We start from the raw sequence: 144,179 nt of genomic DNA on the forward strand, positions 1-144,179 counted from the left end.
TATTGGCTGTTGGTTTGTCGTAAATAGCTTTTATTGTTTTGAGATATGTTCCTTCAATACCTAGTCTATTGAGGGCTTTTAGCATAAAGGGCTGTTGAATTTTGTCAAAGACCTTCTCTGCATCAATTGAGATAATCATGTGGTTTTTGTCTTTGGTTCTGTTTATGTGGTGAATTACATTTATGGACTTGCGTATGTTGAACCAGCCTTGCATCCCCGGATGAATCCTACTTGATCATTGTGGATGAGCTTTTCATATGCTGTTGCAATCGGTTTGCCAGTATTTTATTGAAGATTTTTGCATCTATGTTCATCATGAATATTGGCCTGAAATTTTCTTTTCTTCTTGAGTCTCTGCCGCATTTTGGTATCAGGATGATGTTTGTCTCATAAAATGATTTGGGAAGGATTCCGTCTTTTTGAATTGTCTGGAATAGTTTCAGAAGGAATGGTATCAGCTCCTCTTTGTATGTCTGGTAGAATTCAGCTGTGAACCCATCTGGACCTGGGCTTTTTTTGGGTGGTAGGCTCTTAATTGCTGCCTCGACTTCAGACCTTGTTATTGGTCTATTCAGGGTTTCGGCTTCTTCCAGGTTTAGGCTTGGGAGGATGCAGGTGTCCAGGAATTTATCCATTTCTTCCAGGTTTACTAGTTTATGTGCATAGAGTTGTTTGTCATAATCTCTGATGATGGTTTAGATTTCTGTGGAATCTGTGGTGATATCCCCTTTATCGTTTTTTATTGCATCAATTTGGTTGTTCTCTCTTTTCTTTTTTATTAATCTGGCTAGTGGTCTGTCTATTTTGTTGATCTTTTCAAAAAACCAGCTCCTGGATTTATTGATTTTTTGAAGAGTTTTTTGTGTCTCTATTTCCTTCAGTTCTGCTCTGATCTTAGTTATTTCCTGTCTTCTGCTAGGTTTTGAGTTTTTTTGATCTTGCTCCTCTAGCTCTTTCAATTTTGATGATAGGGTGTCAATTTTACATCTCTCCTTGCTTCTCATGTGGACACTCATTGCTATATATTTTCCTCTAGAGACTGCTTTAAATGCGTCCCAGAGATTCTGGTATGTTGTGTCTTCATTCTCATTGGTTTCGAAGAACATCTTTATTTCTGCCTTCATTTCATTGTTTATCCAGTCAACATTCAAGAGCAAGTTGTTCAGTTTCCATAAAGCTGTGCGGTTCTGAGTTAGTTTCTGCATTCTGAGTTCTAACTCGATTGCACTGTGGTCTGAGAGACTGTTTGTTATGATTTCTGTTCTTTTGCCTTTGCTGAGGAGTGATTTATTGCCAATTATGTGGTCAATTTTAGAGTAGGTGTGATGTGGTGCTGAGAAGAATGTATATTCTGTAGATTTGAGGTGGAGAGTTCTGTAAATGTCTATTAGGTTTGCTTGTTCCAGGTCTGAATTCAGGTCCTGGATATCCTTGTTGATTTTCTGTCTGGTTGATCTGTCTAATATTGACAATGGGATGTTAAAGTCTCCCACTATTATTGTGTGGGAGTCTAAGTCTCTTTGTAAGTCATTAAGAACTTGCCTTATGTATCTGGGTGCTCCTGTATTGGGTGCGTATATATTTAGGATCGTTAGCTCTTCTTGTTGCAGTGATCCTTTTACCATTATGTAATGTCCTTCTTTGTCTCTTTTGATCTTTGTTGCTTTAAAGTCTATTTTATCAGAGATGAGAATTGCAACTCCTGCCTTTTTTTGCTCTCCATTTGCTTGGTAGATCTTCCTCCATCCCTTTATTTTGAGCCTTTGTGTATCCTTGCATGTAAGATGGGTTTCCTGGATACAGCACACTGATGGGTTTTGGCTTTTTATCCAATTTGCCAGTCTGTGTCTTTTGATTGGGGCATTTAGTCCATTGACATTTAGGGATAGTATTGTTATGTGTGAATTTGATGCTGTCATTTTGATGCTACCTGGCTGTTTTGTTGGTTAGTTGATGCAGCTTCTTGATTGTGTTGATGCTCTTTTACCATTTGGTGTGTTTTTGGAGTGGCTGGTACTGGTTGTTCCTTTATATGTGTAGAGCCTCTTTCAGGAGTTCTTGTAGAGCAGGTTTGGTGGTGATGAAATCTCTGAGTGCTTGCTTGTTCACAAAGGATTTTATTTTTCCTTCACTTATGAAGCTTAGTTTGGCTGGATAGGAGATTCTGGGTTGAAAGTTCTTTTCTTTAAGGGTGTTGAATATTGGCCCCCAATCTCTTCTGGCTTGTAGGGTTTCTGCTGAGAGATCTGCTGTGAGTCTAATGGGCTTCCCTTTGTGGGTAACCCGACCTTTCTCTCTGGCTGCCCTTAGCATTTTCTCTTTCATTTCAACCCTGGTGAATCTGACGATTATGTGCCTTGGGGTTGCTCTTCTTGAGGAATATCTCTGTGGTGTTCTCTGTATTTCCTGGATTTGAATATTGGTCTGCCTTGCTAGGCTGGGGAAGTTTTCCTAGATAATATCCTGAAGAGTATTTTCCAGCTTGGATTCATTCTCTTCATCACATTCAGGTACACCTATCAGACGTAGATTAGGTCTTTTCACATAGTCCCACATTTCTTGAAGATTTTGTTCATTCCTTTTTGTGCTTTTTTCTCTGTTCTTGCCTTCTCTTTTTATTTCATTGAGTTGATCTTCAAACTCTGATATCCTTTCTTCTGCTTGTTCAATTCAGCTGTTGAAGCTTGTGCATGCTTCACAAAGTTCTCGTGTTGCGTTTTTCAGCTCCATCAATTCACTTATATTCCTCTCTATGCTGTCCATTCTCGTCAGCATTTCGTCCAATCTTTTTTCAAAGTTCCTATTTTCTTTGCGTTGGGTTAGAACGTGTTCTTTTAGCTCACTGTAGTTTCTTACTACCCACCTTCTGAAGTCTGATTCTGTCATTTCATCACCCTCCTTCTCCATCCGGTCTGGTTCCCTTGCTGGTGAGGAGTTGTGATCCCTTTTAGGAGGAGAGGTGTTCTGGTTTCGGGAGTTTTCATCCTTTTTGCGCTGGTTTCTTCCCATTTTTGTGGGTTTATCCACCTGTTGTCTGTCTCTGTCCCAGGGAGTTGAAGCTTTATGAGTTTCCATTGCACTACTGCCTTTTTTTGATTTTTCTTTCAGGTCTGACCCGCCCAGCTAGCAGCATGCCTAGCCACTGCCTGCCCGCAGGGGCTTTGCTGAGCTGCTGTGGGCTCCACCCAGCTGCCCTGAGCTCTTCCCTGCAGTCCTGTTTATATGGGCGTAGTTAGAACTGTCTCTGCAATGGTGGCCCCGCCTCTGTTATGGCGGACTCTCTCTGTTGTGGCAGGTTGCCTCGGCAACAGCGGGTTGCCTCGGCAATGGCAGCCTGCCTCCGTAGTGGTGGAGAGTCTCAGTAATGGCGGAAGCCCCTCCCCCACGGAGCCGGACCGTCCCGGTTCAGCTGTGCTTGGTTTGAAGGGCTCAACCCAGAGGGTTTCCAATTACTGTTTTTGTTTTCCTTGTTGTTAGGGGTGGAGGAGAGGGACCAACCGAGCCTGATCACCTGGCTCCTTGACTCAGAGTCTTTTCTTTTAAGTTGAATGACCCCGCGTTCCAGTCGCTTGTTGAAAAGGCACCGAGATCTCCAGTGCTGCAACTCACTGAGTGGGCTCAAACTGCGGCACCGGCTCCTGGCGGATTTTTTGCCTAGGAATCTCCTGGCCTGGCTCGCTATTTCAGCTGAATGGGTAACTCTGCAGTCTCACGGCTCTGCTCGCCAGCTAATAGGGCTCCCAGACCAGTGGCTTTTGTAGGGAGAACCGCAGCAACAGGGCGTGGTCACAGCAGCTGCAGTGGCGCAATCAGCCCCACGGGGGCCAAAACAGCCGCACCGGCTGGGACTGCGACGCTGGCGACCCCTCTGCCTGGGTATCTCCTGGTCTGTGGGCAATAAGAGTTCGTCTGGAAATGCGGCGTCTACTCACCCTCTGCACTTTCACTGGGAGCTGAAGTCCTGCGCTGTTCTTAGGCGGCCATCTTCCCAGCATTTCTTTTCTTTCTGTTCTTTTTTTTAACTGTATTTTAGATTCTGGTGTACATATGCCGATCATGCATGATTGTTGCACATGGCAATGTGGTTTGCTACCTCCATTCCCCTATCACCTGCATCTGGCATTCTCCCCATGTTAAAGTGTCTACCCTCCCAAGGAGACTGGGATATAGAGACTCTATTTTCATTAATGATTACATTTCAAAAGAATTGTTCCCATGTCCTTGAGAAAGACATTCTGGGTCCATAAGCTAGCAAGAGAATTTTAAAAGTATTCACATCTCAAAGGGGCAGAGAAAGAATTTGCAAATACAATTTTTTAAAAATAAATGCTTTAAGAAAAGCGAAGAGAGAGTCCCCTGTGGTTAGGATATTTACATTCTGTAACTGCCAGGATGAGAGCAAGGAAGGTCAGGGGTGTAAAGGAAAAAAAAAAAATTGTTTAAAGCTTAGCCAAGCTGAAGGAAATGTTATGTCTGTCTTGGTCATATCAGTATCTAAATGTATACAAGTATTTCCCTTCTTATAACAAAAAACAAAACAAATACAGATCCTCTTGAACTTCTTACCTTCCTTTTAATTTTACTCAGTGATGTTGGGAGAAAATGGTAGAGATGAGTAGTCTTCTCAGAGAATAATATTTTGTCATCGAATTGCCTATGCATAGTTATAATAAAGAACAGACTTTAGTCAACTGTATTAAAATTCTTTATAGATAAAGCAGTATTATCACCTCCGATAATTTCTGGGCAGAAAAGTCTGCTCTCCACCCACTACCCTTTTATGCCACTTAACTCTTCCCGTTCCAACCAAACTTCTTGAAAGTATTTTCTGTGATCAATGTGGCTCACTTAAAAATAATAGTTTCAAGCTTTATCCATGTTTTAGCATGTCTTAGAACATTATTCCTCTTTTTACCAAATAATATTTCTTTGTATATGATCACTTATCTACTCATGAAATGATGATCATTTGGATTATTTCCACATTTTGTTTATGGATGATGCTGCTATAAATATTCATATGCACATCTTTGTATGGACATATGTTTTTTATTTCTCTTGGATAAGGACCTAGGAATAGCACTACTGGATGATATGAAAACGTTGTTTTTAAAATTTGAGGAACTCCCAAATGATTTTCCAAAGTGGCTCCCATTTTTGCGCTACCACTAACAATGAACGAGAGTTACAGTTCCTTTGCAACCTCACCAAGATGTTTTATTGCCAGTCTTTTTATTTTAGTCATCTCAATGTGTATGCAATGGAATTTCATCATAGTTTTGATTTGAATTACACAAATGACTAAAGATGTTGAGCATCTTTTTATGTGATTACTGGCTATTTGCATATATTGTTAGAGAAATGTCTATTCAACTTCTTTGTCCATTTTAATGAGATTATTTGTGTTTTTACTACTGAGATGTAAGAGTGTTTTTGTAATGTATTCTAGATATAATCTATTATCAGATATATGAGTTTCAAATGTTTTCTCCCATTTGGGGGCTTGTTTTTTTACTTTCCTGATTTATAATTTACAGCTCAAAAGACCTTAATTTTTATGAAATCCAATGTAACTATTTTTGTTTTTCACCTGTGTTTTTATTATCATATCTAAGACACCATTGCCTACTGTTGGTTAGTAATATATACTCTCAGGTTTTGTTCTAAGACTTTTAAATTTCTAGCACTTATATTTAGGTCTATGATTAATTTTGAGTTACTTTGTGTATGATGTGAGGTATGGCTTACACTTCATTTACTGCATGTGGGTAGTTTCTAAGTACCATTTGTTCTTTGTTTTCCCCTGACCTCATTAAATTTTCTTGACACCCTTTTCAAAAATCAATTGGCCACAAATATCTGAGTTATTTCTGAGTTCAATTTAATTCCATTGATCTATAGGTCTATCCATGTGCTAGTCCCACACTCTATTGATTACTGTAGCTTTGTGTTACATTTTAAAGTCAGTAAATGTTAGTATTCCAACTTCGTTGTTTGTCTTTTTGTAATCAAAGTTGTTTTATATATTCTGGAGTCCTTGAATTTCCACATATGTTTTAGAAACTGCTTGTCAATTTCTGAAGAAATAATGGAGCTAACATTTTCTTAGAAATTGTATTAAATTTGTAAATTTATTAGGGGGATATTGCCATCTTCAAAATTTTTTGATCCATGACCTTGAAATATCTTGCAATAGTTTTAAATCTTCTTTAATTTATTCCAACAATGTTTATAATTTTCAGTGTGAAATTTTACATTTCTCTTGTTAACTTTGTTGATAAATATTTAATTCTTTTGTATAATTTTGTCATGGATATTTTTAAAATTTTATCTTTGTAGTGTTGATTTCTAGTGCATATAAATACAATTGATTTTGTATATTGGTCTTTTATCCTGCCAAATTGACAAATTCATTTATTAGGACTAATAGTTTTTTTATGAATACTTTAGAATTTTCTATATACAAGAAAGATCTATATACAAATCATTCCACCCGAATATAGAAATGGTTTTAGTTCTTTCTTTACAATTTGGATTTATTTTTATTGGGGCAGGGGAATGAGGCAAAATAGCCCTTGCTAGAACCTCTTGTAAAATGTTGAGTGATGTGGTGAGAACAGACGACGTTGCCATTAAGAATGATGTTAACTATTGATTTTTTCATAGATGTCATTGGTCAAATTGTGTGTGATTTTATCAACAAACGGGTAATTGATATTGCCAAATCTTTTTTCTGCATCCATTAAGATGATCATGTGAATTTTTTTATTCTTTAATATGGCATATTATACCAATTTATTTTTCAGATGCAAAACCAACTCTGCATTCCTGGGGCAAATCTTACTTTATGGAATTTAATCTTTTAAGATGTTCCTGAATTTAGTTTGCTAATATTTTGTTTAGGAATTTTCCATCTGTATTTCTAAGAAGTATTTGTTTATGGTTTTTATTTCTTGTGACATCTTTCTGATTTTGGAAGCAACAGATTCTCTCAGAGTTTGCTTTTCTAGGAAATTCTTTATTTTTCCTTTATTTTTAGGAGATAATTTTGCTAGATATATGATTTGTGTATGGATCACTTTTACTTCCTACATTTTGAAACAGTCGTCTCTCTGCATTCTGGTCTCCATTGTTTTTAATAGAAAGTCAGATGTTAATCTTATTGAAGCACCCTTGTATGTGATGAATCATTTTTTTCTCTTGCTGTTTTCAAATTTTTTCTCTGTCTTTGGGTAACAGCATGTTTCTTCTAATGTGTCTTGGCATGGATCTTTTATGTTTTCCTACTTGGAGCTTATTGAGCCTCTTAGATGTGTAGATTAATGCTTTTTATCAAATTCAGGAAGGTTTCAGCAACTAATTTTTTTTTTTTTAATTTTTGGCTCCTTTCTCCTTTTTTTCTAGTAATCCCATTTTACACATGTTGGTGCACTTATTTGTTTTTCACATTTCCATGAGTCTCTGTTTACTTCCTATCATGTTTTCTCTTTTTGAAAGGTTAAATGATCTCTGTTGATCTAACTTCTACTTTATTGATTCTTCCTTCTGCCAGTTCAAGTGTACTTTCAGTCAATCTAGTTAATTTTTATTTTAGTTTTTGTATTTATCAATGCCATGATTTTCTTTTTTCTTTCTTTTTTAAGATAAAGCCTCACTCTGTCACCCAGGCTGGAGTGCAGTGGCATGATCTCAACTCACTGCAACCTCTATCTCCCATGTTGAAGAGATTCTCCAGCCTCAGGCTCCTGAGTGGCTGGAATTATAGGCATTCACCATAATGCCTGGCTAATTTTTGTATTATTGTAAAGATAGAGTTTCCACATGTTGGCCAGGCTGGTCTTGAACTCTTGACCTCAGGTGGTCTGCCTGCCTTATCCTCCCTAAGTACTGGGATTATAGGCGTGAGCCACCTTGCCTGGCCCATACTTTTCATTTGATTGCTTTTATACTTCATTGGTATGTTATATTTGATGAGATGCTACCTTCAAACCTCACTTTAACTATTTAGTTCTGTTTAGTTAGTTCCTTGAATATGGCCACAGTGATGATTTTTTAGTCTTTATCTGCTATGTTCAACCCCTGGGTTACATCAAATGAAATTTCTATTGTCAGCTTTTCTTACCTACATATGTGTTACACGTTTTTGTTCCCTTATAAATAATTCTCATTATTTAAAACTGGTCATTTTAGATAATACAACATGGCAACTCTGAATATTAATTCACCCGAGCCTCTGAGGTAATACTGTTGTTTGCTTGGTCATGTTTTTATTTTATAAGTTACTTGAATAGACTAACTCTGTGAACCTGATTTCCTTTGTAGTGTACAGCCTCTGGTATTCCTGCTTAGAACATTTTTGTTCTTTCTGTCTGTTAGTTGGATACCTTGAGGTCTTCTCTTCATCTGAATGAGTGACTTATTTGTTAAAGGTTGTGTTAAGCTCTTTTAGCCAGTTAACGTGTTTCCCCTTTACCTTTCGAAGTCTAAGTGGCTTGAAAGTGGCTTTCACAGTTGAGTAAGTTTACATTTTTCCCCACATCTGCCAGGTACTAGTAGCTTAAATTTTTCCTCTCTGATCTCTCCTAAAAAGACACAGACTTGTGCATCCACACAGTCTTCCAGACTGCCAGAGTTAAGTGTAATTTTGTTTTTAATCCTGTTTTCTGCGAGTTGTTCATGGTTCAGGGTAGCTTCTTGTTCAACCAATGTTTGGTCAGGTGGTGTGCTCAAACCCCTTCTTTGTATCAAGTAGGTTTCTGTCTTTTACTGATGCATCTGTATGTGGCTTGGAGAATGTCATTAAGTCTATTCAGAGTGTTCCAGATGAGTTGCAAATTAGTGCTTGTGCAAAGCCTTCCCAATCCCCAGAAATGGTTATGATTTCAGGAGAGATATTTTTGGCCGTTTACCTGGTTTTCTTTGTCAAAGTTTTTATTACTCTGCCATTTTGCCTATTTCTATAATTATCATAGAATTATGAGTACCCTCTTTATTATTCTCTACTAAAATCTCCATCATTTTTTGACAGTCCTCTTAGGTGTGGAATTCTCCCTCTATTTTAAATAACATGAGTCCCCTCAGACATGCTGAAGAACACTTATTTCTTATGTCTTGTTTTTTCCTCTGACAGAACTTCTGCATCACTACACAGAATCTGGGAGCAGAGAAAATGGCCCATTTATTTTTATTTTTATTTTTAGAGTGTTACTCTTGCTTCACAAGTGGGAGCTGGAAGTGGTAGCAGCTTCTACACTTCTTTTTTTCTCCCTTCTAATGGGGAAACTTGCTCCCTACAAATAATCTGAGGCAGGGTAATCAGGCATAGTGTCAATCTGCTACATTACCCCTGGAGTGGATTTGCCATTCAAATGCCATAAACTCTCAGTTCTCACCAAGATTTAGTTGAATAAATGATTCTCAGTAAGCTGTATACATTTAGAACAATGTCAGGAATTTTAAATGGTTGGTTTTTTTGTTTGATAATTTTCTGCAGTTAAGTGACTATTTTGTCAAAAACAAATCTATTTCATTCCTGACTCCTCTACTTCAGAAGTCTCTCCCTGCTCATTCGTTCCTTAAGGTTTCTAGACTCTTGTTCAAACCAGACAAATTACTCGGTGTCCATCAGAGTTCTTGCAGGGAGTAGGTGGCACATTCTGACATTAACTGAGAATAGTTTAATGAAAATATGGAGAGGTTTAAGAAAAACATAGACTAAAAATAAAAGGATGTAGGAAGATTTGCCAAGCAAATGGAGAACAACAACAACAAAAAAAGCAGGAGTTGCAATCCTAGTCTCTGATAAAATGGACTTTAAATCAACAAAGATCAAAAGAGACGAAGAAGGGCATTACATAATGTTAAAAGGATCAATGCAACAAGAAGAGCTAACGATCCTAAATATATACACACCCAATACAGGGGCACCAAGATGCAGAAAGCCAGTTTTTCATGGCCTACATAGAGATTTAGACACTCGGACAATAATAGTGGGAGACTAACACTTCATTGTCAATATTAGACAGATCAATGAGACAGAAAATGAACAAGCATATCCAGGACTTGATCTGAGATCTGGACCAAGCAGACCTAATAGACATCTACAGAACTCTCCACCTCAAATCCACAGAATAGACATTCTTCTCAGCACCACATTGTACCTACTCTAAAATTCACCACATAATTGGAAGTAAATCACTCCTCAGCAAATGCAAAAAGAATGGAAATCATAACAAAGTCTCTCAGACCACAGTGCAATCAAATTAGAGCTCAGGATTAAGAAACTAACTCAGAACCATACAACTTCATGGAAATTGAACAACTGGGTCCTGAATGTTTACTGGATATACAATGAAATGAATGCAGAAATAAAGGTATTCTTCAAAACCAGTGATAAGGAAGACACAGCCTGTCAGAATCTCTGGGACACATTTAAAGCATTGTCTAGAGGGAAATTATAGCAATAAATGCCTACATGAGAAATGAGAAATGGTTTAAAATTGACACTCTATCATCAAAATTGAAAGAGGCATAGGAGCAATATCAAAAAAACTCAAGAACTAGCAGAATACAAGAAATAACTAATATCAGATGAGAACTAAAGGAGACAGAGACACACACACACAAAAAAAAACCCTTCAAAAAAATCAATGTCAATGAATCCAGGAACTGGTTTTTTGAAAAGATGGACAAGACCAGGCGCGGTGGCTCAAGCCTGTAATCCTAGCACTTTGGGAGGCTGAGGCGGGTGGATCACGAGGTCAAGAGATCGAGACCATCCTGGTCAACAAGGTGAAACCCTGTCTCTACTAAAAATACGAAAAGTTAGCTGGGCATTGTGGTTCATGCCTGTAATACCAGCTACTCAGGTGGCTGAGGCAGGAGAATTGCCTGAACCCAGGAGGCGGAGGTTGCGGTGAGCCGAGATCGTGCCATTGCACTCCAGCCTGGGTAACAAGAGCAAAACTCCGTCTCAAAATAAAAAAAAAAAAAAAAAAAAAGAAAAGATGGACAAAATAGACTACTAGCCACACCACACTAATAAAAAAAAAGAGAGAGAAGAATCAAATAGATGCAATAAAAAATGGTAAGGAGGATATCACCACTGACTCCACAGAAATACAAACTACCATCAGACATTACTACAAACAACTCTATGCATATAAACCAGTAAACCTGAAAGAAATAGATAAATTCCAGGACATTTTCATCCTCCCATGCCTAAACCAGGAAGAAGTCAAAACCCTGAATAGACCAATAACAAGGGCTGAAGTTGTGACAACAATTAATAGCCTACCAACCAAAAAGAGCCCAGGTCTAGATGGGTTCACAGCTGAATTCTACCACACATACAAAGAAAAGCTGGTACCACTCCTGAAACTATTACAAACAATACAAAAAGATGGACTCCTTCCCAAATCATTTTATGAGACTAACATCATCCTGATACCAAAACCTGGCAGAGATTCAACAAGAAAAGAAAACTTCAGGCCAATATCCGTGATGAACATAGATACAAAAATCTTCAATAAAATACTGGCAAGCCGATTGCAACAGCACATCAAAAAGCTTATCCATCAAGATCAAAACTTCAAAAGCAATGGCAACAAAAGCCAAAATAGACAAATGGGATCTAATTAAACTCTTGAACTTCTGCACAGCAAAAGAAACAATCATTAGAGTGAACTGTTAACCAACAGAATGGGATAAAATTTTTGCAGTCTACCCATCTGAGAAAGGGCTAATATCCAGAGTCTACAAATAACTACAACCAATATACAAGAAAAAAAATAAGCAAACCCATTCAAAAGTGGGCAAAGTATATGAACAGACACTTCAAAAGAAGACATATATAAGGCCAACAAACATATGAAAAAATGTGATACTGTCTCATGCCACTTAGAATGGCCATGATTAAAAGTCTGGAGACAAGGATGCTGGAGAGGATGTGGAGAAATAGGAACACTTTTACACTGTTGGTGGGAGTGTAAATTAGTTCAACCATTGTGGAAGACAGTGTGGCGAGTCCTCAAGGACCTAGAAATAGAAATTCCATTTGACCTAGCAGTCCCATTATTACGTATATACCCAAAGGATTATAAATCATTCTATCATAAAGACACCTGCACGTGTATGTTCATTGTGGCACTGTTTACAATAGCAGAGATCTGGAACCAACCCAAATGCCCATTCATGATAGACTGGACAACGAAAATGTGGCACATGTACACTATGGAATATTATGCAGCCATAAAAAACAATGAGTTCATGTCCAGATTCATGGATGAATCTGGAAACTATCATTCTCTGTAAACTGACACAAGAACAGAAAATGAAGCACCACATGTTCTCACTCATAGGTGGGTGTTGAACAGTGCGAATATGTGGACTGAGGGAGGGGAACATCACACTCTGGGGACTGTTGGGTGGGGCTAAGGGAGGGACAGCAGGGGATGGGGAGGTTGGGAAGAGATAACATGGGGAGAAATACCAGATATATGTGACAGTGGGATAGAGGCAGCAAATCAGCTAGCCATGTATATACTATGCAACAATCCTGCATGACCTGTGCATGTACCCTAGAACCTGAAGTACAATAATTTTTTAAAAAGAGAAATAAAAAGAAAGAGAAAAAAAAGGAAACAACCAGTGTTTGTGAAGTACCCAGGGTACAGTAATATTAGGAAGCATTATTACAAGAATTAAAGGGCCAACAGAAGTTGTTTTAAATGAGTTTGTAGGGAGTTAAAAGTCATGGAATGGGACCCCCCAGTGTATTGTATCTATAGACCTGACTCTTATTAATTAGTTCTCTGCTTTGCTCTGAGTCTTTAACATGTCAATTCTACTGGTTTCTTCTTTTCAGGCAAATAATTCAGGTGCAGGGAAGACGTGGAGTACAGCAAGGAAACTCCAAATTCTTTCTCCTCCTTCTGCATTTGAATTTTTTTGTTGGTTCTTTCTGTTGTGCAATGGACCATGCAGGAATGGGAGAGAATAGATTTGGAGGGGGCAAATAGAGACTAACCAACCCTGCTACAGACGTGATTACTCAAACATTCTTGATATTAAAGGTTACCACAGCCTGTGTCTTTATGTTAACTACTACATCTGACTCCTTTAGATATTTTTGCAACTATGCATCCAGGATGAGATTGCTAATTAGCTTTACATATGATTATTGAAACTTTTATCCATTTGGACTCTTCAAAACTTATTCTTCCAGTTTTAACTTCTGGTACTCAGCATCCCCACCAGCCTGCTAGAGGGTCCCTAAAAGGCCTTACGTCCTAAACATTGGCATCATCTTTGCTAAGTATCCATTTAAATTGTAATATCTAAGGATGAACTAGCTACAAAATGTGCCTGAAGGTAGAAGATGAACTGAAGTGTGTCTTGAATTTATTCATATATTGAAGAAATTCTTACTGTCAAGATAATAATTAAATTTTGATAAAGTTAATAAAAATGTCTTCTTTTTGAAAAAAACAGTAATCTAAGAGAACTCAATGTTTTATTTTTCATCTAATATAATAAAATCTGATATCATAAAGAAATAAAATCTGATATAATAAAAGTTTAACATGTAAAAGTTGGAGAAGAATGCTTACACTATTTTCTATAGAAGGAGGAAATTCACTCAGTTCATTGGGTACCTGAAAATAATTTTAGTATAATTAAAAGGAATATGACAATTAGATACATTTTAATACTGATTGAATATATGGCATGGAATTATGCTGACCCAATTTTAGCAGTAGCAGTGTGTTAAACACTGTGAATTCTCTAATATATATCAAGAATATGTAATTTGGACCACAGATACTTTTTCTCAATTAATTCAAAGATTAGCTTGTACTGCCTTTGGTTTTCTCAATTATATTCCCATGAAAAACAAGTCAAAAATTACTTAAAATCTACTTATTTTTAATGCAAAATGTTAGTTTGAAAGCTTAGTCCTACTGACATTAATTTAAGTCTTAAACATCATAATGAAAAACTTATTTACTATACTATTACGGATTTGACAAGTTTTTTTCCTTTCCTAAAGGCCTAATTGATTATGATCTGTGCCCCTTCCAAGAGAAGGGCATCTAATGTATTTGAATAAATTGGAATCCATCCTCAGAATAATGGAGGATGTATTCAACAATTATGATTCCAAGAGATCACCTATTCTGGGCTTTTTGAAATTTTGAAATAATCAAGTATTTTAGACAGTGTGTGATTGGAAAACGTCTAGGAGGGTTGGTGAAACACGACAAATTACAGTGCAATTTTTGTAGATTTGTTATTCTACAATCTATCTTACAAAACCCATGTCTACAAGTAACAGAAGCCCAAGTGCATATTTATGACTAGATTTTCATGGGAGTTAACAGCTTCTCATTGGGATTGTAATTTAGTTTAGGGGGTTTAGAAAAATGGTACTTACGAATGTGATGAAATTTTTCTTAAGACTGAGTATTTCTAATTTAACTTGCTAATTTAGCTTTCTGTAATTTTTGCATCTTGGCAGTATTATATATGTATCTGAAACAGAAGGTTAAAGGAGAACATCTCATATTCTGTTAAGAGAATTCCCTAAAAGTATCTTGAAAACAGGAGAACTAAAAGTGGCATTGAATATAATTTTATTTGATACATACAATGAAAATGGGATATAACTTTGTCTAGTCAATGTTACCTAGCCATAGAATATTTTGATTCTTTGTGTTAGGAAAATATATAAGTATCATAACATAGTTGTTCTAACAAGAAGTAAGTTTCCATTTATCTGTATTGATAATGGCAGTGAATTGTCCAAAATATACTATGCCCTAATTTCCAAGTTGGATCCTTTCTGGGGAAAAAGAAGGGATAAGTGCTACTCTGAATGATGTATGAGAGTTAAAGTAGTTGATCTTCATCTAATGGAAAGTAGTGGCTTACATGAAGAAAGGTTTTAATACAAGAAAATTCTGATCATAGGTAACAAACCATAAATTAGGACCACAAATTTAGAAGCATATTTACCATGAAGTTGATAAATTTCATGGTTTTCAGCCCCTCATTTTCAAGGATTCTTTTTTAGTAGACATCCTTTGAATGTGTTCAAACAAGTCATGTGTTTTTGTAAAATTGCAAAAGTAACTCCTTGGTTAACACAGTGCCTGTCTACACTTGTCTTGGGGTATTGGCTTAGCTATAAGCAATTTTGGGATCCAACTATAGGGATGTTGAGTTCATATATATATTCAATTACAGTTTAACAGGTGCAATTTTGCCATTTGTGATCACTTCTATCTTTAAATTGTTGCTGGTTCTCTCAGTCCAAGAATGATTACAATGTTCCATAACCTCAATGTTCTGACACAGGGACTCCTGCCCAGCAGGGGAAAGAAATATAAAATCCTATGTGTCCAAGCACAAGTAAGTAGGTAGTACAGGAGAAACAGGGTTTGAAATGCTTACAACTCCAAGCTGATCCCCAGAAGGTCTAATTATAAGAGCTCCTATATGGAAATAAATTATAACAATTCTAAATATTTACCTGATATTACCAAAAATGAGCTATGAAGCTAAAAGTAACTTCCTCAACTATCAATAAGAAATAATTTTTGATTGTGCTTAGGAAAAATATTTTTATTTCAATTTATTGCTTTTAAAGAGCTATCAAAGCTGGCAGCTGCAAAATGTAAAATGTAAGATATAGGGATAAATGAGGCAGTTCAATAATAAAAAATGTGTTGTTTTTCTATATTTTGTGATGACTTTGGTATTTGTTAGCTTTTTAAAGTCTGGAATTTCAAAAACGTGAAATATTTTCTCCTTCTAAATAGATACGCAATGTTGTGCTTAGTCTATGTTCTTCTGCTTATGTAGGATATTGGAAATTGTATGAGCATCCTGTTTCACAAAACCCAGATCTGCTGCTTCCTTACTGTCTTCCATGGTACTTCTTGCTCCAACCCTTCTGTGACCAAATCCTACCACCCCATTACCAACACTCCGAGAAGCTCTGAGAATAAAATGAAGTTAATCTTAAAGTCAGAAAAATCCATCAACTTTGCTGCAATTCATTAACAGGAAAGTGTTCAGATTACAATTTGTTTTTCTCTTGGACCGGGAATGCATGATTGACGTGGTGGACATTTGGTGTTATCATTATGTTCACTATCAAATCTTACCCCATCCAAAATACTAGTTCTTTCCATTTTAGATGCCTATAATTGAGCTTACATTATTCATATGTTAATAAATATTTTTATTAACTTATGATACTTTTTCCTAATTATCCTAGCTATTTTAAAAGTCATTTCAAAGTGAATTGTTAATGTTTACCTTCTCAAGTTATGAGTCTGTTCTCAGACTGCTAGTAAAGACATACCCGAGATTGAATAATTAATAAAGAAAAAGAGGTTTAATGGACTCAACAGTTTTATATGTCTGGAGAGGCCTCACAATCATGTCATAGGTGAATGGAGGAGCAAAGTCATGTCTTCCATGGCAGCAGGCAAGCGAGCTTGTGTAGGATAATTCCCCTTTGTCAAACCATCAGATCTCATTAGACTTATTCACTGTCAAGAAACAGCATGGGTAAGACTTCTTCCCATGATTCAATTACCTCCCACAGGGTCCTTCCCAGGACTAATGGGAATTATGCAAGCTACAATTCAAGATGAGATTTTGGTGGAGACATAGCCAAACAATATCATCAAGCAAAAACCACTCAAGGCTATATGTTTGCATTCACTTAAAATTAAATTTTCATAAAAAGACAAAATCAGAATGTTTTGAAATCCTTCTTGGGAAGATTCATCTGTTTCCTTTTTCATAGTTTGCCTTACTTCCTTCCAGTAAAAAAAAAAATGAAGTCAGTGCCCATAGAAATTACTTGTGTGATTCTCATATCATATATGGCTTTCTGTCTTAGATTTTAATTATAAATAAAATAGACAAAATTTGCCAACAAGTGGTAAACTAATGGAGGACAGAGAAGATGTCTTTGCAAATAATAAGAGTTCAGAAGTATTTATTAAGATATGAGAATAGTTTCTTTGCTGTTCTTTATTTTGTGGTCATATCCAGAATAATATAGTAATTAATTTTTGGCTACTTACTGCTGATTACATATTTACATTTAATTAGAGAATATACCGATGTATTTGTTTTATTGAATTATCTAACTTTTATAACTTGAATCTTTATTCTAGTTTGGAATCTGTCTTTATAAAATTCTTTTATCATAATTTAAGTTTTAGGGTACATGTGCAGATCTTGCAAGATTGTTACATAGGTATACATATGCCATGGTGTTTGCTGCATCTAACCCCCCATCACCTACATTAAGTATTTCCCCCAGTGTTATCTCTCTCCAATCTCCCCACCCCCGATACCCCTCCCTTAGTCCCCCAGCCCTCAACAGACCCCAGTGTGTGATGTTCCCCTCCCTGTGTCCATATGTTCTCATTGTTCAATGCCCACCTATAAGTGAGAACATGCAGTGTTTGGTTTTCTGTTCTTGTGTCAGTTTTCTAAGAATGATGGTTTCCAGATTCATCCATGTACCTGCAAAGAACTTAAACTCATCCTTTTTTATGGCTGCATAGTATTCCATGGTGTGTATGTGCCACATTTTCTTTATCCAGTCCGTCATTGATGGGCATTTGGGTTGGTTCCAGGTCTTTTCTATTGTAAACAGTGCTACAGTGAGCATATGTTTGCATGTATCTTTATAAAAGAACTATTTATAATCCTTTGGGTATATATCCAGTAATGGGATTGCTGGGTGAAAGGAATTTCTATTTTGAGATCCTTGTGAAATCGCCACACTGTTTTCCCCAGTTGTGGAACTAATTTAAACTCTTTCCAACAGTTTAAAAGCTTCATATCCTCTTCAGCATCTATTGATTCCTGTCTTTTTAATAATCACCATTCTAACTTGCATGAAATAGTATTTTAATGTGGTTTTGATTTGCATTTCTTTAATGAAGTGATGATGCAGATTTTTTCATGTGTTTGTTGACTACATAAATGTCTTCTTTTGAATAATGTCTCTTCATATCTTTTTACCACTTTTTGATGAGGTTGTTTGTTTTTTTCTTATAAATTTGTTTAAGTTCTTTGTAGATTCTGGATATTACCCCTTGGTCAGATAGGTAGCTTTCAAAAGTTTTTTTCTATTCTGTTGGTAGCTGGTTCACTGTAATGATGGTTCACTGTAATGATTGTTTATCTTGCTGTGCAGAAGCTCTTAAGTTTAATTAGGTCCCATTTGTCTATTTTGGCTTTTGTTGTCATTACTTTTGGTGTTTTGGTCACGAAGTCCTTACGTATGTCTATGTCCTGAATGATATTGCCTAGATTTTATTCTAGGGCTTTTATGGTATAAAGTCTTATGTTAAATCTTAATCCATCTGGAGTTAATTTTTGTATAAGGTGTAAGGAAGGGGTCCAGTTTCAGCTTTCTGCACATGGCTAGCCTGTTTTCCCAACACCATTTATTAAACAGGGAATCCTTTCCCTGTCAAAGATCAGTTGGCTGTAGATATGTGCATTACTTCCAAGGCCTTCGTTCTGTTCCATTGGTCTAAATCTCACTGAGAAGGTCGATGGTAGCTTGATGGAGATAGCATTGAATCTATAAATCACTTTGGCCAGTGTGGCCATTTTCATGATACTGATTCTTCCTAACCATGAGCATGGAATGTTTTTCCATCTGCTTGTGTCTCTCTTATTTCCTTGAGCAGTGGTTTGTAGTTCTCCTTGAAGAGGCCCTTCACATTCTTTGTTAGTTGTATTTTTAGCTATTTTATTCTCTTTGAGGGAATTGTGAATGGGAGTTCGCTCATGATTTGGCTCTCTGTTTATCTGTTATTGGTGTTTAGGAATGCTTGTGATTTTTGCACACTGATTTTGTATCCTGAGACTTCGTTAAGGTTGCTTATCAATTTCAGGAGATTTTGAGCTGAGACAGTGGGGTCTTCTAAGTATACAATCATGTTGTCTGCAAATAGAGACAATTTGATTTTTTCCTTTCCTAATTGAATACCTTTTATTTCTTTTTCTTGCCTGATAGCTCTGTCTAAAACTTCTAATACTATCTTGAATAGCAATGGTGAGAGAGGGCACCCTTGTCTAGTGCCAGTTTTCAAAGGGAATGCTTCCTGTTTTTGCCCATTCACTATGATATTTACTGTGGGTTTGTTGTAATAGCTTTTATTATTTTTAGATACATTCTATTGATTCCTAGTTTATTGAGTCTTATTAGCATAAAGGACTGTTGAATTTTGTCGAAGGCCTTCTCTGCATCTATTGAGATAATCATATGGTTTTGTCTTTGGTTCTGTTTATGTGAAGTATTACATTTATAGATTTGCATATGTAGAACCAGCCTTGCATGCCCGGGATGTAGCCTACTTGATTGTGATGGATAAGCTTTTTGATGTGCTGTTCCATTCATTTTGCCAGTATTTTATTAAAGATTTTTGCATTTATGTTCATCATGGATATTGGCCTGAAGCTTTCTTCTCTATTTGAGTCTCTGCTGAGTTTTGGTATCAAGATGATGTTAGTCTCATAAAATGAGTTAGGGAGGATTCCCTGTTTTTGTACTGTTTGGAATAGTTTCAGAAGAATTGATACCAGGTCCTCTTTGTATGTTTGGTAGAATTCAGCTGTGAACCTGTCTGGACCTGGACTTTTTTTGGTTGATAGGCTATTAATTGCTGCCTCAACTTCTGGCCTTGTTACTGGTCTATTCAGGAATTCAACTTGTTCCTGGTTTAGTGTTGGGAGGATGTAAGTACCCAGGAATTTGTCCATTTCTTCTACATTTCCTGGTTTAAGTGCATAGAGTTGTTTGTAGTAATCTCTGATGGTAGTTTAGTTTGTATTTCTGTGAAATCTGTGGTGATAGCCCCTTTATCATTGTTTTTTGCATCTATTTGATTATTTTCTCTTTCATTTTGTATTTGTCTGGCTAGCCAACTATCTATTTTGTTGATCTTAAAAAAAAAACAAAAAAAACCAAAACTTCTCCTTTATTGATTTTTTTGAAGGGTTTTTTTTTTTGTCTCCATCTCCTGCAGTTTTGCTGTGATCTTAGTTATTTCTTATCTTCTGTTAGCTTTCGAATTTGTTTGATCTTGCTCCTCTAGTTTTTTTTTTTTAATTATGATGATAGGTCATTGATTTTAGATCTTTCCTCACTTCTCATGTGGGCATTTAGTGCTATACATTTCCCTCTAGACACCGCTTTAAATGTGTCCCAGAGATCCTGGTACATTATGTTTTCAATCTCATTGTTTTTGAAGAACATCCTCATTTCTGGCTCATTTCATTATTTATCCAATAGTCATTCAGGAGCAGATTGTTCAGTTTCTGTGTAGTTGTGCCGTTTTGAGTCAGTTTCTTAATCCTGAGTTCTAATTTGATTGCCTTGTGGTCTAAGAGGCTGGTTGTTATGATTTCCATTTTTTTTTTTTTTTTTTTTTTTGCATTTGCTGAGGAGGGATTTACTACCAGTTAGCAGTCAATTTTAGAGTAGGTGTGATATGTTGCTGAGAAGAATGTGGTTTTCGGGTGGAGAGTTCTGCAGATGTCTATTAGGTTTGCTTGGTCTACATCTGTGTTCAATTCCTGCATATCCTTGTTAATTTTCTGTCTCATTGATCTGTCTAATATGGACAGTGGAGTGTTGAAGTCTCCCATCATTATTGTGTGGGAATCTTAAGTCTCTTTGTAGGTCACTGAGAACTTGCTTTATGTATCTTGGTGCTTCCGTATTAGGTGCATAGATATTTAGGATAGTTAACTCTTCTTGTTGCATTGATCTTGAACCATTATTTAATGCCCTTCTTTGTCTCTTTTGATCTTTTTTGGCTTAAAGTCCATTTTATCAGAGACTGGGATTGCAACCCCTGCTTTTTTTTTTTTGGCTCTCTAATTGCTTGGAAAATCTTCTTCCATCCTTTATTTTGAGACTATGCGTGTCTGTGTCTTTGCACATGAGATGAGTCTCCTGTATACAGCATACCAACGGGTCTTGACTTTTTATCCAATTTGCCAGTCTGTCTTTTGATTGGGGCATTTAGCCCATTTACATTTAAGGTTAATATTGTTACATGTGAATTTGATCTTGCCATTTTGATGCTAGCTGGTTGTTTTGCTTGTTAGTTGACATGGTTTCTTCATTGTGTCGATGGTCTGTACCATTTGGTATGTTTTCGAAGTGGCTGGTACTGGTTTTTCCTTTCCATGTTTAGTGCTTCCTTCAGGAGCTCTTCTAAGGCATAATGTTGACAAAATCTCTCAGCAATAGCTTGTCCATAAAGGATTTTATGTCTCCTTCACTTATGAAGCTTAGTTTGGCTGGATAGGAAATTCTGGGTTGAAAATTCTTTTATTTGAGGACATTGAATATTGGCCCCCACTCTTTTCTGGTTTGTAGGGTTTCTGCTGAGTGTTCCACTGTGAGTCTGATGGGCTTCCCTTTTTGGGGTAACTTGACTGTTCTCTCTGGCTGCTCTTAGCATTTTTTCCTTCATTTCAACCTTGGTGAATATGGTAATTATGTGCCTTGGGGTTGCTCTTCTTGAGGAATATCTTTGTGGTGTTCTCTGTATTTCCTGGATTTGAATGTTGGCCTGCCTTGCTAGGTTGTTAAAGTTGTCCTGTATAATATCTTGAAGAGTGTTTTCCAGCTTGGATCTAGTCTCTTCATCACATTAAGGTATAATGATGAAATGTAGATTAGGTCTCTTCACATAATCCCATATTTTTGGAGGCTCCATTCATTTCTTTTCAGTGTTTTTTCTCTAATCTTATCTTCTTGTTTTATTTCATTGAATTGATCTTCAATCTTAGATATTCTTTTTCTGTTTTATTGCTTTTGCTACAGAAACTTGTGTATCCTTCACAAAGTTCTCATGCTGTGTTTTTCAGCTCCATCAAGTCATTTATGTTCTTCTTTAAGCTGGTTATTCTAGTTAGCATGTTGTCTAACATTTTTTCTAGGTTCTTAGTTTCTTTGCATTTGTTTGGAACTTGTTGCTTTAGCTTAGATAAGTTTCTTATTACCCACCTTCTGAAGCCTGCTTCTGTAAATTCATCAAACTGATTCTCTGTCCAGTTTCGTTCCCTTGCTGGTGAGGCGTTGTGATGTGTTGGAGGAGGAGAGGCATTTTGGGTTTTGGTGATTTCATCCTTTTTGTGCTGGTTTCTTCCAATCTTCATGGATTTGTCTACCTTTGTTCTTTGAATTTGGTGACTTTCGGATGGGGTCTCTGAGTGGATGTCCTCTCTGTTGATGTTGAAGCTATTTATTACTGTTTTTTAGTTTTCCTTCTAACAGTGAGGCCCTTCTGCTGCAAGACTGGTGGAGGTCCACTCCAGACCCTGCTTGCCTTGGAATTACCCATGGGGGCTGCAGAACTGCAAGGATTGCTGTCTGTTCTTTTCTCTGGTAGCTTCATCCCAGAAGAGTACCTGTCAGATGTCAGCCAGAGCTCGCCTGTATGAGGTGTATTTTTGGATATAGTGGGGTCAGGGAGCTGCTTGAGGAGGCAGTCTGTTTCTTATCAGAGCTCAGATGCTGTGCTGGGAGCTTTGTTGCTCCCTCTAGGGCTGCTGGGCAGGGAAGTTTAAGTCTACTGTAGCGGAACTCACAACCACCCCTTTTCCTAGTGGCTCTGTCCCCAGAATGTGGAGTTTTATTTATAAGTCCCTAACATGCTGCTGCTGCCTTTTTTCAGAGATGCCCTGCCTAGCAAGGAGGGAGTCTAGTCACAATCTTCCTGCAGAGGCACTGCTGAACTGCTATGGCCTCTGTTCAGGGGCTATGTAAACTTCCTTGCACTTTTGTTTGCACAGGTAAGGTTAGAACTGCATCAGCAATGGTGTGCACCCTGCCCCCTACAGAGCTGGAGTGTCCTGGGTTGAGCTCAAACTGCTGTGCTGGCTGTGAAACTCTCAATCCAGAGGGTTTCAGTTTGCTGGTCTTTGTTGCGGTGGGACCCCTTGAGCCAGATCACTTGGCTCCCTTACTTCATCCCTCCTTATTTCAGGGTGGTGAGAGGGTCTCTCTCACTGGCGTTCCAGGCACCAGCCAAAACAGCCACCCAGATTTGTGCTGAGAACTTGTGGTGCCAGCTGAAATGGCCACTCAGTTCTGTGCTGGAATCCCATGGCACTTGTTGACTCAGTGGAATCTCCTGGTCTGTGGGCTGTAAAGATTATGGGGGAAGTGCAGGATCTAAACTGGAGTGCTGGAGTGGCTGGAAAAGTCCCCAGTCACCTCCATTGGGTAGGAGGGGGTCCTCTGGCCAGTTGCACTTCCTGCATGAGACAGCACCCCACCCTACCTCGGTTTGCCCTCCTTGGCCTACACCCACCATCCAGCCAGTCCCATTGAGATAAACCTGGTACCTCAGTTGGAAATGCAGCAATCACTTGCCTTCTGCGTGGCTCTCACTGGGAACTGTGCTCCAGAGTTGTTTCTATTTGGCCATCTTGGCAGACTCTGGAATCTCATTTTTTTATTAAGGATTGGACATTTTTATTTTTTACTTATTTGGTTATTTAAACATTATAAAATATATGGAGATGTTTTTTAAAAAGTGAGATAGGGAATATTTTAATATATAATCCACTATCTTTCTGCCACAATTTTTACCTTGAGAAATTATGTTTTTGTAATATTTAACTCTTTAAGTATAATTTACATCATCTTAAACAAATTTAGTCAGATGCTGTCTTGATAAAGTATTGAAAAAAGCAGTATACGATATATAAAAAGAAAATTAAAAATATTTAACTTTAAAACAACAGTTATATTAGATACTAAAGTATAATGTGATATTTCTATAGCATATTACTACTTTAGTGGCACATTTGCCAAGTAAATAAATCAATAAGGAATGTCTTAAAAAATCTCCCAATTGAAATGACATAATGAACATAAATTTGTACTATTTGTACTAACAGACAATCAGTTGGCCATTAACCACCTTGATACTGAGACCATTATAAATAGCACAAAGGAGTTGAATTGAAATTGACTCAGATGATGCCTTGAATTGATAATTATATTGTATATTTTTAGAAATGATCTGGACTTGAATAAAGGACAGAGAATGTGTTAGAACACTCTGTGCTAACCATTTTATTAATCGGTTTAAATATTTTTAGCTGAACAGTTAGCACTGCCTGAACAACAAAGTCTAAATCCTTTTCCTGATTATCAAATTCCCTTTTTCTTTTCCCTTTCCTTCCTTCCATCCTTTCTTCCTTCCTTCCTTCCTTCCTTCATTCCTTTCTCTTTCTTTCTTTTCTTTCTTTCTCTTTCTTTCTCTCCTTCCCTTCCTTCCTTCTTTCATTCTTTCTCTTCCTTCCTTTCTTTCCTCTCTCCCTCCTTCCTTCCTCCCTTCCTTCTTTCCTTCCTTCCTTCTTTCCCTCCTTCCTTCCTTCTTTCTCTCCCTCCCTCCTTTCCTCTCTCCCTCTTTCTCTCTTCACTTTCTGAATCTCTGAAACTTTTTAAGCACTCATTACAAATTGATCTTGAAAATTTTTGATGGCTTCACATTTCTCCATGTCTGAAAGAGTACACTCAAATATTTTGCAGTCTAATCACCATTTCCCCTATTTCAGCTTTCTTATATCATCTCTAGTCTATGACGTCATCTAGATATCTAGGACTCATTTATTTTTCCCTGGTTATCCACCTTATTCACTTTACACCCTTATCGACCATATCATTTTCACAACACATTTTTGTGCCCCAACTCATACAAGTACCTTGCTGCACTGATCTGATAAAAACTCCTTTGATATTAATGCCAATAATTGCCTTAAGTATATACATAATATCTAAGTTTGATATCTTCTAGTGGAGAAATTATGTAGCCATGTAGAACAGTACCATTGCAAATCTCATTTGAAATTTCAGTGTTCATAGAAAATCCTTTTGTGTGTTACCTAGTTAATTATATCATTTTTTATCTTCAACACTCTCTCCAGACTTTGCTTTTTTCTTAAGCCCCTTTCACAATACCCACTATACTCATTCACAGTAGACTTCCTGCCTTTTTTTCTCTGGCTCTAAATGAATGGGTTAAATTGAATTTATTACATGTACTCCTTCAAATTCTAGATCCTGACAACAAAGTAAACAGGTTTGCTACAATATTTCTTCATTTCATTTTGTCTATGGGAAAAAGATACTCCATTTTCTCTTCAATTCAACGAATTCATGTCCAGATAATGCCTTCTTTAAAATCACTGTAATCCTTCTCATCTTCTAGATCTTCCCCTATACTACTTCATTTTATTATTTTTTAACATCCTACATGCTTTTTTAATACCTAAAGTCTAATCATGTCAGTATTTGCAGTTTCTGTTCATTAAATGCAGATGAAAAATATTCTTAAAAACAATAAAAATACAGTTAAGAAAAATACATTATAACAACTATGTATATAATGTTCACATTGCATTAAGTGTTATTAAGTAATCTAGATATTTTAAAGTATAAGGAACATGCAAATATTGTTCCATTTTATATAAGGTACTTGAGTGTCTTGTGGTTGGTATTCCCAAAAGGTCCTGGAATCAATCCCCCACAAACACCAAGAGACAACTGTATATATAGATTTGATACATTATTCTTTGCTCAAAATTCTTATTATCTTCTCTTTAGTTTTATTTATAACTCATATTTCTTAGCCACACTAATCAGGCCTAGCATGAATCTAGCTCATCATTCAGCTGCTCTCAAGCCACATACCTCACATTTCTTTTATACCACATATTATCTTTTATTTTTTAACCTTAGGACATGTTGCTTCTTCTTTCTGGAATGCCGTCTCCCAGTCTTTCCTGTGAAAATTCCCATATGTAATTTAAATTTTGCCTGTTCTATAGTATTTAACCAGACGGTTCATCTTCCAATGCTCTTTTCACCAGTCTGGGTTTCACACTCTTCTTTGTGCTCTGTGGCACTGTTCTTGATTTCTGCCTTTTGCAGTTATCTCTGAAGTGGCGCTGCAGATAGCTTCATTTACGCAAGATCACATTCACTTTAATGCAAAAGGCTTCCCCCCGCCGCCAAATTAGCTTGTTGCAAACCGTTAAATTATCTCATTTATTTTCTTCTGGTTTTGCTTTAACATCTCATATTTAAAATGCTAAAATTGTATACTCTGTCTTTAACATTGTGGACAAAATGAATAGCACTGTTTATATAGCACATATTACAATGTCACATTTACTTTGCATGATTTGTATATTTTATTAAGCAGTAGGCATTGTTGAACAAAGTACTTAGTACTGTCAGTCTAATTCTGGGCTTAAAGAACTGGATTGAAGTGTCTATGATTTATTGGTATGTAGTGGGCAGTGAGAGCCTCCCTATAGGAAGGTTTGGAGAGTATGTTTAGATATTTGAATATAAACACAGAAAAATCTTCATCATTCATATTATTCTTTATTCATTTATATTCTTTTATTTCTCCAATATATACTTGTTCAATATCCAATAGGTTCTAGGCACTATGTTAGTTCATGGTTATATGCTGGCTAAATCCTATAGTTCTATCTAGCTGTTTGACACAGTCTCTAATCTTATTTTAATTTCAGATACAAAATGACAACAATATCATATATCAGATAAGGAGAAATTAAACACTTCTGATCTAATATAATTATTTACAGGTGTATGATAGACAAAGTCAAATTTATGTCCAGCCTTGATTGATACTAGAAGAAAAATTTACATTAGATTTTTGCATAAGCTTCCATTTACTCTCTATATAGATAGTTATCAAATTAGAATCTTTATTAGACAATGCAGATCCACCTTATAGCTGAGGAACACTTTTCAGTTATGAGTAGTCTACTGGGTCCGAAAAATGCAACCATTTTCTGTTTGTAAATGAAGGAAGAAAATAAGCATGTTGAATACTTGTCATGATTCTGTCAGTGTGCTAGCCATTCTTATATGCTGTTCCATTTGATATAACAGACCTACTATTTATATTCTTACTCTCATTCCATGGACATTGATTCAAATATTTAGGACAAAAAGGCATTCTCAAGGGCAAATATGTAATACATGTCAGAATTATTAATAGGATTTTAATTCAGCGTAGTACTCTTCCTATTACCTAGTTGCTATATGATCAAAAGTACTGGTTTGAATGGGCCTTCATCTGACCAAAGATACAGAAAGTCAAATAATTCTTGCCAGAGAAGTGGCTGAAGGGTAGTGAACCAATGAAACCAGGAATTAGCACAAGAAAGCTTATTTGCTTTCAAGGAAACCGTAATCTATAGTTAGAAAAAAATAAAATATGAGGAATAGTCAGTATGACTATCTCAGGCTCCAGTAGATAGTACAACTGAAAAAGAATTACACTTTTGAACAGAATTAATAATAACACTTAATGGAGATGTCAGCACAAAAAATTCAATAGATGAAGAAACTTGTCCATCTGATAGATTTTCATGACAAGTTGCCAAGGAGGATTATTTCAGGAAAATAATACCACACTAGAGGAATTAGTCAAGATTTAGCTCCTCATAGTTTGAGAACTATTTTGTAGCAATTTAAGCTCTCAAACCTGTCTATGAAGGTCTTATTTTCTGCCTCAGAGCAGAGATAAACTAGCACAAGACACCTCACATCATTTTCTATCCTCCTAAAATGTTTCATGAGAATATTAGGCTGAACATAATCCAGAAGTGACACCAATATTTTCCTTTTGAAACTCTAGATTTGGCTTTGTTTGTTTTCCTTATGAGAACTGAAAAGAAGTTAAGACTGAAATTATTTTAAGATGTTTTTATATGCAAATTTAAAGTATTTGTAGCTAACTTGTATTTAAAATTTGTGTAAAAAACATCTTAAAATAATTCCAGTCTTAACTTATTTTTAGCTCCCATAAAGGAAAGAGATCAAATAGGAGTGCATCCAGTTAGAAGCCCTCTGTAGTCCTTCCTTGATTTATTCATTTGATAATATTTAAGTGCATATTTTGTGCCAGGCTCTGAGCATGTACTAGGAATATAGAGGTACAATAAACAGACATGATCCCTGCCTTCATGGAGATGCAATATAAGGGAAAAATACTTCATAAGGTTTAAAAAATACTTTAGGGATATGAGCCATCTTGGTATACAGTCCAGATAATCCTTCCAACATATCTGTCGACAGAAACATTTTAACGTAAGATGAATTAACTTGCTGTTTGTTATTCCAAGGGGAAACTGACATTAAAGAAAACATGATACCTTTTTTTGTGTATGATCTGATACTGCTATTGTGAAGAACTTATTGGAACTATAGAATCATTTGTCTTTTCTCTGTAATGAGCATCTCTCACTTTTGCTTTCCTGGTATCCGTCACTGCTATCGTCTGGTAACAACCCCTGGATTTTCTGTGAGGAATTCCTCTTCTTTCACTCTACACAGTTTGTGTGTCTATCAGTTCAGGTGCCCTGTGTTGTTCTTGCCAAGAAGCAGGCGAGGGACTCAGGCCAGAACAGTTTGAGCCATTTTTTTTTTCTGGGTATTTTGAGCCAAAGAGCATAAAAACACAGATAAGGGAAAGGTGATTTGTCCCCTGACAGGACCCTGAAGAGTTAGGCCAGTATTTCTGCAGCCTATATTCTCTTTTAGCTCTGTTATTTGAATTTTCTTCAGCTAAATCCTGCCCTAAGTGTTAGGGTACAACGGTGAAAAAAAGAAAAGTGATCCTTGCTCTGACATTCTTAGAACACAGGGGGGAGGATAGACATGTATCAGATAAACACAGAAATAAATTAGTTGCAAATTAAAACTAAATAAAGGCCAGAAAAAGATTGAGATAGAGTATTAATGAGGTGTTCGTTTTAGTTAGCATCATGGAAGGTGTAGGCACCTCCTTACCTCACTTGCTTGGAGAGACTTTTACGATTCATTGAGAATTAGAGTTTAATTTGGTTTATACAGGTAAATACATATGAACTCACACAGAAAACTCCAAGAAAGCAGCAAAAGCCAGCAGCTTGCATCAGTAATGTTTGTTTGTTCTACCTGAGGAATATGTAGTACAAACAAAAGGGTTTTTTATTTTAATTCAGTAGAATACTAACATCATCAAAACTAAAATGATACGAATCAAAAAGGTGAAGCAATAATAACACTGTTAAGCCTGTATGAAATAAATATAAGGTACTCAACACTTAACATTATATACTTAACTTATTGGTAGCTAAGAGATCATTGAATATTATATGACGGTAAACCATCTGCCTTAATGTTGTTGTAGATATTGCTTCATAGTTGAAAGTTTTCTATGTAAGTGTTATGTTTCTTTTGGAAGAAAGATACTCATGTTGTATTTCTCTTTAGAAATCATTTTCCATGACTCAAAAAGCAAAAGCAAAACAGCAACAACAAAAAACTCATTATCAAAAATAAATTTAAGTAAACAAAGGTGAAATTCAAGGTTGAATAGTTACTTATTTGCAGGATTAACTCTTCTCCCTATATAACATTCACGCAACTACAAACAACAAATGTTATAACTACAATTAATTCTGTAAATTTTTAAATTTCTTATTTGGGTAAAAATATTTATAGGTGAACCCATTATCTAATTTACGGATTTAAAATATTAATTACAAAATGTAATTCTGAGGAAATATTATAAATATTAGCAATACTCTTATTCACCAACGGTAATCCAAATCTAAGGAAGAAATTGAAATAATGATTTACAGTATAAAAACAAGAGTTAGACTGGATTTGGTGGCTCACACCCGTAATCCCAGCACTTTGGGAGGCTAAGGTGGGTGGATCACAAGGTCAGAAGTTCGAGACCAGTCTGGCCAACATAGTGAAAGCCGTCTCTATAAAAATACAAAAACTTATCTGGGTGTGGTGGTATGTGCCTGTAATCCCAGCTACTGGGGAGGCTGAGGCAGGAGAATCATGTAAACCCGAAGGTGGAAGTTTCAGTGAGCCGAGATAGCGCTGTTGAACTCCAGCCCTGGCGACAGTGCCAGACTCTGTCTCAAAACACAAAAACAAACACAAAAAACCATGAGAGTTAGAATTTCGCATGTTTCTTGGCTATGCATCCTGGTGTTGCTACCCAGCTCAGAGGTGTTCACTGGTGTTACCATGATTCATCCGCTAAGCTGCCCTGTCTCTGTTTCCCAGAAGATGGTCATCGTCAGGAATGGGGGCATGCCCTGACCCCGGCTCAGAAATAAATTCAATTCCAAAAAATGACCACAACCTCTTTAGGAGAAGGTAAACAGAATCCAGTATTTATGAGTAGGAAGACCTGGTTTTCAATTACTGAAAATAATCAATCTTTAAAGTACAGAATTAATTTAGTTCTGAGTAGGGAACTCAAGGAACCACCACAAAGAGCTAATTTTCTTGCCTGAAGTCTGGATGATGCCTTAAAACTTACTGGGCAACTAGAATTAACAAATAAACTAAACATGGTTTTCAAAGTGGGAGGCAGTTCTGTGTAGAAGGAAGCCAAGTATTAAGAGACCATTTTAAACTATTCGAGACGTGGATCATGCAGGATTTTGAAAGTGGCACTTTTCCCCCCCAGAGGTTGAGTTAGAGAAATATAAACATCTCCCAGAATACCCGCAACGTGTTGTCTCCGATGTGGAGGAGAAAAGCATTAAGTACAAATTTGAAGTATATTAAAAGAATGATTATAATATAAAGGTGTTTTCTGATTTATTTCAAGTTGTTCTCCTTTTCTTTAAAATCTTATATATTGTTACATTAGAAAAAAAGATTTTCTGTTTTTTATTTTTATTTTGTTTGATTTTACTTACTTTAGGTGCATACTGTAGCTGGCATTTCTCCCCAACTTATCCCTCCCTATACTCCCCTTCCCCTGCTGTCTCCCCCTACCCCCACCAACTACCCCCAGTGTGTGATGCTCCTCTCCCTAAGTCCACCTGCTCTCATTGTTCAACACTTTTAGAGCTATGGATAATTATTTCTAAGCAGCATGTTTTTATTCCCCACTAATCTTAATTAGACTATATCAAATACCATTTATAAAATATTCTTGCTAAAACTGTCTAACCAGACTAACTCCAGCACCTGCTACAGAGAGATGCCGTTTCACACCCATCACATTTGACACTTTTGCCAGTCCTTGACATTGTCAGATTTCTAAATGTTGCCAGTATTTATTAAAGGTGAGGATGCACATACCCTTTAAAAAAGGAGTTAGATTACATAAGCTTGTTTTCTGACTCCAGCTATATGTAATTGAACATATTTTTCATCATTACTTTTTCACTGCCTTTGGAGAAACAATATGTTTTAAAAGTTTTAAGAAAAATCTTATTTATTAATTATAAAAATTTCTCAGATTACTCATCGAGAAAACACTTATGAGTTCTATATGAAGTCTGCCAGTTACTGAAACATGAGATACCTCAGATGACTTCCTCATTTTAATTTTTCATTTAAAAATGTACAAATAAGGATATTTTGTGGCTTAGATTTCCAGCTCATTTTATCTTAATATTATAAGCATACTTTTCTGGGTTTCTTTTTGGTTTTTAATAATGAACATCATTGAAATTAATAGATATGGCATTTTAGCCCCCAAGCTTTTCTGCATATTCAAATTTGATCTTACCCATTTAAACTCTAAACATACTTCAGACTTTTGAAAATGGCTAAAGCAATTTATAAAAAAAAGTATTTAACTTTTCTTATTAAAACTTATTACAATGTATTATACAATGATTTGAAATAATTATAGTAGTTACTATTGTAACCTGTCTTCATCATTAAACACATATTTTGAATATGTTCACATTTCATTAAATATCTTGATGAAACAAAAGTTTTAGAATAGGAAGAGCCTTTTGTTTTTAAGGATATATCACAGTTTATTTATCCAGTCCTACTTAATGGAGCATTTTATTTGTTTTCCGTTTTCTTATTATGTAGATTTGCAAGAAATGTTTTAATAATTTTTTGCATCTCAGTCTTCAGCTATTTTTAAATAATTAGTAACTGGAATTAATGCTGTTGGATTTGTGTTTGTATAATTTGGGATTTTAGAACAAATTTTATTGTTTACCGTCATTTTTTGCTATACGTCTTTACTTTCAAACAGAATTGCTTTCATAAAATGTGTAACCATATTTTCAACAATTATTTAAACAATGCATTACCTGTCCTTTCAGACCACAGATTTTCATTCTTGAGTTTTGTGGTGATTTTTTAAGTTTATTATTTTATTGAATGAAGTGGATGATATTTATCCTAAGCCCTCTTGGCATTACAAGGTAGTTGGGGAGAAGTCAGTTTGGCTGGTTTTCCCCCTAACCTCTCCATTATCTTCTCATGTTTAACAAAGCAGAAAGGAAAACTAAGAACAAGCAACAGTTTTCTTTAATGAAAAGAAAAAAAAAGTTTGCTCTTTGGGCTTACACAGTATATAATTTTAAACTTATAGTTAAATAAATTTAATAGAATTTACTTGAGAATTTATCTTTTCTGAATTTTGTAATATGTGAAGAACTCTTTTAGATGTATAGAATTTTCTCTTTAGCAGAAAAAAATTAGCTTGCTACCAAACATACTTTTAATTTTTATTCTATTTGTTTACGCATTGTCCTCAAGAATACGTGGGAAAACTTTATTAGGGGCTGGACACGGTGGTTCATACCTGTAATCCCAGCACTTTGGGAGGCTGAGGTGGGCGAATCACAAAGTCAGGAGTTTGAGACCAGCCAGGCGAACATGGTGAAACCCCATCTCTACCAAAAATATGAAAAATTAGCTTGGTATAGTGGCAAGTGCCTGTATTCTCAGCTACTGGGGAGACTGAAGCAGGAGAATTGTTTGAATCCGGGAGGCAGAGGTAGCAGTGATCTGAGATTGTGCCCCTGCACTCCAGCCCTAGTGACAGAGTGAGACTCTAACTCAAAAAAAAAAAAAAAAAAAAAAAAAACTCTATTAGATTTTTGTCTTTGTCTTCATAACTATCATCTTTAACTTTTTTCATCTACTTGATATTTTCTCTAAATTCCTTGCCTATATTTATTCCCATACAAATTATTTGGCTTTCCATAGTTCATTTCTACCTTTATTAATACAAAAAGTTGCAGTAGGTCATTATAATTTGTGGTTCCTTGTAATATTTCTAACTTTATTTACCTTTTAAAAAATCTCTTCTTATGTCATTATAATTTGTGGTTCCTTATAATATTTCTAATTTCATTTACCTTTCTTAAAATCTCATCTCAGTAAAAAATTTATCATACTATCTTTTAATGTGTTCTTCATAAAATTAATTTTTTCTCAATAACGATTATTTTCTGTTGTCCATGATATGAATGATGAAATGTCTATTAATCCTGATTATTCCCTCAAACACCATACCCCTAACTATGATATTAGAGTTTTCTTGAATTCAGACACTCCCTGTGCATGCATTTAGGATGCCCTTTTTGCACCTTAAACAGTTTTGGTGACTAAGGTAAACTGACATCAGCAGTCCAGGAATTTAGCATTTTGAGATAAGTAGGGCCTAAAACCAGCAGTTTTCTCACTTTCCTTTCTAACAGTAGCTTAATTGTTGTTCTGAAATCTATTTGTTCTTTGTATGTCATCCAATAACATATTTGTGCTCTAGAAGAGAAAGGTAGTTAAGGGGTACAATATGAAAAAAAAAAACCATCAAAAAGTGGGTGAAGGATATGAATAGAAACTTCTCAAAAGAAGACATTTAGGTGGCACACAAACATATGAAAAAAAGCTCGTCATCACTAATCATTAGAGAAATGGAAATCAAAGCCACAGTGAGATAGTATGTCAAACCAGTTAGAGTGGTGATCATTAAAAAGTCTGGAAACAACAAATGCTGGCAAGGAGGCAGAGAAATAGGAATGCTTTTACACTGTTGGTGGGTGTGTAAATTGGTTCAACAATTGTGGAAAACACTGTGACAATCTCTTAAAAATCTAGAGCCAGAAATACCATTTGACCAAACAATCCCTCTACTGGGTATCTACCCAAAGATTATAAATCATTCTATTATAAGACACATGCACATGTATATTTATTGCACCACTATTTACAAATAGCAAAGACTTATAACCAACCCAAATTCCCATTAATGATAGGCTGGATGAAGAAAATGTGGCACATATACACCATGAAATACATGCAGCCCTAAAAAAAAAATGAGTTCATGTCCTTTTCAGGAACATGGATGAAGCTAGAAACCATCATTCTCGGCAAACTAACACAGGAACAGAAAACCAAACACCACATGTTCTCACTCATAAGTGGGAGCTGAACAATGAGAACTGAGGGACAAAGGGAAGGGAACATCACACACCAGGGCCTGTCAGGGGGTCAAGGGAGCGGAGAGCCTTAGGAGAAATACCTAACTCATGAGGAGCGTAAAACCTAGATGATGGGTTGATAGGTGCACCAAACCAACATGCCACATGTATACCTATGTAACAAACCTGCACGTTCAGCACATGTATCCCAGAACTTAAAATAAAATTTAAAAATTCCTCTCCAAAAAAAGAGGTACAATATAACAAGAATATTCAACAATATTCAGGTAATACATTTTAGACACTAGATACTGAGTCAGAGACTAGGAATGAAAGCCCTGAACACACCAGACACTGCATTACACCTTCATGGAGGTCACAGTTTAGTGGAATGAAGTAGATTTTAAATAACAAATGCAATGTATATATGACACATACATATACACATATATATGACATATATATATTTAACTACAACTCTGATAAATGATATAAAGGAAAAGTGTAAAAACTTCTATTTACAGAGGAAAAAGAATTGGTCTGGTGTGGGAGATCAGAAAGCTTTGCTGAACGATTGCCTTTTAATGAATGTGTAGGAATAACTAAGTGAAGGCAATTGAAAATAGGATTTCAGAAAGAGGAAAATGTACATATGGAGGAACTGAAGTAGGCTTTTTGCAGGGTTAGTGAGGTCAGATTGCCCAGAGCATAATGAAAAGAACAGAGACTGGCAAGAAATGAGGCTTGAAAGGTATTCAGGGAACGGATCATGCAGGGACTAGATAGAAGGTACATGAAAGGACTGCCTAGCCATGCCAAAAGTTAGGACCTCATCTGTGGGTGGAATTGGGGGATATATTTAGGCTTTGCACATCAACAAATTTATTCAAAAGTGCAATACATATGTACCTCTCCATTCTAAAACTGCAACACTGTTAATCGTACTCTCCTTTGAAGAGTTTTTCACATGCATTAACTGATATTTCTTTATGATTTTCCAAAAAATGTAATTTTACAGGTAAAAAGAATGCAGCAAAGTAAGTTGAAGTGACTTATGTGAATGACTCTAACCTAAATTTTCATAAAAGTTAGCTGACATATGATTCCTAAATTAATTTTCTTTTAGAGTGCACTGAGGGCTATTATGCAAAAAGATCATAAGATCCTTAAAGTGCTTATAGATTCTCTCTTGTTTTTTATTGTGTTTGAGACCCTATTTTCATATTCCTCATAAGTATTCCCTTTATCAGTTCGGGAAAGGGGCTTAATCATCCTGTTTCTGTTTTTCTTATAATGTGGAGATAATAGCCTTCAAGAGTTACATTAAAACTAACTAGATGATATTTATTTAAAGCTCTGATGTTGGAAACATTACATAAGAACTAAGCATTAGGCTTATCTCATATAAGATTATGAGATAATCAATTATTTCAACATGCTTAGAAATTCAAAGCACAATGCAAATACTAATAGAGTGTACCATGCATACATACAAATTTATTATTAGAGAATATAGAGGATGTAAAACCTGTGAGTATGGTAGCACATATCCAAAGGTGTTATATATTTCATGTACCTCATGAAAATGAATATGAAAAAGGCATGAACTGTTGCATTCTTGTGCTTTGAGTACTCAACATTACATAAATGGATGATAGCAATTAAATCTTCAAATTATTTTTCAAGTGACAGAGCCTCTCCTTTACCAAACTGCAGATGAGCTTCTCTGAGTCCTCTTTTCACCTAGGCCTCTTCCTTGGGCCTTGTCCCCAAGCTCATCCCAATTGATGAATCCTGTTCACTGTACTATTTACAACAGCAAAGATATGGAATGAACCCAAATGCTCATCAATGGTAGAATGGATAAAGAAAATGGGGCACAGACACCATGGAATACTACACAGCCATTAAAAAGAATAAAATTATGTCCTGTGCAGCAAGGATAGAGCTGGAGGCCAGTATACTGTGCAAACTAACAGAGGAACAGAAAAACAAATACCACATGTTCTCACTTTTTAATGGGAGCTGAACATTGAGTACCTATGGGCACAAAGGAGGCAACAAAATGTGCAGGATCTACTTGAGGGTAGAGGATGGGAATGGAGTGTGTATCAAAAACCTTTTTGTCAGGTGCTATACTTATTATCTGGCTGATGAAACAGTCCATACAGCATACCACCGCAACATGCAATTTACCTACGTAACAAACCCGCATGTGTATCCCTGAACCCAATAAAATTAAGAAAACACTTAAGAAAAACCCCCCAAAACAAAGGTAGATTGTTAGGATCGATTAAAAAAAGCAAGACCTATCTAAATGCTGCCTGCAAGGAATGTACTTTAAATAAAAAGACGTACATTGCTTAAAGGATAGAACAAGATATACCACACTAACACTTGACAGAAGAAGACTGAAGTGGAGTGACATTTAATACTAACGTATATTTCATAGTAAAACTATTACCAGCAATAAGCAAGGTCATTTCATAATGATAAAAATTTTAATCAAGAAGATATGACAGTCCTATATGCTTATGTACATAAAAGCATAAAAGTTTCCAGATGCATGGTACAAAAAAATGGATAGAACTGCAAAAGAAAAGAAAAATTCACTCTTTACTCGTGATGGAACAAGAAGATAGAAAATGAGCAAGAAGAGAGGAGACTTGAATACATTCTCTTGAAGTACTCACGGAACACTTACCAAAACAGACCTTATTCTAGATTGTATATCTTAATAAAAGCATTAAGTCAAAGGATTTAAGTCATATAAAACATATTCCCTGATTAAAAAGAAGTCAAATTAGAAATAAATAACAAAAATATGTCTGGATAAACAACCATTTGTAAACTAAGTAACATACATCCAAATAACCCTGAGTCAGAGGTAATTAAAAGAGAAATTCAAAAGTATTTTGAGCTAGGTGAAAATGAAAACACAACATATCATAAATTGTGGAATGCAACTACAACAGTATCTATTTTACTTTATTTTTTATTGTGCTTTAACTTAATTTTTATTTTAAAAAATTTATTGTACTTTAAGTTCTGGGGGGTACATGCTCAGATCGTGAAGGTTTGTTATGTAGGTATACACTTGCCATAGTGGTGGTTTGCTGTATCCATCACCCCATCGTCTATATTAGGTATCGCTCCTAATACTATCCCTCCCCAATCCCCTCACCCCCTGCTATTCATCCCCAAGCCCCCAACCCCCAAGCCACATGTGTGATGTTCGCCTCCCTGTGTCCATGTGTTCCCATTGTTCAACACCCACTTACAAATGAGAGCATGTGGTGTTTGGTTCTCTGTCCTTGTGTTAGTTTGCTGAGAATGATGGTTTCTAGTTTCATCCATGTCCTTGCAAAAGACTTGAACTCATCCTTTTTTATGGCTGCATAACAGTATTTAAAAAAGTTTTTCAACACGGACTTCTATATAAAAGAGTCTCAAATCAATGACTTTGACCTCTACCATAAGAAATTAGAAAAAAAAGAAGAGGAAATTAAACCTAAAGAAAGCAGAGGAAAGGAAATGATAAATACCTGTTATGGTCTGAGTGTTTGTGTCCCCCCAAAATTTGTATGATAAAGCCAGATCACAGAGGTGATATTATTAGGAGATGAGGCTTTGGGGACATGATTAGGTCATGGGGGCCAAGACATCATAAATCTATCAATATTCTTAAACAGGTAACCCGAGAGATCCCCCTAAACCTCTTCTGCTAAGTAAAGTCATGGGGAAAAATAATGCATCTAAGAACCATGTAGTGGTCTCTCACCAGACATCAAATCTGACAGCACCTTGATCTTGGACTTTGCAGTTTCCAGAACTGTGATAAATCAATTTCTTTTGTTTATAACTTACTCAGTCTATGGTATTTTGTTATAGCAAGATGAAAAGACTCAGATGTCAAAGCTGAAACCAATAAAACAGAAAAACTGTAGGAAATTTCAATACCATGAAACAATTTGAGGAGTTCAATAAAAATAATAAACCTTTATCTAACCAGACTTCTCAGGAAAACAAGAAGATAAAAATTAATAATTTTGAAAATGAGTACTGTGACAATATAGATTCTATAGATACTTATAAAAACAAGGCAATATTATAAAATTTATGTGAATATGACTATGTAGATGAAATTGAAAAATCCCTCGAAAAATAAAAATTACTAAATCTTAATCAAGGAAGTATACTTTCTTTTGCCTAATATCTATAACAGAAAACTTAGTCATAGTTGAAAACCTTCCTACAAAGAAAATCCAGACCCAGATAGCTATACTGGTAAGTTCTACCAAATATTTTAGGAAGAAATAATATAATTCTATACAAACTCTCCCTCAGAAATAAAACGGAGTACATACGAACCCATTCAGTAATACTAGCATTACCCTTTACTAAAACCAGAAAATTATATTACAGATAAAAAAACTCCCTCATGAGCAAGGATATAAAAATTCAACCAATTTTGGAAGCAAGCAAAATATCCTCCAATATGTGAATGAGTAAAATGTGGTACAACCATGTAATAGCATATTGCTCAGTGATAAAAATAAACTATCAAGCTATGAAAAGACATGGAGGAACTTAACTGCTTATTATGAAAAGGCTTCTTACTGCATGATTCCAACTATGGGACATTCTGGAAAAAGGCAAAATTATGAATACGGTAGAAAGACCAGTGGTTGCCAAAGGGTTGACAAGAGAAGAAAAGGATACATAGGCAGAGCAGAGGGTTTTTAGGGAAGTGAGCATACTTTATATGTTACAATAATGATAAACACATGTTATTATACCTTTGTCTAAAGCCATACAATGTGCAACACCAAGTGTGAACCCTAATGTAAACTATGGACTTTGAGCAATTATGTGTCAATGTAGGATCATCCATCCTAAGCAACTGTACCACTGTGGTGAGAGGAATTTATAATGAAGGATGCCATACATGTGTGGAGGCAGGGTCTATACAGAAAATCTCTGTATCTTTCTCTCAGTTTTGCTGTGAACATTCAACTGCTCTAAAAAAGTAGTTTTTATAAAATCCCCCCCCCCCCAAAAAAAAAAAAAAGAATTCAGCTAACTAGTATACAGCCTCTGTGAAGAACAGTATGGAGCTTTCTCAATAAACTAAAAATACAACTACCATGCAATACAGCAATTCTGCTTGGTATATACTCAAAAGAAAATCAATATATCGAAGCGATATCTATACTCCAGTGTTTATTACAGCACAATTCACAATGATGAAGATACGGAATCAACCTAAGGATCAAATTAAGGGAATCAACCCATCAATGGATAGTTTTTTTAATGTGGTATATATAGTATGTGTGTGTGGTATACCACATTTAAAAAACCTATTTATCCGTTGATGAACACTTAGGTTGATTCCATATCTTCATTATATGTGTGTGTATATATATAATTCCATCTATATATAATGGAGTACTATTCAGACATAAAAATAATGAGATCCTTCATTTGCAACATGCATGGGAATGAAGGACAAGGTTAAGTGAAATAAGCCAGACACAGAAAGACAAATACCATATTTTCTCACTAATATGTGGGAACCAGAAAAAAGAGTGAAAAAGAGAGAACTCGGGATAGAAAGTAGAATGATGGTTACTGGGCAAAGTAATGGGAAGGCATTTTGTTAATGGGAACAAAAATACAGTCAGAAGGAACAGAAAGAATAATATTCAATGTTTGGTAGCACAGTAAGATGACTATAGTAAATCAATTTATTCTATATTTCTAAATAACTAAAAGGGTAGAATTGGAATGTTTCTAGCACAACTAAATGATAAATGCTTAAAGTAATGGATTCCTGGCTTACCTGATTTGATTATTACACATCATATGCTTGTATCAAAATATTACGTGTATCTCTTAAATATGTACAACTATTATGTATCCATAAAAATAAAAAATTAAAACAAAAGAATCTTGCTAAGTCAGTTTAGCAAGAATCCCCCACCCTTGACATTTGATCATCTGTCTTGCCTTCAACAAGAATCTCATTAAGTCAGTTTAGCAAGACACTCTGAGTAATTTTCCATCCACTGATACCTTCCCTTTGCTTATGGTCTACAAATCCCTAGCAGCTGTTCCTTTATTTGGAGTTGAGCCTGATCTTTTTACCCAATTGCAAAAATCATGACATCTGTTGCTAATAATTCTGAATAAAGTCTTCTTCATTTTTAACTAGTGTCAAAATAATATTTCTTTATTATGAGTGATTGCCTTTATGCAATCATTTTACCATTTTTACTGCTACTTTCCCACTCTCTCTTGAAAGGAAGAATCTAATAATCTAAATCATGAAATTTGAAATTATTGAATTTTTGCCTTTGTTTTAAATAACATAGTTCTTATCTGCTATGAAAAAATTTAATGAGGTAAATATCTTGCAGAGATGATTTTGAAATATGTCATTATGTTTTGTGTGTGCATATTTTAACTAAATTCAACAATTTGCAGCAGAAAAAGTATGTACTATTGAGGCAAGCCAATTGCATATATTTTAAGAGAGTGGAAAGCAAACTGAGCGTTATTTATTTTTAAAACATATTCTGACTAGTTTTACATATCTGTGATCATATGATCATACATATCATATCAAATGGCAAGAACAACATTTTAACTCTCAGCTGATAAATTATTTAGAACATTTTCAACAATTACTATCTTTCAGAAAGTTTGAAGTCAATCAGTGGTAAAATGAAAGAAAATATTTGCAAGTTAACCAAAGTATCCTCTATACAGGGCTTACATAAATATTGTTGATAATAATTAACATTATTACTGAGCTTGATAAAGATACATTCATTTCAACCTTTTACTCCCTTAACTATTTATTTGCCTGTTGGGAACTATATGGAAAGAATTTTACAGTATGTGTTTTTCTCTTATTATTTAAAAAGATAGCTCAGAAGGTGTTTAGTCAGGGAATCATTTCAAGGTGTATCTCATCGGAACTGTGTTTGGATATGTCAGATGAGGGCTCTTTGATCCAGTGCTTTCAGTACTTAGCATTAGAAATATTGTTTTAACATTTGACTTGTCCATGTGTGCCCACCTGAGTGTGTGTATGTGTGAGTGTGAGTGTAGATACTACTAATGAAAAATATTATTACGGTTTAAATTTTTTTTAACCTTTTATTTTGTATTTAAATCTATGGTTAGTAAATAAGATTGTTTACAATAAAATACTGTCTTATTTTTTCTGATATTCTATAGAGCTCTTTCTTCACCTATTTTAAAAATCTGTACGTTATTTATGAGGTAAAGTACAACTTTAAGGCATATTTCTGTGAAGACAACAGATAAGCTTATCTAAACATCATTTTATTTAACCAATTTTCAACTTTCATTTTATCACCAAATGTATTTTATTACCAAATGGCAAGAATGACGTTTTAACTCTCAGCTGATAAATTATTTAAAACATTTTCAAGAATTACTATCTTTCAGAAAGTTTGAAGTCAATCAGTAGTAAAATGAAAGAAAACATTTGCAAGTTAACCAAAGTATCCTCTATACAGACAAACATTTGATTTAATAGATATATGTAAACTTGTATTAGAATATCAATTTTTCACTGGATTTTTATTCACATGTTCCTGTATCTATTTATTTCCATTTAATTTATTTTACGTTTACTATATCTTCTCCCTCATCTATTTCTTGAGCAGTTTATACTACCCCCACACCACCACTTCTTCCTCATTTTCCAATGATCACACATCTTGTAAAATAAAATCTTTGGTAAATAATTTGAGGCATTCCATAGATGTGTCCCTTCAATTGACTTTTTCTCTTCTAAATTTGAGGACTCTACCTCAGACAAATAAAATTACGGGCAACAAATTGATTGAATTTCAGAAATATAAAGCTATTCATCTGCCTTCATTTATCATTCAAGTCAATATTTGTCTCAAATATTTTTCAGACTGGTCTAAGGTCTTTAACTTGAGTGAACTCCTCAACCTTTAAAAATCCTCACCTCCTTGATCACTTTGCACTTCCACATATCTCAAGTGTTATTTCCCAAAATGTGAAGCATTTAAAAAGAAGTAAATTAACAGGATGAATTCACTAATTTTAAATTTAATTATCTACAGTGTAAGAATAATAGATTTAAGTGAAATATTAGTATTTGAGTATAGACTGTCTTTTCAAGAATATCTGGTGTCATGTACTATGATTTATTTTACTACAAGGTGTCTTTGCACTTAAACAGAACGGCCACTAGAGTGCTGCAAGTATCTATTCAAGTCAGTCACTGTTCTGGGCAGACATTCTATTAATGATAAAAACAATAAGGCTGATATATCTTTACAGCTTATGGGCCACAATCAGTAAAGAAACGCCAAGATTAAACGCAAGTTTAAAACTATGCATATTTTTAGTTGTTGTATATTTGTGCTGATAACCCTTCATTAGGTTAGATGCAGCAAATATATAGATATAATTGAAATAAAATCAATCTCTCAGTTAATAAAAATTAATTTTCTTTTTACCATTTTGCTATCAGCACTTTTACAACTTACCTCATTTTAAATAAATATGTATTTATTTATTTATTTATTGATATTTATAGACAGGTATCTATATAGGTATTGTTTACATAACATTTCTTAATTTTTATTTACAAAAAATATATGTCATGCTGGAAATGAACTTTAATTAAATGTATAAGATATATTGTTTGACATATATCTGCTCACTATGTCAGTGAAAATATTTTGAAAAAAGTGCTCCTTTTTAATGTTTTACTGGTTTAAATTTTAAAGTTCAACCTAACACCTGTAATGCATATTTTTTGTTCTTAGAGAGAAATATTTTATTTCTCTTCATAGCTGAGTTTATACTACCTATTTTAGCAAACAAAATGTGAAATTCATCATTTAATAATAGATAGATGAGTACAATGAATTTACTAGCAAGCATCAAAAAAAAGCATTTGCCCAAGCATGTATGTTATTTTATTGTCTGTATTGTTTACTGTTATTTACCTTTAGTAAAAGTTTACGTGAAATATCTTATTTCTTCTGTTAGGATTATAAATATAAGGTAGTGATGTTTTCATTTTAAATATAAATTGAGAAATAGTTTGTTCCATATATTATCGATAGATACTACACTGAAATTCAGATCTCTTTAGAAGAACAATTTTAATGATTTTTAAAATATAATACAGTCTTGAATTTTCCAGAATCTCCATGTCTCATCAGTTTATAGCTCAGGAAATTGTGCTATATTTTATTGCAAACACGGCACTACACACTAACAAAGTAGAAACAGTTAACTTCAAGTTAATTAATGTAAGCATTTCTCAAATAAGACCAAGAACTATTGTTTTCACCAAAGTCAAATGTAAACAAGAGATCAGAGTCATTAAATTCCTACTTCTGCTGATTTGTCTCAAGGATTAATGGATACACTTATGTTTATATGACCGTACGCGCGTGATCGCTCGTTGTTGCCAGATAGAACCAGTTGGTGAGACAGGTATATTCATTTCTTCAGTAAAACTCTACGGCTTTCTAATGTATGCAAGTTTTCAGTTGGTTTTGTATGACATTGGAGGTAATACTGTAACTTCAAGCTTACTTCTCACAAAAATCCTCCGTAAATGCTGTCACCTAAATCATTTTCTGCTCTGCCTTTGTATGCATCACGCCGTCTTTTTCTGAAATACTTATTTCCCAAGACAGATCAAATTTCAGTTCATTCGTAATGCCTTCTATAAATCCCAAATTGGAAATAATTGCTTTCTTACTTGGAATCCCACAGGGTTTTGTTTACAGATCTAATTTTAATATTATTAACATATGTATTTCTCTCTGTTTTACAATTAGTCTTTCTACAAACATATTTCTCTTTGAAAATTGACTAATTGAATCAGTTATTCATTCATTTGATTAATACCTGCAAGTATTTATTAATGATTACCTACTATAAGTGTTCAGTGAGCATCTACTATCAGCTCAGAATTGTCACAGGCTCTGAGAATAAAATCATGAACAAGACAAAAATTCCTGCCATCATGGAGTTTTCTGGAATGTAGCTAAGTCAGATTATAAGTAAACAACAAGTATACAAACATGATTATGTACTATAATTGTAGGAAATAAATACTATAGAAAAAGCAGGCTAAGAAAATCAAGAGTGATTGCAAGTTTCCTCTCTGTGGAGAAAGAAGAGGTGAAACCTGACTACCTAGAGGAGGCAAGGCATTCTTTATCTAAGGAAAGAGTGATTGAAAGAGAGGAAGTAGCAAGTGCAAAACACAGAGATAAACTTGGGAAGGTGAAGAACTTAGTGATTAGCAAGGGGAAGTGAAAGAAGGAAAGGTGAGAGAGTGGAAAAATTATATCTTATCACCATGCTTTATTTTCCCTTGGTTCCTATATTGCATACCACATTTAGTACACAAGACTGTACACAGAGTATGTACTCAGTAGTAATACAATGTTGTGATTTTGAAGTAAGCAAAATCTGGGTTTGAAATGAAGTTTATTCCTTTATTTGTTTAGTGTCCTTGACCTATTTGTTTGATGATAAGCTCCTTGACTTAATAGAACTGGTAACACTCCTAAGGGAATGTAAGGTCTCTCTGCATTGAAAATCAGTTGTCACAGAGCTTTGTTTTGCTCCAAAGAACCAAGTTCTTGAACTAGGCTCATCTACCTGAACCTCAGCAGTCTCCATTTAAATTGTTCTGCACTAAGTTCTGAGGTTGCCTTTTTCTACTTTCTTTCTAGGTAAGACAATAGAAAAAAAAAAATAATAAACCCTCATTCAAATGATGTAAACAACTAGCTGATGAAGTTCGGATTTCACCAATCAGTTTATGTCTATGATGAAAAGCATTTTGAGATAAGAAACAGATGTAGTGATTCTTTTCTATTTTCAGTGTGTAGGTTAAAATCAGAGTCCATAGTAAAAATGCTTTTTCTCAAAATCTGAAAGACTATGCAAATGCTACCAGTCCTGCCAGAATTATATATTGTTCTCTTTGAGATAGAATAATTTCTGGATTGTATTTATGTCCTGCACTTACATGACTTCCTGCCAGTCTGCTCACATATATGTGTAGAAAATATTGATTATTTTAAGTGTGAACTGAAGCAATGTCTTCATTTACTTCTTTGATGAGAGCTCCAGACCTAACAGCATACTTAATGTGGTTGAGAGGTTTGGGGTGGCTTTACTAGAAAATAATTAAATAAATAGAATAACTTTGCTTTCTAATATATTTACTTTCAGCATATGCCCTGAAAAAGTAATATTGACTAATTAATTATAAGTTTAGAAATGAATTTTTTATCCATCTTATTTCTATTAACATCCTCCTTTGTTCTTCTGCTCTCCTTTGTGCTTTTTTATACCCTGGAAAACATAACCTGTTCTTTTATATCTCTGTGAATTGGCATATTTTGCTGTTTTTGGTATCCTAGTCTCCCTTTACCAGTTCTCATCTTTCAAAAACTCCTGTTTTGTACTCACCTGAATCCACCCCCACAACACTGCTGATCAAGTGAGCACATCCTTGTGTACCCTGGTCAAGTGGACATTGCTGGTTTGAATGTGCACAGATGCCAGAACCCTGCTCCCCATCCTGTACTTTCACTGCCACAGGAGCAAATGTGTACGTGGAGTATGGCAGGCTTGTAGCCTACCAGCCCAATCACCATGCCATGCCAACACTGCTGCCAGTGCCAACAAGAATACAAATGCCAGCGGCCCTGTCCCTGTCCCCATGTGCCACCACTCCCACTGCAAACACGCACAGGGAGACTGGAAGCCCCATGTCAGCTCCCCATCCCTGTCCACCAGTGGGTACCCTGCCATGCTGTTGCTTCTGCTGGAATGTGCAAATAAGCAGAGATCTCACTGCTATTGCCCAAACAAAGCACATTGGTTGATATCACACATCAGAATGTTGTGGCCAGTGGTCTAGGAACACCATAGCCCTTCCAGCACAACAGGTTCCTAACTGTAAGGGACCAGAGGACAAAACTGGTGGCCCAATATCAGCCACAAAGTGTTAGAGCATGCAGCCCAGGAGTGTTAACTGAGCTTTGGACCCCTAAAATCTTCCATAAACAAAGTCAGCTGACTGAACCCACTTTATACTACAATGAAATCCCCAATGGCAACAAAGAAGATAAAATAATAATAAAAATAATAATAATGAAACCTATTCAAAGGACAGTAACTTCAAAGATTAAAGAAACATCAGCCCACACAGATGATAAAGAACCAGAACAAGAAAACTCTGGCAACTCAAAAAACCAAAGTATCTTCTTACCTCCAAATACCCACACTACTTTCCCAGTAATGTTTCTTAGCCTGGCTGAAATGTCTGAAATGACAGACATGAAATTAGGAATATGGATAGGAACAAAGATATAATCAAGATTCTGGAGAAAGAATACAATAAAATGACACAGGAAATAAAAGATGAAATGGTCATTGTAAGAAATAAACAAACTGATACAGCTGCAAAACTCACTTCAAGAATTTCAGAATGCAATCACAAGTATTAAAAGCAGACTTAAACAAGCTGAGAAAAAAAATCTGGAGCTCAAAAATTAGTTCTCTGAAATAACTCAGACAAAGATTAAGAAAAAAATTAAAGAAGAATGAACAAAGCTCTGAGAAATATGGAATTATATAAAGAGATCAGATATATGACTCATTGGCATCCCTGAAGAGAAGGAGAAAAAGCTAGCAACTTGAAAAACATATTTGAGAATATCATCCATGAAAATATGCCTATCCTCATTAAAGAGGCTGACATTCAAATTCAGGAAATGCAGAGAACCCCAAGAAGATATTACATAAGAAGACTATACCTAAGACACTTAGTCATCAGATTCTTCAAGGTCAAAATGAGAGAAAAAAATGTTAAAGGCAACTGTAGAGAAGAGGCTTGACACTTGCAAATTGACCCCCCATTAGGCTAAAAGAAGACCACTCAGAAGAAATACTACAAGTCAGAAGAGATTCGCGGCCTATGTTCAGCATTCTTAAAGAAAACAAATGTCAACATTTCATATCCAGCCAAATTAACCTTTGTAAGCTAAAGAGAAATAAGATCCATTTCAGGCAAGTAAATGCTAAAGGAATTCATTACCACTAGACTTGCCTTTCAGCAGGTCCTGAAGAGAATGCTGTATGTGAAAACAGAATAAAATTCCCAGCCACTACAAAAACACTAATGTACATAGAACATTCATACTCTTAAGCAATCATACAAACATGTCTACACAATAAAAAGCAAAAAAAAAAAATGACAGGATTACTAAATCCACACATATTAATATTAACCTTTAATTTAAACAAGCTAAATTCTCCAATTAAAGGACATAGAGTAGCAAGTTGGATAAAGAATTAAGACTCAACTGCGTGCCGTCTTCCAGATATGTATCTCAAATGCAATAATGCCCATAGGCTATAAGTAAAGGGATGGAAAAAATCTACCACTAAAATGAAAAACAGAAGAAAGAAGGGGATAATAATCCTCTTTCAGACAAAACAAACTTTAAACAAGAAGGATTTTGAAATATAATGAAGGGCATTGCATAATGCTAAACAGTTCAGTTCAACAAGAAGACCTAATTATCTTAAATATATGCTCCCAACACAGGAGCACCCAGATTTATAAAGCAAGTCCTTAGAAACCTACAAAGAAACTTGTATTACCATACAAAAATAAAGAGAGGCTTCAGTACCCCAATAACAGTATCACAGAGATCAAGGCAGAAAACTAACAAAGATATTCAGGACCTGAACTCAGCACTGTATCAAATAGACCTGATAGATATATACAGAAGAGCCTACTCAAAAATGACAGCTTATATGGTCCTTTCATCAGCACATGGCATATACTCTAAATTGACCACAAAATTGGTCATTAAAACAACAACAACAGGACTTCTGCCAGCATGGCTACAAGAAAACACCTCTGGAGCGCAGTTCCCAGTGAGAGCGATGTGGAAGGCAAATGATCTCTGCATTTCCAACCGAGGTACCAGGTTCATCTCAATGGGACTGGTTGGACAGTGGGTGTAGCCCAAGGAGGACAAACTGAGGCAAGGTGGGGTGCTGCCTCACTCTGGAAGTGCAATGGGCTGGAGGAACCCCCCCACCCAACAGAGGCCATTGGGGACTTTTCCAGCCACTCCAACACTCCAGCTCAGATACTGAGCTTCTCCCATGGTCTTCACAGCCCATAGACCAGGAAATTCCCACTGGACCAACAAGTGCCATGGGTTTCCAGCACTAAACTGGGCAGCTGTTTCAGCCAGCACCATGGGTTTCCAGCACAAATCTGGGTGACTGTTTTAATTGGTGCTTGGAACATCTGTGAGACACAGCTACCCACTCCTCTGACACAAAGGGAGCAGAAGGCAGGGAGCCAAGTGATCTGGCTCAGCAAGTCCCACCCCAACAAAGACCAGCAATCTGAAACCCACTGGCTTGACAGTTTCACAGCCAGTGTGGCAGTTTGAGCATAACCCAGAATGGTTGAACTTCCTGGGGGGAAAGACATCCGGCATTACTGAGGCAGTCGACCATTACCGAGTCAGTCCACCATTACTGAGGCAGTTATAACCTTACCTGTATAAACAAAACTGCAAAGAAGTTTACACAGCCATTGGGAGGAGCCCATGGCAGCTCAGCAAAGTCTCTGCAAGCAGACTGTGACTAGACTCCCTCCTTGCTGGGCAGGGCACCTCTGAAAAAAGGTAGAAGCATGTCAGGGATGTATAAATAAAGCCGCACCTTCCTGGTACATAGCACCTGGGCAAAGGGGCGGTTGTGAGTTCCCCTGCAACAGACTTAAACGTCCCTGCCCAGTTGCTCTGAAGGGAGCAATGGAGTTCTCAGCATAGCACTTGAGCCCTGATAAGGGAGCCTCGTTAAGTGGCTCCCTGATCCTTGTATATCCAAACAGACACCTCATACAGGAGCACTCTGGCTGACATTTGGCAAGTACACTTCTGGGGCAAAGCTAACAGAGGAAGGAACAGGCAGCAGTTCTTGCTGTTCTGCAACCCCCGCACATGATTCCCAGGAAAGCAGGATCTGGAGTGGACCTCCAGCAGTCCATCAGCAGAGGAGCCTGATTATTACAAGGAAAACTAAAAAACAGAAAGAAATAGCTTCATTATCAACAGGAAGGATGTCCACTCAGAGACCCCAAAAGTCACCAACTTCAAAGACCTTAAGTAGACAAATTCACAAAGAAGGGAAGAAACCCATGCAAAAAGGATGAAATCATCAAAAACCAGAATGTATCTCTTCCTCCAAGGGATCACAACTCCTCACTAGCAAGGGAACAAAAGTGGATGGAGAATGAGATTGACAAAGTGACAGAAGCATGTTTCAGAAGGTGGGTAATAACAAAATTTCTGAGCTAAAGGAACATGTTCTTACCCAATGCAAAGAAACTAAGAACCTTGAAAGAAGGTTAGACAATATGCTAACTAGAATAACCAGCTTATAGAAGAACATAAACGACTTAATGGAGCTGAAAAACACAGCACAGGAACTTCACAAAGCATACACAAGTTTCAATAGCTGAATCAATCAAGTAGAAGAAAGGATATCAGAGATTGAAGATCAACTTGATGAAATAAAATGAGAAGGCAAGATTAGAGAAAAAGTGTAAAAAGAAATGAGCAAAGCCTCCAAAAATACAGGATTATGTGAAAAGACCTAATCTACATTTGATTGGTGTACCTGAATGTGATGGGGAGAATGCATTCAAGCTGGAAAACATTCTTCAGGGTATTATCCAGAAGAACTTCCCCAACCTAGCAAGGCAGGCCAACATTCAAATGCAGTAAATAGAGAGAACACCACAAAGATATTCTTCAAGAAGAGCAACCCCAAAGCACATAATCATCAGCTTCACCAGGGTTGAAATGAAGAAAAAAATGCTCATGACAACCGGAAAGGTTGGGTTAGCCAAAAAGGGAAGCCCATTAGACTCAACAGCAGATCTCTTGGCAGAAACCCTGCAAGCCAGGAGAGTGGGGGCCTATATTCAACATCTTTAAGAAAAGAACTTTCAACCCAGAATTTCATATCCAGCTAAACTAAGCTTGATAAGTAATGGAGAAATAAAATCCTCTACAACCAAGCAATTGCTGAGAGATTTTGTTACCACCCTGCCTGCCTTACAGGAGCTCCTGAAGGAAGCACTAAACATAAAAAGGAACAACCAGTACCAGCCACTGCAAAATGTACCAAATGGTAAAAGCCATTGACACAATGAAGAAACAGCATCAACTAATGGTCAAAACAATGAAGTAGTATCAAAATGGCAGGATCAGATTCAGACATAACAATATTAACCATCAATGTGAATGGGATAAATGCCCAAATCAAAAGACATAGACTGACAAACTGGATAAGAAGTCAAGAACTTTGTCATTTCTTATAGTACTTGCTTGGATATTTCCTTTCTTTTTCTTTGTTAATCTAGCTGCAGCCTATCTGTTTTATTTATTTCTTTTAAAAAAGTGGCTCTTGGTTTCATTGATCTTTTGCATGAATTTTTACATCTCAATTTTATTAAGTTCTCAAATTTTAGTTATTTCTTTTCTTCAGCTAACTTTGAGGTTGATTTTACTTTCTAGTGTCTTTTTTTTTTTCTAGTCTCTTTAGATGCAAAATTTGATTGTTAATTTGAGATGTTTCTAACTTCTTAAGGAACGTTTTTAACACTACAAACTTTCCCCCAAGCACTCCTTTGGCAGCATCTCGGAGATTTTGATATGTTGTGTTCTTATTTTAATTAATTTCAAATAATTTCTTGATTCACACCTTAACTTTGATGTTTATCCAGGAGTTATTCAGAAGTAAGTTGTTTAATTTTCATATATTTGTGTAGCTTTGAGACATTTTCTTGTTATTGATATTCTATTTTTATTGTACTGTGTTCCAAGAGTATACTTGATATGATTTCAACTTCTTTTGAATTTATTGAGGCTTGCTTGATGACTGAGCATGTGGTCCATTATAGAATGTGTTCCATATATATATGAGAAGGATTATATTCTGTGGTTGTTAGGTGGAGTGTTCTGTAGGTGTTTATTGGGCCCAGTTGGTCAAATGTCCAGATTAAGTACAGAATTTCTTTCTTTGTTTTATGCTTCAGTGATCTGTCTAATGGTTAGTGGGGTGTTGAGATCTCTCATTGTTATCTTGTGGTTGTTAAAGTTATTTTGTAGGCCAAGAAGAACTTGTTTTACGAATCTGAGTGCTGCATTCTTGGGTACCTCTATATTTAGGATCATTAAGTCTTCTTTTTGCATTGTACCTCTTATTGTTGTATAAAGCTCTTTATTATATTTTTAATTCTTATTTTTATAAAGTCTGTTTTATCTGATATGAGAAAAGTGACTCCTGCTCTTCTTTGTTTCCCATTTGCATAATAGATCTTTACTTTAAGTCAGATGGGTGTAAAGATACAGAGACTATGTGAGATAGGTCCCTTGAAGAAGAGAGATGATTGGGTCTTGTACTTTAACCATGCTGCCACTCTCTGTCTTCTAAGTGAGGTGTTTAGTCTGCTTACATTCTAGGTTTGTATTGATATGTGTGATTTGGATCCTGTCATCATGTTGTTAGCTGGTTGTTATGCAGACTTGATTGTGTAGTTGCTTTATAGTGGCTGTGGACTATATGAGCTTGGTGGTAGTATGTGTCATTCTTTCAAATCTGTGTTTAGCACTCCCTTAAAAAGATCTCCTGTAACACTTGTCTAGTTGAAATGTATTCTTTTCAGCATTTGCTTGTCAGAAATTTTCTTTATTTCTGCTTCACCTATGAAACTTAGTTTGGCTTGATATGATATTCTTAGTTTGAATTTCCTTCATTTAAGAATGCTGAAAATATGTCCCCAATCTCTTCTGGCTTGTAAGGTTTCTGCTGAGAGATCTGCTGCTACCCAGAGGGAGTTCCCTCTGTGAGTAACTTGCTCTTTCTCTCTAGCTGACTTTACGACATAAAATTTTTTATTCATTTTATTCGTGCACTGGTCTTGGTGAATCTGATGACTCTGTGTCTTGGGGATGATCGTCTTGTATAGTATCTGCCTGGGATTCCATATGCTTCTTGAATTAGCACGTTGACCTCTCTGGCAAGATTAGGAAAATTTTCATTGATTATATCCTCAAATATATTTACTAGGTTGACTCTTTTCTCTTCTTTCTCAGGAATGCAAATGAGTCAGGTAAATTTGCTCTTTTTGCATGATCCCATATTTCTTGGAGGTTTTGTTCATTTTCCTTTTCCTTTTCTTTTCTTTTTTTTTTTTTTTTTTTTTTTGGAGTCTTGTTCTGTCACCCAAGCTGGAATACAGTGGCATGATCTTGGTTTACTGCAACCTTCGTGCTCAGGTTCAAGCAATTCTCTTGCCTCAGCCTTCCAAGTATCTGGGATTACAGATGCCCAACACATCTGGTTTATTTTTGTATTTTAGTAGAGACAGGGTTTCAGCATGTTGGCCAGGCTGGTCTCAAATTCCTGACATCATGATCTGCCTTCCTCAGCCTCCCAAAGTGCTTGGATTATAGGCATGAGCCATCACACCCAGCCTTGTTCACTTTTTAAAAATTCTTTCTTTCTTTCTTTTTATCCAACTCAGTTAATTTGGATAAGTGGTCTTTGAGTTCTTAGATTCTTTTCTCAGCTTATTCTATTCTAAAGTTAATAATTCCATTTTTACTATGAAGTTCTTATAGTAAATTTTTCAGCTCAAGAAGTTCAATTTGACATCACAAATAAATAGGAAGATCACTTCAAGCTCATGGTTTGGAAAAATCAATATTGTAAAAGAGGCTGTATTGCCCAAAGCAATTTGTAAATTCAATGCTATTCCTACAAAATTACCAACATCATTCTCCATGATAGTATTATAAAATTCATATGGAAACAAAAACAAGCTCAACTAGCTATGGTAATCATAAGCCAAAAGAACACTACCCAACCTCAAACTATACTATAAAACCACAGTAACCAAAACAGCTTGGTTCTGATACAGAAACAGATACATAGACAAATGAAACAAAATAATAAACTCAGAAATAAAGCTGCACACCTAAAATTATCTGACTTTCAACAAGGATCACAAAAACAAGCAATGAGGAAAGGACTCTCTATTCAATAAATGGACTAGCCATAAGTAGAAGATTGAAGCCAGATCCCTAACTTTCACCATATACAAATACTAACTCAAAATGGATTAAACATTTAAATGTAAGACCTGAAACTATACAATTCCCAGAACAAAACTTAGGAGATACTCTTCCCAACATCTTGCCAAAAAAATTTTGGCTAATTCCCCAGAAGCTATTACAACCAAAACAAATTATACAAATAGAACCTAACTAAACTAAAGAGCCTCTGCACAGCCAATGAGCTATCAACAGAGTAATTACACAACCTATAGAATGGGAGAAGATATTCACAAACTATGCATCTGACAAAGATCTAGTTTTCAGAATCTATAGGAAGTTGAAAAAAATCAACAAGACAAAAACAAATAAATCCATTAAGAAAAAGAACACAAAAAGGCACTTAACATAGGAGAAGACTTACAAGTGGCCTAAAAACTCATGAAAAAATGCTCAGTATCATTAGTCATCTGAGAAATGCAACAGATCTACCATTTGACCCAGCTATCCCATTACTGGGTATATATCTAAAAGACAACAAATCATTCTACCAAAGGATACATGTGTTCATATGCTCATCGCTACAGAATTCACAATAGCAAAGACATAGAATCAACCTAGATGTCCTTGATGGTAGGGTGAAAAATGGAAATGTAGTATACCATAGAATACTATGCAGCCATAAAAATATATAAAAGTATGTCCTTATGACAATATTCATGGAACTAGAGACCATAATTCTAAGCAAATTAATGCCAGAACAGAAAACAAAATGCCTCATGTTCTCACAAGGGGAAGCTCTACAGTGAGCACACATAAACATAAATATGGGAACAATAGACACTGTGAATTACTAGAGAGTGGTGAGGGTAGGGTAAAAGAAAACTTCTTATCAAGTACTATGATTACTACCTGTGTGACAGGATCTATAATTCATACCTCAGCATTACATAACATTATGTGTTAAATCTGTATAAAAAGCAAATATTGTGGTTATTTACACATTTAAGAAAAATGACTAATGATCAGTATCAGAAGCTAAATGTCTTTTTAAAGCTTTATTTCATGTTACTCTGATTAAAAGGTAGTATTATCAAGGAAATGTCTGGAATATGACAGAAAGCAGTCAAATTTTATCTCTAAAATTAATTTCAAAAGTGACACACTGAACACGCACATGGTCTTTCCCAATAAATAAGCGAGCACACACACTATGGACAGAATGTTTGTGCTCCCTGAAAACATGTTGAAATCATAATTTCCAATGTAATGGTATTTGGAGATGAAGCCTTTGGTAAGTAATTAGAGCTTGAAATGGAGTCATCATGCTGGCATTAGTCCTTATAAAAAGAGACATGAGAGAGTTTTCACACTCTCTCTCTTTAACATGCGATGATACACAAGAAGGTATTCCTGTACAAACCAGGAAGAAGGCCCTGTACAGAAACCAAATCAGCAGTGCCTTGGACTTCCCATCCTTCAGAACTGTAAGAAATAATTGTTTGTTGTCTAAGCCACCAAGTCTATGGCCTTTTCTGTAGCAGCCCAAATTAACTAAGACACTATGAAAACAAAAACCAATGAAAACAAAACAAACAAAACTGAGCCTCTATAGGAAGAAAACTGAATGAGGGGGAAGAGGAGATACTGATAATAGCTTGACAGCCTGATAGACACTGCTTCTCATATTTTCTCAAAACTGTTTTAGGACTGTGAACCTAACAGACTGGTGGCTGACACAGAAATGTAAATGACAGCATCTGAGATGAAAAGAATTGTTCCTCCAAGCCCATTCCAAATTGCTAATGAACAGAATAACGAGTTAAATAAACAGTGTTACTTTAAACAAATAGGTTTCTGGAGCAGTTTGTTCCATAGCAAAGGCACGACTGTGACACAAACCCAGATCACAGTCTGTCTGTCCTAATTTCCAAGCAGAAGAAGAAAGGCAATATGAATACAGGAATCTTTAGCTTATTTACATTGAATTCAGTTAAATTATGGAGCAATAAAATACGTCTGCCTTAACCAGTAAGTCCTAAAGATTTCCTGTACATTTCAGCTGTTTAGATCCCACTTGCACCTATTCATCACTTCATTTATATTTTACTGCACATTTTTTTTCAAAATCCTCCTCAGTTCTGCCTACATTTCATTTCCTCCTTCATTTTCAACCTAATACTTTTCTCTATTACTGTATTAATCTCATGAAGGGCAGAGTCTAATCACTAAGACAACTTTCATAGGCAGTTGTATACTTTAGTGTTAATTTGAATATCATGTCAGAATTTTTTTTAACTTTCCTTACTTTTACCCTTTAATTCTCTAAAACTGGAAGCATTTTTTTTAGTCTCTAATTTTTTATAATCCTAGATTTTTCCTCCAACCATTCCCTGAATTTACTGAAAAAATTCACATTATTTTCAAAGAATTAGCATGAAAAATTAATTATATAAAAATATTAAAAATTAGTATGAGTATTATTAAATGTACATTACCAAATAATTATACTCTTCTAAACATTTTTCCAGTTGCCCCAACATCATTTTTACATTTTTAAAAAATTTGTCTTTTGTTAACTGATAAAATACTGACTTTATTATATAGCAAATTCAAAAATTGACTCAAATTTGTTTTTGTACTTTCACTTTCAATTCCATTGACTTGCCTCATTCTTATAATAAGAAAGCTCTTTAATTATCCTGTCTTTAATCTATTTCAATATCTTTTAGGGCTTGTTTCACTTAATTATTATTCTTTTGTAACATCTATTTACCCTTTTCATAAGTTATTTTTGTTTATATAAATTTATATTACTGGTCAAGTTTCATAATAATCTTAGTGCTTCAATTAAAATAATTTTGAATTTAGAAAACTAGAGGAACTGAATCATATGATTTTCCTCATGAATGTCAGAAAACGCATCTGACAGAATTCAGTTCTCCTTTATGTTAAACCATGCATAGAAAAGGACTATATAGATAGTCCTTTAATATAATAAAATTAGTGTAACTTGGTGTAGTTGCCAGCATGTTACTTAGGGAAGTAACAGATGTTTCTGATAAAGTCAAGAAAATGATACTGATACAGACTTTTGTCCTGATATTTAACATTTAGTTGAAGATGTTAGCCAGTGTGATTAAACAAGAAGAAACAAATATAAGTTACAGATTAAAAATTACAAATTAAAAGTATTTGAGACAGATAAATTTATATCAGCCATCACAATTTAGAGTCCATTGTTTGTCGTCACCACTAAATCCTCTCCCAAATGCATCCTCAATTGATTTCTCAAAGTTTCTCCGTATGCTGGTTACATAAAGACAGCAGCAAAGGAATAAGATTAGATGAGGGTAGGCTAACAGAATCAGACAAGTCACAAATCAGAGGGGCTTAAAATACAGTGATAAGTAAATACCTACACAAATCTCTGGTTGGAATAGATCCTATAATGCAAGATTCCACCTTTTTCACAGATGGTGATGACTAAAAATTTGAATTCTGAGGGTGACATGATAATGAAACTTGAGAATAGAGACCCTTAAAATGTTTACTTTGCATAACCTACATATCACTAATCTTGTCTCATAGAGTTCTGGTTAAACTGGGCCTAAATCTCAATTACATTATCCAAGGAAATATAAAGTTCTGCTCGCACATTTTATAGTTTTACATACATTTTTCAATTTAACTTTCTCATGTTCTCTCTCTGCTTCTGCATCTACATGGGATTCTCTTGATTTTACTATCATTCTGCTTGGGAATTTAGCCCCTTTTCTGGGTTTCACAAAAATATCCTCTCACCAAATTTACTCTTATTAAATTTTCTGAAGATTTTGAAATCATGAAAATTAAATCATCTTCTACCATATTACTGACTTCATACTCCACATCTTACACCTTACCCCATTCCTCATATCTTAGCCCTTTTTTTAAATTGTGAAATACGTTTTTCTGCATTCAGTTCCTGGGGACTTTCATGCTATCCAAGGGGACTTGCAAATACTTATTGATATCAAACTTGATATCCTCCCTAATAGAAGTCATGGTTAATATAGTTTTCTTTATCTTGCTTTTTTTTTTTTGATTTTATAATGAAGATCATATAACTTTGTTTTTTTTGTACATGGCTGTTGGGAGTATGACTTCAGAACCTTTGTCTAAATTCTTCTGATTATAAAAGGGTTAGGTATCTGATTAACCTGCTATTTATAAAATAACAGTTTTTGGTTAGTTTCACCAAAAGTTACATCAGAATTATTTAGGACAAACTTTGCTCATTCAAATTAACAAAAACACCAAAAGCAATGGCAACAAAAGGCAAAGTAGGCAAATAGGACCTAACTAAATTTAAGAGCTTCTGACCAGCAGAAGAAACAACAATTAGAGCAAACCGGCAACCAACAGAATGGGAAAAAATTTTCACAATCTACTCATGAGACAAAGGGCTATTATCCAGAATCTACAAAGAACTAAAGCAGATTTATAAGAAAAAAAAAAACATTCAAAAGCTGGTGAAGGATATCAACAGACACTTTTCATAAGTGGCCAGCAAACATATGAAAAAGTGCTCATCATCATTGGTCATTAGAGAAATGCAAATTGAAACCACATTGAGATATCATATGCCAGTTAGAATGGTGATCATTAAAAAAATCTGGAGACACAGATGCTGGAGAGGCTGTGGAGAAGAAGGAACACTTTTACACTGTTAGTAGGAGTGTAAATTAGTTCAACCATTGTGGAAGGCAGTGTGGCCATTCCTCGAGGATCTAGAAATAGTAATTCCATTTGACCCAGCAATTCCATTACTGCGTATATATCCAAAGAATTGTAAATAGTTCTATCATAAAGACCCATGCACATGTATGTTCATTGTGGCACTGTTTACAATAGCAAAGACCTGGAACCAACCCAAATGCCCTCTGATGATAGACTGGACAAAAAAAAATTGGCTCATATATGCCATGGAATACTATGCAGCCATAAAAAATGATGAATTCATGTCCTTTGTGGGGACATGGATGAACCTAGAAACCATCATTCTCAGCAAACTGACACAAGAACAGAAAACCAAACACCACGTTTTCACTCATAGGTGGGTGTTGAACAATGAGAACATTTGGGCACAGGGAAGGGAACAACACTTACAGGGATAGATGGGGAGGTAAGGGGAGGGGAAGGGGGACAGCAGGGTGGGGTGCGGGGAAGATGGGGAGGAATAACACTGGGAGAAATGCCTGATGTGGGCGACTAAACGGGGGTGGAGACAGCAAACCACCATGACATGTATGTACCTATGCAGTAGTCCTGCAGGATGCAGGACGTGCACATGTACCCCAGAGCCCAAATACAATTAAAAAAATAATAATAAAGAAAGAAAGAATGAAAAAGCAGACACTTTGGTCCTGGAATGCATGACTAAATGTTTAAATTCATAGAGCCAATGAAATTGAAGACAGCATTTAATTCATTTCTCATCATTCATATGAGGACAACAAAGAAAAAAAACTTCCCTGTGGCCAGAGTTGTTGACAATACCAGAGCTAGAATGCAGATCTTTGAATCTGTTGTTCAAAATGCTTTCTACTGTGTAGCGTCTTAATCCCAAAAGGCATATTTTTCTTTGTTTGTGAAAATGCCAGAGTTAAAAAAAGAAGAGCAGAATATCTTCTAACTGAGGTATAAAGAGATTAACTTTCCTTGAAGTATGAATTGAATCACTGTTGAGAAATATGACAAGCTCCCACTTCAATCCCAGATTATAATCCCTATTCTTTTCAGACGAGATGGACAATTAGTCTAGCAAGTTCTATGGATAGTGAAACTTGACAAAATGTAGAAGGAAAATTTGAAAGGTGTAATTGAAACTGCAGGGTTTCTTTTAGAAATAAAGTACAAATGTTCTATGTATGTGTGTGACAGAGCAGAATTATTTATTGATTCCAATCTACAAAGTATTGGTGAGAATTTATACCAGATAATAAGTGAAAATTATGGTAAAAACAACAGGCATTTTAACCATATTGTAAATTAATACAAATTAAAATATAATTAATGATTGAAAATCAAGCTATTTCAAAGCAGATGTAGCAATTAGAAAGAAACAATCTATTTTTACATTTTTTAAAAGGTGAACACAGGCAATTCTCAGTCAACAAATGCAGACAATACCCTTAAGTCAGATATTCTTAAATTGCAATGCACATCAAAATTACCTGGAAAGGTTTATAAAGAACATATATGTTGCTCCCATACTAGACCTCTTGCCTCCAAATACCTATGGAGTGAAGTTCAAGAATTTCTGTTGTGAAAATATTCCCCAGGTGGTCCTAATGCCCTACACTTGTTAGAATTTGGTCCCTGAATACTGTATTATTGATATGCTCTGTTGATCTACTGAATGGGAAAGAAATTTCAGGCACCATTCACTCATCATCAGTCACTTGACAACTGCTGGTGGCTGTACACTGACATCTCCAGGTGTTGAGTGATACAGGGCATGATTACTCACAAGCAGAAGAACAGAGGATTTTTCTGTTGAATGAATTTTTATCCTTACCTCTATATTCTGCATTTTAAAGAATCCAGTTACTCCTTTGTGTTCATTTATGGTAAATTGACCACTTCAAAAAAGTTTAAATAGAATTTATTGATTAGAGATGCTAGGAAAATACTACAGACTGAGAATGCAAAGCAAATTGACCAAAAAGTAATATTAAATCTGACTTAGATAATAAAATAAAGCTTACAGAAATTAGTTTAAAAACTATTAATGATACTTTTTTAGTGTTTTCTTTATTGTCATTACCTATCAAAATGGTAATTACTATATTTAAAGTAGTAGAATAAGTAGGTAAATTATAGTGCACTTAAATGTGTTCATTTGGATCTTTCTAAAGACTAGAAGATCTTTCCAATCTAAAGATTGTGAAGAATGAGACATTTTTACCTTTTTGATATGTAAAATTATAAAAGTAGAAGTAAAACTAATGGCACTTATCTTTATTTTTCTTACCTATCTTCAATAATCTGTCGTTCTTGTATTTTCTGTAGTTCTATACACATCTCATCCTTCCCCTAGATTGTTATGTTTCTATATTACTTTTTTCAGCTAAATTTTAGATACATTTTACAAGTATTGAGGGGGTGAAGATAAGTTCCAAAACCACTCTCAAGCTCAAAAATTTGTCAGAAGACATGACAGAACTCACCTGAAAAATTACATTCAGAGTTATGGTTTATTACAAGAACAAGATACATTAAAATCAACCAAGTGAAGAGTCTGGAAAGATTCCAAATGCAAAACTTCCATTGTTATCAGGGGCACATTACAGTCTGGCTTTGACATGTGATGCTGGGAAAAAGTATTGCCAACCTAGGGAACTCACCCAAGCTATAAAGTCTGAAGATTTAATTGGCCCTTCATTATAGAGGCATGATTGACTAATTTTTCACATGATTGAACTCAGTTTCTAGACTTCAACTCCATCCTTGGTGGTGTGGCTATACGGTGTGACCCAAAGTGTCCACAATGAGTAACCTAATTAACATAAACTATCATTTGTGGTGGAAGAGGCTTATCATGATATCAAAACATTTCTATAACTTGAAAAATTCCAAGAGTTTAGAGATGACCTCCTAGGAGAAAAGGGCAAAGATCAGATCTCTCTTTAAGAAAGGATAAATTCTGCATGCATGCATTATGATATGTAACTCTTAGCTATTCAATCTGAAAATTATTTAGAAACCTGTATAACTCATATATCTATCACAATAAAAAAATTTTCATCTTTCTAGGAAAGTTTTTTGATTTTTTTTTTACTCAGATCAGTTTCTATTTTGGCTACTAGTATTATTATTTTTATTATTATACTTTAAGTTCTAGAATACATGTACGGAACGTGCAGATTTGTTACATAGGTATACACATGCCATGGTGATTTGCTGCACCCATCAACCCATCATCTACATTAGGCATTTCTCCTAATGCTATCACTCTCCTAGCTCACACACCCTGACAAGCCCTGGTGTGTGATGTTCTCCTGCCTGAGTGTATGTGTTCTTATTGTTCAACTCCCACTTATGAGTGAGAACATCAGTGTTTGTTTTTTTGTTTGTTTCTGTGTTAGTTTTCTGATAATGATGGTTTCCAGCTTCACCCACGTTCCTGCAAAGGATATGAACTCATCCTTTTATATGGCTACATAGTATTCCATGGCATATATGTGCCACATTTCTTTATCCAGTCTATCATTGATGGGCATTTGGGTTGGCTATAAGTCTTTGCTATTGTGAACAGTACTGCAATAAACAGATGTGTGAATGTGTCCTCATAAAATAACTATTTATAATCCTTTGGCTATATGTCCAGTAATGGGATTGCTGGGTCAAATGAAATTTCTATTTCTAGATCCTTGAGGAATTGCCTCACTGTCTTCCACAATTGCTGAACTAATTTACACTCTTTCCAACAATGTGAAAGCTTCACATCCTCTCCAGCATCTGTTGTTTCCTGATATTTTCATAATTGCCATTCTTACTTGGATGAGATGGTATATCATTGTGGTTTTGATTTGCATTTCTCTAATGACCAGTGGTTTGTTGTTGCATAAATGTCTTTTGAGAAGTCTCTTTTCATATCCTTTGCCCACTTTTGAAAGGTTTTTTTTTTTTAATTGGAAAAGGAGGAGTGTTTTTATTCATTCATTCATTCATTTTAATATTTGTGGACAAATAGGTACATATATTTGTGGAGTGCATGAGATGTTTTGAAAGAGGCATGTAATATGAAATTAGTACATTATGGAGAATGGGATATCTAGCCCCTGAAGCATGTCTTTATCCTTTGATTGCATTCTTTATCTAAAAATGTACAGTTAAGTTACTGTTGACTATAGTCACCCTATTATGCTATCAAATAGTAGATCTTATTCATTCTTTCTAACTACTTCTTTTTGTACTTTAATTGTTTTGATTTTTAGATTCCACAAATGAGTGAGAACGTGCAATATTTGGTTTTCTGTGCCTGGCTTATTTCACTTAACATAATGATCCAGTTCCATCCATGCTGTGGCAAATGACTGGATCTCATTCTTTTTTATGGCTCACTAATACTCCTTTGATCATATATACCTCATTTTTTTTTTTTAGATGAATTGGGAGTTTTATTTTTCTCTTGGTACAAGAATTTCAGAGATAGCCACTTGAAAGTATAATTCAAAGACTCACAGACATCAGGGCCATATCCAGTTAGTTCTTGGCATTTTCTTTCTTTTTTTTAATATTATTATACTTTAAATTCTGGGGTACATGGGCAGAATGTGTAGGTTTGTTACATAGGTATAAACATCCTATGGTGGTTTGCTACATCCATCACCCCATCATCTACATCAGGTATTTATTCTAATGCGCTCCCTACCCTAGTCCCACAACCCCTTGCTATACCTCCCGGGACCATCACCCCTCGACAGCCCCTGGTGTACGATGTTCCCCTTCCTGTGTCCATGTGTCCTCATTGCTTAACACCTACTTAATGAGTGAGAACATGTGATGTTTTGTTTTCTGTTCTTCCGTTAATTTGCTGAGAATGATGGTTTTCAGCTTTATCCATGTTTCTGCAAAGGATATGAACTCATCCTATTTTATGGCTGCAAAGTATTCCACAGTGTATATGTGCCACATTTTCTTTATCCAGTCTATTATTGATAGACATTTGAGTTGGTTCCGAGTCTTTGCTATTGTGAGTAGTGCCACAATAAACATATGCGTGCATATGGCTTTATAATAGACTGGCTTACAATTCTTTAGGTAGATACCCAGTAATGGGATTTCTGGGTCAAATGGTATTTATATTTCTAGATCCTTGAGGAATTTCAACACTGTCTTCCACAATGGTTGAACTAATTTACACTTCAACCAATGATGTAAAAGTGTTCCTATTTCTCCCCATCCTCTACAGCATCTGTTTTCTCTAGATTTTTTAATGATCGCTATCTAATTGCCATGAGATGTTAGCTCAATATAGTTTTGATTTGCATTTCTCTAATGACCAGTGATGATGAGCTTTTTTTCTTATGTTTTTTTTGGCTGCATAAATGTCTTCTTCTGAGAAATGTATGTTCATATCTTTCACCTACTTTTTGATGGGGTTGTTTTTCTCTTGTAAATTTGTTTAAGTTATTTGTAGAGTCTGGATATTAGTCCTTTGTCTGATGCATAGATTGCAGAATTTTTCTCAAATTCTGTTAGTTTCCTGTTCACTCTAATGATAGTTTCTTTTGTTGTGCAGAAGCTCTTTAGTTTAATTAGATCCCATTTGTCCATTTTGGCTTTTGTTGCCATTGCTTTTGGTGTTATAGTCATGAAGTCTTTGCCCATTCCTATGTCCTGAATGGTATTTCCTGGGATTTCTTCTAGGGTTTTTATGGTTTTAGGTCTTATGTTTAAGTCTTTGATCCATCTGGAGTTAATTTTTGTATAATGTCTACAGAAGTGGTCCAATTTCAGTTTTCTGCGTATGGCTAAGCCAGTTTTTCCAACACCATTAAATAGGGAATGGCGAACCAGTTTTCCTAACACCATTAAATAGTGAATCCTTTCTCTGTTGCTTATTTTTGTCAAAGATCAGATGGTGGTAGATATGTGGCATTATTTCTAAGGCCTCTATTCTGTTCCATTGGCCTATATATCTGTTTTGGTACCAGTACCATGCTGTTTTGATTACTGTAGCCTTGTAGTATAGTTTGAAATCAGATAGCATGATACCTCCAGGTTTGTTCTTTTTGCTTAGGATTGTCTTGGTTATATGGGTTCTTTTATGGTTTCATAGTTCCATATGAAATTTAAAGTAATTTTTTTCTAATTCTGTAAAGAAAGTCAGTGGTAGCTTGATGGGGATAGCATTGAATCTATAAATTATTTTGGGCAGGATGGCCATTTTCACAATATTGATTCTTCCTATCCATGAGCATAGAATGTTTTTTCATTTGTTTCTATCCTCTCTTATTTCCTCAAGCAGTGGTTTGTAATTGTACTTGAAGAGGTCCTTCATGTCCTTTGTAAGTTTTATTTCTAGGTATTTTATTCTTTTTGTAACAATTGTGAATGGGAATTCACTCACGATTTTACTTTCTATGATTGAGAAATTATGATTTTTGCACATTAATTTTGTATCCTGAGACTCTATATTTTTATTTCTTCCACATTATATTAGCTTAATTGAACTTCATAAATGCAATCTAGGTAAATATTTTTGGTAATGGCATCTTGAGAAAGTTGAGAAATTTCTTTCTGTAGAAGAAATGTGTAAAAATAGACAACAATGTCAAAAACAAAACAATTTCAGGACACGAAGCAGAATACAATGACAAAAACCTGAAAGGAGTACACTTTTACAAATTGGTTCACTATCAGGTAATAATGGTTGTAAGTCTCCAGACATCTTGTTTTCTATTCACCTCTAATTCAGCATGCAAAAACAGCTTTGTCAGAGGCATGTGGCGTCCAGGTAGGTTTGGCAATATATATGGAAACACTAGATGGTTTATTTGGTTCTGAGTGAGAGTTACAATTTACAGTGTTACTAGTGGTGGACTCAAAACAGGTAGAAAGCACACACACACACAATAAACAAACAAACAAACAAATAAATTCCAGGGTTATAGGTATAAACTCTGCTTTCAGCTTAGACAAATGGCAGATCAGGCATAAATTTAACAGAGAGATGCCGGAATTGAGGTAGAAGCACTGAAATAAACTCTCCACCAAAACCCTGGTTTGCAGCTAAACTACATGTATAAGGAAAAGACCTGAAAGCACTAGACAAAAAATTCAAATCAAGTTAGACTTTAGAACTTGCCACATCTTTGGTGTTGCATTACGCAATTCATTTTGCAATCCACATACAACTCAAGTGGCAGAAAGTGGAAGGTTTACAGGTCCCAAATATGTGATTATAGACTCTTAGCTCTAGTTCAAATTATTGGCTGACTAGTAAACTAAACTACACAGAGGAGAGCCCTAAATGAGGATACATACACACAGATAACACACACACACACACACACACACACACACACACACACAAAACTGTATACTGTAAAGGAGATAGTTCTGCAGTTTAAGTCCAGGAAAGTAAATAAAACAAAAGCCCTTGGAAAAATGACACAAAATTTAGAAATACTGAAATGTCTTATCTACAATGAACAGTTTTCAACCCAAAATTATTTCAACCATATAATTAATAAAAAAGTGTGAACAAAATTCAGGAAAAATAAAAGCCATTAAATATAAACCAACTCTGACTGGGCTCTGACACTGGTAAAAAAACAAACAAAAAAACCAAAAACAGTCTGTTAAGGCAGCTATTATAAATGTGCTTAAAGAATTAAATAACAGTATGCTTGAAAGTAAGATACAAAAATATACAAAAATATTTACAGACAAATGAAAGGTGTCGTAACACTAACTGGAAATTATAGAGCTGAAAAGTACAATAACTTAAATGTTGCAGACATGAGCCTACAAGTAATGAGACATGGATGAATGGATGGGATATAGGTCCTGTTCTAACAAGTAAATTTACCGTTTCTCTGCTTGCAGCAATATTCACTGTGAGAAAACCTTGGTATCATTCTTTATTCTGACTTTCCTTACAATCTTCTCTAATGCATTTAACATATCCGTCCCTGTTTCCTTATGTCTTTGAAACTAAAACAATAATAGTATAAAACTATGTTGCTATTTATTTGCTAAGAATCATGAGTTAATTCATACAAAATTAGCATATGATACATACTATAAGTACTATGGTTAACATTTAAAATTATATTCAGAGGTTTTATGAATAAACCAGTGGAAATTTCCAGCTCACTGGAAAAATTTTACTGAGAAAACTTCCCAATGGCACATCTTAGTTTGTCAGAGAAAAAATTATTTTCATTTATAATTATGTCACAGTATCATTAATGTACAAAATTTCAAGTTTTAAAATAGTTCAGTTTTTCTGTTCTAAGATTCCAGATGTAACTAAAGACAAAATAAATTTTAGTCATGGAAAATTTTCAGCAATAGCACATCATCTGGTCAAAATCACCTTCCTGAATTGTGTGACCTCTCAACCCCCCTTAGCTCTTCCTCATTCATATACACTGAGGCACACACACAAGTATGTGCAAACGATGTTGCCTTTTACTATAATGAACTTATAAAGATGCCAATATTAACACAAGAGTTTTCATTTCATTCATTGTTACCACTTTATTTGCATAATACAGACTAAATCATTTCTCATAAAATGAGATTTAAGGAAGAAGTATAGATTTTACAAATGATAGTTACTAATTTAAGCTTAAAGACAATGAATATATGTTTTTTTCTTCCTTATAATGATAATATAATATAATGACAAGAGGGTGTACTTTTTAAAGGTGTACTAATAATGAGTAAATGAAAGACCTACTGTCACTGAATGATAGTTCTACAAACTTTTGGAAGAAGAAAATTTGATGAAAGAGTGTTGAGCAGTGAACTAGTGGAAAATAAATCTTACTTAGAATAACATGCAAAAGATGATATACCTGAGGAAAAAACTATCTGTGCAGAGTCTGCTAATTTCCCTCAGTATTTCTCTGCTTTTCTTCCTTTTTGATAATTAAATCACTCCACCATCTAGCCTCTCATTTTTACCAAGAAATATGGCTTAGCTAGAAATATTTTAGCCATCCTGTGCTAAATACAACCATGTGCATATATTCAGATTAATAAAATGTGATCTGAATTTTATGTAAAATGTCTCAACTACAATCTTAAAGTTAAAGTGTATTGTTTTCTATCCTTTTTCTGCTTTACGTCGTTAAGGAAATAGAAGAGCAACAACCAAAGGAGTTGCCTTGGTCGCTAAGACAGAATTTTTATGCCAAGTATAGCAAAATTAATCCACCAGCTTGGGTCTATGAATATCATGGAGTGGAGTCACCTATCAGCCGTGAACTGTACCCAAAAGTCTTGTCTTCTATGTCAGAAAAAAGTCTGTTTATTGTAAATTGTATTTTGGAGTGTCTTTATTAAAGAAGTTTAGACTTTACCTTAGCCAATATAATATTTTTCCTAATAAAAATCACAGAGAGGCTTCAAACCAGAAGAAAGAGATTACAGTTCAGAATGAGAATAGGAGATTGAGCTTAAAAGAATGTACTAGTGTGAAATTTGTAACTAGAACAGCCCCCTGAGACTTCACCCTAAGAATATCACTTTTTCCAACATTTTGTTCTGCGGTCTACTACCTCGAAAGGCAAAGAAAGTGCTATTGTCTTTGAAAACCGAACTGATTCTTTGGAAGAAATAGGACAGTTAAGTTTAGATTTATTCAGGGCAGGAATTAGGATGAGTTGCATGGAAGTGAGTATAGTCAAATGAGGCAAGTAGATATTTAGATTCTATCTTTATTTATTTTTTTTTCTTTTTAAAAGTTTTATTTTGCTTTTGACACATAATAGTTGTACATATTTATGGGGTATATTGTGATGTTTAGTTACGTATATACATTGTGTAATGATCAAATCAGAGTAATTAGCATATCCATCACCTCAAATACTTGTCAGTTTTTTGTGGTCAGAATATTAAAAATCTTCCTTTTTAGGTGTTTTAAAATGTATTACACAATGCATTGATGTGGACTATAGTATCCTGCTGTGCAATGGAACATCAGAATTTCTTTCTCCTAACTATACCTTTGTACCCTCCTCCGTACCCTCCTACCTTCTGATAACCACTATTCTACTCTCTACTTCTATGATATCAATAATTGATATTCCACATATAAATGAGATAATGTGGTATTTGTTCTTCTGTTCTTGGCTTATTTCCTTAGCATAACATCATCTAGGTTATTCCATATTGTTGCAAATGACAGAATTTCATTATTTTTTTTTCCATCATGGATTTTGCATTAATTTCAATTTTTTAAAAAAATTTGCTTTCCATTTATCTTAATTACTGAGTTATTTTGTCATCATCCTAAATTCTGTGCCAGAGGTAAGAGTTTCACTTACCTCACTGTAGTCCATCCTAGGTTTTACCAACTCAGTCTTCACTAGTGACCATTTAGATCTCTTACAAGCTTGAAGTTACCTTATTGACAAGCTTAGCCTAAGAAAATTTTAATAGCTGAGAAGCTCAATACAAATGCATAAAGGCACTAATTTTGTCATTCTTTTATATTTAAATTATTCCTCAATTTCATCCAAATTATAGAAAAGGTTTTAAAGCCAATTACTACTAAGAAATTTATCTAAGCCAGGCACAGTGGTTCACACGTGTGATCTTAGCATTTTGGGAGGCTGAAGTGGGTGGGTTGCCTGAATTCAGTTCGAAACCAGCCTGGTTAACATGGTGAAACCTTGTCTCTACTAAAAATACAAAAAATTAGCTGGACGCGGTGGCACATGCCTGTAATCCCAGCTCCTTGGGAGGCTGAGGCAGAAGAATCACTTGAAGCTGGGAGGTGGAGGCTGCAATAAGCTGAGATTTTATTACTGCCCTTCAGCCTGGGCAACAGAGCTCAACTCTGTCTCCAGAAAAAAAAAATTAATCTAAATAACTTGAATAAGAATACTTCCTACTATTCACTTTTAGATGAAATCTCTAGATGTCGTTATTTAATAATTATTGAGATTTTAGCTGTCATACACCACTCCTCTTTACTTCCCATTACACCAGATATATTTATATTTTTGTTTAGTCAGTGTTTATTTTATTTTGACTTTATAGATCTTTCATTGTTGAGTTGAATAGTATAACAAATTTTTTTCATTTTTTTCTTTTCAACTTTTTTTAATCATTTGCATGTCTCTAGTAAAGAGTAAATGGAAAGTTTGTTTTAGTCCTTGAACCTGAGAAATATCTTAATTCTACAAAAATAATATTTGAATGATGATCTGACAAGCTATAGATTTCTAGACTGAAAATTATTTTCTTCCAGATATTTGAAGGCATGTATATTTTGACTTTTCAGCTATAGTAACTGTTGACTATTTAGGTACTATTCTTATTCCCAATTCTTTTCATATTACTTCAACTTTTTTCCTGTCGGAAATGTTTTGGTTTTCCTTTACTATTGGTGTTGTACATGTCATAATGTACATGGCTTTGGTATCAGTTATTTTTCTTTATTTCATAATTATTTCATAGGCACTTTCAGTTGTGAAACATGTTCTTGTGATTTTATTTTCTAACATATTCCTCTGACCACTTTCTTACGTGTCTTTTTAAAAACTATTTTAGTATTAAACCTCTTCTTTATTGGTTACTAATTTTGCTTCTTTTCATTTCTACTACGAAAATATTTCCCTTGAGGATACTTTTGGAGAGGCATTTTGAAATTTTTCTTCAAAGTCTTTAATTGGTATTTAATTTTAAATATCTGAAGAACAACATTCAAAGGTGTATCCTTATTCTCTTATTTTATAGAATGTTTTTATTATAGTATGATATTTTACAGTATGTTTTCAAAATGTCTTTTTTAAACTTTTATTTTAGTTTTAGTGGTACATGTTCAGGTTTGTTATATAGATAAACTCCTGTCACAGGTGTTTGCTGTAGAGATTATTTCATCACACAAGTACATGCCAAGTATCCAATAGTTATTTTCTCTGAATCTCTCCCTCCTCCTATCCTCTGTCCTTTGGTAGACCCCAGTGTCTTTGTTCCCATCTATTTAGTCATGTGGTCTCATCATTTAGCTCCCACTTAAAAGTGAAAACATGTTGTATTTGGTTTTCGGTTCCTGCATTAATTTGCTAAAGATGATGCCTATAGGTCCATCCATGTTCCTACAAATAACACATTATTTTTTTATGACTGCACAGTATTCCACCATGTACAGTATTACATTTTCTTTATTCAGTCTACTAATGAAGGGTATTTAGGTTGATTCCATGTCTTTGTTATTTTGAGGAGTGCTGCAATGAACATATGTGTGCATGTGTCTTTATGGTATAACAATTTATGTTCGTTTGGGTACATGCCCAGTAATGAGATTTTTGGGTCAAGTGATATTTCTGTTTTTAGTTTTTTGAGGAATTACCACACTGCTTTTCACAATGGTTGAACTAATTTACACTCTTACCAACAATGTATAAATGTTCCATTTTCTCTGCAACCTCACCAGCATCATCTTTTGATATTTTAATAATAGCCATTCTGTTTCTTATACATTCAGAATATTAGACTATTTGTCTTATATATTAGAATATTTTTAGATGTATAGTTTGAAAATAATTTCTACCATTTTGTAGGTTGTCTGTTTACTTTGTTGGTAGCTTTTCTCTCTCCCTTTCTCTTTTTTTTTTGATGTGTAGACGTTCTGAAGTTTAATTAGATCTCATCTGTCAATTATTGCTTTTGTTGCAATTGCATTTGGAGTCTTTGTCACGGAAATTTTTGCCCAGTCTTATGTCCATAGCTGTATTGCCTAGGTTGTCTTCCGGGGGTTTATAGTTTTGAGTTTTACATACAAGTCTTCAATCCATCTTGAGTTATTTTTTGTATATGATGTAAAGAAATTGTCCAGTTTAATCTTTTTCATTTTGCTAGGCAGTTATCTGAGTACCATCTATTGAATGGAGAATCTTCCCCCCATTGTTTATTTTTGTCAGCTTTGTTGAAAATCAGATGGTTTTAAGTTTGCAATCTTATTTCTGTGCTCTGTATTCTCTTCTATTGGTCTATGTGTCTGTTTTTGTACCAGTACCATGCTGTTTTTGTTACTATAGCCATGTGGTATAGTTTAAATTCAGTTAGCCTGATGTCTCTAGCATTGTTCCTATTGGTTAGAATTGCTGTGCATCGTTGGGCTTTTTTTTTGGTTCCATGTAAATTTTTAATAGGTTTTCTGTTTTTTAATTCTGTGGTGAATGTCACTGGACATTTGATAGAAATAACATTGAGTCTACAAATTACTTTGGACAGTATGACCATTTTAATGACATTGATTCTTCCTCTCGATGGGCATGAGATCTTTTTCCATTTGTTTGCTTCATCTCTAATTTCTTTGAGCAGTATTTTGTAATTCTCATTGTAGAGAACTTCCACCTCCCTAGTTGTCTGTATTCCTAGGTATTTTATTCTTTTTGTGGCTATTGTGAATGAAGTCATGTTCCTTATTTGGCTCTTAGCTTGGTTGTTGTTAGAATTTATAAGAAAGCTAGTGATTTGTATGTTGATTTTGTGTCTTGAAACTTTGCTGAAGTTGTTCATCAGTTGAAGCAGCGTTTAGACAAAGACTATGGTATTTTCTAGATCTAGAATCATATTGGCTTTAAACAGGGATCATTTATTTCCCTATTCTTGTTTGGACACCCTTTTATTTCTTTCTCATGCATGATTGCTCTAAGACTTCCAATACTGTGTTGAATAGGAGTGGTGAGAAAGGACATCCTTGTCTTGTGCCATTTTTCGAGGAGAATGCTTCCATGTTTTGCCCATTCAGTATGATGTTGGCTTACAGTTTGTCATAGATGTCTCTCATTACTTTGTGTTATGTTCCTTCAATACCTAGTTTGTTAAGAATTTTAAACATAAAACAATCTTGAATTGTATCAGAAGTCTTTTCTGAATCTATTGAGATGATCATGTGGTTTTTGTCTTTAGTTCTGTTTATGTGATGAACCACATTTATTGACTCACATATGTTAAACCAAGCTTGCATCCCAGGAATAAAGTCTACTTGATTATGGTGGATTAGTTTTTTGATATCTTACTGGATTTGATTTGCTAGTATTTTATGGAGTATTTTTTCCATCAATGTTTATCAAGGTTATTGGCCTGAAAGTTTCTTTTTCTTGGTTGGGTCTCTGGCAGATTTTGGTATCAGAATGATGCTTTCCTCATAGGATGTGGTTGAGAGGAGACACTCCTCAATTTTTTGATGTAGTTTCGGTAGGAATGGTACCAGCTCTTCTTAGTACATCTGATAAAATCTGACTGTGAATCCATCTGGCCCTGGGATTTTTTTTTGGTTGGTAAGCCAGTTATTATTGAATCAGTTTTGGAGCTCATTATTCACTTGTTTAGAGATTCAATTTTTTCCTGTTTCAATCTTGGGAGACAGCATCTATCCAGGAATGTATGCATTTCTTCTAATTTTCTAGTTTGTTTGTGTGTTTATAGTAGTCTGTTATGGCTATTTGTATTTTTATGGGGTCAGTGATAATATCCCCTTTGTTGTTTCTAATTGTGTTTATTTGTCTCTCCTCTCTTCTTTTTTATTAGTCTAGTTAGTGTTCTATATTTAAAAAAAATAGCTCCTGGATTTACTGTTCTTTTGAATGGCTTTAAGTGTCTCAGCCTCCTTTAGTTCACCTCTGATTTTGGTTGTTTCTTGTTCTTCTAGCTTTGAGGTTGGGTTGTTCTTGTTTCTTAATTCGTCTACATCTGATGTTAAGTTATTAGTTTGACATACTTGCAGCTTTTTGATAGAGGGATTTAGTGCTACAAACGTCCTGTTTAACACTTCTTTCTCTGTATTCTTAAAGATTCTGGTATGTTGTATCCTTGTTCCCATTAGTTTCATGGAATTTCTTGATTTCTGTCTTAATTTCATTGTGTACCCAAAAGTCATTTAGGAGTAGGTTGTTTAATTTCCATGTGTTTCTATGGTTTCAAAAACTCTTTTTAGCATTGGCTTATGTTGGAATTCTGTTGTGGTTTGAGAAAGTGGTTGTTATGATTTTATTTTATTGTATTTCTTTGCATTTGCTGAGGATTGTTTTATCTTCAATTCTGTGATTGATTTTAGAGTACATGCTATGTGGCAATGAGAAGAATGTATTCTGTGGTTGGTGGAGAGTTTTGTAGATGTCTACCTGGTTTACTTGATACAGTATTGAGTTCAGATCCTGAATATCTTTGTTAATTATTTGCCTTGATAATCTTTCTGATTCTGCCATTGACACATTACAGTTTGCCTCACAAAACTCCATTGGGTGGTACCAGCCAAACAGTGCCTCTGTGTTGTCTACTTATTTATTTAAGATAGTTAGGTCTTCTTGTTGAATCAGATCCTTTACCATTATGTAAAGCCCTTCTTCTTCTTTTTTTTAATCTTTGTTTGTTTAAAGTCTGTTTTGTCTTAAGGTAGATTATTAACTCCATCCTTTCCTGGTTTTCATTTGTTTGGTAGATTTTTCTCCATCCTTTTATTTTGAGCCGGTAGATGTCATTGCATGTGAGATGGATCTCCTGAAGACAGCATACCATTGTGTCTTGCTTCTTTATCCAGCTTGCCATTCTGTGCCTTTTAATTGGGACATTTAGCCCAGAAACATTCAAGTTTACTATTGATATGTGAGCATTTGATCTTGTCATCATGTTATTAGCTATTTATTTTGCAGACTTGTTTGTTTGATTGCTTTATAGTTTCACTGGTCTGTGTACTTAAGTGTGTTTTCTTAGTGGTTAGTAACTGTCTTTTCTTTCCATATTTAGTGTACTTAAGTGTGTTTTTATAGTGGTTAATAACTGTCTTTTCTTTCCATATTTAGTGTTTCTTTCAGGAGCTCTTATAAGGCTGGTCTGGTGGTAACAAATTCTCTTATTATTTGTCTGAAAGAGATCTGATTTCTACTTCCCTCTTCAAGCTTTGTTTGGCTAGATATAAAATAATTGATCAGAATTGCTTTTCTTTAAGCCTGTTGAATATTGGTCAGTGATCTCTCCTGGCTTACAGAGTTTCTGCTGAAAGGTCTGCTATTAATCTGATTGGCTTCCTTTTTTAGGTTACCAGTCCTTTCTCCCTAGGTAACTTTAATATTTTTTCTTTCATTTTGATCTTGGAGAATCTGATGATTATGTCTTGGATATGAATATTTTGTGTAGTATTTGGTAGGAGATTTCTACATTTCCTGGATTTGAAAGTTGGCCTCTTTTGGTACCTTGGGGAAGTTATCACGAATGATATCCTGAAGTACTTTTCCCAACTTACTTCCATTCTCCCCATCTCTTTCAAGGATGCCAATGAATTATAGATTCAGTCTCTTTTCATAATCCTTTATTTTTCAAAGGTTTTATTTATCCCTTTTCATTCTTTTTTCTTTATTCTTGTCAGACTGTCTTATTTCAGAAAGCCAGTCTTCAGGCTTTGAGATTCTTTCCTCATCTTATTCCGTTCTGCTGTTAATATTTGGGATTACATTATGGAATTTATTGTAGTTTGTTTATCAGATCGGTTACATGCTTTTCTCTACAGCTCCTGTATTCCTTCATTGTGATTCCTAACTTCCATAGATTGCATTTTAAAATTATCCTTTCTATCAATATTCTGAATTCTATTTCTGTCATTTCAGCCATCTCAATGCAGTCAAGAACACTTGCTGGAGAGCTAATGTGATCATGTAGAGGAAAGAAGACTCTCTGGCTTTTTAAGTTGTCAGAGTTCTTTTGCTCGTTCTTTCTGATTTTTCTGTGGGCTGATGTTCCTTCGATATTTCATGTTGCTATGCTTTTTTTTTTTTTTTCTTCTATCCTATTTGATGACCTTGGGGTTTGCCTGTAATATAAGGTGGGTTCAGTGTTGGTGTGTGGCAGCCCTGTGCAGGGTTTCCAAGTTGTTTCCCCTTCAGCCTAGCATCTGTGTTTTACCTACTTCTGCTCTCAATACCTTCCATCTTAATATTTGCTAGGAGCGTACCAGTCCTCCTAATGGCCCAGGTTCTCATTGAGAGATTTTTTTTTTCCTGGTTACATGTAGTTAATTATCTTGGGGAAGGAATCTAAAAGTTTTAAAAACTTTTATTTGTTTAAATTGATGGGATACAAGTGCAATTTTGTTAGATTCATAGATTGCATGGTAACAAAGTTAGGGCTTTTAGGGTATTAATTACCTGAATAGTGTACATTGTACCAATTAAGTAATTTCCTATTAACCACCCTTCACCAACTTCCCACCTTCTGAGTTTCCATTGTCCATCATTTCACATTAAATAATGTGTGGCAAGTGAAAATACATGGTATTTGTCTTTCTGTGTCTGAGTTGGTTCACTTTAGATAATGGCCTCCAGTACCACCCCTCTTGCTGTAAAATATATGATTTTTTTACTTTTTATGGCTAACATGTATTCCACTGTGTATATACCATATTTTCCTTATGCAGTCATCCATTGATGAGCAATTAGGTTGATTTTATATGTTTGCTGTTGTGAATAGTGCTTCAATAAACATAAGCGAAGTTACATTTTTGGTATAATGATTTCTTTTCCTTTGGGTAGATATTCAGTAATGAGATTGCTGGATCAAATGGTAGTTTTATTTATAGTTACTTCAGAAACCTGTTACCCACATTGTTTTTCATAGAGGTAGTAATAATTTATATTCCCACCAATAGTATTAGCATTCTCTTTTCCCTCTATCCTTTCTGACACTTTTTTTTTTTTGTCTTTTTAACAATACTTATTCTGACTTGTATAAGGTAATATCTCATTGTGGTTTTAATTTGCATTCCTCTGATCATTAGTGATGTTGAACATTTTATCATATTCCTGTTGGACATTTGTATGTCTTCTTTTGAAAAATATCTATTTGTGTCTTTTGCCCACTTTTTAATGAAATTATTATTATTTTGTTGTTGTTGTTGTTGTTGAGTTGTTTGAGATTCTCGAAAATTCTGAATGTTAGTCCTCTGCCAGGTATATACCTTGCAAATATGTTCTCCCATCCTTCAGACTCTCTGTTCATTCTGTTATTTCTTTTGCTGTACAAGAGTTTCTTAGTTTAATTAAGTGCCGTTTGTCTCTCTCTATTTTTTGTGACAGGTTCTCACTCTGTCATCCAAGCTGGAGAGCAGTGATGTGATCATGGCTCACTGCAGCCTTGACCTCCAGGGTTCAAACAATCCTCCCACCTCAGTCTCCTGAGTAGTTGGACTATAAGTAACACTGCCATGTCTGGCTAACATTTTTATAGAGATCAAGACTTGTCATGTTGCCAAGGCTTGTCTTGAACTCCTGGACTCAAGTGATCCTTTCAATTTGGCCTCCCAAAGTGCTGGGAGCCACTACAGGCATGAGCCACCATGTCTAGCTCCATTTGTCTATTTTTCTTTTTGTTACTTGGGCTTTTGAGGTATTATTCATGAACTGCTTGCCCAGACTAACATCCAGAAGAGTTTCTGTTGGTTTTCTTCTAGTGTTATTATAGATTCACGTCTTAAGTGTTTTTCTTTTTTATCAGTATATTTTATTTTATGCTATCCATCTTATAATCCTCATTTTAGAGTATGTTTTTCTTTTGTAGGATTGTAATATTTCTTGAGATTTTCATAATAGTATTTCTGAAGTTTTCTTCTGTTTTGTGCATTGGATTTATATTTTCTAAAATTATTTTTCTTACTGTTTGTTTTAATTTGTTTTCTGCATTGGCATATTTTCTTAAATGTCTGGTTAACTCATGCTTTTATTTTAGTTAAGAAACTAAAATTTTATGGTTGTTTCTGTATAGAGAGTATGCATAAATACAGGGAGCACTTTGTGACTGAAAAATATTACTGTTTCTTAGAGAGTAATCAGAGCTTTTTTCATGGGGAAATATTTTTTCCTCTGAAACGTATTCTCACCCACAGGGTTTTTTTTCCCTCACATTTGGAGGGAGACTGTGAATGACATAGTGATATCTGTCTAGTTGTCTTTTGTTATAAGAGGGCAGGAGAAAGGTCTTGTGAGTCTCGCAGTTATCGTGTGAGATAAATAAATAAATAAAAATATCACACACAATGTGTATGTGTGTGTGTGTGTGTAATTTTTATATTTATTTATTTATTTACTCACTGCTTAATCTGGACCTCACCTCTATGCTTCTTTATACCTGATGTTTCCAAATACAGAGCCCTTATTGCTTGTTTTACAAGAAAATAAACTCTCTGTTACAATTGAAAAGATAAGTCTTTAAAGTCAGCTTACTGGATAAAAAGCAAATTTAACAATGTAGGCAAAGCAAATAATTGTAAAGGGTATGATACATTCATTAAATGGTAAACATTTTACTGAATCAGGGCATTTGTGCCCAAATAATATATCTGAAAAATGGAGGTCCTTAATGTTTATTGAGAAAATAGATAGATTAAGGAAAAACAAATGTAGCAGAAAAAAGGAAGGAAAGGAGGAAGGAAAAGAAGGAACAGCTTTTAGAGAAAAGAAACATATTTTTTTTCATCTTGAAGGGAAAGAGTAGGTATTCACAGACACTAAAATAAGTAAGCCTACAAGTGAGAGGAAAAACGTAAAGATAGATTAAAACCAAAAGCATTTTCTTTTTCTGTAATTCATTTGGTGGTTAAAAATTACACTTATATTTTTATTTCAGTTTATTTCAGTGATGCAGTAAGAATGTATAAAAATACTAATAAGTTTTGAATAATTGGAATATAGCTTTAAAAGCTTTATTGACTCTTCAGGCTTATTGAGGTATATTTGACAAATAAGAATTGCATATAACTAAGGTGCACAACTTGATGTTTTGATATTATACACATCATGAAATGGTCAGCACTAAGTCAAGCTAATTAACAATTTATTACCAAATTTCTTCTTCTTCTTCTCCTCCTCCTCTTTCCTCCTCCTCCTCCTCCTCTTCTTCTTCCTCTTCCTCTTGTTTCTTCTCTTCCTCTTCTTATTCCTCTCCTCCTCCTCTTCCTCCTCCTTCTCCTTCTGCTTCTGTTTCAGCTTCTGCTGCTTCCTCTTCCTCTTCTTGCCCCTCCTCTTCTTTCTCCTCCTCCTCCTTCTCCTTTGGTAAGAGCACTTGAGCTCTACTATCTTAACAAACTGCAGGACAATGTTATTGAGTATAATCGCCATAGGCACATTGGATCTCCAGAACTTATTTATGTTACGTAACTGAAACCCTTTGACCAAGTGCTCCCCATTTTCTGCTCTCCTTAGCCCATGGCAAGCACCTTTCTATTTTCTACTTCTATGAGTTTGGTTATTTTTGGTCCAAATATACATGAAATTGTGCAGTATTTGTCATTCTGTGTCTGGCATTTTTGCTTACCGTAATGCCCCCAAGTTTCATCTATATTGTCACAAATGACAGGATCTGTTTCTGGCTTACATTTTCTTTATTCATTCACCTGTCAACAAACATTTACATTGCTTCCATGTGTAGGACATTGTGAACAATGTTGCAATGGAGTGCAGATATAACTTAAAAATACTGATTATATCTCCTGTGGATACAGATCAAGCAGTGCAATTGCTGGGTTATATGATAATTCTGTTATTAATTTTTTGAGGAAACTCCATGCTGTTTTTCATAATAGCTGTATTAATATATATTATCAACAACAATATACCAGTGCTCCGTTTTTTCCATGTTCTTTCTTTTGTCTTTTGGATTCTGGCCGTTCTAACAAACATGAGGTAGTATTGTGGTTGGTAATTGCATTTCTCTGGAGATTAGTGATGCAGAGCACGATTGTATATACCTGATGGTCATTTGTTAAATGTATTTTTTATTGTACTTTAGATTCTGGGGTACATGTGCAGATCATGCAGAATTGTTGGATAAGTACATACATGCCAATGTGGTTTAGTGCCTCCATCCCCCATCACCTCTATCTGTCATTTCTCCATATGTTATCCCTTCCAAACCTCCCCACCCACTGCTGTCCCTCCCTTAGTCCCTTCCAACAGACCCCAGTGTGTGATGCTCCCCTCCCTGTGTCCATGTGTTCTCACTGTTCAACACCTGCCTATGAGTGAGAACATGCGGTGTTTGATTTTCTGCTCTTGTGTCAGTTTGCTGAGAATGATGGTTTCCAGGTTCATGTCCCTACAAAGGACATGAGCTCATCATTTTTTATGGCTGCATAGTATTCCATGGTGTATATGTGCCACATTTTCCTTTTCAAGTCTATCATCGATGGGCATTTTGGTTGGTTCCAGGTCTTTGCTATTGTTAACAGTGCCACAATGAACATACATGTACTTGATGGTCATTTTTATAGCTTCTATTGAGAAATGTCTACTGTGATTCTTTGCTGATTTTTAATTTTTTTTTTCTGTTGAGTCATATGGATTTCTCATATGTTTTAAATATTGAGCTCCTCCTATCTAATATATATTGTGTAAATATTTTCTCCTATTCTTTCGGTTAATTTTTTACTGTTTATTGTTTCCTTTGCTGTGAATAAGCTCTTTAATTTGATGCAATTCAGTGTATCCATATTTGCTTGTGTTGCCTGAGCTTTTAGTGTCTTTCCTGAAAAATCATGGGGTAGACCTATGTCAATAAGCTTTTTTATTTTTTTCTGTTTCCTGCTGGTAGTTTTATGGTTTGGGTCTTACATTTACATCTTTAAGCCATTTCAAGTTGAAGTTTTGTAATTCTTTCAGTACATGTACATGTGATAATTTTTTATTTATCTGTGTCCACTATACTTTTATTCATCAATGTTGTGTAATTTTCAGTGTGAAAAACTTACCTTTTTATTGTTTATTTCTAAATATTAGTTTTTGTTGCTTTTGCAAATGTAATTATTTTAAATTTTATTTTTGGATAATTTTTGATTTGTGTAGAAAAATTCCACTGAACATTGTATGGTGATTTTGTATTGTGCAATATGCTAAATTTATTTATTGGTTCTAATAGATTTTTCTGTTCATTATTTATGATCTTGTACATATATGATTATGCCATCCACAAAGAGAGGCAATCTTACTTCTTTTTCTTTTTTTTAAATTTCAATTACTTGCATTTATTTTTCTTGTTGAATAAATCTGGCCAGGAATTATAAGACTACATTGAGTAGAAGTGTCAAGAGTGAACATCCTTGACTTATACTGGTTCTTAGAGGAAAAGCTCAGTTTTGTTTATAATGTTTCCTGTGGGATTTGTTTATATGGTCTTTATCGTTCTGACAGATGTTCTGTTTTTACCTATTTTTTTCAAATTCTTTTTATGCATCTGTTGAGATGATCATGTGATTTGCATCTCTCATTTTGTTAATGTGGCATTTCCTTATGGAAATGCTCAAAGATAAGGAGAATCCTCTTGACAGTGAGCTCGTCTGACCTTTATCATTGGGTTACACAAGTAAAATGCTTCCTATTCTTTTCTATCTGACCATCCTCAGTTTTTGTGCTCCACTGGATTGCTTCAGCTTCTCTATAGTAATCTAGAGCTTTCATAAGGTTATTTTTATCTATGGTTAATTGTTAAATTACTTATGTGAGAGAATAAGAAGTGAGACATCATGGTCCTCCATCTTGTTAGATTAGAAACAATCATTTTGGCTGTGAAATTGCAGAAGTCTCAAGTAATTGCTTGGTAGAAGTGAAATTGAGTGCTTTCAGTTTAATGAAACAAAATGAAATTATGAACTAAGAATATAAGCCTTTTGACTCCTTCAACTTTTCTAGCGTAAGTTTGTGTGTGTATCACCAATGTGATAGTTAACCTTAGTTGTCAATTTGACTAAAGAAAGGAATGCCTAGATGGCCAGTGAAACATTTTTTCTGGGTAGGTCTCTGAGTCTGTTTTTAGAGAGATTAGCAACTGAGTCAGTGGACTCAGTGGGGAAGAGAAATGATCAATGTAGATGAGCGACATCCAAATCATTAAGGGTTCAGGTAAAACAAAAAGGTAAAAGAAGAGTGAGTTCTCTCTCTCTCTCTCTCTCTCTCTCTCTCTCCCTCCCTCTCCCTCTTTCTCTTCCTCTCTCCCCACCACTTTGTTTTTGGAGCACTATCCTCCTCTTCTCTTGTCCTTGGACATCAGAACTATCAGAACTCCAGGTCCTTCAGCCTTTGAACTCTGAGATTTACACAAGTGACCTCATGAAGCTTTTCTGAGGACTTCAGCCTTGGACTTGAAGTGACATCATCAGCTTCCTGAGTTCTTGGGTCTTTTAACTTTGAACAATGAGCCCTCCTCTGGCTTCTCTAATACTCCAGGTCATAAACAGCTTTTTGTGGGACTCCTTATCTTTCATAATCATGTGAGCTAATTTCCCTGATAAAAACCTTCTCATGTATCTATATCTATATATGTATACAGGTGTATTTTATTGTACTTTACTTTATTACATCTCACAGGCAGTACTTTTTTTTTTTTTTTTTTTTTTTTTTTTTTTTTTTTTTTTACAAATTTTAGTTTTCTAGCAATCTTGCATCTGGCAAGTCTGTTGGTGTTGTTTTTCCAGTGGCATGTGCTTTCTCTGAGTCTTTGTGCCACACTTCATTGATTCTCACAATATTACAGACTTTTTCATTTTATTACGTCAGTTATGGTGATGCTACCTTTGATCATTAACCAAAGACCTTTGAATTGGTGATCTTTGATGTTAATATTTTCATTATTTTGGGGCACATTTGGTCCTCATTCATATAAGACAGCAAACCAAATGGATAGATGTCATAAAAATGTTCTTGATTTATGGGAAGATGTCAAATTATCAACATTAACTTCAGTGTAGAAGAAGTTAATTCCTGTCTTCTTGGAGGACTTTGAGGAGGTCAAGATATCTGTGGAGGAAGAAACAGCAGATATGATGGAAATAGCAAGAGAACTAGAATTAAAAGTGGAGTTTGAAGGTGTGACTGAATCGTTGCACCCTCCTGATGAAACTTGAAAAGATGACAAGTTACTTATAAATAAGAAAATAAATTGGTTTTCTGAAATAGAATATACTCCCATGGAGCTGCTAGAACATTAATGCAATGACAAGAAAGAATTTAAAATGTTATGTGGATTTAATTGATAAAGTAATAGCAGGATTTGAAAAAATTGACTCCAATTTTGAAAAAAGTTCTACTCTGGGTAATGTGCTATCAAATGACTTGCACACTACAGAGGAATCTTTTGTGAATGGAGGAATTAACTAATGTACCAAACTTCATTGTTGTCTTTTTTAAGAAATTACTACAGCCCCTCCACCCTTTAGCAACCACAACTCTCAGCAGTCAGCAGCCATCATTTTTGATGCAAGACCCTCCACCAGCAAAAAGATTATGGCCTTACTGATTATTAGCATTATTTTGTAGTAAAATATTTTCTGAAAGTACACAAATGTTTGTGGATAGTGCTATTGTAACATAATACACACCAGTATAGAATTGTTTGTCCCTAGCAGAAAATTTAAAACATTGAGTTTGCACTGCAAAGTCTAAACATATACACCACCAATTTTTAGGTTTTCTTACATGATCATAAGCACTGATAAAGTCAATGAAAGGTATACCAACTTCTAGAACATTAAGATTTCAGACAGGTAGAAAATTTATCTTAAGTGAGATGGAACCAAACTTAAAACTTAACTTGGGACCAGAGTTTGTCATGAGCATCAAGGAATAACTGTTCCTGTGATAAGAGTTATAACTTAAATTACTACCCAATCTGGTCCCTGGCAAACGTTTTAATTCCTGGAAAGGCCAGCCTTCCATTTGTGAATCTTGAAAACAGGTGACACAAAGGGAGTAAATACTCCTACACGTTCGGAACACCAGCAAAAGAAGTAATCAGAAAGGTAATAGAAAAAAGTACAGCAGGCCGGGTGCGGTGGCTCATGCCTGTAATCTCAGCACTTTGGAAGGCTGAGGTGGGTGGATCATGTGAGATCAGGAGTTCAAGATCAGCCTGGCCAACATGGCGAAAACCTGTCTCTACTAAAAATACAAATATTAGCAAGGTGTGGTGGTGGGTGCCTGTAATCCCAACTACTCGGGAGGTTGAGGCAGTAGAATGTCTTGAACCTGGGAGGCGGAGGTTGCAGTGAGGCGAGATTGCACCATTGTACCGCAGCCTGAGCAACAGAACAAGACTCCATCTCAAAAAAAAAAAAAAAAAAAGTACAGCAGAGCTGCTTTGAGAACAATAATATTTGAGAAACAATAATATTGTAAGTCACTGGTGTGCACTAAGGAGGATCTAGGAGGTCTTCATTCCCAGCCTATGGTCCCAATAATTAATTAGTGGCAAATGCAGCTGGGCAACAAGTGAAAATATCAGATCTGTGGTTTCCAAATGTATAAGCTCTTTACATAACAAGTTACTAACGTTTTCAAGATTTGGGTCAGTTTAGTTATACACACATGAAAATATTTAAAAGATAAGTAAGTTTATTAATTGCTAAGAAAGTTTTGACTTCTTTTTTGTTTTACTAATAATGGGTCATTAAACTGAACTAATAATTTAACTATAAATAAATTTTTATTAAAAGCAAATTTTGAGGATATACATATGTAACACAAAGACTTTTTTTTTTTTTTTTTTTTTTTTTTGAGACAGGATCTCACTCTGTCATCCAAGCTGGCACAATCTTGGCTCACTGCAACCTCCAATTCTCAGGTCCAAGCGATTCATGTACTCAGCCTGCCAAGTAGCTGGGACTGCAAGCATGCAGCAGTACACACAGCTAATCTTTGTATTTTTAGTAGAGATGGGTTTTGACCCATGTTGGCCAGGCTGGTCTTGAATTCCTGGTCTCAAGTGACCCACCCACCTGGGCCTCCCAAAGTGTTAGGACTACAGGCATGAGCTACCGTGCCTGCCCTGTATGTCACAAATTCTATCGTTAGTGATGACAGTAAACACTTAGTTTTCATTTTTATAAATTTTGTTTATGAATTTGACTTAAATCTTTTTAGTTGTTTTTGACAGTTATAAAAATATGAATAATTATCAACTTTATGTTTAGCAGAGAAAATAAGCTCAAATCTCACCCTATCACCAATTCTACAAAACTTGTTAGATGAGAAAATGAAAACAGTGTACATAAATTACTGCAATTTTATTTCTCCTTTCAGAGTCGTATTTTCACTACCAAAAATAATTAATATTCAGTTAAAAAAATGGCCTTAGGAAAAAAATCCATATGGTTGTCCTAATTCTATTTTCAGGGGATGAATTATAGACCTTGCAAAATATATATTGCTAATGATTATCATGACTTTGGTTCAACATAAATATTAAAAGTTGAACTTTTTTGACTTTTATTTTAAGTTTAGGGCTACAAGTGCAGGTTTGTTACATAGGCAAACTTGTGTCATGGGGGTTCATTGTACAGATTCTTTCATCAACCGGGATTAAGCCTACTATTATTTTTCTTGATCCTCTCCCTCCTCCTACCCTCCATCCTCTGAAAGTCCCCACTGTGTGTTGGTTCTTTCTGTGTGTTCATGTGTTCTCATCTTTTAGCTCTCACTATGTGAGAACATGCAGTGTTTAGTTTTGTGCTCCTGTGTTAGTTTGCTTAGGATAATGGCCTTAAGCTCCATCCATGTTCCTACAAAGGATGTGAATTCATTTTTTTTTTATGGTTGCATAGTATTCAATAGTTTATATGCTGAACTTTTTGAATTTTAAGGTATTTTATAAAATATTTTACAAAGAATAAACACAATTAAAAGTGAGAGCGTATTTAAACAATTTTGATTCATTTGGACTATTTTTCTTTTTTAGAAGGAAATCTAAATTTTTATTTTTATAATACTGTATTATTCTGTGTTAAGTAATTATTTATTACAAAGGCTTTTTAATTTGTTCATATAAGATACAAATATATATAGTAGTAAGTTAAAATTACATATTCTGACATGTTCTGTTTAAAACTGTGATCTGAAAATTTTATAGTAAAAAAGAAAGAGGCAGAACTCTGATTTCCTTGTTGGAGCAGTTTCACTGTGGTTATATCCAAAGTAACCCATTGACCTTTTCTTAAACATCCGTTCTCTATGTGAACAAAGAGAAAGTAGACATTTACTCCTACTGGCAAGGCTCTTCTTAGTAGCAGTCACTTAAAGAAAGTGATGTTATTTCTTATATTAGAACTTCTATAATGTACCTCCACAATGGTTCAATCAAGGCTTTTTAATTTGCATGAAACAAGCAACTATTCACTACACAGCTTTTCTGAATATAAATCATATATCTGCTGCATTTTAACTTTAGAATAATTTCTTTTTATTTAATTATATGCTTTCATTTTATTTTCAGTTGACATGTACTAATTGTACATATTTATAGGATACAGAGTGATATTTCAATGCATGTATTCCATGTATAATGATCAAATCAGAATAATTAATACATTTGTCAACTCATACATTTATCATTACTTTGTGTTGTAAACATTTAAAATCTTCCTTTCTCATTTTTCAAAATATAAAATAAAATGGGAATCATATTCACCCTACAGCGATGCAGGATACCAGGGCTTTAGAAAAATTTCTAGTCAGTGTTTGAAATATTTTTCTCTAAGGGGCTATTTGTTTCAGAAACACTTTTTATGTCTCCTTTTAATAAACCAGTGGATATTACAGCTGTACATTTCAAATAAGTAGCATATTTACTTAAATGCAAACTATATTTATTTGAAAATTCATTGAAAATGAATTAATTGGATCTTATAATTTTACTGTTTCTTTGCATTTTAAGTTGATTTTGGCCAATGGTGATATTTCAAATTCTTTTGACAGGGAAATAAACACATATGATTAAACAAATATTATTTGCTATCGTAAGTTTTCAAGAATAGCTTTGTTTGGAAAACTAGATAATTCAGTGATGCATTTTTCCTTCATTTAATTCCCTTCATGTGATTTTATTAAATATCAAGCTGTATGATCCAAACATCATGACATGTGCATGCACAAAAGACTGAGAGAGAGAGAGAGAGAGAGAAAGAAAGAACATCAGACAGAATGTCAAAGAAAGAAAGGAAGGAAGAAAAAAACGAAAGAAAAGATACTCGGTACTCAGGAAAAGAGGCGAAAACAACTAAATAGACCAAAAAGCACACACATAAAGACACAGAAACAAGAAAATAAGAAAAACGAGAAGATCACTAATTTTATAATTTGTTATCAGAATGTATGTCTATGAAGTACGTTATATTCCCTTCCATCTCTGGGCATAAGTTCTTGGTAAGCTGCAATTGCAGCATGCACTAATGCATGGTACTTTGGAGTACGGGTTCTAGAGTCAGGCAGAACCAAATAGTAATTTAAATTCTGCCATTTATTAACCATATGACCTTGGATAAGTTACTCAACCATTCAGAATTTCAGTTTCATCATATGTAATACAGGAAAAAATAATATTGACACATTCTTTGTGGTAATAAATATATAGCTTTAAAAATGCATAGCAGAGTATCTAATACACTACCAAACTTTTCTATATTCTAAAGCTTGAAAGAGGCCAGTAGATTGCTCACAATCTTTGTCGCCCTTCAAATAACAAAAAAAAATGAGGAAAGAGATTAAGAAAGGAATAAACATGTCAGAAATTCACTTGTGCCTCATGTGTAATGTTGGATTGCAAAGCCTAGACTTGTAATTTATTAATGAGATAAAATAAAGGTCATTAAGGAAGCCCTACCACAAAATAACAGAACAAAAACACTCAACAGATCTTAAAATGACATTGACTATACATTTTGTGCCTCTCAGTTGAGATTATATCTTGGAATTAATTTGAATGAGAAGAGATTTTGAGAATAAAAATCAACACCTGGGAGTTTGGGATGGTTTTATAAACAAAAGTTGAAATTTTTTTCTTTAATTTGAATTTCTAAATCCATAAATAAAAATTACTAGATGTAAGTTAAAAAGAAAATTTAATAAGTATGGATTTTAAATATTTTTATCTCAGGACTGAGTAGCTGACAACTCACAGGCAAAACACTGCTTTGCTCATTTTACTTCATTACCTATATTTTAGCCTACTTTTAAAGTTCAAGTTTTTCCCCTTATTATATTTTTTGAGACCTATGGTGAAATTTCTAACACACGTACATTTTTTTTTTCTTTCCCTCCACTTTATCCCACCCCATGTCTGGACTCTACACACCAAGATTCTCTTTCATGATAGATATTTAGGAAAAAAATTTCAAAAAGTATGTAGAATGATTACTTAGCTTACGAATGTCCTTGTGGAAATGTTTTATAATATATTTTCCTTTCACTAATAGACAGCCTCAAAAAATTATTCTCCTCTGTTCTCACTATACATTTCTCTGATGTTAGCAGTTTTTACTTTTTGTTGCAATAATTGATTTTCTTGCCTGTTTTTCTCCACTAGTTTATAAATGTATTGAAAGAAGCTATTGTTACTTATTCATCACTGAATAGTCAGAACACAGCATTCTATGTATCTTTTTTTTACTAAGAATTCAATCCATATTTGAAATAGTGAATAAATGAAGGGGTGAGTAAATGACATGACTAAAAAGGGAGAAAATAATGGAAAGCCACATTTCTTACAGGAAGCATTTAGAAAGACCATTTTTAAGCACTATTTGTGTCTATAATTTTTGCAAAGACAAAAATAGATAAATTTATGGTTTATTCTTACCTTATAAAGTTTTTTTTTTCCTTCACAAAATCTCTTAGAACATGCCATATATTATGGCTTAGTACAATGAAAGGGTTCCAATAATTGGATTGGCTAGAAAAATGGGGAATAAATAGATTCCCCCATCAACAGTTCTTGTTAAGATAAATGCATTGTAATATTTTTTGTCATGTCAGTCTTTTCAAGTTTCTTTCTCATCACCATACATAATAGAGAACCTATTCAGTCAATGCCATGTTTTTACGGTTCAAGTCAATGGAGAAGCATAAGAAAATCAATTTGTAAATTTATAATTCATGATTCAGGCTGGAATACTGTTCTTGCTTACAGCTATTTCTTTATGATACTAACTAATTGGAACTATCAGAAGGCATGTAACAATTATTTTTGGTTTCTGTATTTTGATCTCAGTAAAATACAAGTTGAACACAGTAAGCTTTCACTATTTGGTTGTAAAAACACAGAATAATGTTATTAAAGAAGCTAAAGTTAATTATACATTATTTTACATCAAATGCTAAGAGTAGCTCGAGTTTAGCTAATGACACAGCCATAAATACTGTTTAATGTTAAAGCACTATATCATCAGGTGAGTCACCTAAAGCTTTATTTGCTTGGGTGCTTTTAGGGGAATACAGGAAAAATAACATTTGTGAGATGTTAAAAATATTAATACAATTTGAACTCATCATATGTTAACATTTTCTTATTTATTTTGTCATCGAGAAATTATAGAAAAGCAGAAACCAGTGTTGAAATTATCCTTATTAAATAATTAATCTAAATCTTTGAGGGAATAATCAATTCTACAGTTAGCTTATTCTTTTCAAAATTGATAAAACTCTGTATAAGGATATATTTCATTTAGCATTTTTGTATACCTTCAAGAATGTTTTGTAAGTCCAAATCAATAATCATATTTTTTAAAAAATTCATGCTATCACTAGATTGCAGGATAGCTGAAGTAGGATTTCCAGAGAAATATGAGATATTCATTTCAATTTGATTTTTTGATACACAATTGACAATTTTTATAATATATATGTGTATAATAACTTAGACAGTCCTAGCCTAAAAAATATTGGTTGTTTATCTTAATTTCAAATTTAAATATTTTCTTGTATTTTTAATGGACAAACCTGGCAACCCTAACTATAAAAGTTCTCCTAGAGTAGATTACAGTAATTAAATATTTTAACCTGTAAGTGCTTTACTCTTTTGAAACTATGAGCATTAAGCACAACAATTCTGTTACTATTTCCTGAGATTCACTCTATGATGTGCTGTCTCATGGCCTTCAGAATATTTGGAAATGATTAAGTCCTACTGGGCAAAAAGAGAAAAGAAAGAAGAAAACTGATCGTTGGAGTTAGGTTTATGCAAAGATAGTGCAGTTTGCTTTTGTCTGTGGCAGCATTTTAATGAAACATGGTGAAAAAATGCTAAAATGATAAAGTTAAAATACCATTTAAAGAATAATTAGTAGAATGCAATTAGTGAAGCCCGAATGAGGTCTGGCTTTTGTCCTTTACCGCTGGGAGAGTGTGTATGATCCATTAGAATGTCATGCCTAATGGCACTATCTTTGTTCAAAGGGCCTGGGCCAGCTAGACAGTAATACTGTGATCTGGGGGAGAGCATTGAGCCACACCAACAATGTGATGTAGCATCTGGGCTTTGGGTCACCTCAACCTCCCGAGAGGGTAGAGCCTGAGATTAACCACTGGGGAAGTCAACCATGCTCATGTGATAGAACTCGAAAAAAAACTGGACACCAAGAGCTTAACAGGTTCAAAATATTCTCTGTATATTGTCACACATCACTTCCAAAAGCCATTACCATTGTCTACCACTCAATAGGAAGTTTGGAACCCTCCTGAACTCTGCCTTAGGCATTTGATCTTTTGGATTATTTTTATCTGTACCCTGCTTTCTGTGTTATAAATTGTAACCATGAGTATAATGATTCTCAGTAAATTCTATGAGTCCTAGCAAGTTATCAAACCTGAGGGAGGCTTTGAGAGTTCTCTAAACCTGCATTTGAAAATGATTGTGTAGAGTCTGTTTCTTCAAACTTTGCAGTTGGTTAACTCTCATGCACCTCAATCCTGTTTTACCTATAATGGAATGTCAATTAGATTAGTTTAAAGCAAACTTTTCAGCCGGGCGCGGTGGCTCAAGCCTGTAATCCCAGTGCTTTGGGAGGCCGAGGCGGGTGAATCACAAGGTCAAGAGATCGAAACCACCCTGGTCAACATGGTGAAATCCCGTCTCTACTAAAAATACAAAACATTAGCTGGGCATGGTGGTGCGTGCCTGTAATCCCAGCTACTCAGGAGGCTGAGGCAGGAGAATTGCCTGAACCCAGGAGGCGGAGGTTTCGGTGAGCTGAGATCGCTCCATTGCACTCCAGCCTGGGTAACAAGAGCGAAACTCTGCCTCAAAAAAAAAAAAAAAAAAAAAAAAAACTTTTCAGAAGTAAATAAACACAAAAAGGGAATGGATTGATTTTATACTGGTTATTTGTTGCTCATAATAAACCAGCTCAAAAATCTGTGGCATAAAATAATGTGTTACCATCTCTGAGAGTTTGGTTAGTTGATTGGACTCAAATAGAAATCCCTTTCTGTCTCCATAAGGCTATTTTAGGCTTATTCACAGCACAGTAAGCTCAGTTGATAGAGACATTTTACATAGGGCTGACATTACGCTGGAGTAAACATTCTAAGACCACAGGAGAAGTTGCAAGGCTTCTTAAGACTTAAGTGGCACCCATCATCAGTTATTCTGCATTTTGTTAGTAAAAAGCTAGTCATACTGCCATTTGCAGTTCAATGAAAATTGTCTACAAAAAGGTGTAAATATTAGAAGGCATCATTTACTAGGTGACCATTTTAGAGACCAGAACAAAATATTCAATGTGATATTAAGAAAATAATTACCCACCAGAAAGTAACAAAACACCAAGATTTTTAAAAATACATTTAATTATATTTTTTTAAAAACAAAAACTGAGAAAGCATTTAACTAGCTGATTTCCAATAAAATAAATTTAAAATGAGTTCTATGGCCAGAAAGAAAATAATCCCAGAAGGAAGCTTGTGATACAAGTAATGAGATCAGCAAAATGATTGTACATTTGTTGTCAAATCAAATAAGTATTGACTGAGTAAAACAAAGATAATAATGTCTTATAGGCCCGTGAGATTTAAACAATAAAAAATAAGGTAGATATAAATATTGGTAAACATTACCATGAAATTTTGTATAGAATATTTAGAATTAAATATACAGTGATTATATTTTTCTGGAGAAGAAAAATATATTTATTAACCTTAGAGTTTAATAAGTTACATGTGTTTATCTAAGAAGTAATAAATTTAAAAAGTCAGAATATTATTTCTAAGCACTGAGAAAGAGAAATAGAATGTGTATTTCTGTTGAACTGATTTCAAAGTTGTCAAGAAAAGGAAGAATATAAGTTCAAAAGAAAGCATACAGAAAAACACAGCATTATTTTCATTCCAAATCAAAGATTATCAGCAAAAAATATTTCAAAATATTCATATTAAGACAATTCAAAATTAAAAATTAGCAGCCAAATACAAATAAAAAATAAGTTGTATAACTAGAATTCCTAATATAACTGACTTTAAGAAAAGTTATTATTAGAGACAAAGTTATCACCAAACACAGATTTTTTAAAAATTTTAATTTAGCAGAAAATTGTAACAAATTAATCACGTATGAATCATTAGAATAGCACCATTATTCTCAGGCAGGAGAATTGCCTGAACCCAGGAAGCGGAGGTTGAGGTGAGCCGAGATTGCGCCATTGCACTCCAGCCTGGGTAACAAGAGTGAAATACTGTCTCAAAAAAAAAAAAAAAAAAAAAAAAGGTTAACATAACAAAACCAAAATTTTCAAGAACATACAATACAATAATTTTAATATAAACTATGATTTTTTGAAATAATTATAAAATAATCCTCAAAGGCAGAAAAAGAAAGTATTAACATATAACTGTGAGAATTCATAGTACTAGAACCTCAATTTTTATGACATTAAAAAATGTAAATCTTATTGTTTCCATATGAAGAGTGAAAAATATGACATAAACCATATTCTGAAGAAAATCTTACTAAGAATTAAACAATTAGAAAGTTGTAAAAATTCAGATAAATTAGCAGCCACTGAAGACATTGAAAAGTTATTACGGCATCACCTAATAGCTCTGGAATGAACATTTTCAAAAAAATTATTGTAAACTTTAAAAATTCACATCATGATGTTTGTTGTCAAAGATAAAGTGAAAGGATGTCCTGCAATTTTGTGCTAAAATCAACAATGAACATTAAAAAACAAAAAGGATATGTTAATGACAGTAAGTTTCAGGTCTTTTTTGAACTTTGGTTCATTAGTAGTAGCTACTGACAAGTATCACGTAAAGAATAAAATGTTAGCCTCATTTGCTTTAGCTAAATATAATATCTATAACTAACACATGTGGCTCTACAAATGACAGCAATTTCTATTCTTGCTATAAAAAATCTATTTTGAAATAACAGAGATATAACCTCCTGTATAACATCATCAGAATCAATTTGAAAACTACATTAAAAAGAAAACAAATTATCCAGAATGAGTAAGATGTCTTCACCCCAGGAATTAGCGAATGGTATTATCTTGAGAAATCTCTTAATGTAATTTATCACATATATGGAAAACCATATATGACTCTAAAATGGTAGTATAAATTTAACAAGTATTCCTGATAAAGAACTTTTAAATTAGCAATAAATTTTTTCTTAAGTTGGTGAATAAATTTTTTCTTAATTTGATCAAAATATTCTGTCTTAAACAAGAGCTAACATCATGTTTTGATGGCAAAGCTCTGGTACTGCTACCATTGCCAGCACAGTTTCTTGTTTATAGGTTATTTTGTTTTGTTTCATTTTAGAAATTCTACCCAATGTAAAAGAACAGAAAAATCAAAATAAGCGGTTTAACTTTTGGAATGAGAGAAGTAGAAAAATTAATATTATATTCATTAAAACTTGTGTTGCACAAGTGATTATTGTTGCAAGATAAAACATGAAATAACTACAAATAGCTCTGACTATAAAAATGTAGCATTCTCCTTTCAGTCATGGTACAGAAGAATCTTAAAAACATTTGTCTCATGATTTAAACAAATAAGTAAATAATAACTATACTATTTTGTGTAGCTAACAAGAAGCAGTAGACACAAGAGGACCTTGAAAAACTTAATTTCAGTGAACAACCAACTATTCTTAAGTGAGTACCAGGGGCAGTAACTTTTATACCTGGCAAAGACATTTGTGCTTTGACAGGTAAATTGAGAATTGGCCTTGCCATAAAGAATTCTTGCAGGAAAAAACGTAAATCAACTTCATCTTGGATGAGGGTAGTGGCAGTCAAAATGGAATAGAATTAAGAAGGGTCCAAATGCAAAAGCAGTCAACTAAGTAAACAATTCTCCTCTGCCCCTGACACACACACACAAACTCAGATGTCACCAAGAAAGTGTCATGGTGGGGGCCTAGATAAATTGCATAGCCTTGTGCATTCTTATAGTAATCTCATGCCAGAGTTGAAATATATGGTAAAGAAGAAAATATCTGAAATTGCTGCCCAACACCATCCAGCTGAAATACTCGTAAGAGCAATACCGTGTATTGATAAGGGGTTGAAAGTTTGGGGTTGAGCACAGGTGAACTCACTCTAACTTCAACTCAATCTGAATTGGGGAAGAATAAGAATGATCATCTGTCACCCTAAGTGCCAGGGGAAAGGGCTTGCATTAGTTTGGAAAATAAAACAAACAAAAAATTTTATTATGCAATATTTCTAAATTGCAAACTACCACTGAGTTTCATGGATTAAAATACAGTTATGTTATAATTTCAATATATTAATACAAAGCTTTTATGTAAACTCAGCTTCTCAAAAATGTCTTGTGGAACTGAATGAAGAGCTGTTGGACATTTAATGAATGTCAGTAATAGCCAGCCAGTGCAAGCCACAGGCCTGAGGTAGCAGGGGCCATGGGGAGAAACTCCTCTGCTTGGGGAGGAGAGAGAGAGAAGGAATTTGTCTTGTGGGTTTGGTTCCAGCTTATGTTAAGTGAAATAAACCAGGCACAGAAAGACAAATTTCATATGTTCTCATCTGTTTGTGCGTGCTTAAAAAAAAAAGTGAACTCATGAAGATAGAAAGTAGCAGATTGGTTACCAGAGGCTGGGAAGGCTAGAAGGGTGTCAATAAGGAGATTATTAATTGGTGCAAAAATATAATTAGAATAAATCAGATCCAGTATTTGATAGCACAACAGTGTGACTACATTCAACAATTTATTGTGCCTTTAAAAATAACTGAAATAATATAATTAGATTGTTTGTAACACAAAGAAAGGATAAATGCTTGAGATGATGGATACCTAATTGACTCTATTGTGATTTTTATGCATTTATGCCTGTTTCACTCGATCTCGTGTACCCCATACACTTAATATATACCCTAAAAACTTAAAAATTAAAAAAAAGTCTTCTGGGCAGAAACGTTAAAAAAAAAAGAAATCTATTTATTTTTAAAGTTCTAGGTTTAATCACAAAGACACATTGATAATTTTGTTTTTGTAAAATTTCTAACTGGAATATTAAAATTCTAAACCAGATTAATTTAGGAATCTTAACTTACTGATGAAAAAATTATGCTTCATTTTTTTCTAGAAATTGCTATTACTGAGTTTTCTATAAGTGCCTCTTTCCTGTCTGACATATCCTTTAACAATATCTTTGCCTAAGCCCATAAAGTTTTTGTTGTTTTGGTTATTCAAAATGTCTTATTTCACTAATTAAAACTTGGTCTTGTTTATTTAAATACTTCAATTTTACATTTTATTCAAAACATTGATCTTCTCTGTCCCAGAGATGTTAGGCTAAGAGCTTCAGCAGTGGGGGTTAGAGAGGGCAGTGGTCTCTCCTTTCACAGGAGGCTCTTTCCAACATACTTACTCTCATCTTGGTGCAGCATGTAGAGAGAGCAAAGACATTTATTTATGCACTTAGCCTTGTGGGCTAGGACAATGTGAGCAGCCCCAAACCCTACCTATCAATGATTCTGAGGATGCTCTACTGTTGCTAGTTTTCATTGGTTCTTTGCCTTGCACTGTTTAGGTCTTTGTTTCTTCTGTATTTTGTGTGTCCTAATGTCATCTCACTCTTGGTGTGCATTTTCTGGTTTGTTAACGAACTGGGTTCTCTCCCTGTATGATCGCCTGCATAGACCAACCATCTGAAGTGCAACTTCCTTGCTTCCTCATGCCAAACCTTGCCTCTAGCTCTACACCTTACAGCCTTATGCAGTTAGGATATTCTCCCACTTGGTGACCCATTTAGAGGAATTGACAGGAATGCTCAAGCCCCAGGAACCATCCAAAGAGTCAGTGAGACCCATGAGGAGGAACTTACAATTGCTATGTTAATAAGAGAGTATCTAGGCTTTAATTCCATTCTACCTCCTCTTCTTTGCCTCCTTTGTGCCTTTTTTTAAATTGCATTTTAGGTTTTGGGGTATATGTGAAGAACATGCAAGACTGTTGCATAGGTACACACGTGGCAGTGTGATTTGCTGCCTTCCTCCCCATCACCTGTATCTGGCATTTCTCCCAATGCTCTCTCTCCCCACCTCCCCATCCCCTGCTGACAGACCCCAGCGTGTGATGCTCCCCTCCCTGTGTCCATGTGTTCTCATTGTTCAACACCCACCTATGAGTAAGAACATGCAGTGTTTGATTTTCTGTTCTTGTGTCAGTTTGCCGAGAATGATGGTTTCCAGGTTCATCCATGTCCCTACAAAGGACACGAACTCATCGTTTTTTATGGCTGCACAGTATTCCATGGTGTATATGTGCCACATTTGCCCTGTCCAGTCTATCATTGATGAGCATTTGCATTGGTTCCAGGTCTTTGCTATTGTAAACAGTGCTGCAATGAACATTCATGTGCATAGTAGAATGATTTATAATCCTTTGGCTATATACCCAGTAACGGGATTGCTGGGTCAAATGGAATTCCTATTTCTAGGTCCTTGAGGAATCGCCACACTGTCTTCCACAATGATTGAACTAATTTACACTCCCACCAATAGTGTAAAAGTGTTCCTATTTCCCCACATCCTCTCCAGCATCTGTTGTCTCCAGATTTTTTAATGATCACCATTCGAACTGGCGTGAGATGGTATCTCAATGTAGTTTTGATTTGCGTTTCTCTAATGACCAGTGATGATGAGCATTTTTTCATATGTTTGTTGGCCTCATGTATGTCTTCTTTTGTAAAGTGTCTCTTCATATCCTTTGCGCACTTTTAAATGGGCTTGTTTGTTTTTCTCTTGTAAATCTGTTTTAGTTTTTTGTAGATTCTGGATATCAGCCCTTTGTCACATGGGTGATTGCAAAAATTTTTTCCCATTCTATTGGTTGCCGATTCACTCTAATGACTGTCTCTTTTGCCGTGAACAAGCTTTGGAGTTTGATTAGGTCCCATTCGTCTATTTTGGCTTTTGTTGCCAATGCTTTTGGTGTTTTGGTCATGAAGTTCTTGCCTACGCCTATACCCTGAATGGTTTTGCCTAGGTTTTCTTCTAGGGTTTTTATGGTGTTAGGTCTTATGTTTACGTCTTTAATCCATCTGGAGTTAATTTTAGTGTAAGGTGTCAGGAAGGGGTCCAGTTTCTGCTTTCTGTGCATGGCTAGCCAGTTTTCCCAACACCATTTATTAAACAGGGAATTCTTTCCCCATTGCTTGTTTTTGTCAGGTTTGTCGAAGATCAGATGGTTGTATATGTGTGGTGTTGCCTCCAAGGCCTCTGTTCTGTTCCATTTATCTATATCTCTGTTTTGTTACCAGCACCATGCTGTTTTGATTACTGTGGCCTTGTAAAATAGTTTGAAGTCTGGTAGTGTGATGCCTCCTGCTTTGTTCTTTTTGCTTAGAATTGACTTGGCTATGCGGGCTCTCTTTTGGTTCCATATGAAGTTTAAGGTGTTTTTTTCCAGTTCTGCGAAGGTCATTGGTAGCTTGATGGGAATAGCGTTAAATCTATAAATTACTTTGTGCAGTATGGACATTTTCATGATATTGATTCTTCCTAACCATGTGCATGCAATGCTTCTCCATCTGTTTGTGTCCTCTCTCATTTCCTTGAGCGGTGATTTGTAGTTCTCTCTGAAGAGATCCTTTATATCCTGTTAGTTGTATTCCTAGATATTTTATTCTCTTTGTGGCAGTTGTGAATGACAGTTTGTTCTTGATTTGGCTCTCTTTAAGTCTGTTATTGGTGTACAGGAATGTTTGTGATTTTTGCACATTGATTTTGTATCCTGAGACTTTGCTGAAGTTGCTTCTTAGTTTCAGGAGATTTTGGGCTGAGACAATGGGGTCTTCTAAATATACAATCACATTGTCTGCACATAGAGACAATTTCTTTTGTGCCTTGGCAGTGGAAAAGACTGAGACGTTTTAGTGTTTCAGCAGTTTCCTGATAAGAGGACATCATTTGTAAAAGCTTAGCAAATTCATGTTTCGGGCACTTTCTATAGAAGAAATTGAAAGGAAAAGAGATTAGTTACTGCTATAAAAAACACATTTTTTTTAAAGACCACATTTGTGGTGTAGCGTGTGTGTGTGTGTGTGTGTGTGTGTGTATGTGTCTTGATAGTAAAGTTTACCAAAAATGTTTAATCTTCCTTTTTGTACCAGAGAGTGTAAAAATCTTTTTTTTAAAAAATATATATTTTATTGCATTTTATGTTTTGGGGTACATGTTGCTACCTTCCTCTCCATCACCTATAGCTGGCATTTCTCCCCATGTTATCCCTCCCAAGCTCCCCACCCCTTGCTGTCCCTCCCCTAGTTCCCGCCGACAGACCCCAGGGTGTGATGCTTCCCTCCCTGTGTTTATGTGTTCTCATTGTTCAACACCCACCTATGAGTGAGAACTGAGCATAACAATCTTATACAAAGAAATAGGATTTCTTCTAATTTAGAATATTAACAACTTCTTTGTATCTCCACTTAAATCACTGCATTATTTGAGTTAGCTCTCAATCACTACATCACAACTACTTTTATAAGAGTAGTTTTGTGTTGGAGATTTACAAAAATTGGAATAAATTATCTGTGAGGCTTTTGATCTTCGATTGTCTAAAAGCACAAAGATATGCAAACTTGTATCTTAAGGCATTGAATATTATCAGGGATAATATTGGAACATTGCGTCTGAAGAGATGGATAGCTACATTTCCTTTTGGGCCATTTTCAGATGCATAGTTGACATTTCAGCATAAATAAAATACTCAAATTATCATGAAAGGTGCAAATTAACATTAGTATTAACTGTGGCATCAATTATATTAATTTCATTTTCTGAAGTTATTATCCCATACAAAATTCTCTTGAGAAAGACAAAGAATGAGCTATGTAATTACACAAAATATAGGCATCTTACAATTGCTTCCTGTGAAAGCTCTTTAAACGATTACTCTCCATGTGAATATTTTAGTAGTTGTAACTATCTAATTAGAAAAACTTAGGCATGGTAAATTAAAAAGTTTATTACATCAATTGTAACTCTTGAATAAATCACACCAGGGGTTAAGCAAAGGAAAAGTCTTCAGAAGTATAAAATCATAGTGAAGAAAAATATACTATTTTTGGTTTTGTAGAATTTTCTGAGCTTCTCAGATTGACAGATTGTCATCACCATACCTATGTCTCTAAGAAACATGGCTAGTTGTCTCATTGTCAAAGAACAGAAAAGTGGTTTTCTGGTAACAGTCGCATTTCTGCCATCCCTTCACACAAAATTTGACACAAATGGAACACAACATCCTATAATTTTCCAAAAAGTGGCCCCAATGATATGACACCATCTTAAATTACTGTCAGCTCTATTCCCAGAGCTAATGGCTCACTGCTTCCAGAGGAATAACTGGAGATGAAATTCTCTCCTGATGACTGTATGGGATCTTTGTCAATATTGGGAGTTCTGATAGTTTTCAGCAATGCTCTGATTATCACTATATTTTTTAAAAATGCAAAAGCAAACAGAGACATTTTAGTACTAAAGAAGCTTTATTTTTCTTAGAAAACTACAATTATCAAATAATATATGCAAATTTTCAGTTACATCCCAACATTTGTAGCTGAAACTCCATTGTAATTATATTATTTGTAAATTGAATTCTATTCTAACAGAACTTACCTTTCTCAAATATAGAACTAATTACAGAGCACGTTGTCTCACATCATTCCTCTCCAAATAACCTTGTAAAGTATTTTACTATGTTACAAGGAATAAATTGAGAGCGATTAATATTCACATTTTTGTCAAACAACAGAGGGAGCCCATTTTAAGAATGGAACTGGAAGCTGAGTCCACTTCAAGATCAATGCCTTTTCTAATACACACCATAGCTGTGTCCACCATGTGAAAGTGAAATTGGTGAGACAGTAGGAGGACCAACCTCGAAAGGTTTCAAGCAAACTCAGATATGAGGTTGGATTTTGGAAAACATATTAATATGTTGGTTTGTGAATAAATGTTTTTGAGAACATTGAAAATTATGTGTTAATTTCATGATGGAAGAACTCATCTGAACTACTTATCATCAAAAACAAAGACATACAAGTTGATGCTTGATGCATTTTAATTATTTGTTGCAAAGAGCAGAAATAGAGATGGAAACATGCTCTAAAGTCAGGTTTCAGCTGTGTGGTTGTCTTAGGACAATTTTGTTTCATTGGTACTCACAGCCTAGAGTATGTGGTTGTTCTGTCTCAGTAAAAAAAGTAAGAGGAAATACATGCTGCTAGCAGCATCTTTCTTTTTTATTCTTTTTTTTTTTTTTTAAGTAAGTAATTCAAATTTTGTATAGAATGCCAAAATCCAACCACTTACAAGTGATAAACAATCTAAGCTGGCAAATCAAAAAGGGACATTAGCATTTGATTTACTATTTCAGTGGCTCTCTCACCACTTTATTGATTAGCGAGGTGGCAAAAATAGGAATAATGAAACGAAATCAGAGGAAGACAACTCTGTTTTAGCATGCTGCTACCACATTATCAGAAGAAACAAGAGTGGTTTTGGTGTTTGAATGGGCATTAACTATCTGCCGTGTGACCAAACAGGAAATACAAACTTTGTAATCTTTAGACTCACAACCACCTCTTAATCTTTTCTCTTTTATAATGGGGAATCAGATTAGACGAAAGTTTTTTTAAGGTAATAAAACATAAACAATAGTGTCAGACAGGAAATTGGCAGTGACTTAGCCATTTCCTTTCAGTGTTGCATTTTTTTAAAGATTGTCTTCCAACTATGGTATAAAATCTTACTTTCACAATGAAAAGATATGATTCTTTTGAAAATAATTTGCCAGGAGCTTTGGGTACTATAATCAGTAACAAATGATTTAAAAAAAAAATCCTACAATAATGATATCCTGGGAGGTGGTCAATATTCTGACACTAAGCAAATGCTCACATCCGCTTGGCTTTCTTCGCTGGAACCAACCAGAAGCCCAGCAGTCAGAAACAAGCACAAATGCCAAAAGGAAGTATGTTTTGAGCAAATAATAACTAGGAAGGAACAACAGTAGGAAGCCAGGACTAGTATGTGTAGCAACGATCTAGAGATGAGAAAGCTCAATTTGAGCTATGTTATCTGGCCATCCATGAGGCATATTATGAGTCACTCTCTGAGTCTGTCCTGTAAGTAATCAGATGAATTAGTTATTTTCATCATTGGGCCCTACCTCTGTGTGCAGGCGTAGCTCTGAGTAAACATAGAGAAGCGTGTAAGACTTATGACGTACTTAATGATGGTGATGGTTTCTTGCTTATTAAATACATGTTTCAACAAGTTAGTGGCTATTTGGCTATGGTCTCTGTACCTCTGAAATTGCATATGGACAGTCATTACCATACTTGAACTTCAGGTGATTTTTAAAAGCCAGTGCTTCTTAGGAACATTAAATCAAAGTGAACATAAATAAGCAATAACACCCTATCTTATTAATAATAGAATTAAGAACCATATTATAAACTGTGATTAGAGCATACACTAAATAAATCCTTTTTTGTATGTGAAGGACTGCCTGACTAGTGTCATTTATCTGATAATGGGATATATTTTACTGATGCAATGTTTTAGTTCGATAATTACAGGTTTAGTCCTTCTTATTATAATTTGGGAGAAAATAGTCCTATTAAAGTATCAAACACTCTGGTAGGCAAATGAACAAAGCAACTATCAAATAAATGTTTTTAATTAGTCTAATAACAGGGTGGACCCATTGTTTGATAGGTGTTCTAAAAACACTGAATTAGTTGCATTGTCAAAAAATGCTCTTGTCAATTAACTTCAAGAGGGAAGTGATAATAATGCATTTCATTGCAGATATTTACTAAAGAATAAGACATTTACTATTTTCATACCTATGTAGAGTGTGGCAGTTTCTGTGATAAAACAGAGAGCCTCATTTTCATCTGTGCAATATAAGAAAAAAGAGGCTACATTCTCCTTTTTTCTACCAGGTGAAGTTGCAAACCTCCCAGGTGGCTTTGTAGATTACAGTAAGATACTGTTGCATTTACTCTACCTTTTATAGTATTTCTGACTCATGATGTAGCCAACTGTTTCAACAGAGCCATACTCAAAGTCAGAAGACCTCACATAAGTGCAAATAATAATATACATGGCCAATATAGCAAAAATTTAATAAAATAATGTACATTAAAATGTTTTAAAATTTAAATATTACTTAAAATTGTAGAAGTAAAACTTTCCATTGACCTCAATATTTCTAAGGTAATTAGTTTCTGAATTTAATTTTACCTCTTTCTTGTCTGGTTATAGCTGAAATTTATCGAAGTATAACTTACATATAATAAACAGATTTTAAGAGTAAAGCATCATGAATTTTAAAAATGTACACCATTTAACCATTATGAAAATAAATGTAAAGGAAATTATCATCATGCAATACATTTCCCTTTCATCTATTTTTAGATGATCTCCACCCACCTCTCCCTGTCAAAGACTAACAAAGTTCTTATTTATATTATTGTAGTTAATTTTCCTATTTTGAACTTCATATAAACACAGTTATACAGTATTAGTTGTATATATACCTGACATTAATTACTTTTTGGTACTCCACAAAGTTGCAAACCACCACGTGACTTCCTGGATTATGGTAGCATTTTATTTCAGCTACTTTTTTTTTTTTTTTTTAAGGAAAAATAAATAGTAATGCTCCCTTTATCCTTGTGATAGAGACAAGAAGTAGTCCTAAGCCTAGGCCATTAGATTTTTTTTTTAAATTTTACAGCTGGAGGATGAACAGAATTATTTCAAAAGCCTCCACCACCAAGGCACAGAAATAGAGGGCCAATTAAAGACAAAAACTAGGTACAGTAGAGTACCCTACCTACTTTGCACCGCTAGGCTGGCGAACACCAAGACACTAACTAGCATCATCTGTCTACTGCTAGGTAAGAGCAAAAGTGTTGAGAGAAGTAATGAGATACTTTGAGTGGAATAGGAAGATGGAGCAAAATTACCTGGCAATCAAGTCCTCATTTTATAAGGTAAAGGTAAGCGAATTTGAAGCTGGAAGTACACTGAGGTTACCACTAGCAACATAAAAATCCAAACCCATCTCAACATATGACTAGATTGACTTTCTTCCTCATATTTAGTGCCAAGTAGAAAAAGAGATATGCCTGTTTCCAGGTCAAAAATAATTTACCACTGTTAGTATTGTCATACACACAGTATCTGAAATATAATGAAAAACTGAAGATATGCAAAATGCAAAAATAAAAAAGCCATTGTAAAATAACAAAGCAATGAATAAAATAAGATTCAGAGATCATCCATATGTTTTAACCATTCGACAAAAATTTTAAAATTACTTAGATTAATGTGGTAAAGACTCTGGTAGACCAAGTATAGACCATGGAATAGCAGACGGATAATGCCAAAGGAGAGAGGAGAGCTAAAAGGAACAGTCCATTTGAAATGCTGGAAAAATAATGGTAACCCAAATGAGGAATGTCCTGAGTAGGTTCATCAGTAGATGTGACACAAACTTGAATAGAACTGATGAACTTGAAGGAAGGTCCATAGAAATTATCCAACCTAAAGCACAAAGAGAAAAGAGAGGAAATAATATATGAAAGCTGTAAGATAATATCAATTGATCTATTTTATGTATATTTAGAATTTCAGGCTTAAAGAGAGTAGAAAAGAAATACTTGAAGTGAGAATGGTCAATAGTTGAAGTGATAATTGTCCAGAATTATACAAAAATAATAAAAGATGCCAAGTTACAGATATAACCTCAGATAATGTCAAACAGGGTTAGCACACACACACACACACACACACACACACACACCCATACCCATAGATACATTATATTCAAACAGCTAAAATCAAAGGTAAAGAAAACATTTTGAAGGCACCATGGGGTGGGGTGGGGCAGGGAGGTAGGGGACATATTATGTGCAGGGAAATGAAGATAAAAATACAACAAACATTCTATCAGAAACTACACAGGCAGAAAGACAGTAATCTGGGTTTTCTCCCCAATTTTTTAATTGCATTTTAGGTTTTGGGGTACATGTGAAGAACACGGAAGATTGTTGCATAGGTACACACATGGCAGTGTGATGTGCTGCCTTCCTCCCCATCACCTATATCTGGCATTTCTCCCCATGCTATTTCTCACCCTCCTCTATTTCTCCCCTACAGACCCCAGTGTGTAATGTTCCCCTCCTTGTGTCCATGTGTACTCATTGTTCAACACCCACCTATTAAGTGAGAACATGCGGTGTTTGATTTTCTGTTCTTGTGTCAGTTTGCTGAGAATGATGGTTTCCAAGTTCATCCATGTCCCTACAAAGGACATTAACTCATCATTTTTGATGGCTGCATAATATTCCATGGTGTATATGTGCCACATTTTCCCTGTGAGTCTATCATCAATGGGTATTTGGGTTGGTTCCCGGTCTTTGCTATTGTAAACAGTGCTGCAATGAACATTCATGTGCATGTGTCCTTATAGTAGAATGATTTATAATCCTTTGGATATATACCCAATAATGGGATTGCTGGGTCAAATGGAATTTCTATGTCTGGGTCTTTGAGGAATAGCCACACTGTCTTCCACAATGTTTGAACTAATTTACACTCCCACCAACAGTGTAAAAGTGTTCCTATTTCCGCACATCCTCTCCAGCATCTGTTGTCTTCAGATTTTTTAATGATCACCATTCAAACTGGCGTGAGATGGTATCTCAATGTAGTTTTGATTTGCGTTTCTCTAATGACCAGTGATGATGAGCATTTTTTCATGTTTGTTGGCCTCCTGTATATCTTCTTTTGTAAAGTGTCTGTTCATGTCCTTCGCCCACTTTTGAATGGGCTTGTTTGTTTTTTTTCTTGTAAATCTGTTTTAGTTCTTTGTAGATTCTGGATATCAGTCATTTTTCAGATGAGTAGGTTGCAAAAATGTTTTCCCATTCTGTTGGTTGCCGATTCACTCTAATGACTGTTTCTTTTGCTGTGCAGAAGCTGTGGAGTTTGATTAGGTACCATTTGTCTATTTTTGTCTTTTGTTGCCAATGCTTTTGGTGTTTTGGTCATGAAGCTCTTGCCTATGCCTATGTCCTGAATGGTTTTGCCTAGATTTTCTTCTAAGATTTTTATGGTGTTAGGTCTTATGTTTAAGTCTTTAATCCATCTGGAGTTAATTTTAGTGTAAAGTGTCAGGAAGGGGTCCAGTTTCTGCTTTCTGTGCATGGCTAGCCAGTTTTCCCAACACCATTTATTAAACAGGAAATTCTTTCCTCATTGCTTGTTTTTTTCCAGTTTGTCAAAGAGCGGATGGTTGTAGATGTGTTGTGTTGCCTCCGAGGCCTCTGTTCTGTTCCATTTGTCTATATCTCTGTTTTGTTACCAGCACCATGCTGTTTTGATTACTGTAGCCTTGTAGTATAGTTTGAAGTCTGGTAGTGTTATGCCTCCTGCTTTGTTTTTGTTTTTGTTTTTGTTTTGCTTAGAATTGACTTCGCTATGTGGGCACTCTTTAGCTGACTTTTTTTTAAAAGTGGAGAAAACAAGACAAATATCAACTTAAAATAATATTCTCAAGGATAATGTCTTTAAAAAACAAAGGAAGAAAGACATTTCAAAATATGAGAAATTGAAGAACTTCATTATCAGCACATTTGCGTTATAGGAAATTGTAAAGGAAGTTCTTCAGGTTGAATAAATACAATATGAGACAGAAACTTGAATCTTTGCAAATGAACATCTATGGAGATGGTCCAGAATATATACAAAAACCTCTAACAACTCAGTAAAATAAAAGTCGAGTTTTAAAAATAAATAAAGATTTGAACAGGCATTCAGATGCATGGAGAGCAAATAATTACATTGAAAAGATGCTCAAGATTAGTTAGCCATGAAGATAATTCAAATTAGTGAAAGTCACAATGAAATGTCACTATATAATCATTTAAAATGCCTAAAAATAAAAAGACAATATCAAGTTTTCGTGAGGAAGTATATGTTGGAAGTATATGCCATCATATAGATGATGGCAATGTTTTTCACTTTAAAAACATTTTGGACTTTTTTTTAAAGTTAAAATCACACATTTTATGTGATCCCAAGTTTTAGTAACACAGAGAAATGTATGCTCACATAAAAATATAGGTATGAATATTTATATCAGTTTTATGCATAACAGCCCCAAACTGGAAGCAACCCAGTTTCTACCAACAAAGGAATAGTTGAACAAGTACTGGTTACAGGAAAGAAAAATATAATCAATAGTGAAATTAAGTAGACCAGCAGCTGCCTAGTGCTGAGGGTTGTGGTAGCTGCTTTTTTGGAACACAAAATCACTTTATATGGTGATGGAAATGTTCTGTATCTTGACTGTGATACTACTTACATTAATGTATAAATTGTCAAAACACATCACAATGTGTGCTTCATATAAGTACGTTGCATCATAATCAAATTGTGCTTCATAAAATCGATTTTAAGAATGACAATTGTGAAAAAAAATCAGGGAATAATATATTCCTGGTAAAGAAAATTCCAGAAACCTGGAAGTTTCCTGGAAATATCAGATGAAATAGAACAATTATATTATTAGATTCGTTTTATAGACTGTGAAAGTTATAAACCTTATTTATAAACCTTATTTTTTTTTAAGGTCTCATAGCAGATATAACAGAAATAATTAATCGAAACTATAGAATTCAATTAGAAGAATTGTAAGGAGTAAATTGAAGGTGTCAAAGACTGGAACACTTTTTAAAATAATTTTATAAGGTATGTCTTGGGATGTCTAGCTCAATTAAAGTATTACTGTTTTTAGCCTTATTAATCGCTTTCATTTAAGAAAACATATCAATAGCAGTACAACTCTGAAATAAAAGTATTTAATTAATCAAAACATTGACGTATTCTAATACTTGTGTGTTGTGAGCCAACTAACTTGTGGAACAAATTCAACCTATTATCTGTTTTGTAAATAAAGTTTTCTCGAAGCACAGCCACACCATTCATTTATATATTGTTTATGTCTTCTTTGGATTACTATGGCAGAGTAAAATATTTAAAATAGAGATTATGTGGTTTATGAAGCCTAAGATTTATGGTTTGTTATCTGGCCCGTTACTAGGAAGTTTGTCAAATCCCAGTATAGAGAAATATTTTTTATATGAGTTCTTTGATACAGAACATATTTCATGGTATTTTATGACATTTGCAATGACGATTTAAGAGACAATATTGTGTGGTGGTTGACAATGTAACTTTTAAAAGCAGGTAGCCTATATTCTTCCTGGCTCTGCCCATACTTGCTATGGGAACTTGGGCATATTATTTAACCTCTGTCTTTCAGGTCCCCCGTTTGTGAATTCTAAATATAACAGCATCTACTTCATACAGATATGGGAATTTACTAAGTCCGTACTTATGTGAACTACTTAGAGAAGTGACTGGCACATAATATCCAACAACTGTTAGCTAGCATCATCACCATCATCATCACTATCATCATCACCACCACCATCATCATTATTACTAAGATATTTTCATATAGTAGGTCAAATAAAACTTCAAAATTAAAGATATGTTGAGATGTATTATAATGATGATTATAGTGAGAAGAACAACATGAAATTAAGATATTTTAAATTTGGAAAAGTTATCAATTTAACATTTATATTTTTTATTGTAATTAATTATGCATATTCCTTTTATTTCCTATTTGAGTTTATGTTCTTTGATAACTGGAAATTTCTAGTTTTCAACTCCCAAAGTTTTGAGGCATTCTATGCATGACTTTAAGAAAAATAAATGCCAATTTATTAAAAAAAATTAATTTAAGGGCCAATGTTGTCCTTATAGAGGAAATTCTAGAAACCCGGCAGTCTCCTGGAATGTATGTAGTGGTTATTCAACATTTATTAGCTCATCAGCAAATCAGCGAATAAAGTAAATGTCACCATTTATAGTACAGGACATTGGAAATGATGCATCATTCATGTTAAACAGAAAGTTAATTGGAATAACTAGCTGTTTTTGATTAAGTAGTTTTCTCACTTATTTAAAGCCTTTGAAAGCACTAATGTTGGCTGTGATATAAAGGGATCACTTCTGTTGGGGATGTGAATTAAGATATATTGGTTTGTGTTTAATTAGCTGAGGATTTTTACTAATATAAATTTTGCTGAATTCAAATTACAACCCTATTAGAAAATGAATACTGAATTCCTTTGTTTCAAGGTGATTAAACAATAATCATCTCACTGCATGTGTAAGTTGAAAGGTATTTTTTTTATCTTATCTTGCTAATTATTTGATAAGGCAAATAGAGTAAATTCAATAAATTTCCAATAAAAAACCTTTAAACATTTAGTTAAAAATTCCCTAAATGGCTAGAAAGATTCATTTTGTTCTTTGTATGCTGAAGTGATATGGATGTTTTTTGGATTCTTGTTTTGGTAATTTATGCTCAAAATTCATGGAAAAGGTGTTTCCGTAAAATATTCTGTGTTAGTAGAAGATAGTAACTAGTTGATCACATACTAATTCATCGAAGGCTGCTCATGACATGAAATTAATCTTCCACAGTGAAGATTCATCCTGGAATTGTTACCCATATGAGAGCATAATGTGCCTTTCTCAATATTCCTGCTTGGATAGTTAGAGCATATTCATATTGATTTGTAACAGTCAATACCTTGGTAACATATGAGTGCTCACTCTTTTGTATAAAACAATTACACTTTGAAATAAACTTTTGAGAATACTGGAAGGCATTGAAGTGAATGTATCTTTGAGTGTAATGTTCTGTTTTAATGAAAAAAAGTGACCAATGCTTATAGCCTGAAAAAGACTCTGTGTGCTAACATTAGAAGCATCTTCAACATTCTGGTATTTGCTTACTGGTCAAAACAGGTAACATGTAATTCTTAGGCAGACACTGAGAGTGCATAAAACCGCTGTAAAAATAAAAAGAAATTATGTTACGACAAATGTGATTTATTTATTTATTTATTTATTTATTTATTTATTTATTTATTTATTTATTTATCTGAAGGTGTAGTCTCACTCTGTCACCCAGGCTGGAGTGCAGCAGTGCAATCCCAGCTCACTGCAACCTCTGCTTGCTGGGTTCAAGCGATTCTCCTGCTTCAGCCTCCCAAGTTTCTGGGATTACAGGTGGGTGCCACCTCACACACAGCTAATGTTTGTATTTTTAGTAGAGACAGTATTTTGCCCTGTTGGCTAGGCTGGTCTTGAACTCCTGATGTCAGGTGATCCACCCGCGTTGACCTTCCAAAGTTTGGGGATTACAGGCGTGAGCCACCACACTTGGCAAAGAATTCTTTATTTGGAAGTATATAAAGCAATGTGCATATATGAGAGAAACTTGAGGTCTCTTTGAAGAATTTAAAACTATATAAAAGTTGTTAATACACAAGAATGAAGGAGAAGAAAATTAAAAAGCTAATTTTTAAAATATATCTGCTAGAGCCTATCGGTGACAGACATTGAGATACATTGAGTCATTATATTTTATAAAAGAATTTGAAAAATATTTCTGTAAAATGCTCTTGATAGGAAAATGTTATCTGTAAAGTAGTCACGTTCTGTTAATTAGAATAAAGTATTGAAGAACAATCATTACTATAATTGCTGGTAGAATAAGCTAAAACTATCTTATTATCTTTCCAAACTTTTAGCTTCCTGCTAATTTAGAATAATAAATATCCTCATGTGTGTAGTGATTTATATGTGTATAAGCGCATGCATTTTGTGTGTTTGTGTTTGTGTGTGCATGTGAATTTGTATGTATGCATTACTTTGAGAATTGTGAAGCTTTGTGAGCTGTACAGTACAATTTTATGTTATCATTATATTGAGTATGAAATGTTCACTGTACTTTGGATATCTCAGGTCAACTGTAACTTATGCCTATAGAGATTATAATTGCTCTGCTTCCAATATCTCCAGTACTAAAATTCTTCTCTAACAGTCTCTGTGTCTCCAATTCTTAACTTTTTGCCTGTCTTGTTTTTTGACCAGCTATAAGCAGTCTTTACTCTTCTCATTATTCCAGTCTCCTGAGATTCTTCTTGATCTTCACAGCTTCTCCTGTATCTAGAACCTGGATTCGCCACACCATCATTCTTCCCTGCTTGTATCTTGAGCTCCCAGTACTCTAGAGATCACTGCAATGTAGTCTTCTCTAATTTAAAAAAGACCTGCTACTTTCTTTTTTTTTAGTTATTATTATTACATTTTAAGTTCTGGGGTACAGTTACAGAACATGGAGGTTTGTTACATAGGTATACACATGCCGTGGTGGTTTGTTGCACCCATGAAGCTGTCATCTATATTAGGTATTTATCCTAATGCTATCTCTCCCCTAGTTCCCATCCCCTGAAAGGCCCGGGTGTGTGATGTGCCCCTCCCTGTGTTCTCACTGTTCAACTCCCACTTATGAATGAGAACATGTGGTAGTTAGTTTTCTGTTCTTATGTTAGTTTGCTGAGAATTACGGTTTCCAGCTTCATCCATGTCCCTGTAAAGGACAAGAACTCAGCCTCTGTTATGGCTTCATAGTATTCTAAGGTATATATGCCACATTTTCTTTATTTCAGTCTACTATTGATGGGCATTTGGGTTGATTCCAAGTCTTTGCTATTTTGAACCATGCCACAATAAACATGCATGTGCATGTGTTTTTATAGTAGAATGATTTATATTCCATTGGGCATATACCCAGTAATGATATTGCTAGGTAAAATGGTATTTCAGGTTCTAGATACTTGAGGAATCACCACACTGTCTTCCACCATGGTTGAACTAATTTACACTCCCACCAACAGTGTAAAAGCATTCCTATTTTTTTTTTTTTTTTATACCTTAAGTTCTGGGGTACATGTGCAAATCCTGCAGGTTTGTTACATAGGTCTACATGTGTCATGGTGTCTTGCTGCATCTATTCCCCCATCATCTACATTAGTTGTTTCTCCTAATGTTATCCCTCCCCAATCCCCCCACCCCTGGTATCCCTCCCTTAGGCCTACGTCCCGCCGGCAGGCCCTGGTGTGTGATATGCTCCTTGTGTCCATTTGTTCTCGTTGTTTAACACCCACTTATGAGTGAAAACATGCAGTGTTTGGCTTTCCACATTGAGATACCGTCTCACACCAGTTAGAATGGTATCATTAAAAATCAGGAGGAAACAGATGCTGGAGAGGATGTGGAGAGATATGAATGCTTTTACACTGTTGGTTGGAGTATAAATTAGTTAAACCATGTGGAAGACAGTGTGGCAATTCCTCAAGGATATAGAACCAGAAATATCATTAGACCCAGCAATCTCATTACTGGTTATGTACCCACAGGATTATAAAATAATCAATTACAAAGACACAGGGACACACATGTTTATTGTGGTACTGTTCAAAATAGCAAAGACATGGAACCCATTCTAATGCCCGTTAATGACAGACTGGATAACAAAAATGTGGCACATATATGCTATGGAAAACTATGCAGCCATGAAAAAGGATGAGTTTATGTTCTTTGCAGGGACATGTATGAAGCTGGAAACTAACATTTCTCAGCAAACTGAACACAAGAACAGAAAGCATTCCCATTTCTCTACATCCTCTCCAGCATCTGCTGTTTCCTGACTTTTGAACCATCACCATTCTAACTGGCATGATGGTATATCATTCTGGTTTTGATTTGCATTTCTCTAATGACCAGTGATGATGAGCTTTTTTATTTTATTTTTTCCATATATTTGTTTGCTGCATAAATGTCTTCCTTTGAGAAGTGTCTGTTTACATTCTTTGTCCTGTTTTTGATTGGGTTGTTTGTTTCTTGTAAATTTGTTTAAGTTGTTTGTAGATTCTGAATTATTAGCCTTTTGTCAGAGGGATAGATTGCAACAGTTTTCTCCCATTTTGTAGGTTGCCTGTTCACTCTGATGATAGCTTCTTTTGCTATGCGGAAGCTCTTTGATTTAATTAGGTCCCATTTGTCAGTTTTGGCTTTTGCTGCCATTTCTTTTGGAGTTTTAGTCATGAAATTTTTGCCCATGCCTATGTGCTGAATGGTATTTCATAGTTTTCTTCCGGGGTTTTTATGGTTTTAGGTCTTATGTGTAAGTCTTTAATCAATCTTGAGTTAATTTTTGTGTAAGGTGTAAGGAAGGGATCCAGTTTCAGTTTTCTGCATATGGCTAGCCAGTTAACACCATTTAACTACACAGGTCTACATGTGGCCTTCCACCCTGTTTCTTGCATTGTGATGATCTACTAGGCTTTTTTTTTTTTTTTTTTTTTTTTGCATTTCAGTAACTTTATTGAAAGATATATCCCTTACTACTAAAATGTAATGGTAGTTGGTTAGTTTACTTCTGCCAACTCAAAATTAACAATGACATATTCAGAATATTGAAATTTATCAGCCTTTTGGGAAAACTAAAAAGTTACCCATAAAACATGGTTTATAAAAGTTAAGATATACTGTGGTTCTTTGGTTTTTCATTGTGTATTTATCCATAACATGATGTCAAATTGGTTACAACCATTCTAGACTCAGGCTATACATTGCACTGGGTAACTGTTTACAACACTTTAACACTGTACTTCTTACATTCACTGACATGGAGAATCCTAAACACTACCTCAGCAGCCTCATTCATAGTTATGAAGGTGTCTACTGGCTAGAATTTTTCCCCATTGCTTATTTTTATCAGGTTTGTCAAAGATCACATGGTTGTAGATGTGTGGCATTATTTCTGAGGCCTCCATTCTGTTCCATTGACCTATGTATCTGTTTTGGTAACAGTACCATTCTGTTTTGGTTACTGTAGCCTTGCAGTATAGTTTAAAGTTAGGCAGTGTGATGCCTCTGGCTTTTTTCTTTTTGCTTAAGGATTGTCTTGGCTATGTGGGCTCTTTTTTGGTTCCATATGAAATTTAATGTAGTTTTTTTCTAATTGTATGAAGAAAGCCAATGGTAGCTTGATGGGGATAGCATTGAATCTGTAAATTACTACTGCAGTATGGCCATTTTCACAGTATTGGTTCTTCCTAACAATGAACATGGAATGTTTTTCTGTTTGTTTGTGTTCTTTCTTATTTTCTTTAGCAGTAGTTGCAGTTCTCCTTGAAGAGGTCCTTCATATCCCTTGTAAGTTGTATTCCTAGGTATTTAATTCTTTTTGTAGCAATTGTGAATGAAAGTACATTCATGATTTGGCTCTCTGTTTGTCTACTATTGGTGTATAGGAATGCTTGCAATTTTTGCACATGGATTTTGTGTCCTGAGACTTTGCTGAAGTTGCTTATCAGCTTAAGGAGATTTTTGGCTGAGATGATGGGATCTTCTAAATATACAGTCATATCATCTGCAAACAGAGACGATTTGACTTCCTCTCTTCCTATTTGAATAAGCTTTATTTCTTTCTTTTGCCTGATTGCCCTGGCTAGAACTTCTAATACTATGTTGAATAGGAGTGGTGAGAGAGAGAATGCTTGTCTTGTGCCAATTTTCAAAGGGAATGTTTCCAGTTTTTACCTATTCAGTATGATATTGGCTGTGGGTTTGTCATAAATAGCTCTTACCATTTTGAGATATGTTCTGTCAGTACCTAGTTTATTGATAGTTTTGAGCATGAAGGAGTGTTGAATTTTAGCAAAGGCCTTCTCTGCATCTACTGAGATAATCATGTGGCTTTTGTTTTTGGTTCTGCTTATGTGATGGAGTATGTTGATTAATTTGAGTATGTTGAGCCAGCCTTGCATCCCAGCAATGAAGCCATTTGATTATGTTGAATAAGTTTTAGATGTGCGGCTGGATTCAGTTTGCCAGTATTTTATTGAGAATTTTCGCATCTATGTTCATCAAGGATGTTGGCCTGAAATTTTCTCTTTTTGTTGTGTCTCTGCCAGGTTTTGGTATCAGAATGATGCTGGCTTCGTAAAATAAGTTAGGTAGGCGTCCCACTTTTTCTGTTGTTTGGAATAGGTTCAAAAGGAATGACACCACTTCCTCTTTGTACCTCTGGTAGAATTTGGCTGCGAATCCATATGGTGATGGACTTTTTTTTTTTGTTGTTTTGTAGGGTATTAATCACTGCCTCAATTTCAGAACTTGTTATTGGTCTATTCAGGGATTCAACTTCTTCCTGATTTAGACTTAGGAGGGGGTATGTGACCAGGAATTTATCCATTTCTTCGAGATTTTCTAGTTTATTTGCATAGAGATGTCTATGGTATTCTCTGATGGTAGTTTCCATTTCTGTGGGATCACTGGTGATATCCACTTTATCATTTTTTATTGTGTCTATTTGATTATTCTCTTTTTTCTTCTTTATTAGTCTGGCCAGCAGTCTATTTTGTTGATCTTTTCACAAAAGATCAAAACCAGCTCCCGTATTCACTGATTTTTTGAAGGGTTTTTCATGTCTTTATCTCCTTCAGTTCTGCTCTTATCTTAGTTATTTCTTGTCTTCTGCTAGTTTTTGAATTTTTTTCTCATGTTTCTCTAGTTCTTTTAATTGTGATGTTAGAATGTCAACATTCTAGATCTTTCCTGCTTTCTCTTGTGAGCAGTTGGTGCTGGAAATTTCCCTCTGAACACTGCTTTAGCTGTGTCCCAGAGATTCTGGTACATTGTGTCTTTGTTTTCATTGATTTAAATAACTTTTTAATTTCTGCCTTAATTTCATTGCTTATTCAGTAGCCATTCAGGAGCAGGTTGTCCAGTTTTCATATAGTTGTGTTGTTTTGAGTGAGTTTCTTAATCTTGAGATCTGATTTAATTGCACTGTGGTCTTAGACACTGTTATGCTTTCCATTCTTTTTCATTTGCTGAGGAGTGTTTTACTTTAATTATGTGGTCAATTTTAGAATAAATGCTATGTGGTGCTGAGAAGAATATATATTCTGTTGATTTGGGGTGGAGAGTTCTGTAGATGTCTATTAGATCTGCTTGGTCCAGATCTGAATTCAAGTCCTGAATATACTTGTTATCCTTGTTAATTTTCTGTCTCATGTATCTGTCTAATATTGACAGTGGGTGTTAAATCTGCCACTATTATTGTGTGGGAGTTTAAGTCTCTTTGTAGGGACCTGCTATTTTCTTAGCAGTCTTAAACTGATACCTATTTTTCGTTCTATTGCTTTGTCACAGTGTATTTAGAATCTTCTTAATAATTATTATAATAGTAGATAATATTTCAATAGTGCCTACAATGTACCAGATTTTCTAAGAACTTTATTAACACATTTATTATCACAGAAACATAAAGGTGTTTGTGCAGGAAGATTTTCAGAAAATGATTAGCTTAGAAATGCAGGAAGAGAAAGTATTTATGGCTTTTAGGGTGACTTTCTGATCCACTTCTACAATGAAATTTATATTTATAAGGTCAACTGTCTTCTCTCATTAACCCAATTCACGTCTTACTTCTGACCACCTTCTAAGGTTCAAAATTGGACCCGGCTCATTGTGACAGTCTTTCTTTTTCTTTGTTTTGCTAACATTGCTTTGATTTATTTCTGTTTGTATAAATACTACTTAAGCTTTTCTCATTTTCTTATTATTCCCCTTCTGTTTTTTACTCTAAATATGAGTATTCTTTTAAAGTTTGAGACCCACAGGATTGAAGCAGGTGTCTCTTGTAAACGTGTCCTGTGTTCTCAGTTCACCCCGCTTCAAATGTGCATTCAGCTAGGAAGTTCATAGAAACCTCATACTCACCTTGGTTTAACAGTGTCCCAGTTTAGGTGTGGAATGTCTTTCAGCATTTTGCCTCAGAGCATTCTCTGAACTAAGCTGCCCCCTCAGCAACAAGCCCAGAAATTAAGCACAAATTAACCTCTAGAAGAAATCATCTACTAATGGGATATGGAAACTAACTATTCAGGCCTCAGACTTTGAGGTGGACAATTCTGGAAGACTTTTTGGCTTTCTAAAAGTTCTAGTAGAAATGAACCCTACTGTTTATAGGAGAAACAGTATAATGCATCCTTATATGGACATTGTCTATACGTCTATGTAGAAGACGTATATAAAGAAGACGTCTATAAAGAAGACGTTTTCTTCTTCTTCTTATATAGACGTTTTCTTCTTCTTTGCTCAACTTCTGCTTCTGGGAGTCACCTGCCAAATAAATGATTCGTATTAGTTTTTTTCTCAAGCTTTGCTTTCAGGAGAATGCAAACTAAAATAAGGAGATATATGGTCTGTCTGGCCTAGAACTTGTACAGTTTGGCATAATATAGACTTCAATACCCCATTTTCAATATTGGGTGGAAAAACAAGATCAAAATATGAGTAAAACTGACCTTTGAACAACAGTGTTTACAGTCCGTGGATATGTAATTTTTTTCAGTAACTATGTTTGAAAATGTTTTTGAAGATTTATAATGGCTTGAAAGCCATCAAAGCCATCAAGCCCAAGACAATAAATTCCTGCTGGGGAAAATGCTGTCCAGATGTTGGGCGTAACTTCACAGGATTTATGACAGAGCCAATCAAGACTCACAGATGAACTACGTAGTCTAAAAATTAAAAAAATAAGGAATAGTTAGATATGTCATGAATGGATTAAAATATATATGTACTTGTCTATTTTATCATTGACTATCATAAACTATATACAACTCTATTATAAAAAGTTAAAATTTATCAAAACTTACCCAAACACCATACATGGTGTATTTCACAGTGGGGAGAAATGTAAACAAATGTAAAGATGCACTACTGAATCATAACTGTATAAAATTAATTGTAGTGTATACTGTACTACTGTAATAATTTTATACCATATCCTGTTGCTACTGTGAATAACTCATCTTACAAGTTTCCACTTAAAATGCCTTGTTGAGCCAATCATCTCTGCGTGAGTAGTTTTTCCCTCTAGTAAATAGTATGTCACAGTAAAAAGTGATCTCTTGCATTTCTTACATAGTTTTCATCATGTTTAGTGCAGTATTCTAAACCTTGAATATATTATGGGATCCATATGAAATACCACTAGTGATGTGGAAGTGATTCTAAGAAGAGGAAAAGTCATCACATTACCAAGAGAAGTTGGATTGATTGAGGTCTATAGCTACAGTTTTCTTCCATTTCAAGATAAATGAATCCATTGTAAGGACCGTTATAAAGAAAGAAAAGGAAATTCATGAAGCCATCATTGCAGTGCTACAGCAGCAGGCATGAAAACCTCGCTGTTTTGATGAAATTTTTTTTTACATTATATTAAAGATGCAGCTTTTACATGGGTGCGGGATTGCTGTAAGAAAATGCATGCCTATGGACTATATTATGAATTGAGAAAAAGTGAAATTATTATATGATAACTTAAAGCACAAGGAAGGTGAAAGATCTGAAACTGGATAATTCAAAGCCAGCAAAGGATGGTTTGATAATTTTAGAAAGATATATGCCTTAAAAAGAAATAAAAAGTAACATAATGAGAAAAGTGGCTTCTGCCAGCCTAGAGGCAGCAAATGAATTTCCAAATACCAGTAAGAAAATCATCCAGGAAAAAGGGTATCTGTCTGTATAGGTTTGTAATGCAGAAAGAAGTGTCTTATTCTGAAAACAATAATGACACAAAGGACATTATTAATAAGGGGGAGGTGGAAGTATAAGATTTTAAGGCATGGAAGAATAGGCCAACTATTCTGTTTTGTGTAATACAGTCAGGTTCACAGTCAATACTGTACTTACCTTTGAAGCTGCTAACTGTCAAGCATTGAAGGAAAAAGATTAACACCAGCCGTCAGTCTTGTGATTGAACAACAAAATGGCCTGAGCAGTGAGAACACTTTTTCTTGACGATTTAATTGATACTTTCTCTTTGTCCCCAAAGTCAGGAAGTACCTTACCAGTAAGGGATTGTCTTAAAGTTTTTCTGTTGTTTTTTGTTTTTGATATTGAACAATGCCCCTAGCCAACCAGAACCCTATGAATTCAACACCAAAGGCATGAAAATGGTTTACTTGCCCCCAAACAAGTATTTCATTCAGCTTCTAGATAAGAGGGTCATAACAACGTTTAAACTCATTACACATGGTACTTTATCAAAAGGATTGTCAAAGTTATGGAAAAGAATCTTGATGGAACGTTGTAAAAATCTGGATGGATTTTACAATTGAAGAAGACATTGCTATTGTAGAAAAAGCCATGGAGGTCATCAAGACCAAAACAATAAATTCCTGCTGGGGAAAATGCTGTCCAGATGTTGTGTATAACTTCACAGGATTTATGACAGAGACATTCAAGAAAATGTAAGAGATTGTAGATATAGGAAAAAAAAAAAGATGGAGGATGAAGTGTTTCATGATATGGATCTTAGTGGAATTCAAAAGCCAATAGACACCACTTCAGAGAAAGTAACAGAAGATGATTTGATAAAGATGAGTGCTTCTGAACCAGTGCCAGATGATGAAGATAAAGACGTAGAAGAAGCAGTGCCAGAAAACAAATTGACGTTAGACAATCTGGCAGAAATGTTCTGATTATGCAAGACTTTTGTCTTGAAACTAATGCAAATAGTCAAAGAGGGATTAGTACTATGTAGAAGCATTTTTAGTAAAATGAAAAAGCAAAAAAGTCATGCAGAAAGTATGACTTCCATAAAATTGTATTTCCACATAGATTATATTTCCATAAAGTTACTCTGAATGCTCCTGCCTCTCCTGCCCCTCCTTCTACCTCCTCCACCTATTTGGCTTCTGCCACCCCTGAGACAAGACCAAAATTTCCTCCTTCTCAGCCTACTCACATGAAAATGACCAGGATGAAGACTTTTATGATGATCTGCTCCCATTTAATGAATAGTGAATATTTTTCTTTCTTATAATTTTTTGAACAATATTTTATTTTATCTAGCTTACTTTATTGTAAGAATATCATATATAAGACATAGATCACATACAATACGTGTTAATCAACAGTTTATGTTATGGGTAAGGCATCTGGTTAACAATATTGTATTAGTTAAGTTTTATGGGGGTCAAAATTACACGTGGATTTTTTTCATGTGCTGGCAGGTGGCACCTCAACCCTCATGTTCAAGAATCAACTGTATAGCTAACTATACATAGGCATATGTGTATATAAGTGTGTGTGTGTGTGTGTGTATACATATATATACGTGTGTGTGTCTGTGTGTGTGTGTGTGTATATATATATATATATATATATATATATATATATATATATATGGGGCTTTTATAAAAACATAACAAGAATTTTAAAAACCTAGTGTTGCAACTTTTACAAAAACATATGACCATGTGAATACTTTACTGGAGACACTCCCATGGCTTCAGAAGGAATCCATGCAAGTGAGAGGACGAGAAGCTTAAGCTTCATTAATTTCTTAGCATAGGTTGGTAACCTTAGTCCTTTACTCTTCTCTCTCCACACTCTCTTTCTTAGCAGTGTTAGCTATTATTTTTGTGTATTTGTCTGATTCTCAGCTATAGAGCTACATAAATATTGATATGCTGGATACAGCAACCTGAATGTACTCTTGAGACTTCAGATGTAATGTGCCAAAACTAAGCACATTCTCTTTCTTAGGTTCCTTTTTTCAGCTTCTTAATGTTTTGCACCTCATTCCTTACATGCAATAGCTTTTACAATATTCTTTGGATGATGCATCTCATATAAAATCTTATCCTTTCTAATCTAGAACAAGTTCTTAATACCTCTTTTCTGAACTTTTAGATATCCCTAAGCATATGCTATATATTCTACTATGGAATATAGGCTATATTTTAATTGAAGTCACCAGCTGCATTATTTAGCCCACCAATGTGGAAAGCACACTGGCTGTGAGTTAATGTTTCTTCCCTTTGACTCTAATGATATTATTCATTTACTTATATATCTTTAGATTTTCCCTACTGTCTAAACTCACATATTAATCTCCAAATTATTCTCTCTTTCTCTGCAAAGATGTACTGGTAGAAAAAAAATATTTACAAAGTAATAAACAAAAGGAAAGGACAAAACCAAGAATTTAATCATTTTTCCCCAAATTCATTGTTTGTAAATCAGTTTCAGGATTTAACTCACGAATTTTGGCTCCAGAGAATATCCTTGACTGCTGTGCTATTCTGCTTTCTTTAAGCATCATGGAAAGATAGCTGTTTGGAAATTATATCTGAAGAAATTACACAGAATGTAGGATATTTGAGACAAAGGGACAGACTTGTGAAAGAGATAATCAACAATTTCAACATGCAGTATCTAGCTATGTCATTTATTTCTACTGATTGATATTTGCTGGGTTTTCTGAATCAGAAATAATACCTTTTATTAATTCTGTTTAAGAGTTTAATATATGTTTGATAACGTTCTAGTGGCTTGAATGGACTGGTGCCTGATTCCCATCCAGGGACTGCTTTTTAGGAATAAGGTGATTTGGTTAACAACTGGAATAGAGGAGTAAGGAGCTTTATTACTACATTGGACTTGGCCTGACTTCTGGAAATTGCCAGCTAAAAATACCTGAAAATTTTCCCCGTGTCAGAGGGGAGTAATTCATCAGAGAAAGATAACAGGAAGTCACCTTAAATCTTTTCAGAAGATTGTCCGAGGGGGAATGGGAAACTAAGAAGGAGTGAACTGAAACTGTTAAAAAAGAGGATTCAAGGAAAGTGCATGTCCCACGTTTCATTAAGTACAGTCAGGTATCACCAGTGGGGAGTCCCTGAAGAACGCTTAAAAGTGTCCAAGAGAGATGAAAAAGACATTTAAAAATATATACTAGACCCAGAGAACACAAATCCATCTTAACAACTTATTAATCTGTGTAAGAACGTTCCTCCTCACTTAACTCCCTCTTTTTGATTAGATCTGGTTTGAAGCCACACTGAGCAGGCTTAGAGAGAAAAAAGAAGTAGGATTATACTTCTGTTTCCCACATCAAGCGGCCATCCATCCAGGGAGTAAGAGAAGAAGAGGCATATATTTTTTGTTAAATCAAATGCAGTTTTTATTATCATTGGGATGGCACATTTTCAATTACAGCTTTGAGACCGTGTTAAATCTTACACAACTATAGGTTTTTCTATTACTTAACATTGATTAGAAAAGTCGTGGTATGCAAGTTAAGAGATACTGAGAAGTAAAATAAAGTTTCTCTTACAAACAATTTCTATGAGTTCTTATTCAGCATAATAGTTACATATAATCAATTGATTCTCAATTTAATATATTTGCCCAGGATATTAAAATAGGCTTATCCATTTAATCGTCTAATCAACATATCCAAGACATTAACACCCTGTGAAAAATAAACTTCTTAATTCATCTAAAAAAGGTCTTAATTTTTAGTATGATTAGACAAAAATGTTGGCATATGTCTGCTTCTGGACCAACATCATTAACCACAAAAAATCGCAAATGGTGATTAGAATTCTGTATCTGGCAAGGAAGATGAGATTATCCTGATTGATTACGACTAATCAGTAGCAATCTGAAAAGTAAAAATAGAGCCAGCTTTGAAGGAATCAGATGGGCTGGTTATGAGAGAGATAAATATATAAATCAAAGCAGCATTATAATTTCAGTAGGTCTGGTGAAGTGGTTGCTATGCATTACCTAAAGGATTCACTTTACTTATTTTACCTCCATTTTGGATCCATTAAAATTCTACCTCATTCTCCCCTAGTGTAGATCTCAAATCTAAGTACTTCTTTTTATGCTACCCATGATTGATCTATTATTTACCATCAGCCCTTGCCTTTCCTAAACTACAGTTCCTTTTCTTTTACCTCAAGTAGCTATCCTCTATTTTCTTTGTTAAATGTGTGTGTGTGTGTGTTTGTGTGTGTGTGTGTGTGTGTGTTTGCTGTATTGGATACATTCTTTATGAAAAACGTGTATGTTGTTAAACACTAAGAAGAGCTGTTATATAAATTATTCCCCTTTCTCATCATATGTGCCATATTTTTTCATAATTTTATAGATTTCTTATTGTCTATTCCTTTAATTTTGGTCCTGTCCATACATCAATGCCAGGTAGTTCCTTCTTTATTTATCTTTCTCTTCCTTTATTATTTTTGACTCAGGCCAACCACTTGCTGTGTAATAGTGTAAAGATTGTGTGAATGACATCTGGAGACAACCACAGCTTTAAATTATGACTGTTATCTAGAATTCTAAGTATATTATGTCTATTAACCTCCAGGACATTGCCTCCCTCAGTTATTTACATTCAGAAGTAATATGGGCTCACTGCATACCCACTCAAAATCTCATCTTGAATTGTAATTCCCATAATCCCCCTGTGTCAAAGTATAGACCAGGTGGAGGTAATTGAATCATGGGGGTAGTTCCCTAATGGTGTTCTCATGATAGTGAGTGAATTCTCATGAGATCTGATGGTTTTATAAGGGGTTACTTCCCCTTCATTGGGCATTTCTCCTTCCTGCCTCTTTGAGAAGAAGGTGCCTTGTTTCCCCTTCACCTTCTGATATGATTGTAAGTTTCCTGAGTCCTCCCAGACATACTGAACTGTGAGTCAATTAAATCTCTTTCCTTTATAAATTATCCAGTCTCATGTGGTTCTTTATAGCAGTATGAAAATGGACTAATACAAGCTGGTTGATATGACTTACAGTGAAGTCCCTTAATTCATGAGGTCTTTAAGTTATAAAAAACTGTTTTTCTTCCTTCCTTTGTTGTAATTTATTTGGAATCTCTTCTGAACTAAAAGTCTGCATTAAATTGTAAAAACCGATAATTATTATAAGCTTTCAGTTCTAATTTCTACTACATTTATAATGTGCCTCACCCATATTTTTTTCTATGACCACCCATGTCAATGTTTTAGACAATTGTTAAACATACAATTTTAGAACACAGTTCATACTTTCAGGGATACCTTAACACTCTCCCAACTCCCCATGTTTAAGCACATACAGGTGAACTGTTGACTCTCTACATTTTGGTTCAGATTTTAGAGTACCTGACAGCTTGTCAGTATAATGTATGAATTAGGGTTATAATATTTTTTTTCCTGCTTCTTTAATAAGTATGAGCTCTTCTATTTTTTGTTCATTTTGTTGTATTTTATAGAATTTAACTAAAGTAAAAAAAATTAAAACAATCTGACATTGTCAAACTTAAACCTTCATTTATAAGTATTAGTACTATTTATTAAGAATGATTTTCACAGTTATGATTTTGTTAATCTGATTATAACTGCAGCACAATATTTAGACTTTTGCATTTCTTTTATCAGCTGGGAAATAATTATAAACCTAATTGCTTTAAATCTCAATTCTTAAAAAATGCTCATCTTCAGTATGATTTTCTGTCTTTACTGATAAAAAAAGCAATATGTCTCAAATCAAATAATATCTAGGAAGTTGTACTTAAAATTTGGTTTTAAAATCCCATTTTTCCTTTCCTGAATGGTCTTTTCTTAAATATGTATTTACTTGGCTAAAATATGACTTGAGATTTATAGCTAATTCATGCAGGAAAATGTGTAGTCCAGCTTTATAAATATTCAAGATAGTAAAAATAGGAAGAAATCTAGAGAATACCTCATTGGTTCTTTTTACATTATTCTATAAACAACTTATAGTAGACATGTAAAAGAAAAAACTATTTTCTTTTGTAGAAATATAAAATGAATCATGTTGTTTCCAATTTCTAAATTTGGATTGCCAAATAACGTGCTTTGGCATTTAACCTAGCATATGTTAAAGCCTTGTTATAGTATCCTTTATTATTTTTGATATAAGTTTAATTTTTTCTCAAATGGCATTCAGTGGGGCTAAAATACTGAAATGTCAAAATTATTTTCTTATAAAAATAGTCCTGATGCATGCATTCTAAAGGTAAAGGCTCCAGAGAGTTTAATGATGGTGCTCTTTTCCTGACCTCTATTAGCTGCATTCCTTTCTGTGGGTGAAGAAGCATGCTTGTTTTATGTTTATACCCTTGATCCTGCTTACAGCTCAGCTTCCTACCTTTATAAGAACCACTCTATCTCAGATTACTAACATACCAACTTGTTCTTCATGTTGCTATGGTTTCTCAGTCATTGGCTATGCCCTGTTGCTCAAAATTATGCTTAGGCATGTCCTCATAGAATTTCATGTTTCTACTGTGATTTTCATTGTTCTCAGTTTTGCATAAAGCAGTTATTCAACAACCCTTTGTAATTCATTTTTATATTGAGTTTATTTGACTTCAGTGTAACTGAATGTGTCCCAATGATTTGGTTGGCACAGGATTTATGGGGGCTTGTCTTGTTAATGGTGGACACTAAACTTGTAATATCTCTACTGCCCAATTAAGTTGAGCAAATGGCACGATCTCTGAGTCTGTTTCAATGTCATCATAAATCTGCAGTATGTTATTTACTTAAGATGAGTTTCAAATGGTGACACAGCTGTTGATTTCATCTAATGTCTTACCTTTTGTTCATTGTGACATGGGGTAAGTGCTGACATTTAGAGTGGCATCTGTGAAAATCTAGGTCTCACAGTCAAATTATAAATTGCATGCTACCATCATTCTGTGGGCTATTAGCTTGGCTAAGAGCATTTTGCTCTGTTAGTGTCATATTTTGTTAGCTAGTCTTCCTGGGAACATGCTGTCTTTCTTTATTTTGTTCTCTATTTCCTGGACTCCATGCTGTTTAATGATATTTAGCCAAAATAGTAAAATTCAATAATCTAGTTTTCTTTTTCCATCTCTAATAAAGATCTTATGTTCTTATGCTATGATGTAGTCTCTCACCTTAGTGGACTTTAGACTCACTATCGTTATAAAGACCACTGTATAATAATTACTAAACATTTATTAAAATGATATGCTTTGAAATAGAAATACTGAATCAAAAAGAAAGAGGTGAATCTTTTTTTGGTTTTTGAATCAAATAATATAATTTGATTTTGATTAGTTATTTGCTTTCTACCCAAAGTTAATTTTTATGTAATACTCTTGTCAATAGAAGACAATAAAGGGAAAAACTGAATGAGAACATATGGAAAATTAATTTGGGACAAATGATGGCAAGATTAATCTGTATGAGATACTGAAATGTTATAGACTCTCAAACCTTACACATGTACATTCATGTACTCATGTTAAAGACAAAAAAATGATCTGCTAAGAATTTTCTCCTTCTCGCAATACTTCTGATTTATAATCAGCCATTATCTGGAGTTTCCTACATTTAAATTTACAAGGCTAATTTTAGATCAGGAGAAACAAAAAATTATAACCTGCATTTTCTTTAATTTAGCCATGACTAGAACGTATAACTTCATTACTGGTTAATTTAAAACATCTTAGAAGAATGTTAGACATTTAATATAGGCAGTTTGAGGGTACAACCCATGTGGTAGCTAGTTTATCCTGTTGAAAACAGTTAAGAAAAATGTTAGCAAATATTTATCTATTACCTTAAAATTTAAGTTAAATCTAAAGGTATTATGTGTCTTGACATCATGAATCTGAAGTTCTATCGAGGTCTTTTTGTTAGAGCAAAGAGATCTCCTAAAATATTGGGAAAGGTCATTATTAATATTGTCAAGGATTATTGACTTACACCCTCTAGACTGTGATAGCTGGAGGATATTAGTGATAAGAAAAATGTAATATGATATTTGTTATGTAAAACCATGTTAACTCAAAGTTTAAACCATCTTTTTATACAGAGTAAATTTTACACTACAAATTTGGTAACACATTGACTCAATTTAACTCTAACAAAACCAATCTGTATAAAAGGACAATACAGAATTTATTCCAGGTAGATATGGCTAATGTTCTATTTCCCCTCCTAAAATAGAATTATTAGTAAAATAAAAAGATAAGTAAAATAATGATGGGTTTGAATACGATACAGTTATTCCATTTGTCATCACATGACATTTAAGAATGTTCAATTGGACAAGGGCACTAAGAAGTTTTAAAATCTCAGCATTGAGGATGTTAATGTTAAAAACTTATCAATAGTGCTGCTTTTTATGATTTACAGCATTTTGTATTATTCTATGAGCATTTTCCTGCCTTTGTTATTTTGAGTCCACATGGTGAATAAAACAAAATTTGGAGTCAGAAGTACTGAATTATTATGTCCTCTGTGAGCTCAAAAATGTCACTTTTTCTGATTTTTGGTTTCCTTTTCTATAAAATGAGGAGGTATTGTATGACAATCAAATGGGGAAAAGTTTTGACCTTTTTTTTTTTTTTTTAACCCAGGCTGAAATACAGTGACAGGATCATAGCTCACTGCAGCCACAAACCCCTGTGCTCAGTCTTCCTGCTTCAGCCTCGCAAGTAGCTGGGAGTACAGATACGTGCCACTATGCTTAACCAAGAAAAATATTTAAACTTCAAAGTATTAACACAAATATTAATTCTTAATTTAAAGGTTGAGCCTCAACTGATAGGTTTTTGAGGATGACATGTATTAAATAGTCTAATGTTGAAACTGTTTTCTTTTTTGTTCTTTTTTTAATTTTTGTATTTTAGGTTCTGTGGTACATGTGCAGATCATGCAGGATTGTTGCATAGGTACATACCTGGCAAGGTGGTTTGCTACCTTCATTCCCCCCATCACCTATACCTGGCATTTCTCCCCAAGTTATTCCTCCCCACGCTCCCCCCAACCTGCTGTCCCTCAACTAGCCCACCCATCAGACCCCAGTGTGTGATGCTCCCCTCCCTAAGTCCACATGTTCTCATTGTTCAGCACCCACTTATGAGGGAAAACATGCAGTGTTTGATTTTCTCTTCTTGTGTCAGTTTGCTGAGAATGATGGTTTCCAGATTCATCCATGTCCCTACAAAGGACATGCACGCATCATTTTTTATGGCTGCGTAGTATTCCATGGTGTATATGTGTCATATTTTCTTTGTCCAGTCCATCATCAATGGGCATTTGATTGGTTCCAGGTCTTGTTACTGTAAACAATGCTGCAATGAATATATGTGTGCATGTGTCTTTATAACAGAATGATTTACAATCCTTTGGATATATACCCAGTATGGGATTGCTGGGTCAAATGCAATTTCTATTTCTAGATCCTTGAGGAATCACCACACCATCTTCCACAATGGTTGAACTAATTTACACTCCCACCAACAGTGTAAAAGTGTTCCTATTTCTTCACATCCTCTCCAGCATCTGTTGTCTCCAGATTTGTTAAGGATCTCCATTCTAACTGGCATGAGATGATATCTCAATGTGGTTTTGATTTGCATTTCTCTAATTACCAGTGATGTTAATCATTTTTTATGTTTGTTGGCTTCATAGATGTCTTCTTTTGTAAAGTGTCTGTTCATATCCTTCACCCACTTTTGGATGAGTTTGTTTGTTTGTTTTCTTGTAAATCTCTTTTAGTTCTTTCTAGATTCTGGATATTAGCTCTTTGTCAGATGGGTAGGTTGCCAAACTTTTTTCCCATTCTGTTAGTTGCCGGCTCACTCTAATGATAGTTTCTTTGGCTGTGCAGAAGCTCTTAAGTTTAATTAGATCCCATTTGTCTATTTTGGCTTTTGTTGCCATTGCTTTTGGTATTTTAGTCATGAAAGTCCTTGCCTCTGCCTATGTTCTGAATAGTTTTGCCTAGGTTTTCTTCTAGGGTTTTTATCGTGTTAGGTCTTATATTTAAATCTTTAATCCATCTTTAGTTAATGAAACTGTTTTCTATAAAAAAGTAAGACAATATGTATTTTATGCTGGGTATTAGAAATTTTTTCTTTGTCACTTCAAAAAATGCATGAAATCAAAATCAATGAATATAACCATTTTAAGAGAAAAATACACTTATTTTCTTCAGAAATGTTTCTACTTGCAAGTCATTTTTTGCTTTTACTTTCAGGTTGTCAGCTCCATACACTTTGTATTTTTATTATTTTATCTTAAATACTTTTCATCAAAGTAATCCATATTCATTACAAAAGCATAAAATATAAGTAAATGCAAAGTTGCTGGAAAAAAATAGCCTATGATATTAAGAACAAACTAGATAATCCAGCAGATTCAGGCTTAAATTTCAATGATGTTACTCTTTTACTCTGATCTTTGGAAAACATTATAAAATTATTTTGTGCTTCTAATTACATGACATGGAAAATATCGGTTTTTCCAAGATATTCTGTGTGACTGACACAAAATAATATATGTAAAGTATATTCTATAAAACATGACACCTAAGTGCTTAATAAATGACAGCATTTGTCATTATAATACTACCATTTCCCATGGGACTATTGATCATATTCTTGTTTCTTTGTTTAACATTTTAAAATTACTTTGTAACTATAATAAAATCAAAACATTTAACCCCTTAAAAATTTTAAAATTATCTCTCTAATTCTTCTAATGTCATATGGCTGCTTTTTTTTTCTGGGTTACAATTTATATACCTGGAGCTTAAATAACAATTCCCAAGAATTTTTACCTTTTGGATAAGCTTTTGTGTCTTAGTCTCATATTTAAAATGTAGAAGTCTAAAGTAGATATCCTATGCTTAAAGTGGTCAGACTCCTGAATATTGAAATGAGACAAAGCTCTCTTTGTCTGAATAATGTTCTATTAATAGAACCTTTATAACTTCCCCTTTCACCCTTGCAAACATAATAGTGTGGCTTCCTGTTAAACTTGAGTTCCACTGAAACGTTCTATCTGCCACTCCTCAAAGAGCTGCTAAACAGTCTTCTCTAATCTACTATCTATGTTTTTTTAATTACACACAATAATATAAAATTTTATATTTATTCTTAACAAAATTTATCTGCTTTTTTAGCTTATTATTATTGTCTTAGCTTATTATTATTATTAAAATATTGTATGACAGAATTGGACTAAAACTGTGACAGTTTTAGCAATTCTTACTGCTTGGTAACATTGATCTGCTTGCTTTATACATTTCAGAAATATTGTTATCTTTTAAAGTTAAAAAAATAAAGCCAAAATATAATCTTATGACATACTTCACTAGAGCAATTTCTCTACAATGACATTTCATTAATCAATACTCATTTTTTGAGAAGATCGCACAAGTAGCGATTAATCTACATACCTATAATATAAACTAGTGTTTATTTTTTACACCTATCTGTAATGTTATTTATATTATGCTGAATGTAGACTAAAAGAAAAATACACGGTTTATGCAGCAGTCACGTTATGAGTCTTAAGATTGAATCAGGATTTAGCAAGTCAATTTAGTTTAACATGATATGTTTTAGTCAGGATAATCATTACTGATATTACTTTTTCATATCTTAGCATATTTAATGATCCATTGGGGTATTTTTACATTAATATCAAACATGTTGGTTTGATATTATAGATGCCAATAAATTGATTATTTTTCTGTTAAAAAGTCAATTTCCTTTATTTCTATCTGATCAATTGATTTTCTTTGTCCCAAATACCATAATACTGCTTTTATTCTATAAAATTATAAATATATATAGACCACCTACCATGTGCTAAGCTCAACAACAGTGCAATGTTGAACTAAATAGACAAGTTCACTTTTCTTATGAAATTTATATAGCAGGGAGTAACATACAAAATTAATGTATCGCCTAATATATAAATAAAAGACATCTAGAAGGAAGTATTAGGAAGGAAAAGAACAGATTGCTATGGCAAAGAATAATAGAGGCACTTTAAATGGATAAATGGCAATGATTATCTAAGGGAGTGGTATTTTAGACTAAAAGGGGCCAACTAAGGAAGAACCAGAAAAGGAATATTTCAGGCAGAGAAAGCAATGCAAAGACCCTAGATAAAAAATATTTAATCTTTTCTGGAGTGGGACAAAGAGCCAGCTGATTACACTGTGGGAAAAAAGGGGAGAGTGGCATGAGATGAAGTTGATGATATAGTTGGGGTGAAATCACCAAAATACCTGAAGGCTTCTGGTAAGAAGTTTAGATTTTACTTTGCAAATTGGTACTTTGTGAATAGACTCTAAATGAGTAGTGACATGATCATTGTAGCATTTAAAAATGATACTTCCGACACTTGGTAGAAATAGGATTGTTAGAATGCCCAAGGACAAAAGGAAAATGAAAACTAATTAGGAAGAATTATAGTTTTCCAAAGAAGATATAATTAATGAATCATTTAAGTTTAATTTGCCCAAGGGAAAACATAAATTATTAAATGACCAAGTCCTTAAAAATAACTTATAAATATACTGATGATTAATTTGTTAAATTTATCAAATTATTAGAAAATATTATTCATAAAATTTAGGTATATTTGATCAAAATGAATGATTTTAATAGATTTTAAAAATTCCTGAGATGTTTTAGTCAATTTGTTTTTATTTGTCTATTTTTATATCCAGTTTATTTTTATTTATTATGATCCATTTTTTTTCTAGCAAGCCAGAATTTAGTGTATGCCTGGGTTTTCTACTATTTCCTGATTTGAGGATAAAAATATCTTCTGCATTTTTAATGACGGTTTTGGGGCTGTCATTATAAAGTCCCTGAATATAAAGTCCCTATATATTCAATATTGAGACTTTAAAATGAAAGAATAAGTTTCTATTTTACAATAAATTTTCAATTATGTAATTATTTTTTAGCTCAATTAGATTAATATTTGAGGATTTCTTCAAGTCAAAAATGTGAACCACTCTTAAAATAGACATTTGAGTAAACTAGTCCAACAAATTCAGTACAAACAACTGAAGTAAAATTTAGCGTTTCAAAACTATTGTGAATCAAGTCATCTTACAATTAAAAAGCTCCTGAAAACCTCTAGAAACCATGTATGTAAAACAATATGCTAGAAACTATAAATATTTAATATAAAAATGTTTGAGTGAATTTGCATTTTGGTAATTGGATTCTGATTAATTGGCTTTTAAATAATTGATTTTAAGCAAATTTGTTTATTTATAAAAACAAGGTTCTGGTAAATTAATCATTTGACAAATTTAGTAAACCAGCCAGTGAGTGAATTTATTTTTAACAAATTTATTTTGGTAATGGTCAATTTTCTTGAAGAAATACTTCAACTGAATTTTAGCATGTTGACTATAAGAAGATTGATTTTTGTGAATTGGAATCAATGTATTGGCCTGCTTTGGGCTTGCACTCTAATAATAGAAATGGAAACAGAGAGAAGTGAGTGGATATGATATTTTGATGAGACAACTGGTTTGATGCTGCTTTGGTTTTGAGGGATGGGAGATCAAAAGAGTTTAATCATTACTCCTGCTGCACTTTGGGGTTTGAAGACATGGTGAACACTAGCATCATCCACTGAGATAGGGAGACATGGCATGAAAATAGGTTTGCTGATGGGGGAAGAATTCATTTTGAATTAATATTTGAATATACTTGGCATGCTAAAAAAAATAACATGTGCAGATGCTGAATATTATAGACAGTAGAATATACCAGTCTAACAGGTAAGGAATAGAGTGGAGGTAAAAATCAAGTAGTCATCAGAATATGGATGGAACTTAAAATCAAGGATAGGAAGTAAAGAAAGAAGCATGGGGATTCATTCCTGAGGTTCTCCAGCATTTAAATTGTGTGTAGAAATATTAATAACATGTTGAAGAAAGGAGTCTAAAAGGAGTAGCTGATGAGATACACTGCTACTTTAAAAAAAAAGAAAAAAAAAGATCAAAAAATGTTTTACAAGAAGGGTAAAATTGTCACGTATATTCAATAAGATAACAGTTTCCTTCAGGCCACCTCACTGGATTTCCTACCTTCTTTTTATTTATTTTTAAGCTTTCCACTTTACTTTATTACTTATAATTTCTGTGCTTTGTCTTATAGATACATACACACACAATCACTCACAATGTGTAGCTGAAAACGATGTATTGCTTTTTTGATTGAACATGCATTTTTTTCTCTAAAGTTTCCTTTTAGAATTTTTATAAAAATCTTTCAAAGTCATATAGTTAAGTGATAAATGCTCATCTCAGAGCAGAAAATTTGCAGATAACCATGTCTTCCTGCTACACCACCTAATATTCTGAAACTTTAGTCTGCACCTTTATTGCTAAAATTGATTTTACTCATCTTTGCATATGTCATCAAGATAGGAATGCATTTTGAACGATTACTTAAATTTTTTATTAATTTTGGAAGTTGCAGTCCTTGAAAATGATTGGCTTTCTAAAAAGCTTTTTTATTCATTTGCACCTAGACAAAGGCCATGTGTAAGCTCCTCAACAAAGCTATAAACTTGGCATTAGGCCATTATATGAGCAAAACTTCTATAGATTTGTTTATTTCTGGGATTGAAATATTTACTGACATAATGTAAATGGGAAAGAGTTTCATTTTATGAGCTAACACTATTAAAAATAGAATAATATAGCCCAGTGTATGTAAGAAAAATTTTTTAAAAGTCTGGAAATGAGTCTTCAAAATCAGTAAGGTTAATCCAAAACTTTCGTGGTTTAACTGGTATTAAACATGAATCTACATGCAATATATTGTCTAGCATTTCAACCTCATTTTTCAGGATTCTATCATAAAACCGCAGAATATCAGCATTAAGAGGAATCTTGGCGGTCACTAGTCCAAACTTGTGCAGCATGCAAGAATATCTTCTAAGATCTCCAGTTAGTAGTTATTCAGATTCTATAGAGATAGCCAATAATGAGAATTGTATTATATCCATGAAAACTTATTTTAAAACATATATTTAAATGTATCAGAGCTAATAATATATTTATCTCTGTTGGTGGATTTTGAGCTCTTTTGGAGGAAAAATTTTATTTGTTTTTCAACTACAATGTTTAGCAGTTTCTAGCATATCAAAAATGTTTGCAAATTTTTGTTTTGTTTTGTATTGCTTTTTATAATGACATAAATAGTTGAAGTGGAAGTATTTATATTTCTCTACACATTTCATTTATAATGGTTCTAAATTCTCATAAGGCCATAGGATCATGGCAATATTCGGTATAGGAGCAAAGAAAACTTGCATTCGTATTTCAACTAACATATTTTTTTCTACCAAATTATATGCTTCTCAAATAAGACATCAAAGCTTTTATCCCAGATAATCTAATTCAGTACCTTGAAGTTCCCTAATAAATAATGGTGTGATTGCAAGATGAGATAATTTGCTTTCAATTATACTCAAAGTTAAGGTACCTAAAAAACCGTCTTTATTTGGCTTTATCATGTATTATATGACTAATAACAGCAGCATATCAATCTAATAATAAAATTGGTCTGTGCTACCTAACTACACACTAGGAGAAGTGAGAAAGCAATACTAAGGGCATATTGTTGAGAATTTAAAAATTAACATTTGAAATAATTTGAGTATAAAGAGCACTATTTCACCCATAGTTACATTTCAAATATTTAAAATGTTGATGCCTATACCTCATCTTTTCTATAAATTTTGTAAAACAAAAGATTCATTCAATGTGAGCAAAATAGAAAAGAACTTTTAGTTTTTATATTTAAAGTATGAATAACTTATAATAACTCCCATTAGTTGTAATGGAAATTTGCATGTAATAAATCATTTTGGTGTCTGGAGAATACACCAGAGGTCTTTTAAACTGTATGGTGCTTTTACCTCTGGGTTTTTCAGAAGTGATGAGCCATCTGCTACCATATAGTGTTTCTGGAAAGGAACAGGAAGGTAGTTAGAGTAACTCCAGTTTTCTGTCTTTGCATATAATAGCCACTTTTTTTTTTTTTCCAAAAGTGCATGCATATGTATCTTAATACTCTCACAACTACATTTCAGTAGCGCTCAAAGAAAAAAAAATACCAGATCAGATGAAGGGAGGGGAATATGATTATTAGATATGAGACTCATAAAAAAATTTCTATAAGAATAATTATAATTGGTTATAAAAGGAGTTACAAAAGGTTGTTTATAACTTTAAGTAATGTCTGTTTAGCATTAATATTACCATTTCGCTTTTTTCCTTTGAAAAATCTATTAAGATAAAAATCATCTTTTAAGGTATCAATTTTTTATTTTATAGGGAAATAAAGTACAGTCTAGTTTTTATTGATAAATTAGGCCTGAGTCTGTACACACTAATTGCTCTGTTTGATTTGTCAAATTAGTAACCAAAAAATGGACTCAAAAAGAATAACTTAATATAGCAACAAGTATTTTGTGGCTGAAAATTTGTGCTTCCTTTGTTTAAGGCCCACTATTTTTTTTTAATTTTATTTATTGTGAAAAAATAAGTAAAACGTAAAATTTACATTTTAACCCTTCTTAAGTGTATACAATTCTATGGCATTAAGTACATTTATATTGTAGTGAAAGCATCACCACCATCCATCTCAAGAACTCTTTTTATCTTATGAAACTAAAACCCTATACCCATTAAACAACTCCCCATTCCTTCCTTCCCTGAGCCCAATAGTCCTTATTTTACTTCTATTTCTATGAATTTCACTATTCTAGATACCTTATGTAAATGTGATCATACATTATTTGTGATTCTTTTTTTGTGACTGACTTACTTCACTTAGCATTATGTCTTCAAGGTCCATTCATATTGTAGAATGTGTCAAAATTTCTATCTCTTTTAAGGTTGAATAATATTCCATTGCACAGTATGTACATAGTACATTCTTCTTATCTATTTACCCATTGATGAATATTTGAGTATCTTCTACCTTTTAGCTGTCATGAATAATGCTAGTATAAATGCTGTTTTGAATTTTTTTAAGTATGTTTCCAGAAGTGAAATTTCTGGATAATATGGTAATTCTGTTTTCAATATTTTATGAAACTGAAATACTGTTTTCCACAGTGGCTGCACCATTATATATTATCATCAGTAGTGCACAAGGGTTCCAATATATCTACACTACTTGCCAATATTTGTTATTTTCCCACTTGATAGTAGTCATCCTAATGGGTATGAGGTGGTGTCTCACTGTGCTTCTGATTTGCATTTCCTTAGTGATTAGTAATGTTGAGTATCATTTAATGAGGACCTACTGGGTGTTAAGCCTCCTTTTTTCCTTCATAGTTTTGATACTTCTAGGAAGGTCTACCTGGCATACATGTTGACCTCACCTCTGTGTTTAATTTCTTTTTTCATTCATAGGTTCTATGCCCTCTTCTTAATTATTCACTTCTTCATTACTTATAGTGAGCAATCCATTATTTCAGAGTTTGCTATAGTCCACATATAGTTATTTCAGTTTTTATGATGTTTGGTGATTTTATTCTATGATAAATTAAGAGGGTAATATTTTAAATGGAATAACATTAAGGTATCTATTTTTGTAGATAGGGTTTCTTTCCAAAATACTACCCACAGCACATTCATTCATAAGATTAATGAAATCTGAACATCTTTTTTATCATTTCTAGTTAGCCTGCTGCTTCTACAGTCTCATTCTATGTAGCATTTGAATTCCTTCAGTAGAGACTTACTCAGTGACCTGGTTACAAAATATCAAACATAAGTGCAGGCTCTAAAATTAGACTGATTTATTTATAATGTTTGTTTCATAGTTTAATAGAATGAGGGCTGTGGGAAAGTCATTAACTTGTTCAAGCTGAAGTTTACTCACATAAGCAGGGATAGCAATATAATCCATCTAGCCCTTACTCTAAATCGATGTGTAACACTGAGTAAGTACTGGCTAACTTTCAGACATATTTCTTTCAGATATTTAAAGACAGTCCTCATATCAGTTATCCTGTTGTTGTTCACATAAAAATGCAGACATATCAAATTTTCTGATATTTCAGAATGTGTATTTCCTCCCACAGAGAGGACTTCAAGTGCTGCAAAAGTACAAAGAGAATGTATTGGTTTACATATTCAAGAATGTATCAGAATATATATCATTATATTTTTATCAAGATAATTTTACATATGAGAGATTAATGAGAAAATAAGAATTCAAGTAAAAATATCAGTTAAAGTTCTGAAAAAATACTTTAAGTGAGAGTTAAACAGGCCCTAAATCAAAGAGATAACAGTATAGGCTGGGCGCGGTGGCTCAAGCCTGTAATCCCAGCACTTTGGGAGGCCGAGGCAGGTGGATCACGAAGTCAAGAGATCGAGACCATCCTGGTCGACATGGTGAAACCCCGTCTCTACTAAAAAAATACAAAAATTAGCTGGGCATGATGGGGCGTGCCTGTAATCCCAACTACTCAGGAGGCTGAGGCAGGAGAATTGCTTGAACCCAGGAGGCGGAGGTTGCGGTGAGCCGAGATCGCGCCATTGCACTCCAGCCTGGGTAGCAAGAGCGAAACTCTGTCTCAAAAAAAAAAAAAAAAAAAAAAAAAAAACAGTGGAAAAGTATAGATTTATCTGAAAATTAGGAGTAAATCCAACAGAGTTCATAGGTAATTATACTTGGGAAACAGGGACAAGCAGGATTTACTCCAAGTATTTGTCTTTGTATCTGAGTGTCCCTCTCATTTGGTGGTGCTGTTAATAAAATAGAAAAAAAGGGAGCATTGGCAGGTTTGGGAGGGAAGAAAATGTGCTAATTTTCTCTAATTAAATTTGAAGTGCTGAAAGAACAACTGGAAAGATGTGTACAAGGAAATGTAGAGGCCAGAAAATAGATTGATAGGCATGAGAATTGAGGCCATGAATATACATGAAACATAGAAGGAATTAAGGCAAGAGAAGCCAAAGATAAGCCAAGCAGACATATGTCAATAGATAAACAGTGTTAAGCCGAAATTATGCCCAAATTATAATAATGTAAGGAGTGTTACTGGGATTTTTTTCTATTTATTAAGGAACATAAGATATGTCATTACATATGCAAAGTATACACACAAACATAACATATTACTTTTATATATTGTACTCTTTTCTGTCAAAAGAGCTAATTATAATCAAGGTACAGGAAGTAAGTCTGGCAAATTCTCTGAGAGTATACTGTGGCATAAGTCAGAGAACTTGAGAAAGCAGAAATTGAGACAAGAAAAACAATTTGGACTCAGTTACATACACAAAATCAACATTAGAGAAGATCAAGGAGGGAATGGTGTGAGTAAATGGCGTCTGAGTTTATAAAGTTTCCTTTCTAAAGGTCTGAGATGAAAAGAGGCAAAAGAGTGAAAACGACTTTCAAGTCAAGCAAAGATGTTTTTAGCCGAGATCAAGACTTAGACAATTGTAAAGGCAAAAGAGGAGACAGAAGAAAGAGAGAAAAGAAGGTAATGAGGGAATGAGAACATCTGAGAGCAAAAAGAGAGCAACAGAATAGTCCTTTAGAAGTCAGAGGAGTCAGAAGTATGGTATTACTATGAAATTGAAGAAAAGAGGGGTAAGCGAAGACCAGAATGACAAATGAAAACATGTTCTCCTATTCCAGAGGGCAAAACTAGGCATTTGGAGGAGTTTTAAATAACTAAGGTGATAATTAGCTGAATGATATTTAAGCTGGTTTTAGCACAAATGTAAACAAATGTTCTGTTAAAATCCAGAATATATCAACCATACTTAGCAATTGACTATAAATTTCAGGAAAAAATAACGCAGAAGTTAAGAAAAACAGAATTTGTAATATTGCAAATGAGGATTTAGTCAAAAATAAGGGAAACATATAAGCATATAGATGTTGTATTTACACAGAGGAGAGTTCTGATTAGCCTAAACCTATGTATATAAAATTCTTATTCAAAACTCAAATTTTTAAAATACAAAATGAAAAAAATTAAAGGCATTCAGTTTACGTGTTTGATATCTGCCATATATTTATAGGCTGATAAATCATAAATTTTTATACAATTTGTTATCAATAAACATATTCAGGTAACTACATATGTCAGAATATTTCTTTTTAAAAAAAAATTCAACTTTTATTTTAGATGCAGGGGTACACGTGCAGGTTTGTTACATGGGTATATTGCACTCAGGTAGTGAGCACAAGTAATGAGTATAGTACCCAGTAGGTAGTTTTTCAGTGCATCCCCTCCTCTCACTCTTTCCTGTAGTAGTCCACATTGTCTAATTGTTCTCATGTTTATGTTCATGTGTCCTCAATGTTTACCTTCCACTTAGAAGTCAGAGCATGTGGCATTTGATTTTCTGTTCCTGCATTAGTTCCCTTAGGATTATGACCTCCAGCTTCGTCTTATGTTGCAGAGGACATTATTTCATGCTTTTTTATGGCTGCATAGTACTCCACGGTGTATATGTACTACATTTTCTTTAATCCACCATTGATGGGCTCCTAGGTTGATTCCATGTCTTTGCTGTTGTGAATAGTGCAGTGATGAATATATGAGTGCATCTATCTTTTTTTGCATGATGATTTATTCTTCTTTGTGTATATACCCACTAATGGGATTGCTGGGTCAATAGTAACTCTGTTTTAAGTTCTTCAAGAGTTCTCCAAACTGCTTTCCATATTGGCTGAAACCATATTGCAACTAACAGTGTACAAGTATTCTTTTTCTCCATAGCTTGGTCAGCATTTACCATCTTTTAACTTTTTAACCACAGCCATTCTTACTGGTGTGAGATGTTATCCCATTGTGGTTTTGACTTGCATTTCTTTGATGATTCGTGATACTGAACATTTTTTCATGTGTTTTTTGGCTACTCATATGTCTTCTTTTGAGAAGAGTCTGTTCAGGACATTTCTGTATTCTTTGTGGCACTACTAGCCTTTATTTGTTTTGTGTGTGTGTGTGTGTGTGTGTGTAAGACAGAGAGACATACAGAAAACGACTGAGAGAGAGAGAGAGAGAGAGATAAAATTCCATTGTGAATATGTCCCCAAAAGGTTGTATGCAAAATGTATCAGCATTCATTTTTTATCCAAACAAAACCTAAATATTAATGATGGCTTTTGGCTAATCATGGCAAAGCAATTCTAAATAAAGATTTCTCTCTTTTTTTTCAATCTTTTGATAAATAATTTAACTTTCCCCATATTTCGTGTTAGGTGAACTTTATTTTAGTGAGGTTTTGAATTGAAAGCTGATTTCATTGCTCTGTTTTTGAATATTTCATCGTAATTTTCAGAATCCAACTGAACAAACATATTTTAGCAGTATTTTCTTAAGCTGTAAAAACTTAAATAATTTCATTCATGCTTAAAAAAAGAAGAAAAAATCTATGTAAAAGACAAATGTAACAAGACAATGGGCCATGTTTTAAGAATTTTTTTTTCTAAAATCCTAATGGCATTTAATTAGATGAAGAAGAAAACCCAACAATAAAGAACTTGATAGCATTCTTCTTTACATGTGATACTGCTTATCATAAATGTAAGCAGTTTTCTGAAAATACATTAATGTAGTTTTCCATTTTATTTAAATCAACATAAAAATATATTGTATTTATATTGCATACCATAAATATATAATAATTTCATCAATTTAAAAAAATTAAATTAAAAACATTCTCTATATTTGAAGATTATTTGACCTGGTTATAGTTTATGAATATCCTTTTAAAATACCATAAAAGGCCAGGTGTGGTGACTCATGTCTGTAATCCGAACACTTCGAGAGGCCAAGGCAGGAGGATTGCTTGATCCCAGGAGTTTGAGACCAGCCTGGGCAATATAGCAAGACCTTGTCTCCACCAAAAAATAAAAAATTATCCAGGCACTGTGGCGTGCACCTGTAGCCCCAACTTCTCAGGAGGCTGAGGGAGGAGCATCACTTGAGCACAGGTGGTTGAGGTTGTAGTGAGACATGGTCACAACAATGCACTCCAGAATGGGCAACAGAAAAAGACCTTGTTTCCAATAATAATAATAATAATATAGTACATTAATATATTTATTATACAAACATTTCATCTTTTTATAATTTTATGTTAGAAAATAAAGTGTCCTATATATATTACTGAGTATGTGTTTATATCAAGTCCTTGCATATAAAATAACTACTTTAAATCTTTTATAACTATCATGATGTTGCAGTTTTAAAGTGTAATCGGATAGACATCCTCTCTGTCACTCTTGAGGCTACAGATTGCATGAGGGCAGAGCAGATACAATTGCAGACCAACAAGAGTCAGACTTAACTTTTAGCGTTGCCAAGAATCTTTTGATTGAGAAAATTACTTCTCAAAATAATGTAACATTCTTCTTTTATGCAAGGCAAAGTTACATTGTAATGATGGTTTTCAGTTATTGATGCCAAAGCAATTAAATCTTATTTGTTAAAGAAATATTTCAGCTTAGGAAATATCCATTCCATTTTTTACTACGAAATGCTGAAGATACATTGCTCTGCTTAAAAGTCTCCATGGATTCTCTAGAAAATTAATATGCAAGTTCAAATTTTCATTGGCAAGGGATTTTTCACTTTTCATTTTAAATGTAATTAATTATTACCATGTATATGGTGTTAATAATACAGCATTTTGTGTTCCGTACTGAAGAGACACTTCACTGTTGGACTTTTTCATATTTGCCTTTGATCTTTATCTTAAAGCTCTCCTTGTAGCCGAAGCATAATGATTTAGAGTCACGACCTTGACAAAAATCAAGAAGAAAACAAAATTAAAAGACAAGATAAAAGGGTGAAAATAAATAAAAGGTAGAAAGATATACTTTCCTTAAATAATAAGCTCTCAAGAGTTCTTGGTTGAAAAATTAAGTTGGGAGTAGTAACAGAATTGTAGATGATATTTCTGCTGCTATAAACTTTACAGGAAGCAGAAAAAGCCTACTTTAGAATTGGGCCACAGATGCCAATGCGTAGATGTGGGAAGTGCAGATAATGAGGACTAGAAAGAGGGTAATACCACATTTCAAGAGTGCTGAACTGTTCAAATTCTTTCTGACAGCTTCTATTCAACAATATCCAAACTGAAATCCCACTTGCTCTTATCTACAATGGGCAAGTAGGAGATATTGACAGTAAGGAGACAGACAGATAGAGGAAATCATCCAAACCATGAGGTGAGGTCTGGATAGCTGCTCCAAGGTAATTTTTTTGGAATTCCAGGGAATAATCTTTCAACTCAAACCTCAAAGACAAAAATTAACTCAGCCTTTAACATGGAGCCTAAAATAAAGACTTGTATTTTTCCATGCTACAAAGATTGTTTTAAAATAATGAATAAAATAGGGGCAAAAAACAGAAAAGATAGAAAGAGAAAAGGCAATAGTATGTATACAGAGAAAATAATTTTTGCAATCAATTATTCAGTAGTGTGATGTCTATATTTCTTACAACGGCAAAAATGAGGAAAACATTCTTCATTTTCTAAAATATTTTAATTATTGTTGGTATTTTCATGGATAGTTTTGATTTTTTAAAAAATATAGCATCTGTAGCAAATTATTTCTCCATGATATTTTAAGCTTTTTGAGTTTACAATCTAAGCTTTGTATTTAAATTTATACTGAGAATCCACATTCTTTCAATAATGTACATGAGTTAATATATTCATACTTTCTGGGAATCTATTCTTAATACCTAAAAAATATGTTGAGATTCAAATAGAATTCATAGCATCGTAAGTACTATCATATACTGAAAAGAGAATATAAAACTAGGACATGAGGACATTCCTTAAAATTATATTCTATCAGCAAATAATTTTTAAGCACTGATTTTATGCAAGGCAGTTTGTTAGGTGCTATGTAATATTAAAAAGTGAAACTCCTACTCTTAAAGAATACAGCCACTGACCTATTTCTGAATTCTGTGTTTTCTTACTTTGTTACAATAATTTACAATAATTGTCTAACTTGTTTTTCTTCATCCATCTATTTCTCCTTTAAAGCCACTCGAGGTCTTGTTTTGAATCTATTTCACTTGCTGTTTATTATTTTTTCAGTATAAATGTCTGCCATTGAACACCACTGCAAATTTGTTTTTCAGGGGTAAAAATAACATGTCAATGAATGAACGTCTTCCCCTCTAAGTTGGACATTCATAAATTCAGAGATTGTATTGTAATTACATTTTCCTTAATCAGTAAATATATGCCAGTTGAATTAAGGATAATATAAATTGAATTGTATTCAACACCAAATAAATGGAAAACATTATTTTTTTTAAATTTTATTTATTATACTTTAAGTTCCAGGGTACATGCGCAGGTCATGCAGGATTGTTACATACGTATATACATGCCATGTGGTTTGCTGCCTCCATCCCCCGTCACCTATATTAGGTATTTCTCCTAATGTTACCCCTCCCCAATACCCCCATCCCCTGCTATCCCTTCCCTAGGTCCCCACCGCACAACAGGCCATAGTGTGTGATGTTCCCTTCCCTGAGTCCATCTGTTTCCATTATTCAACTCCCACTTATGAGTGAGAATGTGCAGTGTTTGGTTTTCTGTTCTTGTGTCAGTTTGCTGAGAATGATGGTTTCCAGATTCATCCATGTCCCTGCAAAGGACGTGAACTCAGCCTTTTTTATGGCTGCATACTATTCAATGGCGTTTATATGCCACACTTACTTTATCCAGTCTATCACTGAAGTGCATTTGGGATGGTTCCAAGTCCTTGCTCTTTTGAACAGTGCTGCAGTAAACATATGTGTGCATGTGTCTTTATAATAGGACAATTTATAATCCTTTGGGTATATACCCAGTAATGGGATTGCTGGGTCAAATGGTATTTCTGGTTTTAGATCCTTGAGGAATCACCACACTGTCTTCCACAATGGTTGAATGAATTTACAAATTTACACTCTCACCAACAGTGTAAGAATATTCCTATTACTCCACATCCTCTCCAGCATCTGTTGTCTCCACATTTTATGATTGCCATTCTAACTGGCATGAGATGGTATCTCAATGTGGTTTTGATTTGCATTTTTCTAATGACCAATGATGATGAGCATTTCTTCATAAGTTGTTGGCTGCATAAGTGTCTTCTTCTGAAAAGTGTCTGTTCATATCCTTTGCTCAAATTTTGATGGGATTGTTTGTTTTTTTCTTGTAAATTTGTTTAAGTTCTTTGTAGATTCTGGTTATTAGCCCTATGTCAGATCCGTAGATTGCAGAATTTTTTTTCCCATTCTGTTGGTTCACTCTAAGGATTGTTTCTTTTGCTGTGCAGAAGCTCTTAAATTTAATTAGTTCCCATTTGTTTGTTTTGGCTTTTGTTGCGGTTGCTTTTGATGTTTTAGCTTGAAGTCCTTGCTTAGGAAAACTGGCTAGCCATGTGCAGAAAGCTGAAACTGGACCCCTTTCTTATACCTTATACAAAAATTAACTCCAGATGTATTAAAAATTTAAATGTAAGACCTAACACTATAAAAACCCTAGAAGAAAACCTAGGTAATACAGTTCTTGGAAAATATTTTCAAAAGAATTTTTGTAAAGAAAGAAGAAAACCTGCAGTTTGCTATTCGAGTTAGTACTAAATATGCAAATTATTTGAGGAGTAAGTCACTTTGTAAGTTTCATGTTTTGTTGGACACAATTTATGTTTAAAATTATTTAAGGATTGAAAGTTGTAAAGAGCAAGAATAATTTCTTATACAATTAAAGATTGTCAATGCAAACGTTTATTTTACAAATAATTAAGGGATTATTTAATTCTAAGTACATTTATTTAAATATTACTGCTTTCAGCTAATGAATGAGAAATTAGTAGAGAGTAAAGAAAGAAGAATAAGTATAAACCAGAACTTAGGGAATACCAGAATGAGAGTGGCCCATGGTTTATTTAATTAAATATTTCAAATCCACTGCTGGCAGGGCATTTGCCTCGAGGACAATGTTCTCCATGATAATAATCTTTAAGTATATCTATATTACTTTATCCACTTCCTGTTAGTCCTTCATCTATGTATTTTTCAAATACTTCTTGAACTTATTAATAGTTTCAACATGTATCACAGATTTAACAGATTTACATACTGATTCACACCAATAAAATCCAAATAATATTTACCAAGTGCTTATGATAAACCAGCCTGTATTCTGACAATGAGATACAAAGACATAACAGCATCTTTCTGTTTTTAAGAAAGTTGCCTAAGATAAACATTGTGATGAAAGAGTGATAAAACTAATAACATTACACAAAAAGCATTATAGGATCCCTATGGGGGAAAACTTAACTAGTGCTAGTGGTGCTACAGCTTTTCAAGTTTATCAGAAAACTTGAGGTAAGGCTAGGCAGTTTGAAGTGGAGGCAGATAAAGGAAGAAATGGAAATCTCAAGCAGAGGGAAAAATGTGATTAAAATCAGAGAGAAGCATGAATCAGCAGTGCCGGAAACTACAGATAGCTCAAGGTTGCTGAGAGATAAACCTCTCAAAGGAACATTAAGCGAATGACCACTATTTGTAATGTCTTAGAATTTGGGGAATAAAACTATATTTGGTTGTCTTTTGATTTAGATGTCTTAAAAAAAAAAAAACCCTGACCTTTTAGAAGAATTATAATAAGAATACTAATATTAACTATCCTTTGTTACAGGTTTATATACCAGACGTTGTGCTAAGTACTTTGCATCTGTCATATAACTTTATCCTCACAAAATTATTTGAAAAAGCTTATAATACAAGCTACATTTTACAGAATTAGGAAATAAGGATATAAATTTACCTATTTAAGTTCTTTTTTTCCATGCATAAGAATCCAAATAATTTTAGATGCTTTCTCCAAGCACTTTAAGTTCCTCTGTATCATTTTGAGGTAATAATTAGTCTTACTAATTGCTATTTCAAGCAAAGAACTTTTTAAGTGATGTTTTTTAGT

At 34.3% G+C, this 144,179-nt stretch overlaps 1 pseudogene; it reads left to right on the top strand.

Annotated features, from left to right (window-relative positions):
• Positions 1–30,145: 30,145 nt before the first annotated feature.
• LOC141584200 (dihydrofolate reductase-like) lies at positions 30,146–116,071 on the top strand (annotated as a pseudogene).
• Positions 116,072–144,179: the final 28,108 nt, after the last annotated feature.

This window comes from Saimiri boliviensis, chromosome 4 (assembly GCF_048565385.1).
Source record: "Saimiri boliviensis isolate mSaiBol1 chromosome 4, mSaiBol1.pri, whole genome shotgun sequence".
Taxonomy (NCBI): domain Eukaryota; kingdom Metazoa; phylum Chordata; class Mammalia; order Primates; family Cebidae; genus Saimiri; species Saimiri boliviensis.